The 125,850-nt window shown below is 45.2% G+C and overlaps 1 protein-coding gene across 1 annotated transcript; it reads right to left on the reverse strand.

Annotated features, from left to right (window-relative positions):
* Positions 1-50,993: 50,993 nt before the first annotated feature.
* Positions 50,994-108,523, reverse strand: HUNK (hormonally up-regulated Neu-associated kinase). Its single transcript, XM_050913227.1, has 10 exons — positions 108,257-108,523; positions 87,857-88,149; positions 78,812-78,867; positions 73,138-73,273; positions 71,158-71,285; positions 65,433-65,568; positions 60,711-60,879; positions 59,514-59,597; positions 54,005-54,185; positions 50,994-51,640 (listed from the first exon to the last, which is right to left on the reverse strand). The coding sequence occupies exons 1-10, from the start codon at positions 108,521-108,523 to the stop codon at positions 50,994-50,996; spliced, it is 2,097 nt and encodes a 698-aa protein (XP_050769184.1).
* Positions 108,524-125,850: the final 17,327 nt, after the last annotated feature.

The following is a 125,850-nucleotide window of genomic DNA, read 5'->3' on the forward strand; positions in this document are numbered from 1 at the left end:
TAATGGCCACTCTATTTACCTACAAAGTCACTGCCCTCTGCACTTCCAGTCTGCACTTTATAAAGTGCCACAGCATAGTGACTCATAAAACCCAGTTTTAGTGAAATTTGGGGTGGGAGGGGGGTAAACCTCAAGTGCCATCAAGCTATTGCACTTGGGCCATGTCCTGGGGTTCGTTGCAGGGAAGGTGCTCCCCTGCGGAGGCCAGGACACCCAACGGACCCTGGGTGCTGGGGCAGGCAGCACGCCAGGCTGCGGGGGAAGCCTGGGTGTCTGCACAGTCACTTGCCCCACCTGCTGTTTTGTGGGGGTCAGACATCATCTGTAGTCAGTGGTTTCTCCACTGGGGTGCCTTCATGGAGACGGCATCGGATTTGGTCCTTTGTGCTGCCACCTCTGCGGTGGCTGCTGCTGCAGCCCTCCCCTGTCATGGAGGCTGGGATGGCCTGAAGAGGCCTCTACTGCTGTGCTGTGGTGCCTGAGCCCAGCTCCCTTCCCACCAGCCTCCCACCACTGCTGGCTTCATCCGAGCCGAATGTGCTGCCTTGAAACCAACATGACTTGTTCAGTCCTTATCTGCAGGAAAACCCAGCTTCGCCCCTGGGGTGGGCGAGCTTCCCCAGGGGCTGTCCGCCCCATGGAGCCTGAGAGCCAAGCCAGCTTGTTGGCCCCATGTTGGGTGCCCATGGCCTCACTGCCACCCCAGCCGGCTCCGAGCCCACAGTGGGCAAGCAGTGCCCACTGCGTAGGGAGGAGCAGGGAAAATCCCCCTGGGCGCTCCCTCCCGCAGGGCAAAGGATGCGGGGCCAGCAAAGCCACCAGGCCCAGTCTGCCATTGCCTGTCACAGCGGAGGTTACCCGCCAGCTACATTCAAGGAGGGGGGACCAGCTTCATGGGCCTGCTGCTTTCTTTCCCCGTGGCCAGGCACTCAGCCCCACAGTCTTGGGGGCAGGGGCAGGGAGAGGCAGCGCAGGGGCAAGGCCATCAAAAGCTGGGGCATTGCCAGGTGGGTTGGTTGTGTGCTGCCTGCGTGCAGGTTTTCTACCTCCCTGAGCTAGAGTCAAGGTACGGCCAGGCAGAGCAGCTGGAGAGGCAGCTCCATGGCACCTGGGGCTGTGCAGCTGCCAGGCCCCCACAGAGTGGTGACGAGCTCATTTCTACCCAGACAGGGGCACACAACTCGCACAGACCCTTCAAAGGTGTGTGCCCAGTGAGCTGGAGGCATCGTTACACACTGCATCGTGTCCCTGAAAGACCTAATAACAGCAACTAGCAATTACGTAGCTTCCTTGGGGCCGTTTGAAATGAAAATGTTGGCTTATGCTAGCTGGATTCATAATAGATTTATTTTTTTGTTTAATGAAGCATTTGCGTCTCCCCTGCCAGGGCTGTGGAGCCTGGTCCAGAACAACCCCCCGTGTCGGGTTCCTGCTCCCCGTGGAAGCCCCTTCCCGGCTGCCCGCAGGGACACAGCGGCAGGCAGGCTGCCACAGCACTGTGCCATGCACGGCTGGCCTCGCTGGGCAGGCAGAAAAGGGTTGGGGGGTCAAGCAGAATGTGACAATTCTCGGAAACACCTCCGCTGAAGCTATCACTGTTTTCCAGGCACTGAACTTATGGATGAAAGGCCGGGAGCAGATCACTGCCATGCCTGTGCCACAGTCAAAGGCGGCCTGTGTCTGACCTGCTATGAAAGCGAATCCAGAGCCAATTTTACACTAACCTGCCAGTCAACTGGCCTTTCCATTTCACAGGAAACCCTGAAATTTAAAAGTGAGTTTTCATTCCAGATCAATAGTCAACTTTGAGTTTCATAACTGCCAGGGAATTTACGTTGCTTAAAGATCTTTTTCAAGATTAATTTTGAGTCCCTCTATGTAGCACAGTCAATGTGATTTCTATCTTTTATTACCAGGAGGAATCTCAGATGTATTCATTTAATGCTGGGCTGTTTGTTTAAAAAGTCACAGTTCGACTTTTTTAGACTTCTTCGATCACATTTCCTCTTCCTGCAAAATTCATGGCATAATACATTAAAACTGCGTTGTACCCGGGTCTGTGATTCTCTGCAAATGAGAGCTCATGCGTTTCAATGTATAGGTAGTATTTTTGTGTATGGAAAATCATTTGAATTCCCTACAGAAAGTTTCCAGATTGAACATATATACTTACTGTCTGTGGAGAGAATACGTCGGGAACAGAATATTCTGTAATGCAGAATAATACAGGGATGTGGTCTTAAGTCCTTACTCAGACAGAACTGCTGCTGATTGCAGAGTCTGGCTCTAGGCAAGCAAAGAGTATAACACACAGAAACCACATTCTCAAAAATGTGCAAGCAGTTCTACGGGAATTATCAGGATTTACTACATGTATTTGCTCAAGCTGATAAAGGGCTACATTTTCAAACCCGACCTTAAGTGCCAAAATCTTTTGTGTCTACTAATTCACTTTGTATGTACACACCAACATTTTATAGTGTTGTAGTTTCTCCTGTCTCCTATAAATCTCTTTAGAAGGAATCAAGTTATACACACTGAGAATACACAAAGCATATTGAATTCTTGGCCCTGCTAAAATGAGTAGGAGTCTTGCCTTTGGCTTCTGTAAGTCCAAGATTTTACCCATGAAGTTTAAAGAACAAGAGGATTTCTCTAGGCTTAAAATTGTTTTTCTTCTTACTGGCATTTAGAGTTATACTGCACTTTTTGATTTTTTTTTAAAACATGAGATCGGATTGCTTCAATAGAAAGAAAAGGCAGTGCTCTAAAGTGAAAGAGAACAGAGTGCCTAGTCTACTAATGAACTGTAATTATCCTTTTATTCAATAGAAATTGCACTTAGCCCTGAGCCTAATGGGTTGTTGATTCTGAGAAGAAGCAGGTTCTGGGCAAATTTTGTACATTAGTACACACAGAGCGATACCTATATGTACACACAGGCACACAAAAAATGGCTTTCCAGTACCTATCAACTCATTCATCTCACTTTTAGAGCAGCAGAACAAAACTAAAATAAAAGTTATGGTAATTTAGCTTTCCCACAAATTCCTTTCAGTCTGCTCATTGTGTATTTTTGTCCATTTTTCCCTGTTTTCCATGCAGATGACCAGACTTGAAAATTCTTTATGTCCGTCCTCACCTTGGGAAGACGTTGAGGTAAGTCCTCAGTCACTAGATCAGACGTCTTTGTCATCTGTGTACAGCTAAAAAACATCCAGGAAGATCACTCAACATAACTAATTTCTATGTTATGCTCATCCTGAATTCCTGTTACATGTCTAAATAATTGTATTTACTCTAGCAATACATCTTCAACAGAAATTCAATTGAATTATTACATAATTACGCTGTCTGTCTGTCTGGGTACAAAAGTCTCTGACTCGAGTTAGTCAGACTTGCAGATTGAATTAGCTGGCTTATCTCGGAGGAGAGGCTAAAACAAGGTCAGATCTAAATTCTGTCGAGCTCAGGAATCCGCTGGCTTTGCTGTGGTGGTAGAGGCAAGCTCACAAAGTGCTATTTGGTTTCCGGTTCCCTTTTATGGGCCCAGTTTCCCTGATGGGCCCGAGGGAAACACAACTTCTTCCCCAGTCACTAGAGAGCTAGCGTAGAGCCACCCAGCTCAATGTGGGACTCTTGGGGTCTGGTAAGACCCAGCCGTGACTCCTGTGCCCATATTGCGTTGGAGATACATAGCCTTACAGCAGAGGAAGGCATGGCTTCATTTTGGGGTGTACTTAAACCAAATGTAGTCTTGGCTGGCTAAGACCTATGCTGCTTACACCAGAGCTGAATCTGGCCTTTCCTGTTTCAGATGTCCACATTCCACTAAATCCCTTGTTCTGTCACTAAAAATCCCTTGCTGCCAATCCAGATAGGCGCACTGCAGTCACAGTCATGTTCATTTTGTTGCTAGTCCATCTGTACCTATTGCGCGAGACCAAAAGGAGTATTTCTAAGACCATAAGTGGCCTCAGGAGTAATTTTTCTTGGAGACAGTGGCACTATCAGCTCCTTTCAAAGAGATCTCTGTAGTCCTCATTCCTCATAAAACTGTCTGAAAACATTACCAGGCAGGGATGATCTGGACAGATTTTGGAGAAGGTTTTTATCTACTTCGGACCCTTTGTAAGAGTGTTGGCAGAAAGGCCCTGCTGTGCCAGCGAAGATCAGTCCTTTTTCCTCCCTGTAGGAGAATGTTTTCTGTAATAGGTAAGACACACATCACACATCAACAAAGTGGCGCATTTCCTATTTTATTCCCTTTGTCCTCGAATTAACTCCCACAGAGAGGCTGCAACTACTTTAAAGGCTAGCCACTGCAGGACTGTGACTTCCCAAGGCTGCGTGCTCTGAAATTGAAGGACCTATTCATTTGCTTGTGATCAGCCCAGCCTAAATGGGAACTTGATTACTTATTGAGTTCTTAAAATAACCCTCTTTATTTGCATTCCTTTTGCCTGCAGAGATCATTTGGGCCCATATGCAGCACTGATTGGTGTTAAGTTTCCATTTTGTTTTTAAGAACAAGAGGTCTCACATGCCTAAAACTACCTCTTTCCTCTCCCTTCTTTCATTAAACCAACTGACAATTGACATGTTTAACTTTGTCAATTTTTAAAAAAATATCATAAAGTTCACAGCAGGTTTATGTGTGGAAAGACTCTCCTTTCCTCAGAGAGCCAGCTGGACCAAAGCCATGTCAAAAACTTCCTGTAAGGAAGACATAACTAGAAAGGAGAGAGGAATTTTTCAATGACCCCTTCTGCATTAAAAGCAGCTTCACAGCGCTGCCAGATCTGCCAGCTTGCTGAGCTGGACTCTGCAAGGTCACAGCTGTAACCGGCTTGGAACGACTTCCACGGGGGCATTTCTATGGATGCAGCTGTTGCGTGGATGGAGAGCAGGGGGCACTCAGGAGTTACACGGCCGCTACCACATCACACAGTTGAGAGCACATGTGTCATAGCAGACGTGGCTAATGGGACGGGACAGTGGGGCCCTCCTATTCAGTGAATCTCCCCCTGCTTGACTTCATACACACCCTTTCTCTCCTGTGAGTGCGTGTAGCAACGATCCGCTGAACCGAGGATATGAGCCTGGATTTCATCCCTGCTCCAAACATTGTCTGATGTGCAGCTGCATCCTCCCATGAGGCATTTATGCTGTGTGCAGGTTTGCTCCAGAGACCATCAGAGTCAATGGGAGACTTTCCAGCAATGTCTATGAGCTTTTAATCAGCCACAGGGCGAAAAGCAGAACTTGTGACCTGAGGGGTGCTGCAGTGCCATTGTCTCCGCCGGCGATGGCTACGCCAGCACAGAAAAACATACCTCGTTGCCTTACTCCAGTGGGTAACTCACTGCAGAACAGTGAAAGAGGAGGCCACAGCTTTGTGCAGGACATCTAAACAGTGCGTTTTGTGCGTTGGCTGGGTCTTAAAGCACAGCCGTGTCCGAAGCTTAAAGCTCGTTTCCAGCCAGCTAAGCAAAGAACAAATCCTTCCTCTGAATGACCTCCTCAGACTGGTATTTGAATCACACTGGAAAAAAAATGCCAGTTAAAATTTGCAGGGGAAAATGAAAATAAAAGTGTGATGTAATGTATGTGCTGACTGGACTTATTCCTCCTTGAGTTTTCACCGCAGGAGTCAGCAGCTCAGTGCAACACACAGCCTAGCAGGGCCCGGAGAGTCCGTATGCTGCACATACTATAGGAGCTAGCTTGGCAAAGGCAGCAGCACATGGAGACTATGATTTTCTTGGCTGCCCCTCCACTGTATTCAGCTCAACACTTGATTATGGTTGTTCTACCTTTAGTGTGTTATTGTTTCACGATGCTCCCCTGTCACAGCCTATTTTGGACCTTGATGTGTAGGCTCTCTATGTAGCATCTGTGCTCCTCCAGCAGAGAGCACATGCTTAGTCTCCTCTGACTCACTTTCCAAGCCTCATTGCTTGTGAGCAGCAAACGAGGTGGAATCCCAGATTTCTTGGCCAGTTTAAATGGGCGATGTCCTGCTAGGCGGCAGAATCCTAGCAACTTTGGGCTGAAGCAACATGAAGCAGGATACACAGTGTGCTCTTAGCTGTGGCATGTGGGAACAGCTGATAGCACCTTCCCCAGGATGGGATTTAGTCACCCACACTGGGTACAAAGCACTTGCAGAAATCCACTGTAAACAACCACCGAGGCTCAAAGATTACGAGAGCATGGAGCTTCAGCATTTGAATGAGGGTATGTCCTTGTCTCTCCCATGGCAAAAAAGGGCAGGGCAGGGAGTCAGCCAGCCAGCTTGCCTCCAAGGTACAGGACTGGGGCAACTGGGGAGACTCAGAGGTGTTGAAGGCTCTGGTAGCAGCTACACAGCCCTTGTTGCCAAATGAAAAGGAGGGAGAGTCCTGTGGTGACCAGGAACAGCACGGTGCCGAAAGCTCTGATTTTAGGAAGGCCAGGGTCACCACAGGACTTCAAGGTCCTGTGACGCTTCAAATTGCGTCAGGCTGGAATTTAGCAAACAAATATGACAGAACAAAACATGCACATTTGCAAAGTATTAAGTGGTATCTTCAATGCAGGACTTGGCTTTGCTTTTACTTGCCATCACAGCTTTATTTTATAGGGCTCTGAAGCATGGGTGTGGGTTGCTTTTGAGGGTCCAGCTTCCCTGGTGTTTGAAATGTTAAAAATCTTCCAGTCTGCAAGCAGCAGTCCCGTCCCTCCAGTTCATGATGCATTCCTTTTCTCTTGTGCATTCTGTCTGAGTGGTGCATCCCCAGCAATTTCTTTTTTCCGATGGGAGAACAATTCCAATTTAGATTGAAAATTCCTTATACAAAGAGGAAAGCACTTTACAGGCTTGTTTTGAAATCCACAGCTTCTCTGTATTTCCCACTTCAGCTTGTAACCAATTTACAACTGGAAGGGCTGAGAGCTAAAACCCAGGTAATTCAACAAGCAATTAAAAACAACTCAATTCCATGTGCTAAACAACTTGCAAAAGCGGGTTACTGTAGCTCCACTGAGTAGTGCATGTAGATTTTTATGCCCAGGGGAACATCACTGAGGTAATTGCCTTTCCATTTAGAATAAATGTGTTTTATTCTTTGCTGCTTAACTTGGCGTTTTTAAAAGAACCATTTCCATTAACACCAGAAAAGAGACACTGCTCTTTAGGCAAAAAGCCTGAAAGTACTTGTTAAACAGGAATAGAGCATCTGCCACTAACATTAACTGTTTTGCAGCTGACTTTGGGGTTTTTTTCCAGTCTAAGCAGAGTTCACCTGCATAATTTCAATACTCCACGCACACTCCAGCATCTGCCAGTATTAGACTAAATATCTTATTTTTCATTCACCTAGCTCTGTTAAGCTCCTCTTCACAATTTTCCGCCTAAATCATCATTCACAATCATGACTAACACTAAGTCATTTTTGTCACCTGCACATGTTGCCATTTTACAGTTTGCGGGGAGTTTTTAGTCATTCATAATATTGGTTTGATTTGAATTAAATCTTTCTGAATGTGCATGTTTAAGTAACCTCCTTCACTTCCAATTATTGAAAGAACAGATTGAAAGAAATACCTACATGTTACCAGGCATCCCCTCCCAAAATGAAAACATATATACAAAGGGATGATGAAAAAAGAAAGGTGAAGACTTGGGTGTCTCTAAAAGGGGAATAGCAGAAAGATGGAAAGAATTCAAAGAGAAGGCAGTAAAAAAACACCAGATGCAGCTTGACTTAGCACTGGGGATACACTAGCTAGAAACTCCTCTGGGGATATATTTGATCTGAGAGTTGGCTGAAAGGAACCTGAAAACTGTAAGCAAAGAAGTTGGTTTCTGCTGTAGGATTTCTACTGGGTTCAGTACAAAGGGGGTTTGTCCATCTTTCGTAAACAAACACGTTTCTGCCACAGATCCCCAGTTCCGCCATCAGCTTCCCCTCCTAATAGAAACAGCCAAAGGGGCCTGATTGCAGCTGATGGATCCGCTCAGAAGGGCTAATGATATGCTGAGCAAATTCTTGCCTTGCTGTGGGACATTTCATGGGCTCACTGAGGACAGGGCTGGGAGGGACCTCAAGAGGTCAGTCTCACAGCTTAAATGCAAGATCAGTTGTTCATAACCCCTCCTGATAGATGTTACTTCAGCCCGTTCTCAAAAACTTTCCCTGCTGGAGCTTCCCCACTTTCCCAAGGCAAGCTGGTCCAGAGCTTTGTCCAAAGCTCATTAGAAAGCTTTCCTCACAACTAACCTAAATCTTCCCTTGAGGCCATTAATTCTTCCTCTGTGCCCTCAGCACATGAAAAAGCAGTTTATTCTTTCCTCTGTGCAGCTACCTTTTATGTATTTGAAGATTGCTGGCATCTTTCCCTTCATTTTTTATTTCTTTAGCCTAAACATTTTCATTTCCTTCAACATTTCCTCACAGGTCTTGTTTCTTAGACCTAGTTCTCATTGCTCCCCTCTGAAATATTCTCCACCTCACACTATTCTTGGAGAACTGTCCCTAAAACTAGACAGAGCAGAGCAACCAACATCCTCACAACTAGACCCAACAGAGTGAAAGGATTATTTTTGTTCGTCTTATGCATGGCATTCCTGTCCGTGTCTCTCACCATTGGGTGCTTTCTTCTCAGCAGTTTGTTATTACTGATCCAAGCTCATCCTGTAATCACTAAACCACCCAACCTTTTTCTGCAAAACCACTCCGCAGCTGGTTGTCCTGTCCTGTATTTGTGCGGATGGTCCCTATGGACACACAGAGCAGCGTGCTTGTCCCTATTGGATCGCAACTAATGTTTTTCCAGACTGGGTCCCCAGCTGGACAAGATTAATCTAAATTCTGTGCCAGTCCTTGAGATGGCTTACAGTCCTACACAGCTTCATAGTATCTGTGTAATTGTTAGGTGTCTTTTACCTATCTCATCAGCCATTAGTGAAATTAGTGAGTAGCATTGGCTCCAGGAGAGATCCCCAGGGGAACCCAGCTCAGTACAGTCTCCCAGGTTGATAGCGAATGACTGAGAAATATTATCTCACCATCTTCCCTTCCTTCCTCTTTTTTAGAGCTGCGGGCAGATGACAAGGCCACTGGCTGAGCCCTGGCCTGAAGTTAAGCTAACTGAACAGCATGTGGGAAACGGCTGGACAGGACATGAGAAATTGCTGGACCTGGGAGATAAAAATATGAGAAGCTGACAAAAGTTACAGATAGCGCCGTAAGGGGTGGCTGGATTTTGCAGGTGGTTAAGGAGGTGTTAAGTGAGCAGTGGCCAGAAGTCACAGATAACTGGAGGGAAGCACTGGGGAATCTTTCGGGGAGTACGACCTTGCAAGGCCAACAGCGCATATGTTACCATATTCAGGAACACCATATAAAGACAATGTTACCTAGGTACCAGTATCAGAAATATCAAATTTGGTACAGGAGTAGCAAAACTGGGCCAAATGAAGGAAAAGTAATTAGGGGTGGGTTGTTTATTTGGAAGAAGCCTGGGGTGAAGAAAGGGAGAAACAAAGCACAGCAAAAAGGAGGATAAATAGATGGGAAAAGGGAGAATAAGATACATGAATCATGCGATCAGGACTGCATGCCAAGCAGGCCTGAGCTTGATTACAGCTCATCCAGGGCAATGTACCAAACCTGTTGCCCTGATCATCCCATACAAGCCCAGCCTGCCTCCATGGTCAGGAGGATGGGGAGAAGGAGGGCTGCTTTCCCTGGCAAATCCAGGGAACATCCAAAGACAGATCAAGCATCCTGGTGTCACCGGGTCCATGCCTGTGCCAAGTCTGATGGCATCACCATCTTTCCAACAACTTCCTAACACTCCTGCAGAGCTTTTATTTTTAAACTTGATCAGTTACTTGAGCCTATTTACAGTATGGCTCCACAAATATTTGTGTCAATGCAGTAAGGGCATAGTGTGCTGCTGCTCAGGAGTGGAAATAAGAGGCCAGGAAAGGCACCTATTTAAGGCAGTATTGTCACTAAAGCCTCCATTCCATCAAACCTTGGCCCGAGACTAAAAGAAAATGATTTTACACTATAGCCTTCTCCTAGCCAAGATTCAGACCCTTCTGACTGAAAAGTTATGTGTTCCTGCCTCTCATTTCCTCTCTCTCCTTTTATTCAGACGTATATTTATCATCCAAAAACAGAAACCTGGGGATTAACTTATTCCTTACAGTGTGTTTTTTTCTTCCAGATCTTCCATATGACTAGGAGAGAATATTTGTCAGCTATTAATTTGTCCCCGTTCTATCTATATTTGCATTCTTTCTTTCTGTGATAGCTACTTCACTTCACCCTCTGACATTTTATTAGTCCAAAGTGGGAAACTCTGGCCCCACTGACGTCAAGAGGAATTTAGCTATTGATTTCACTGAAAATGCAATTTCAAACAGTGACCCGACAGACTGCAAAAAGCTATGCCCAGGCTCTCTGCATGCAGGGGGCTGTCACCCTCATCACACATCACTTTCATTTTCCTCTTATCCATCTCTAGATCCAGCTCAGAAATACTCATAAGAATCAGTAACAGACTGGAAAGATGTGAGCCTTGATATTAACTATCCATTTAAATAGTTTCTCTGATGTTGGCTTCAGTTACCCATAACTGGGGGTCATGCTTTGCTGCCAAGTCACTGAGCAACTTCCTCTGTTTAAATAGACTGTATAAGCCTTACTCTTTTCCAGAGTTCATGACTCTTTTGTAAAGTGTTTTATGATACAGTTGTTATAGAATCCACCATCACAGTAACAGCTACAGACAAGGCTTCACTGTGGGCCTGGCTTCAAGCCCATTTAATTGAATGGAAGTTTTTCCATTGCTATCAGTGGATACATACATCAAACTGCACCACACATCCCTCTGTAATAACAACGCCGCAGTGTTTTGAGGGACATGTCTAGTCACTGTTTTTCTAGGGAAAAATCAGAGATCATGAAACTAGCCCCATGCAGAGGATCCACAAAAGGCTTGTGCACCTCTGAGGCCCTTACGATACATTTTGAATGCATTTTCAGAGAGTCTTTGCACTGGTACTCAGCACAGGAGCCATGTTCAATCATTATGCATGAATTCACACAAAAGGCCCAAACTTCTTTTCTTTCCCTTTCATCCATCATTTTCAGAGACTCTGTTCATGTGAGATTTAATATTGACTGTTCAGTATTGAAAGGTGGAGCAACACGTGGAGTGTGATACATCCTTTTACCACGGTGTTAGGTCAGGTCAGCTCATTAAGTCATGGCCCTGCAGTAGTAAAGTAAAGCTGGGCAACGGACTCCAGAGGGCTCAGGACTGCATGCACTTCTCCACTTCAGGGTAAGCACGGGGACACGTCCCCAGCGTGTCTGTATCCTAAGTGCAACCATGCCACAGCTTTAGCAATTGCCTTTCTGCAGAGAAAACATTTCACTGTACTTCATGACAAAAGAAATACCATATTTTTGCATGGCATTGGTTTGCATATATGCACCGTTTCCTTTGAGATTATGTTGGGTGGTATTTAACTCAGCAAGTGAAGCACCTACTGTGTAAAAGAGCATTTGAGAGATGGTGCTATTGGAGGCAATTGAGGAAAAGGCTAAATCAGCACATTGTATCATATTTAATGGTGTCACATTAAAATCACAGTACCTTGTGACGGATGTTGGAATTCAGAGCACTTTTTTGATGTCATATTTTTAAGTCTCACAGAATACATTTATTATTAGAGGAAAGCATAATCTTGGTCTTAGATACTTGAGATGACCTAGCTGTTGTGTGACCGGATGAATCAAAGTACATTCATAGTGTCCTTGTCCATTCAGTTTAAGCTGAACACCTAGAGGCAATCAGACAAAACTTTTACTGCACTGTAAAGATTGCATTTTATAGAAACAATGTTAATATGTCCTCATACAAGCAGAGCTTTTTTTCCCTTTCCTTTAGGTTCAGGTTCATCCTTTGTAGCCTGACTCCAAGAAGCGACCAATGCCAGATGCTGCAGAACAAGGACTGGACAATTTTAGAGCATGCTGGACAAGATGAAAGCTTTTTCCCCCCAGTATTAGTTTGAAGCACCAGTTGGCCTAACCTCTGAAGCGTGTGGGAGAAGAAAAGGGGAGAGGCTGCACTTTCATAAATTCCCCTTAATGTAGATCTGAAATGGTGATTTTTGTTTCCCATATGAATGCAGAGTTATTTTCTCTCCTATTAAAAATGATCATGAAAAAATCATTGTGAACCGAAGGTTTTAGGTCATTAAAAAGACAGAAGAATCTCTCTGGTGACTGCTACAGGAAACTGGACTGCAGCTAATGCTGAGCGATCGGTGCCCAGTTACCGTGGTCACCTGCTTTGCTAAAGCTTCCCTGAGTGCTCCTCATATGGGAGTATCTAGTTTTTCAGTGGTAACTGTTACTGCCTGGGCCTGAGGGAGTCTAGCAAATTAATTCAATGGCTCTATTTTATTTGCTATGTTTCTGTTTTTAAAGCAAAACAGCCTGTATTTCAAAATCCCTTTGTAATGGATAAAAAAGTAAAGAGAGTCCCTCGAAGTCTATATTAACATGCCAATTCAATTACAGTGTAATTAGCCAGAACTGTTACTTGTTGAAATCCTGTCAACAAAAATAACTTGCTCTTCCCCTTCAGATTACTCCAGCAGCTCCATCTTCTTGACAAGAATTTTGAAAGAGAGACCACCTTCCCTCCGCCCCTTTCAGACTGAAGGCAGGGAATGAAACACAGATGTGTGAACCATTATAAACCAAGGAATGGTGGAAAATGGTAGGAAAAAGGAAGACAAAGCTGTCCTGACCAACCCACAGTTGCTCTTCAAGGGCAGGATGGGACCCTTGGGCAGGCTGGACCCTGCTTTCCCTGCTGTAATGCTGCAGGCTGCCACTGCCTTCCCTGATTTACGCCAGCCCGGACAGAAGGAGGCCCACTCCTGGCAAGCTTTATCTGCAATTCATTTAGAAAAGAGGCAGGTCCTCTCCTCTGACCTAATTGAAAACAGGCGGTCTCCTCCTAATTGTGCGCTCTGACCGGTTCGTGTGCATTAATGGAGGAAATTGGAGAGGAACAGGGTTCTGAGTTGTCATTAATTTCCCACACTCAAAGGTCCGTACATCGGGAATGCCGGCTGTTTATCTGTATATATTATTTGCACTGTTCTGCTCCTCTATGTAGAAACTTGACCTCAGGTGAAATACAAGCATTGGGAAATTGTTTCTGCTCTAATTCTAGGCAACTATGTAGAAGGATACTGTTTTTCCAAAAGGCACCTCATAACCTGTTTGGTTTTTTTTTAAATACAAAAAACCTCATAATGCCAAAAGATGACTGCAGGGTTAATATTACTCATAATTTTGCTCCTTTTCCTCAAAAGACCCTTTCCATGTTCAGTTCTGTCCACCTGCAAGGAACCCTGCAAGAAAGTGGTCTGTTTTGGTTAAAATATCGCAAAGCTGAAGCAGAAAGCAGCTGCTTGGGGTCATCGCTTTCCTCCGGGCAGGGTGGCCAAGGACACCTGGAGACCCAGCAGAGCGGCGTGGGAAAGCCCTGCGGGCAGGGCCGGTCTCTGCCACAGCGGGGTCTTGTGGTCTCGGGGGGAGCAGAGCGTCTCGCAGAGCCTGGAGAGCATCTGGCAAGTTATGAAAATCAGGCATTTGGAGCAGGAGAGGACCTTGTCCCACCAGCCGCCACCCCTCGTCTGGGGAAGGTGTCAGGCACCGGCGACTGCCCCCAAACCCGGGGCGAGCGGGGGGCCCTCGGCATCACGCCATGTCCCAAAAAGCAAATGTTTCAGTGGTGCTTCTGCCTTTGTATCTGTTGGCGGGACCACCCTGCTCACGTCTTCTGCCCACTGCCAAGGGCCTCCTCAGGCAAGGGCTGCGCCGGCCCCATGGCAGCCGACTCAGAGGAAAACACCCTGATGTTTCTGTTGGTGGTCCACTTGGAAACACCTTTAAGGACATGAAGGTTTTATTGTCGTTGCACTGTGAAAACACAGTCACAACCTCTTTGCTTTTTTCTTGTTCTCTTTTTTTAAAAATATTTTGCTATACTGTTACTTCTCCCCTTCTTCATCCAAACTTGGGACATTTGTACCTACTTGAATACGTATGTAAAATGCTGCTCTTCTTAATTTGTCCTATAGCTCCTTTAAAACCAACCCTCTCTCAATTTAAGCCTGCAAGGGGCCTGTCCTGGTTTTGGCTGGGACAGAGTTAACTCTCTTCTTAGTAGCTGGTACAGTGCTGGGTTTTGGATTTAGTGTGAGAATAATGTTGATAACACTCTGATGTTTTAGTTGTTGCTAAGTAGCGCTTATCTTCAGCCAAGGCTTTTCAGTTTCCCATGCTCTGCCAGCAAGCAGGTGTGCAAGAAGCTGGGAGGGAGCAGAGCCGGGGCAGCTGACCTGAACTAGCCAAAGGGGTATTCCATACCATGGAATGTCATGCCCAGTATATAAACAGGGGGGAGTTGGCCAGGAGGGGCGGATTGCAGCTCTGGCATTGGTTAGTGGGTGGTGAGTGATTGCATTGTGCAACACTGTTGTTCCCCCCCCCCCTTTTTTTGTTATATTCCTTTTCATTACTATTGTTATTATTATTATAATATTTCATTGTTATTATTGTTAGTATTATATTTTACTTTAGTTATTAAACTGTTCTTATCTCAACCCACGAGTTCTGCCTTCTTTCCCGATTCTCCTCCCCATCCCATTGGGAGCAGGGGGAGGGGGACGAGGAGTGAGGGAGCGGCTGTGTGGTGCTTGGCTGCTGACTGGGTTAAACCACGACAGGGCCTTAAACATTGCTTTGTTTGAACTTGAACTCTACAGCATTGGATAAGTGGCTCCATTCAACCCAAAGCCTTCAGAAATTTCAGGACCGAGATGGTCCTGGTACAGCCAGTCTGGATATGCTCGGGGGAGCTGAGCCCCAGCAGCTCCTGCGCACAGCCCCGCGTCACAGTGTCTGGTGTATGGGGTCCATATGGGGTCTGCATATGTCCCTTCCAGCAGCCTGCGGGCCCCCCTGCCGCATTTCCCAGTTTTCCACCGTGGAAGGCACCAGAGCTGGGTGCAGCATATGGAGCTAAGCTGTGTTTGTTTACATACCTATGCAATAAAAACCGTGATTTGGAACCCAGCTGTGTCTTTATGATTTCCTCACACTACTAATGAGAAAGGCTTCCTTAACAGTGTGCTATTAATTGTTATCAAGGCTGAATGAAAAATAAATTCACAGCTCATAGGTAGGCATTATATGAGCCTGATTTAAAGAGATGACACCGTGTCCTGTCCTTCAGACTTAAACTCACAGCTGGAAAAAGATACGTGGCTTTACCGAATTCCCCCTAGTCACTGCTAGTATGGAAAAGAAAGAAGGTTGAAGAAGGAGAGGTTGGACTGACAGGGAAAGTTTTTTGCAGTAACTCTAGCCTGAACTTGTATATGCTTATTTCTATAAGTGAACATCCAGTAGAAAAGTTGATTTTTTCCAAAGTTATTTTTAAATAACCTTGGTCCAGATCTCTTCTGCCTACAACTTAAAACCTTCAACAAATAACCAACAGGATGAGGATGAGAAATCTCCTCTTCAGTCAGCAGCTTCAGGAGGTTTACATCCTACAAAGTCATATGTGCTCTGAATACAGCGTTACATTAAAGTAATACAAAAACAGCAATAAAACTTCTAGACAGTATTTTAAGTCTGTGTTTGTATTTTCAATGTTTCTGTATCTATACAGGTCTCAGTCCTGGGAACTCTCACACAGTCAAATAACTTAGAGTTATTTGAAAGTCACCATAAGATTTGGAATCTTGATTGTATATATCTGGTCATATATTGAATATGCTTAAGCAGAAATAGAAATTACTTTTAATTGCAATCAGGCGGCTGTACATACCAAAGTCACCGCAATATGCTAAGGAGTATGCTAATGTCCCCGAGCATATGCTGATGTAGTGACACCAAGATGGAGAGAAAGACAGAGAGAGATTTTTTGAGTGGGAGGTAAAACACAAAAGATGAAATTCTGAACTTCACTGAAGGCAGCAGAAATTTGAAATCCAGAAACTCTTGCCCAGTCTCACCCTGCCCTACGATGTAGCAGCTGGGCCCTGGGAACTGTGGCCGCTCTGAAGCTTTCTCCTGGCTCTCTGCTGTAAGCGGTATGTGCAGGGGCTCCCAGCTACACGAAAGCTCTGCTACAGCGATGGAGGACATCTCACAGCTCCTCTCACAGACTTTGCTGTGGTGCCTCTCCTAGGATTTTATTCACCAAACAGAGCGGTTTTGCAACGCGCATACCAAGGTAGACTCTTTTGGAAAATTGCTGCTTATCAGGTGGCATTTCTGGAAGCCAGCGAAACTGGGGGCCTCCTTTCAAGGTTGGCACGGACCACCGAAATGGACGACACTTGAATTATTACCTGTGCTCTTTCCAGGTCCGCTAATGCATGTGAAAAAGGGAACCTGCCTTCACTGTTATGGTTAACTGCAGAGTTACTGATGGGAATTTTAAAGCTTTTTGTCAGGCGGAGGTTTGGGGAACCAAAAGGGGCAAAAGATTTAAAGCAATTCTGCTGGGTGCTGGCCAATCATGTAGACCAAGAATTGAAAGTGGGTGGTCTTGGAAAAGAGCCAGTCGAAATAGGGCCAGGAGATGGTGTCATCCTTGACTCCAACACATTCATATTTTGGCTTTCTAGCAAGGGTTATTTCTTCTCTTTATTCTGCAGTTCAGCTCAAACATCTCTCCCATTTTCTAAAATCTGTGGGATGACGTGTTCCACCTGCCAGGTGCAACACGGTTGACCAGAAAAATCACAGCAAATTACTAGAAAGAATAGACCAAGAGCAGGCCCAAGAGAAAGCATTATACCTGCTAAGTCGTCCGACTAGAAGAAAACTTGGCATTAGACTCTCAGAAAGGTGTTTAAAAGAATCTTGAAAATTACAAAATAAAGCAGCTTGATGTCAGTGGGACCTGCCCACACACTGAGCTTTGAAACCTACCTTAAAATGTTTGCGGGACTGGAGTAAGGTGGGTGTGAGGTTTTGGTATCATCCCCTTAGCTGCCACCAAAGTTTTAAGCAGAGCAGCTTCACATTTTCCTAGCAGTAGGAGGGATTTTTTTAATTCTAAATTTTTATTTATTCTTCTTGTTTTTAGCAGGGGTTGGGTAAGTGCATGTAGGTTTTGTAGCAGTTTTGAACTATTGCCAAAATCTGATTCCAGCTGAGTTGAGCTGTGTCGTGCATCACTGTGTTGGTACTGCAGGGTCCTTCCTAGGCCACGGAGTCCCAGGTGTGCCTCCCACTGCTGAATTTTGCCCTGGGTTACAAACACATTTTAAAGATTTTAAATTATGGAGCCAGGCTAGGCAACATTGTCGTCCTCATAAGCATGGTCACTTGCTCTGCCTTGCCTGACTTCACTTGCAAATCAGAGTTTCCCTCCTCTGGGACTACGATTAACTAACCAAAGGGGCAAGCATTTGGCTCTAACCTTGCATTTATTCCATAAATGGTTTCATTCTTAACATATGTCACCTTGAAAGCCTCAGTGTTTCATTTATGTTCGAACATGGTGGAAATTTTTATTTGTTCCCATAACTGATGCCACTCTGGTTTCTTGTTTACTACTGTCATGTGATAAGGATTTCAAGGTAGACACGTAGGTGAATCGTAGTGGTGATTTGGATTCCATATTATCCTTTGCAGGAAAACACTGCACAGTATGTTAAATGTTGTCTTTATGTTTTTCAGAGGGGTGCAGCTACAGCTGTACCAGCTACAAATAGGCAGAGCTGTCAAAGGCAGAGGATTTGCAATTAAAGTGTAAATACAATTGAAAGAGAAAAATGTTCTTTTTCCTTTTTAGTTCTTCAAATTCACCATTAAATGACAAGACTAGATACAGAGCATTTCAGAAAAGCTTACTGGATGCTGCTTAGGGCTAAGAAAATAAAAGTGATTTTTCAGTACCTCAGCCAAACAAAGCAAATCAGCTCAAAATCCCTCTGGAGTGAACTAAGTTACGAAAGATTTCAAATTCATTTCTTCTGGGAGGAAAAAAAAATCAAAACCAAAAGAAGGCATTCTTTTCTGCACATAATAACCCCTTCAACCTGAAAAAAATGCTGATTTCTGGACTTGGGGAAGAAAAGCAAATGAAAAGGAAAGCTAGGGCATTAAAAACTGCAAGAAGAAATGTCCCCTTTTTCTAACCGTTTCAGGACTGAAAGGACTCACTGGGATGTGGGTAAATTTAGTTCTTTTCCTTCCTCTGCTTGAGGAGAGTTGACTCCCATCTCCCAGCCTCCAGGCAGTTTTATGAATCTCTTCCCCAAATAAATGTATTTCCAGCCCAGACAGTTCTAAAGCTGCTGATGATTCCAGAAAGACCAAGGCCACATTTTTCAATGAATTTACTATTTGCCAATATATATACATGGCTCTGCCCCAGTCTAGCACAGAATCTTATAAATATCACTCATCCAATGTGTTAAATGTCTATTTTTAAGTTGCTTTCCCATGCTTTAAACAGTGAAAGCAAGTAAGTCCAACCAAACTGGTGTCTGTGAAGTTGGGTTTAAAATGTCTTTCTTTAACCACTGAAGGCTTTCAGTGGGACTGGAGCAGCCAGGTGCAGGTAGAGACCTGGCCACCTCAGGAGCTCATCTGAAAGGGACCAAAGGGGGTCAAATATCCTGAGGCCACAAAGCGTGCAGGCTTCCTCCCTGCAGTGCGCTGGGCAAGGGAAAAAGCTTTCCCATTTTCTGTTTTTTGCTTGAGGTTTTCTTTACACTTGCATAGGATGGAGAGCAAAAGGGAAGGCATTTGGTAGTCACTCTCCTTTGAACACCAAAATGTCTCCATGTGGCACTGATTTTCAGACAAAAACATCTTGAAATCACTGCTGACGGGGTGGAGCAGTTGCTGCCCAAGCCTGAGCCCAGCAAGCTGGTGCATCCAGCCACGCGGGGCTGGGGCTGGGCAACACCACGGGCACTGGGACAAAACCAAACACACCCTGCAACAACAGCAGGGGATAACCTACCCAGAAAGGATCATTCCTTTTGGCTGCGCTGGCTAGCAGTTGACCAAGGCAGAGAACCCTAAATGTTTTGCAATCTTTTAAAAAATCTTTTCCAGCATAACAGTGGCTATTTTCCATGTCTGACCATTTTTATACTCACAGTGAAACTTTCACCTCAGTCATACTTGTGGCATTGCGTATGTTAATGGGAAAGTATTTCCTTTTGCTAGCTTCAAAGCTGTGGGATCCTTGTCCAACAGTCTCTTGTTCTTCTGTGACTGAGAGCAACACTGCCAGGTAGGTGTGTCTTCCTCCGATGTGCTATGCCCTTGTTTCATGCACGGCACCGCACGTCAGATGGAAGCAATGAGGGACTGAAGCCAGGCTCTGCCCTCAGTGAGGAGAACAGAGCCAAGCACATGTGGAGGAACATAGGTTGGATGGGGGAAATTTTCAATCTCCACCTTCACCTGCCTTGGAGCACCTTTGTCTGCCACCTTGGAAGAGCAAGCCGGAGCCACGGCTACGTCTACAAAGCAAGATATTCAGCCCCTGGTGGCACCCAGCAAACGCCAGCCAAAGAAAGGACCCAACATTTATGGGCTCCTAGATGCAAAACACAGATGTAAACAGAATCTCCCTTAGCAGAAGAGAAAGCAAAGGCCAGTCTGTGTGAAAAGATAGTTTTAGCTATCGGCAGCTAAATTGGTCTTCAGATGTTGCTGAGGTATTTATAGAGCTTTTGGAAAGGGATTTGAAAATGTGCTCTAATTAAGCATTTGAACTGGAATAATGTTATGATAAATGATCATATGGAGGTCCCAAACACCTTAAATAGTCACTCTGTGCTCCTAAAGCAGAATGTTATTGGCTCTGATCTTGATTTAATGTCCTCAAAAGGGGCTTTAAAAACAAATGCGGGACAGAGAAGTCAAGCATCAAGTTTTTATTTCAGAATTCAAAAGCCTAATGAGGTAAGGAAGCTACCAAGAGAACTATAAAAAGAAAGGCAAAAGGTTGAACAGTCAACAAACTTAAATAGGAGGTGGTTGCAGATGTGCATGATATACAACACAGGGCAACTGCTAAACTTTTTATTTAAATGTTAATCAAATCCTTTCAAAATAGAAGCAAGAAAAAAGGGATAATTCCTTTTCCTGTACTTCATCAGTTTGCAGTGGGAGAGCCCATCAGCTGTAAAGAGGCTGATGGCTGCCGGGTGCTTGCCTTCTGTTCTGGTAATAAGGTTTTGATGAGGAGTGCGCTTTTTGCCAGAATAATTGTATTACTATGGTCCCTAACACAGAGGTAGCTGAACTGGCATAAAGGTATCTTTTACCACCAATACATCAGTCCTTAATGATGATTATTCAGTCGCTGTAAAATACATTTTCATCAATATAACTTCAGCCATACTAAGGAGACCATGCAAGCGTCCAGCCATCTCAGACCTTAGCTAAACTGAGAGGGCTTTACTACCACCGAGAAACCTTCCAAAAAGCAGCAAAGACCACTCTGCAAAAACACAGGATGAGAACAATTTTATGGAAGTTTCTCCCAACTGCATTTGGGTCAGGTGGCAAAATAGCAGAAATTTCTGGCATGTGTCATGCCCTCGAAAATTTCAAAATGCAGAAAGCAAAGGCAGCCACACTTTTTCATCACAGATGACACACCAGTGGTAACCTGGTGCATCTTAAAACCGCCTCAGCTTTACACAGATTCTCACGTGCATGGCAGAAGCGATTTCTGCATTACATGGCTGTACAAAATGTTAGCAATGTTAGCAAAAATAGACCAGTCAGAAGGTTGCTAAAGCTATCACTTGAGCCTTGGCCTTCTAGGAAATCCTTTCTACCACATACATGTGTTAACTTTCAGAATGTCTGGGCGAATTTTGGAAGAGCAAAGAATCCAAAATGCAACTGGCAATGGACAGTTAAATCTTTAACATTTTGGCACATCCTCACTTGGCGTGGCTGCTCATCAATGCTGAAGGAACTATAACAATTTACATCTTCTAAGAGACTTCATAGACATTCCTTCTTTACTGTACAACTATAAATAACACAACATTTTGACTTAAACTGTTTTTAGAGGTGGGATAGCTGGCAGGCCTTTTGGAGTCAAATGCAACAGTGACAATGAATGCCATGGTTGAAAATGTCAGTGAATTTTCCATGGACAGCCTTTTCTCTCATCTTGTCTGCTGCTTTTCTGACAAATTCAGGACACTATTTTTTGAAGTGTCTGTCTAGTTATGGTTTTCCTCTCTCCTTAATGAAGGCTGGAGCTCAGGCAGGTTTCCCTGTCCTCCAAAGAGCCACTTAGAGCAAACAAATTAGGGAATCCAAACAGTTCCAATAGCAAACAAATACCCTGACATCATCCTCATTCACCACACAAAATCTATAGCAAGTGCAAATACCCTTTTCCTTCCTTTCAGTTCAGCTTTAACTATGCAGAAACTAACCCTAACTCGCCATAGGAGAGATGGTCTGTGTATATTTTCCTCTTCCTGTTCTTCTATAAATTGAGTTTTGCATCATTGTCTATTAAACCAACACTGTTTTCCTTAACCTCTTTGACAGACAAACTGGATAGGATGTAGCATGTGATCATGGGATGAGTCTGTGGTACTGTTATTACAGTAAGTCCCTAACTCTACAAGCAAAGTTTTGTTGACTTCAGTGAGCTGAATCCTGGCATGAAGTCTTGGGCTCAGCAAATGAGGATATCAAAGTGTGGATCCTAAGGAGATATATACCTTAAGAATATTAACAATGCTGTAAGAGTATTAAATCTGAATTCTCCTGACTTCTGTGTATAGAGTCATTCTTTGGTTTAGCATTACATTCATGGCATTTTTATGCTGTCATTCAGATGCATAAACCAAACATGTCAACACGCACATACAAATGTTAAGAGTATTTTAAGTTCCTCTAAGATTTTGTAAGCATAGGGGATAAAGCTAAACGGAACAATTATTCTAGCATAGTATTATATACAGTAACATCCTGAATAATTCCAGATGTGTGGTGTCTCAAAGAAGTGAAATCAATCAGTCAAAAGCAATTGGTCCAGTGAAATTACGAACGTGTGTGTGGAAATAATAAGACATGAGGGCCTTTGACCACTTCTGTGATTTTTTAAGAGCTGCTAGAGGTTCTTTGTTTGGGGTAGGTTGTTCAGTTAGCATCCTGGCTTTGCTTAAACAGCCAGGAGACTTTCATATGTGAATTAATACGTCTTTTTGCAAGAAGATGACATGGCATATTTTCATTTCTCCTTAATATGTCTGTGTATATATACGTACGTGTGTGTGTGTGTGTGTGTATCTGTATCAAATAAATACATATGTCAAAATTAATTTCACTGTAAAATGCCTTCTTGTACGGAGTCATGATTAGGTTTCAGAGCCTGGCAGGGTCTTAATCCAATCTTCAGCACAGCAATGACAGGATATGCCCTGAGCTGTGGCTCGAAGCAGCTCCACAGTTCTTCCCCCGGTACAGAGGGACAAAATTAATGATCTGTGTTTCCTAATGGAATCAGTTAAAAAAGAGTTACGTCCAGCTGAGGCCCCCACCTCACCTCAGCTCTCTGATGGATGGAAAAGCTGTGAGCTCGGATACGGTTTTGAAGTAGCTGCTGCTTTGCTGTTTCTTCCCTTTTCTCTCCTCAAGGCAGAGCAGGGTCCAGGTCCATTGGAGGGCTACTCTGCCCTCCACCCCTGAAAGCTGCTGCACAAGCGGTAATTCACCCTGGCCTACCTGACTGTGTATCGTCTCTGTGCAGCACCGATCCTCAGGGCACATGAGTGCCTCGCTCCCTCCTCTGCCCTCGCATCCCTCTGCGTGGGCAGGGCCTTTATCCCACTCCTTGATCTCTGCAAGGGACACCAGCCCACTCGACGATGCAGCCAAACGCCAGTGATCGCTCAGCACTGCATCATCCCTTGCTCTTCTGCCTTGGTACTTCATCCAGCGCCTCCCCCCAGGAAGAATCTTACAGCCCCCTGACACTTGCTTTTTGGAGTTTGAAGTCTCCTTTTTGTGGAGCTGGGCTCACACCCTCAGCCTGAACAGCAGAGTGTCTGAGGAGAGCTTGAGTCCAGATTCAAAATCTATGTCTAGCTCTTGTTTATGTACAGCGAAGGCGAGAGCATGATTGCATCTATGGATACAAATGCATTCAGACTCCAGGGAAATGCAAGGTTCAGACTTGCTGCTGGCCCCTCTTTCCTACTGTGAGCTGAAGGGAAAACCACACGCCCCATGGAGCAGCTCTGGGTCTGGGTCTGGATCTCGCAGCTGGCTGTATTTATAACACGCTTAGGAGTAACCAAATCCCATTCTGCAACTAAAAGATGATCGTGACGATAACAGGAACATGCTCCACTTTTCCTAAGTAATCAAGTTCATGGCTCTGTGTGTTGTGCAGCAGTTGCATGAGAGAAAATACAATTTATGGGCTGTATGTTTGTTGTCTATGACGATAAGACTTCATAAATAATTTTAATAATTTAAATCAACAGAATCACAAGTTTTCCTTTCTAAAAGTGAGTAGCTACTTCTTCAGATGGCAATAAACACTCTCTGCACAGTAGATCTTACTAACTAGACAAAGGAGACCCTCAGAGCGTGTCACCAGTGTTGGGAAACTCCTCTCGGGTTTAACCACCAAGTTCTCAGTTTTGTGGATAACCCTAATGTCAGCCATTAAAAATTAGCTGGTGAATGAAAGCTTTAACCAAGACTGGCTATGAGCATAATAAGGAAAATAATATTAATCAGGACCATGTTCAGCTTCCTGCTGCTTTTGGTGGCTTCCCAACAGGCCTGTTTAATGTCCTTCCCTGCAGTGGGCATGGAGCAACTGGAGGGCAGTGAGCCGGCCCCTGAAGTCAGCAGGAGCTTTCTTCTGGCCTTTGGTAGAGCAAGGCACTTGGGAATTCACCTGGACTTCTCAACAAAAAATCACAGAGCTACAGACAGGACCTTGGTATAAAATGCTGAAGTGTTTATGGTAAACAAGGGAGCATAAAGCCACATAGCAAATTCACCAGGTTTGCTCTGTGTACTTCTAGGGCTCTCTGAGGACAACGCCGACATGATCTCTTTGAAGCCGTGCAATAGCCATGGGCAAATGGGAACCACCAGCTTGCTGTAGGAAAGCTGGGGGAGCGCCTCACCAGTGCTCACCCTTGTTTCCCCACTTCACATGTGAGAGCTGCCCGGACAAGCTGGCCAGCCCTGTGCAACGTGCAGTGCGGCTCCAGGGCCTTACGCTGTATCTTGGCTGTATCTTATGCTGCCAAAAGGCATTGGAAAGGGTCCAGCTGCCTCGCAAGCTCTCTTCCCTGCAAATTACCACAGCGCAAGGTTCGCGACGACGCAGCCAGGTGGACAGTATGTTGCTTCTCGTTTTTGGAAGACGAGCAAAGGACTTGACTGACTTCCAGCGAGCGCTGCAGCACATAAATTATGTTAGTGTGTGGAGTATTTGGCAGGAGGAATCCCCCATAGCAAGAGTACAAACGCACTGGCCTGAAGCCCCAGTATTTATCGGAACCAGAGGAGCTGTTCAGTGCATGCAGGAGCGCCTTGCAAAGCCATCCTCGCTGGAGGAAGCTCAACCTCCAGCCCCGGTGGAGGGGCAGCCCCGAGGGGGGCTGGGGCTGGGGGGAGGCTAATCCTGCCTGATGGTTTCTAGAAAGACTCGTGCAACTTCGGTAGCCTTTAGTCATGGGGGATTACAGTGGACGGGAACAGCACGGGAGTGCTGCTTCAGCTGTTTAATAAGGAAGGAGATTCTGCTGTGCTTATAAAACTAATCAGAGTGTGTTTGTCTCTAGTTTCTGTAACATTTGTGGGGGAGCTGGGCTCCCGGGTGAGGAAACAGGGATTTCATGGAATTGCGCTTGTATCTGCAGTGCTTGGGATGTTTTCTGAGCAAGAGTCATGTTCTGCCAGAAGGTGGTAGGACGACGGGGAAAAGGCCGGTGGCAACTTCAGCAGTTGCTGTACCATTCATCGGAGAGATAAGTGGATTTTAGATGCACTGAAAGCTTCCTCTGTATTACCCATCCTGCAACACAGTGTCCTGTGCCAGCGACAGTGAGATGATAACGAACAGCTTTGCTTATTCACTGGGTTAGATACCCTTGTCATCGAAATTGGGAATAAACCTCTTAACACCAATGTAGCATTAAGAAGCAGGCATTCTCTTATTACAGCGCTGAATGCACGGGCGATCACTCCACCTAACATGCATGCTGCATACAAAAATTACAGGGTTTATATCCAGTTATCTAATCAGCAACACTTAGTAAAAACACACCTAAATTTACACTCATTGGCTAGTGATAAACATTTCATTCATTACTGGTCAGTCATATTTAAATTAACTCCGCTTGCAATATAGATTAGCACGCATGCTCCTTATGGGTGTCGGGGGGCAAGTTTCTTTGGTCTTGAATTGAGTCAGTGGTCGAGCTTCCCCCCGCTGCTTTTACCTTTCCCCTAGTTATGAAGGACTTCTCCGGGTTTGGCTCATTTTGTAACTCGGTCAGCAGAGCCAGGGGGTACAATACCGATATTGAGGAACATCTTGCCCTTTTATCACATATCGTTACTCGCTAATCTTTGATATGTAGGCCTACTTGTCCTTGGTACACAGACTTGCTCATCTCTGGTATGCAAGCCTGCTTGCTCTATCTGTACAAAGTTTACACAAAGGGGCTCTTCATCAAATTGTCTTAAGTCTTTGGTAACACCCTCACCCGGGGGGTAACTTATCCATCCTCTTTAGTGACAAAGTTGGAAAAGTGGAAGTATGTTTGTAAGTGAATGAACAGAAGGGAAGGAAAACTGAAAAGCTGAAAGCCAGCTCTCCCAATAAGATTTTCAATATCATGCAAACCATGATAAAATGTGAAATCATTCTCTTTTTGTCCATCCAGGAAGCTCAGTGAGTGAGCCAGAACTGGGGGAGCAGGACTGGGCACAGGTGACCTGCAAGGCAGCATGAGACAGGCCTTGGGGGCTGCAATGGGGCTCCTGTGGGCAGGGGTGTGCATGGGGGTCCCAAGCAAGGCTGCTCAGGGCCATCCGGGACTGTGCACCCAGGGCCCCGATTATGACTGAGTTGGCTTTTGTAGCAAGGAGAGTCAAAGGTGAGGAGACCAGAGAAGACAGGTTGCAAACACGCATCCTGAGCCTCCAAAGGGAGGTCTACATCCCTGGCGAGGCTGAGGCACTCGGACTGGACCTGGGGATGGAGATGGACAGCACATCTTGTAGCTCAAGCACATGCTACAGGAGTCCAAAGGCAGAGATTTTTCTGTCTTGTTCTTAGTCTCTGGTGGCATTGGGCATGTCTCCACAAAGGCTTCAGCAGCTGCCTCTTTGCCAGCAGCCCAGGAAGTGGCAGGGGCAGCTCGTGGGCTTGATAAGGCAGCTGTGGTGGCCAGGGAAAGGCAGCCCACCTTTCCTTACGGCAAGGTCTGCTCCCATTGACGTGTGGGGAATGACCTCTGTGTGGGCATGCTCTGCAGCTTTTAACGTGACTGTCACCATTACCCTGTCTTCGTGACCAGATTAAGTTGGTTTTAAGGCATTTTCAAAGCAGTAACCACAAGATATTTTTAACTAACTGACTTATGCTTGCAGGAAAAATATAGTCACTTTTATTTAAATACAACCTGAAATTACTCAGCCCACATTCATAGGGCACGTCAAGTGGGATGTGTAATGCCAACATGTCCTACAATCATCATGACATAGCTATATATGGTGGAGCATCCATTTTATATAAAAATCCCTGTGCTGAGCATGAAGTGAATGGCTTTTCCACACCTGATGCTTAGAGGGGGAACACCATAAAATCAGCTGCTAAAGAGGCTTCTGTCTGTTTTGCTGCCATACCGTGCTGTCCAAAATAACACTCTCCCTCTCTGTGCAGCAGTTTAACATCTCCTTGTCATGAAGGTGATGCCTTGCACAACACAGAGGCCCTTCTGCATGGAGGCTTTGGGAAAGAAACCTTTATCAGCATTAACTATTGATAAACAGGGCTGCCTCTGGCCAGGCCTTGGTCACCTGCGCTGGGGCCATCTAAAATTTTATTGCTCTTGGTCTGGCTGTTGCTGGAAGTTGTTGCCCCCATTGCAGGGGTAACCGAGGATGTGGTGTGCTGTTGGGTCTGATGGCAACTCGCATCATTGGTGGCCGAGAGGCGGCACAGCACCCAGCCCACCACCCTTGCTCTGAGGGGTTTGGCAGACAAACAGGGCTGCGAGCTGGGGCAGTAAATTAACTCAGCCTGGCTCATGGGAGCTCAGCCAGACACGTCTCTGTGACTAGACCCCCTCACAGCAATTCATTCCTCATGCTTGTACAGGGAAACTTGCTCTTGTGGGCCAAATGGGAAGAGCAGAGCCCCCGTAGACTCAACAGGTAAGCACATTGCAGACTGAGGGTCGTCCTAGGACCACCTGGCACTTGGGCCATGCTCCTACTCAATGCCAACCATGCTGACTCTGCTGTGGTGGTTTATATCAGTCTTTACACAAGCCTCCCAGTGATTTTAACCAGATCACGGCATGTGGCACGTGGCACGTTGCAGGTCTCTCCTTCGAGATTTCGCATTATCCACTGTTGCCAAATCAGGAAGGCTTCATCCAGTTTAATCATCCCATTGGTGCTGAGCTGCTCCACAGACAAAACTGCAAATTAATAGAAACTTGGCCTCTAGAAGTAGGATGGTGCAGTATCACAACTCCCCACCTTCATTTATGATTAAAAAAAAAAAAAAAGAATTATAACAAGCCATTGGAATTGCCGTTCTTCCTCTTCCAAGGAAAAAGTTACCATCATAAATAACAAAAAAACAACCAACACAGAGCAATATTGCATGCTCCTGTCAAGTGCAGAATTAACAGAAGGTATCATTATGCCTGTATTATACCTACCAAACTCAGGAAAACATGAGGATCTGAAACAGAAATAATAAACAGATAGGAGAAATCAGCCAGAGGCACATACAGACATGATGTACCATGGAGGGATTTTTCAGGCTTTGGTGACAGAAGACATTTGGATTCAGAAACATTTGCCGGGGCCATCACTTGCTGGGAAAGCTGAGACCATAACGCCTTTCAGTTTTCTTTCAAGGCAGCCTGGTGTGCGTGTGGCCATGCAAGGCTAACACAAGTTAATGAAACAAGTGGCAGCACTTTATAATCCATGCAATCACTGAGATGATTTTTCTAGTGTATCCTTTGTTGCTGTATTATTGCTGTGGACTCTTTTATACTAGGGAGGACTGGACCTGCTGCATCATCATTTATGAAGCCAGTATGTTCATCTGATCATAGGAATTTTTAGTGTATGAATTCCGGTTTAATAAATGAACGTTCGTTGATAAAGAAAAAAACCAAGGAGGTGGGGAGGAAGAATGGCTCAGTCTTTCATCTGCTGTGAAGGTTATTGTGGGACAGTGGAGGAGCCATGGGTGCCGAGCCATGTGACGTGACAGCCTGCAGAGCCTCTGACAAATGGGCTTTGACAAGAGCAATTGACAAAAGCAAGAGCCGGTGCCTGAATTTTAAGCACTCTCTGCTTTTTTTTTCCTTGCTTTCAGGAAGGCTGCTGTCAGACAGCTGTTTGATGCAAAGCAGACTGATATATTACACAGTCCCTGTGGGGATCTGAGGGAGATGAACGTACGATCTAGCCCACCCTTTGGCCGCCGTCTTCAGCACGTCACATGCAAGGTGCCCGGCAGCCCTTACCCAGCCTCTTGCCTTGCTTCAGTGCTCGTGGGCCATCTCCCACCTCTGAGGGGCCTGTGAGGAGAGCTACATGCATTGCATTAACAAACAGGGCCTGCCTGATTTCCCCATGGTACCTGAGGGGAAATTCCCTCTAAGCATCTGTAAAACTAATTTAGACTTTTCCTCCTAACCCCCACATAAATGCTCCTATTTGCAGGGCCTGCAAAAAATAGACACAACTTCTGGATGTGGAGAAGACAGTTTATCGCACTAACGAAAATTAACTCCTTGTTACCCTGTCCTTCTCCATTTGTTTGCTGCAAGCTGCAGTATCCTTGGGAGAAGAACCATCTTCATCATGGGTATTTGCACAGCACTTAGCATAAATTCCTCGCTGGTCCTTGACGAAGTCTTCCAGGCATTCCAGCTACCCACATAATATATTAAAGCAACAAGTAGCTCTCTCACAGGGTTTTAGCTGGGACAGGCATGCATTGTTCGTTCCTCTAAAATCCTGTTCTCTTTGTTTCCTTCCAAATATTTACACAAACAGTATTTTCATTTCAGGCTGTTTAACTCTTTCCCACACCTTGTGGGATCTTCCCAAAGAAAAGTGCCAGGATTCCCAAATCTTGATGATCCTGGTTAGCAGATATGTGCGTGTGGAGGACACACATCCAGAGCTTCATCTGTGCCTCAAGAGCTTTATAAAATCCTACCTCTGCCTCTGTTTTCCCAGCAGATATTTATCCCGTCCCTGTTTTCATAGCAGATGCAAGCAACGAGCTTGGAAGGCAATCAACACTTGTGGACTATGCCAGCTTCAGGGTTGCTTTACACACATGGAGCTGCATAGAGGAAAAACTAGTCCTATCCTTTCAGTTCAGTGGTTTCACCTTAAAATAGAATTTATAGCTTTGCCTTGAAAAATTAGCAGCATAAAACTTCATAGCCAGCTGGTGAATGATACACATTTCAGTCAAAATACTGGAAATGCAGGACGGGAAGGGACGGGCTGGGCCAAGGTGCCCAGACCCTCAGTGGTATGGACAACCAAACCCTACCTGAGAGTTCAGAAAGGCAGGCAGAGAGTTCAACCTTCATGTGAGACTGTGCTCATTATCTATGAAAAAAATGAACCTCAGGAGGAAAAGTTCCCAAAGCTGTCACTGCAGTGTGACACAGGGAGAAAACAAGAGGAGTCAGGGAGAAAACCAAGCTTAGTAAAGCTGGAGAGACAAAGAAAGCCTGGAGGTGCAGTCGGTGAGAAAGGAAGGGAATTGTGGGCTGCAAAGAGAGCTTGGCTGTGCGGCATCTATGCTGTGTCTGGAGGGCCTTGAACAAAGCCTGTCCATCAATTAGCATTAGAGTTAGGGTAAGGTTTTGGGTTTAGAGAGGCTGACGGAAAAAGACTGGAGCTGCAATTAGCACATGGATGGAAAGGGAAGTGTGGGTTGGCAGGAGAGGTTGACTGTGAGATATTTTTCAACTTGGGCAAAGCCTTTGTCTAGAGTTTGATCGTCAGTTAGGACTACATTTGAGAGAGGAAGAAATCAAAGACTTGCAGTTGGAATTAGGATGGAAAGAGGCTGGCCATGTATAGTATGGGTTGCTCAGAGAGCTTGACTGTGAGATATTTTTCCTTAGGGCAATATCTAGATGACCTTGTCTGAAGGTAAATCTTCATGTTACCATTAGGTTGGCCATTAACATTGTGCTTGAAAGAGGGAGAGGGCCTGGATGTTCAGCTTTCATGTGGATGGAAAAGAGCTGTCCAAGGGAACTGATGGCTGCAAAGAGAGCTTGGCTGCAAGATTTTTTGTTTGGGCTACGTCTGGGTGACCTGTCCAAAGGTCATCCTTCATGGAGGGTTACAGTTAGGGTTAAGGTTGAGGGATGGAGGTAGCATGGAAGTACAATCATTGTGTGCAACAGGAAAGGCGTCTGCAAGAGAGCTTGGCTACGAGATACTTCTTGTATGGGATATCTGGAGGGACATATCCAAAGGCTGTCCCTAAAGTAAGGTTAGGGGTAGGGCTAGGGTTGAGGAAGGAAGGCAGCCTGGAGTTGCAGTTGACTTGGTGTCCTGAGTTCAGCTGGGATAGAGTTAATTTTCACAAGAAGCTGGGAGGGGGCACAGCCAGGACAGCTGACCGGAACTAGCCAAGGGGATATTTGATACCATATGACATCACGCTCAGTATATAACTGGGGGAGCTGGCTCGGGAATGGGCTGAGCATCGGGTTCCGAGTGGTGAGCAGTTGCATTGTGCATCACTCGCTTTATACATTCTTTTATTGGTATTAGTGTTATTATTACTTCTTCTCTCCTTGTGTTGTCCTATTAAACTGTCCTTATCTCAGCCCACGAGGTTTTACCTTTTTCTTCCGATTCTCCTCCCCATCCCACCAGGGTGGGGGAAGAGTGAGCAAGCAGCCACGTGGTGCTTAGTTGCTGGCTGGGCTTAAACCACAACACCTGGGGATGGAAAGGGACTGCCCAGAAGAAGTGTGGCACCAAGAGAACTTGTCTGTGAGTTATTTTTCAATTTGGGCAATGTCTAGGGCACCTTGTCCAAATGTTGATCATCAGTTAGTGTTAGGTTTGCGGTTTGGGTTTGGATTAAGAAAGGGAGATGGCTGGAGTTGCTATTGTCTTGGAGTGGAGAAGGCATCTGTGAAAGGGAAGTGTGGGCTGCCAAGAGAGCTTGGATGCAAGGTATTTTTTATTTGGGCAATGCCTGGGGCTCCTTGCCCATAAGTCAATCATCAGTTAGTGTTAGGGTTAGGGCTGAGAGAGGGGGAAATCACGGAGCTGCATTTGACATCAGGATGGAAAGGGAAGTGCGGGTTGCTGAGAGAGCTTGGCAGTGACATGTATTTTGTCTGGTTACCCTCTCCAAAGGTTGGCCATCCATTACTGTTTAGGTGAGGTCAGAACTAGGCTTAGGGTTTACAGTGAGCCCAGGGTTGCTGTTGGAGAGGGGCTTGAAGGGGACTGCCAAAGGGAAGGGTGGGCTGTGGAGAGAGCTTGGCTGTGAAACAGATTTATCTGGGTTATATCTGCGGGACCTTGTCTAGCAGTCTGCTTTCCACTAGGGCTGTAGCTGAGAGAGAAAGCCTAGTGCTGCTTTTGGAAAGGGGCCACCTGAGCGAAGTCTTGGCTGCAAGTCAAAGGCAAATAGTTCAGGTCCTCCCATTCAGGTGCTCCTTACTTGTCTGCAGCATAGTCCAGACCCCACATTGAGCAACTGGTGCAAACCTGGAGCAATTCTGAACCAGTTTGGGTCTACTGTTTTTTGTCCATATTGCAGAGAATAACAGAAAATGGTAGTGTAAGCTTGAGGTTATTTTTTCTGTTTAATCTCCTCCTAGTATCCCAAATATAAATTTGTTCCCGTGTGTTGCACAGAGCCCTTATCTGGATTGCAGGGCTGGTTTGAAAATAAGCATTGTTTCTCTCGGTCTTGATTTGGGAGTGAAGTTGTAGGAGTTTTATTATCACAGATTGGCCCAACTGCCAAGTTTTAAACAATTCTGTCTAAGATCAGCTCATTCTGCCTCCCTCCTGCTATGCCCCGTCCCTGCATCTAGCCCCTTTGCAGGGTTATTTGGCCCGGTCCCCTCTGACAGCTCACGGGAGAGCTCAGGGGCTGGGCCTGGCCCGTGGCACATGGTCATGGGGTCCCAGCATAGCACTGCTGCTGGGGACAAGCCTTTCTGGAGAGAGTGCTCGGGGAACCTTGCAAGAAGGTGTTTTCCCAGCTGCAGCTTGAGAGACGGCTTCTTACCCATCACACTCCCCGAGCTGTGTGGAGTGTGGGGTGCACAAAACTGGAAGCTCGAGAGTCAGGAGAGCTGCTGGGAGAAGTGACTGCTGTATCTCACCAAATTCATTGATTAACATACTACCTACTTAAGCTTTGCTGCCAGCATCCTCACCACGGGGACAAGTCCCTGAATCTTAGGGGAGAAAGAGAGGATGCAGCTCACCAAAGACACCACATTTGCTTGCAGCTGCTCTCTGCAGAACTTAGCTATCACCTGTAGAGGAGCAGCACAGGGGACGTTTCAGAGTGCTAGCTTTACCCATCCATCTGGCATCTCCACCTTTTGGAAGGAGTTAATCATGTGCAGAGCTTCCAGGCTCCCCTGCAAGCCAGGCTCAAGCACAACATGAAGGCTAAGAGCAGCACTTACACTGTAAGTGCCGTGAGGCTGCCGGTAGGGTTTTCCTTAGCTGCCTTTACTCCACTCCACTGCTCCTAATATCCCTGCTTGCCCAGGGTGTGCATTTACCTAAAAAAGTGCCAGTTCACATTTTTGGGTTTCTGTTTTTGTTTTTTTTTCCCCCATGGAAAGGGAAAACAGTCCCAATCTAGTAAAGCACATGCTAACCTTACATTCATGTCTATAACACATTTTGCTGGACTGGAGCTAACGTAGACTTTTTCTTAGCTAGTCAGTGGCAGCCTTACATCAATTAGGAGGATGTAGCAGTCCAGTAGGATCTATTTTACAGACATGCCCTGAGGTTTTAAATTGTCTTGGTCTTTTACATAATTTGAACAAAACCCACAAAGCTGGCTGTATGGCTGCTGTTATTTTGGGGCTGTGTCCTCCTGCGCTGAAATACGTGAGACTGAGGAAACTTGCCAAGACTCAGAGTTAGGAAAAACAGGAGAGTCATTAAAACGCTTAGCACCTACCGCAAATGCAATTTGCGTCTCTGTTGTATTGTAGAAAAACTAGCTAAATTTTCACAGTGACAGTCAGATATAAATGAGATGCATCCCCGTTTTACACATAAAGAAAAGGAAATAAAGATTGTAAAAGCCCGGTTTTCATGCCTACGAGGGGCCCTATACTCCTCTTAGTGATAGTGGGAGTTGCCAGGTTTGTGCCTTTGGAAGCACCATAGGAAACACCTGGTGGGATATACGTCCAGCCCAGACCCCCGAGGGAACAATGACTCAGAGTAAAACCTCTCATGCAGGCATCCCCGCTGTGTTCCCACCCTGCTGTCCTCGCTAGACTACATCAACTCATCAAGAAATTGCAGGCTGCTCCTCATCATCATGGAAACTCTGTTCTTCAAGCGGAAATCAGAAACGCTATTTTCCTACAAGCGCTAGAATTTAGGCTCGCTTGTGTTTCCCTCACGATCTCTAATGGGAAACAATGACAGAAAAAATTACGCCTGACTCATGCCTTTACTGATTCATGCCTGAGGAGCCCCAGTATTGGGAAGAGCCGTGCAGATAGTCAGGGAGAGCTGTTATTCGGTGGGTTGAGGAACATTTGCATTTCTCTTCACACAGCCTCTTGGCATTTCACGGGCTGTGGTGCAGGTAAGTGTCTAACACGAAGTCATAGGGGCAACCTGGAAGCCCTTCACCCTGAAGTCACAAAACTGCTGTCAGTGAGGAGCCCCTTGAATTTTTCCTGGTCAGAGTATCCGGGAGAAACGGGTGCTGAGCGCAATTTGTTGTCGTTAAGTCAGCAAGCAAGGGCCAGCAAGCTAGCACCATCTTACGTGAAGCTTTCAGGCCTGTCATGTTTCTGCTCCCAAGTGTAAGAGGACAGGAAAGTGCCAGGTGCATAGGACTCCCCGCCCTATGTCCCAAGCAAAAGCAACCCTGTTGTTGGGGCAGCTCAAGAGCTTGGCAGATACCAGACCTGCCACCAGCAGATACCAACTCACACGTTGCAAGGAGAGATCGTACCAGACTAGGGGCTCAGGGAGCCTGTGCCCCAGGCTGCTGCTGAAGGAGCTGCAGCCCAAGATCACAGCCCACCCAGGGCCACCGTGGGGCTCATCATGCAGTCGCATCCTATATTGCACACCTGCTATGTCCCGCTGGGCCCCGTACTTTCTTCTTGTTCACGCAGCCCCCAAAACAGCACGGCTTGGCCCATGCATTTGCTCTGCCCTTCACAATCCCTGGTAAACTACGCTCCGCGGCCAGAAGATCTTGTAATCTAAACAGGACAAGAAATACAAACAAGACAGGAACATGTCCCCTCATGAGAGAGGGACATAGGGGTGATTGATGAGGGGAGGGGGGAGGGACTGACTGCAAAGAAAGGTTTTATGGCAATCATTGGCCTAATAGAACTAAAATAGGACAATTTCTTATTCTGAAATCTGTCAGTACTGCTTTGGGTGACCTTTGGCAAATCAATTCATCTCTGTCTGTGCCTCTGGTAAATGGGAATAATACAGCCTTGCTGTCTGGAGAACCCTTGGTAATTCTCAGATGAAAGATGCTTTATTGGTACCAGTATCATCCTTCATTGTCATTAGCATGATAACAGATCTATCACCTAGCAACAGAGCAGCAACTCTCCCTGCTCTGGTTGTCCACGTATTTTTCTTGAATTTTGGCTCTCTAGCAGTCTGCTTTTCATTTGGAGAGACTTTACAGCCTGTGACTGTTCTTCTTCCCTTAACGTCGCCTGCTACAGACAAGCACAGCTGCTCTATCCCAAGTCGCCCCCGCTCCCTTTCACTCCCCTCTTTTACCTCTTCCCGGGCCCTGCCGTACATGCAAGTGGTGAGAGAGTATCACCATCAGCTGACACAACAAACAACATTTGCTTCTGCTAGCTAAGGCACCCCAGCAGAAGTCTTGAACTTTAAAATATAAGTATAAATTTTATGTAGCCTTTAAAATATAGTTATTTATCAGATTTGCACAAATTACAGGAGAAAAAATGGTAATCAGGAAACTTTCTAAAATTTTGCAGAAGCAACAATTTTCACAGACATGCCATGCATCAGTTTTAAGGACAAAGAGGCACGTACGTAAATAACACCAACCACTGAAGATCAGGAGTCCTGCCAAGTCCTGTGATGCCTTTAGACATGTGATAGGAGCAGTCCTTCTGCCCTCAGGTGGTACATAGACCAACCTAAACCACTAAAACCATTAGCATCAGCAACAAATTGGAGAGAGGATCAAAGGGGAAGACAAGGATAGAAAAAGCATTGCCCTTCCTTATCCAAGAAGAGCCATTCCTAATACTTACTATTTTTGTAAGCTATTTTTTATATCGTTACTTAAGGGAAGCAGTTAAAAAAAACACAGCCAAAATCTCCAGTGCTTGAGTCTGGGTCAGAACCGAATCCAAGAACAGATCTGTCAGTTCATTACTGTGGCGAGCCATAAGTTACCTTACCTCCACTGTTCAGTGAAGCATCACCGATTTCCTTCAACTGGGGATTTGGGCTAAAAATACTTTTAGTTATTTTGCTACTTTCTCTCTCTTTTTTTAAAGTGCCCATCTCTCTGATTTGAGGGAGGATGATCCCGTAGCCTAAAACATGAAGATGTACCAGTTCTGCTTGTACTGCAAGATATTTCAAGGACTGGTATCCCCCTGCCCTTTGGGGGTAAGAGATCTGGTAGGTTTGGCTTCTCTCCTTGGGAATGACTGCTATAAACCAGCAGTGTCCCTGGGTCATCAGTCTGACACTTCACAGAAGGATAATGTGCCAGCGGGACGTTTATTGCCCAGTAAACCCCATGCTGTTCCCTTTGGTTGTTGCTGTAAGGCAGAGTGATTGCTGGCATTCAATGCATATGCAGCTCCTTTCTAGGGGAAGGGACAGGAGGGAGTCTGGGTTTCAGATGTTTCTGGGCGCCAGTGCTGTGGGAGAAACCCACCCTTTCTGCCTCAGAAGATGCCTATCAGGAGGAGCACAGATGTTCGCTCATGGAACTAATGCATCCATCATCATTAGGTTTCCTTTTAGAGAAAACTCTGTTAGGACCGTTGCTTTTTCCATAGTGTTTGTGCTTTTGAGCAAGTTTTTGTGTGTGTGTTTCTTTCTTAAAGGTACTCTGGTCTCATGTATGAAAAGAAATGATGGTTTTGGTGTTTCAGTTGGCTGTCAGGATCCATTTCCCCAACCTCAGCTTCCCCTAGTCTCTGCAGGTTGCTGCTCATAGCAGCTCTTCCGAGTCCTGGCAACCTTCTCCCCTTTCTCCACTCCCAAAGAAGTAAGGAAAAAAAACCACTGGAAGACAAGTAAATGTGGAATAAACAACTTCCTCCCTCCGCCCCTTCCCATTGCCCTCTGTTCAAGCACGGCAGCTTTGGAAAGGCTCCTCGCTGGAAGACAGGCTATTTTTGTACTGCTTATGCAGCAGCACATTGAGGAGTAAAGGAGCAATAAAGCCGCAGGAGACCAGGCCCATTGAATGGGAGCCTGAGTGCACTTGGCTCAACATTGCTAAAGAAGCAGATTTTACTAGAAGCTGCAGCTTCTCCGAAGATATATACGGAGGTACTCAGCCACCTCCCTCAGTCAGCAGAGACAAGTCAGCTCCTTCCCAGGGCAAACGCAGATCATTCAGTCGTGCTCCTCCATCGGCTGACTCAGAGCAGGAGCCTGCCTCTCCCCATTGACTGGGAAGGAAGCTTCACTGCCTAATTTAATGAGCTCAGTGCAGTGCAGGAGTGAGTGCCTCAGTGCAGGAGTTACGAATGTCTCCTGCTGCCTGTGCTGGTCGACATCAGCACATGCATCTGAGTTACCGGCCTGATGAGCAACAGAGAAGGCATTAGTTAGATTTGATCTTATCTCCCTTTCCATGGCTGTCAGAAGCCTGGCTCTCCCTCACTGGAAAAAACACCTCCCTAGGACGCATTTTATAGCCTCACAGCTCCTTGCTCCCTGAGGAATATCTTATACAATAAACATAGACTAGGGACAAATATGGAGAAGTTGTGCACAAGGATTTTTAGAACCTGAATTTAAAAAAAAAAAAAAAGAAAAAGAAAAGCCCTTGGTGCTTGCTGGGGATTTGAGAAGGATTGAGATAACAAACATAATAGCCAGTTGGAAGTAGCTGGTTGCATTTTAAAGGTGGAGGGAGGGGGGCATCGCTGCGTGACAAAAAGAGTAGTTGCATGAGCAGAGGGAGTAATTAAGCCAAGCCTCCCACGGATCAGTCCCACGGCCAGGGCCTGTGGAGCCCGTGGAGGACACGGGCTTTGACTGAAGCTTTCCCATGGCTGTGATGGTCACAGCAACTACATCCTGAGCAGGTACTCTGGCTTTCGTGTGAGCTGAGTGCAACCTGCAGCCCATCCTCTGTGGGGAGACAAGCAATGGCTCCCTCCTCTATCTCCCTGTGTATTATTTCCATGAAGCTGCTAGGAACAATGGGATTTCTGCAACTGCTGCATCCCTGTGAACTGCAGCTGAGCTTGGCCAACAGTGCAGAAATGACCGGGGAAGACAGACATACACACTGAGGGACAGAAAACAACTAATAATGTTGCAAGCCTGCCTGCTCCCTCTTACCTTGTGTGTGAATCAGGTAACAGACACTCACCTGTGAGTTACATATTCTTGTACAATAATATTCATGTAGAGTAAAAATGCATGAATACATGACTGTAACCTTCAGTTTATATTACTAGCTATTAAAAAATATTGTATAGTCAGTAGCTCTTTAAAACTCTGAAGGTACAGCAGCCGCTCCAATGCATCAATTACTTTTTCTTTCAAAGATGAAAAAAATCGCACACAGCTGTATCATGTTTCCAGGTCAGTACCTGGGCCTAAGCAGTGCCGTCACCATGGTGCTGCCTGGGACTTGAGACCGAGGATGACAAGGGTAACTGCCAGCACTTTGCCTTTCTTGTCCCTAATCACCTGAGCACAAAATACAAACCACAATGGTTTTAAGAAACTGACTTTTAAGATTTCATTTAACATGCCTGAAAGGATTTGAGGTAAGGATGCTCAGTGTAAAATGCTCGTAAAGATTGTTTCCAAGATGTCAGCATCCCTTTAAATAGGCTGAGTCTGATCTTCTACAATTGCCATATAATCCTATCCTTCTAACATGGGATGCACAGGTAACTAATCGTTTTTCTAATCTGGCTGTGAGCTAGGGATTTGGTGTCTTCATTCAAAGAGGATTGCAGGTAACTGAATAAAGATGAGACAGGACTCCCTGAAGATGACACTGTCCATGCAAGCTGCTCTCTTGGCAACCACAATTTGAGAAGCAGAAAATATCCAGAGAAAAGGATGGGCTGGAAAGAGGAGCAGTTGCCTGAGTACACAGATGCTAGGCTCTCCCAGAATGCATCTGCAAAGACAGAAAAAGCGGAGGGTATTTGTTTTATGACATCCTTTCTTCCCCGTAATGTTTGACCATCCTTAAATCATTCTCATAAGAAGTTCACCCAAGTGTCCCACAGAACAGGTGGTGAGTGGGCTCAGGTGGATGCCACATCCCCTTTTCCTGGAAGGATCGTTCAGCACACGCATCAGCGAGCACCGCGAGGATTTTCATCCTCCGGTGCTGTCAGCCTGCGCCTCTCATCACTTATGCATTTGGATCAGGTGCGGTAGGCAGGGAAGTCTCATCTTCCACGAAATCACTCGTTTGGGTCACAGGGGGACTTCTCCATCTCCGCCTCAGCCCCGTGCTGCTGCCTGAGCACCTTCCACAGACCTGGAGAGGCTGAGGAGCAGCAGCAATAACACAGAGCAGGTCTGCTGAATCAAATGTGTCTCTCCCCAGTTTATTACAAGCAAGGAAGTCTTCTGCTTCTGCATCCGATTTCCCCTGCGAAGGCAGGATGCCCTGTCTGCAAAGGTACAATTAATCACTATGGAGACTGTTGCAAAGTCACCAGTTTGGGCTTCGTGTTTCAGCTGAGCACTAAGCAACAGGTGCTGGGTGGCTTTTCGGAAAGAGCTTTTTTTTCACGCTGGTGTGCAGTGCTTGAAGGCAAAGAGAGGTTTTTTCCTCCCAGCTAACAGTAAGTGCGCAGGCCAGGTGCTTAGGTGGGATTTCCCGAAGCGGAAGAGTCCGTATGAGATGGATCAGGCCCCTGTCACTGGTGGAGGTGGTGGGAGTTGGGGCTCGTTCATCAGAGGAACGGTCGCATTCGGATTCATTTGAAGGGTCTCCCATTCTTCATGCTAATGGAGGGTTTTAACCTCACGGAAAACTCTGCCACTGTATGTAAAGCCTTGCAACGGCTCGCTCTGGGAGTCATCTCAAAAGGCAGAGAAATCAGTGGGAGCTGCAGGTATGCAGGGTCCCAAGGTAGGGCTATGGGGGTGCGTGCAGGCAGACCTCAAGTTTCCACGTCAGGGCTCCCAGTCATGTCTGGACCAGAGGCCAGACAGCCACAATAGCCCAGGAACACAAAACCTGCTGAGTGAAACTGCGCCTTTCAGCAGCTACGGCACGTCTGGGTGTGCAGCCCCTGGGGAGCAGCATGTCCTCCCTGGTCCCGGCACACAATCTGAAATGCAAGAACACAACCCAGGAAAAACCTGGGCTGAGGGCAGGGGAGGGAGCATTTAGCTGTCACTTACAGACACGCTAAGTGTGTTACACGCTCTAATCACAGCCCCAGGCCATCTGCCAGCCCAGCTCCTCACTCAGGCTGGAGCACAAGCATCTCTCATCGCTTTACCTATCGCTGCGGGTGCGAGCAGTGCGGTGGTCAGATGCCACTCTGCCGAGCCCTGCATGAACACGTCTTGGAGCTGAAACTAGCACATACCTTAGACACGTGAGTCTTTTCCTAATGTCTCGGCACAGGCAAACTGGGGGACTGCACTCAGCTCTAGGTAGTTTAAAGCGTCCTTCTGGAGAGCAGACCTAAATATGTCATCTTTCCCATTTGGAAAAGAGAGCACAGCTCTGCGAAAGAAGAAAATTTGGAGCATCCATGGGATTTGCCAGATTAGAGATAAACTGCACTAAAGCACTGGCAGGTCCTTGCTGAATTTGCACAGACGGCTCTGCCCCATCCCTGCCCCCTCAGCAAGTCAGCATGACATCGGACCCGGAGGAGAAGGGGAACGACAACCGTGGCTAACAACTGCACGGATTTATGCATCAAATGCTCTGTGCATTTCAGCAGCCTTGGAGGAGCTGAATCTACAACCTGACAGGCACTCTGTGAAACAGCAGTGATGAATAACTGCATCCAGACGCACCCCAGGATAGCAAGGCAAGCATTTTTTAACCAGGTGCTGCTGATGCAAAGCCATCAGCACAGCTCCACACGAAACTCCCAGCATAGTTGAAGGTTCACATCCTCACCCAGTCACCGGGAAAGGACAGAGGGGTCACATCCAGATGCATCCGTGGATGAAATATTTAAATGACATGCTGTGAAAGGGGCCCTTGGGGCATGGTAATATATCGTCCTTGTAATGCACAAGACAACCTGCCCTATTCTGGGGCTTTGCTTCGCCCCAGTTCCATTACTGTAGATGTACAGTAAAGACAGCCGATGTAGACCCTGAATAATTGCCCCCCTTCCCTTTCCCAGTGGTTTCTTGATAGGACAGACACACTGAAATACCTGTCCACAGTGGAGTTTTGGCTATGAGGTGTACTGAATACCTCCTAAAGGAGTTGCTGCGGAGCCCACCCTCTCCTGCTTGCATCCAGAGGCACCTAAGGCCTTAGGGACACAGGTGTCTACATGTGATTTAAAGCAGCTCTGCAGCTGCTCTGCCTGGGCTAGGCCTGAGCCAGTCTCCAGGCAGCCCTGCCTGGTGGGGACCCCTCTGTTTCAGCTCCGTTTACCCTTCAGATGTTGCACCAGCCCCCGAAACTGCGATGGAGATGCTCCAGCTGAACTGAGCGTTGTGGAGTGAGTACTGAAACATTTGCTGGTTCAGCAGAGAAACCCAAAACACAGCTGCTGGAAAGGATAAGGCATGCTTTTAAAAGCATCAGTTCCAGCTATTTTCCAAGCTCAGGAAGGGGAAAGGTTAGAACTAGTTTCAGTTTTGGGAAAAGCACCAGATGCATTCTCATTTTATCTAAATCCGTGTTCTCAGACTTGGGCCGTATGTCACCGGTGTCGTGGTAGTCCCAGAAGACCATGGGGCTTTGCCTTGTTACATGTGCCTTGAAAATAAAGAAGTTAGGCACTCATCAAAACTGGCCTAAAACAGAGGTCTGGGACAGCAAGAGCCACTGGTGAGGCAGGAATTGTCTTTCTTTAATGCTGCAATCACCAAAACCCCTGTAGTTTCCTCTATTCCTGTGCAGTTTCTACTAATTTTAAAAATGTTTATTTTCTGAGGTTGCACTGCTTTGTTATGAAGAAAAAATAATTAAACTGTAATTATTTAGCCCTAATTCTGCACATGAAATTCTTATAGCTACAGAGCATCATCCAGGACACATCGTTTTGGCAGCTTTATATTCCTAAACACTTTCACTGCCCAAGCATCAACGTCTTTTCACCTGGGGCTTTGCACCCAGCCATCTAGCCTAGCTGCAGCGTCACCTCTGGCAGAGTCTTGAGGCTGCAGAAATTTTAATAGCAGATTAAAACCGTTCAGATTCACTTGCGAGAGATTTGGGCCAGAAGTGTTGATGACCTGTCACAGTTATCACCACACACTGATGGAGCGTGGCCCCATTCCTGGCAACTGCAATGACACCTTTGCACAAGCTTGCCATGTCCTCCTTCTCCCACACAGGAGAAACAGAGATTCTCTTGCCTCTAGGGCCGTGGACATGAAAAGTTGAGTAGGTTTTGCTATGAAGGCTGAGGCAGACCCATTGCTGAAGCCAGCACGCGCAGGTCGGTGCTCTTTCACATCTGAAACTTGCCTTCACGTTTAAACAAAGAAACAGGCCTTTGATTTCTGTTTATGAGCCGTCAGGAAAGGTCCCGCCTGGGAGCAGAGCACCTGAGGGTGCAGTTCTGCAGCACCTTGGACTGGTCACAGGGGCTGCCCTAGCCAGTTGGGTGACAGGCACCCCCATCCCACCCATGTGCTCCTGTCCCCTCTCCGATGCAAGAAAGTATGTGGGCTCAGGGGAGCTGAAAACCAGCCCAGCAAATAAGTTAATTATTTTTCAGCTGGGTCACCTCCTGAAGTCGCTCCTTGTGAAATGTCGGAAAACCAGCCCCAGGGTGAGAGAGGGCAGAAACAGGTCAGCAGAGCTGGAGGAGGGTGGTGGGCACGAGAAGAAAGGGATGGATGATCCAGCCACAGCCTTGGTTTTGCAAGGTTCCAGCTGTGGGAGAGCTGCCCCTCATCTAGTCCTTGTCTTCCCTTTGCCTGCCCTCCGGTTTCGCTTATCTGAGTTAATAATTAGTGTGTTGAGTCTAGGAGAAAGCAAAACATGTCCGTCTTTGCTGAGATGGTTTCTGCCATGCCATTGCTGCATGTAACCACGAGCAGAGGCATGGGACTTACCCATGAACACCAGTATGTAGCAGAGCACAGGCTAAAGTTAGATTTCCCCACCTAACATACAAAATAAGCCCAAATGAAGGAGCTCTACCCTGCTCTGTGCTAATAAAGCAAGCATCCAGCAGTACTTTCAGAGCCACAGATTTTATCCCGAGGTCATTTGTACTCAGCTGTAAATGAAATCTTTCCTCCTTCCCCTTCAGGACACCCATCTCTGAGGGAAGTGTCACTTATTAACTTTTCCTTTGGCATTTCCCAGGCTCCGTTTGCCTTCAGTTCCCCCGAGGCAGCACCAATCGGCTCCACATCCCAGTTGTTAAGCTCGGCTGAGCTGCTTGCACGCCCCGTGCACGCCCCAGCCGGCTGCCACACACCACCCACTGCTCTCGACATCAGCTGGCAGCAGCAGCACCTTCCCACCGAGGAGATACGCTCCTTTGCGCGTCCCAAGTCACGCCGACCTCAGTGGCCTAAGTTGCTGCTGTGTTTTATTCCCATTAAACCTGCAAATCGCACTTGTTGAAGCGTATCGCACGTGCCACCTCGCTTGTGGGCTCGGGCTGGTAATTGGGAGGCGGAAACCCTCTATGGGTAAGGCATGAGGTGCATGGAGGGAAGGGGGAGCCCCATGCAGCTCTCATTAACTGCTCCACAGGAACGATGCCGTTTTTGGTGTCCTCTCCCAAGGCTGAGCTGCAAGCCCAGGGCTGGTGGGGAAATGGTAAATACTGCCCCATGGAAGCTGCCGAAAAGCGTGCAGGAAACCTGCTTGCTCCGAGGACTATTTTAGCTGTGGCAAAGAGCAGGAGAGTCCCACCGGAGAGCTGCCCCCCTGGGCTCCTGCCATCAGCCCACTCCCCCCGGCCGGGTCTCCTCCACCTTCCACCCTTGCCCTCAGCTGGTTCCCAGAGCCGGCACCTGAAGGACCCAGCCCAAAGGCCACCTTCTCCTGCAGCAACCGCCTGCTGAGCAGCAGGACGGAGGCTTGTTCTCTTTCCCTTCTCTTCTCTTCAAAGGTGCTTGACAAAACAGCTGTGCGCATTAAAATGTTGGCTGCAACACCCACTACACCGTTGTTTTCATAAATAAAGGCTGGTTTTGTAACTTGCAATTTTGCCATGTGCTTAAGTAACTAAATAAGAAGGTTTGCATTGTGCATGGTTGTTAAGAAGGTAAGCTTTAAAACCATCAGTAAAAAGCCTGAAGTTTTTATCAATAGCCCTGGGGTTCAAAGTAAAATCTAATTAATCCATAAACCGTCACAAATTAGTGGCCTCTGCAGGGACTGGAGAGTTAAGCACTGATTTAAGACATTTTCTGTTGGGATAGCTAACTCCTCCATTCAGAAGGCATGCTGTGAAAATGGACTTTTCCACCCCTCTAAAATTGTTTTGCACTAACGTTTTACTTAATTGCTGTTCGGAAAGTGATAAATAAATGTGAGAGAGGAACTTTTGCTGTGGGAGTTACGGCCAGTGCCCCAATTAAAATGTTAGGGCAAAAGATCCTCCCAGTTTTACAGATGTTGTCTCTGGTGGGGGCTTCTGCTCCGGGTTACCGTCGAGGGCGGCTTCCCATTTTGCTGCTCCCAAACTGTGATGGTGGCCTTTTGCAGGATGAGCTCCAAGGGCGCTGTGGGCGCTGCTTACAGGACTACCCACCAATGCCGCTGGGTGCTGATCACATGCAGCAAAATCACATCAGAAACTTGTCTCATCCTTCAAAACCTTCAGCAGCTCCATATCCCACCCCCAGCTTTCACTTAGCCGTCATGGGGGGGTGGCTCTGCCACCTGCCCCCCAAACCCCTTGCTCCTGCAGTGCCAGGGTCTTCAGGGCAGGGTCTTTGGGGAACTGAGCTGCTAAAGTAACCCAGCCTCCTCTCAAAAATCTGCCCACCACCGTTTTTCAAAGACTTATGGTCTGGTCCAATGTGGGTGGCTCTCACGGGGATGGACAGACCACCTTCCAGCACAAAGGCCACCCGCAGGTGCTTTGAAGGCTTTCTGGGGAAGGGTTTGTACTCAAGAGAGCTGCTCAAAGACAGAAGCTGCAAGAACTTGTGAACCTGGCAATTGCAAATCTGTATTCCCTCCCTCCCTCCCCGACGCCCTGTCCTCAGAAGTGACAGAAACATTTTAGCTGAATTAAAACAGTGTTTTAAAAGAGGAGCCTGGCAACAGGCACCAAAACCCCCATGTAATTTCAAATGGCTAATGCGTTGGTGTGGTGGGCTGAGAGATCTCAGTGTCAGGCCTGCCTGATAGCCTGGCAAGTGGACGTGAGCTTTGCTGCATGAGCGCCCAAGTGATTTCTGCTATCAGGTAAATGCCTCACACATTGGATATCAGTACGTGTTGGTTACCCCCTGCAATCACACTCAGGTCGACGTGGGGTGGAAAAGATATTTGTCGTGGATCCCAGATCAGTCTGCCCATCCATCCGTCAGTCTCCTGAACAATGTCTGAGCCCTCCTGGCTGCTTTCAACTAAAGGAGGTCTCAGAAATCTGAAGTTTTCACAGATTTTATGAGGATCAGTGACCAGGTAGAGGAAACTCAGATCAGCTCAGTGGGGTGCACAGGAAACACGGGTCCAAGTCCACACATGGGCACGTCGGAAACAAATAGTCTGGGGGCAGGTAGAGATGGGAGGAAAAAAAACCATTTTATCAAACAGCCATCCCTATGCTATAAAGCACAGGACAATACTTTTGTTTCCTTCTGTGACACAGAAAGAGGGAAGCTATTTTGAAATAAAGCCTCTGGTGGCCTTTCTTTTCTTTGTTTTAGATTGAGTCTGTCTTTTCTGGTTGTAGGAGATACAAGGAATTGGGCAATTTTTACATTTATAGGTAGAAGAGTGCTATTCATACAAACATTAATAAATATATTTCTTTATGATCTGTATCTCAAAAATGCAGTAGTCCTGTTTTTACATATTAACCAAAATTTTAAAACAAGTTTAGCACCTCAGCCTTAATCAATAAACCTCTTCTTACTTCTTCTCTCTCGGGCTTTTCAGTGCCCTGGCATCAGCAGGCAGACAGCAGAGATGCTCAGGTGAACTCCAAATCCTACTCTAGGCTCTATCCTGACGCCCTTTGTTTCTAACAACAGCTAATTGCCCGTACCTCAATAACAGAAAGCATCATATTACAGGCTTCTTTTGATATTAAACATTGAAAAGACTAAAATGATTCACCTCTCCTCCCCCTACATACATCTGCAAGCCATCTTTGTGAAAGACAATTGCAGGCAATGCAAACATGCCCTGGGAAACACATGCCAATGTATGCGGCTTAGGAATCAGTGCTCAAGCAGCTCCCTTGATGGAAAACCTGCTGCAAATAAGACACTCGCTCACTTCTGAGGGAGCACGTTTCTCTCAATGAGAAGCGATGACATGAAGTTGAACCCTCTCCCGGTATTCCCCCACGCTATTCCTGCTTGAGACCGCCTCTGATGCAAACAAGTCGCATAACCAGGATGCAGGGAGCTTGCTGAAAGACCATAGGAGTCACACCTATTCATCAATTTGCCACATGGCTGTATTTCTGCACGTGAGTGATTTGTAGTTCTGAGTCCACAGAGCTATGATAACTTTATAATAGGAAAAACAGGCCCCAGTGCTGTACCCAGCAGTTTTGTTATGCCCCAGGGAAGCTACCGAGTAGCTCAGTGTGACCACCGAGTAATAAAAAAGCAGGGAAGAGGCAGGCAAAATCCAAACTACTGCACACAGCAATAGCGTCCCTGAAATTTCTGCTCGCTTCATGATAAGCAAGGCCCTTATGAGCCTGGGGTGCTTCAAACAGTAAAGTTTAAAGCTGAATTACAAATGAGCAAATAAAGGGCAGCTTCCTCTTGGGTTGGAGGTTTTCCTCATGCCAGCTGTGGAGAGGGTGTATCCGTGCCACGCTAAAACTCCCTTACCACAAGCAGCAGCCCTAGACCCAGCAACATGCCGAGAATTTACCTGCCAGCACGCTCTGCCATTGACACACAGTCTGGCCAGCAGAAGTACAGCAAAGCTATACTGACCATTGAGTCTTTCTTCCCCCCGCCTTTCCTTCTTCCGTACATTAACCACAGCCACACTGCTGGCCTGGGCAAATTTGTGCTGGGCTGTCTCTGGGGAGCGGCTGACAAACCATCTTACTGGTGCACTGGAGACTTGAAAGTCTCCTGCAAACCTGGTCCAACCTTTTTGCAGCTACGCACTAAGGGATTTTGTTGCAAAGATCAAGTGATGTCAAGTGCAAAAGTATGAAAGTAACTGATATTTACTTTTAGGATTTGTAAACCTGGATACTTGGGAATTTTAATATTTATCAGCCCATTTACCAGAGAAGTACAAAGATCAACACCTTTAGCAACAGATCCTGATATGCGTTGTCATGCTGAATAAATGCCTTTTCCAGGCAGAAGAGCCTGAACAAAATCACTTTTATCACTATAGATCCTGAACTGCTGTCCAGCGATCAGTTAGTTTGCAAAACCCTCTTTTAAGTGCTGCTCCATTGACTCCATTGGAGTAAACACCACCTCAGACGTAATGTAATAAGCAATGTAAACAGCAACTCAGAAAGGCCCCATAAAGCCATGGTGCTTCCATCTTGCATCCGAAGCTCAGCAGTGCTCTTTTGCCCGATGCACAACCTGAAGTGTAAGGCGTATTTTCAGATCTATCAAACAGGTCCATTACGGACTCAGTGCCAAGCCTATTGCAAACACCAGAAAAAGACCTCAGCTTATTTTGGAGGTCTTTGGATCAGTTTTTCTAGGAAACAGATTTGTACAAAGGTAGGAGGAGGAAGAAACAGTACTTACAAGAATTGTGGGATCAACAACAACAGAAATGCTCCAATTGAAGCTGCAAGGCTGATCGCCAGTTTGCATGGCTGTGCTAAGCTTAGCAAAGGTAGGACTAGTCCCTACAACTGGAAGACATTAACTCCAGAGGTGCAGAAAGCTGATCAGCAAATGCTTTTTTTTATATCGGGGCGACTTCCTATGGCTGTCTAAAAGCTGGGTTCTCATCTGAACCGGCCGACCCTATTCCCTCCCTCGTACCTGGATACAGCTACGTGTTGCTGAGGAACAATTCATTCCCATCATTTTGGACCTCTGTTTTAAGGTGGGAAGAACTGGAGATACCTATCAGCCTCCACTGGTGACAAACAGAGCTTGAATAATGACCTGAGACTAAATGCACAACTTGGCAGAAGGCTAATACTAAGCAAGGGAAATCCCACCTTGTGCTTTTTAGCTCACTCAGGGTTTATAGGCAAGTCAGCAGCCAGATTCAAAGGGATAGTCTTTGATGGGTGAAGGTAAAGGTGCTGGTAATCCTCTTGTCACCTCACCATTTTGCTGGTCGTTTTTGTACTTGGATTATCCTTGCTACTTAGTGACCTGGCAAACAAAGTCAGCAGTCCATGGCAATCTTGTTCAAAAAGTACATATATTTAATAATGATAACAAATACAATTTTTTCCCCTGGAATTTCCACTACTGTATTTCAGTAAGTCCCTTCTATGGTCACTGCAGTTTCACTGTACATAGCTGCTGTCTAAGCTGGATACATGGTTATGTTTTAGCAGTGTAGTATTCATATTCTCTATAAATATAATAAAAGATTTAACATTTCTGTTTTCATTCTGATTCTTACACATATTTACTGGGTTTTCACAAAAAATACATGTCTCTTTCCTGCCTCCCCCAACCTTTTATTGGGTTCCAAATAAACCTGAGTTTGTAATTCAAGTCAGTATCTGCCATCTGTTCAGGTACACAAGTCCGACGCACGCAAAAGATGGGATTTCAGTGGTCCCCGCTCGCTAGCTTTGCAGCGCAAACATGTTCTTAGCATGAAGAAAAAGAAAATGCTTTGATGTTTTTAAATGAAGGGAAGAGCTAAAATGGCCCCCTGCGATGCACAGGTGCTCTGTACAAACAGAAGATGACATTTTTCAGTCTGAAAATGAGTAAAATTATTTCAGGGCTGTATTTCCTATCATATTGGGATTTTTATGTATATTATTTTACAGGTAGCTTAACTACCCCAGAGGCTCGTGTCCTCACTACACTGAAGAGTACAAGACACATACGGACTCCCCCGTACCAAAGTGACGGGCGGCTTCAGTGCTGAGGTGAAGGTCCCATCTGCAGGGATAAGAAGGGCACTCTGGGCATTCACGCTCTGCTGGTTTTGCCACCAAGCATTCAAAATACTGAACAGTCCAGTTATCTGTTCTGTCAGTATTTGGATTAATGTCCAATTTTTTTCTTACAGATTTTGGTGTAAGGCCTGTGCTATGCTGAGAATCGGGAACATGCGCTCAGCTATGGGCTCTGCTGGGGACCTCCTCCCCCAGTCTCTGTGTATCTCTCTCATGAAACTGGAAGGAAAGCTGCTCAAACAGGGGTCACTCTCAGCATCTGCACAGACACCAAACCAATGGGGCCACAAAATTGTTTGCAAAAATATTGATGGAAATAGGCCTCGGATTCCTACTGATGGTCTCGAGGCAAAATCCCCATCTTCCAACAACAACTCCAAGAAGATGATGATGCCTCTGCTGCCTGGGTTTTGAAATGACATTAAGTGGGTGGGCAGCAGTGGAGCATACGCAGGCCCAGGCTGCCCGCTTGGGAACCAGACTGGAACAAGCTTTGTTGAGACGTGCCATAAACACACACACACGCAAGCGCGGTACAGACGAAAGGAGAGAGTAGTCTTTGGCTAAACCTAATTTATAGGAAATGGTTTGAAGACAAAAACAGAACCAAAAAAATGTTGCCAACCTCTCAGATGTATCATTTACTTAGAAAAACAAGACCGGTATGCAGAACACGATGCCTTTTAAGAAAGTTAATCTTCATAACAATACCGAATTTTTGGTAACCACTGCATTACCAATCTTGCAGTATAAAACGGCATTGGTACAGGTCCATGTGTCCTTTATTAGTCTTTTTAATTCACTGCAGTCTCTCAGAAAAGCCTTCAGGTGTGTCCAATGCTGTCTTGCTGTAACAGGGGCTATGGCAGTCCTGCACGTAGGCGTGCCATGGAACTAGTACGGCTGCAAAAATTGGAGGTGACTGTATTGTTTAAACACAGCATGTTGCAATCTGGATTACTGTTTGAAGCATCCGCTTGCAGACCCATCATATGAAAGGAACAGGCCTCTAGTGTGGTAAATTTCCATGTGATGAAACTTGTTTTTAAATAATCATGTTTCTTCTGAGTGACATCATTAAATCATCATTTTCTTTAGGAAAAAAATTATTCCGTTATTAGCTGCTCTATGTAATTAACAGTAAAATCTGCTTTGACTTCCAATACTCATGCTTTTTCTGAATGTTTAGATCACTCATGTCTTTATTCAAGCTTCTACCAACTTCATCTTCTTGGCAGTGCTTGTCAGCAAGTTGACTTTGGACATAGTATCTTGAGTTTTTCCACTTGTCTAGCCATGTGAACAATGCCTGTAGCAGTACCATGTACTGTGTGGCACAGGCAGATGGAGCATGGACAGTCCTACCACAGATCCTGGATGGGACCGACGTTCATGGCGCCACGTAGATTACCTTGATGATTCAAACCATTAATGCTCACTGTTCTTCCAATCAACCTTATTGCAATACTAAATGAGAGCAGTGAAAATACATATTCACGTAGCTCTTTCAAGACATGTTTTACTGTACAGTCAGATGCCAAATGCTAATAATTCTTAACAGCACAAGCAGAGCCCTTTTCTTTTAACTTTAATATGTAGGACAATGCCTTCCTTACTAGCAGACCTCTGATTTTCTACGTTGGACCACTGTGGTGTATTACGTAGTGACAGTAACATGCCTGTGGCTTTCCCTTCTTGTTAAAAGTAAAAAAGGTTAGGTCCCAGAGAACAGCAGTGCAAATCCCAGGATGTCAGACTAACACTGGCCGCTGACAGCATCTGCTGCATTGAAGGAAATCTGCGTGGGACTCATCTGCTGCAGCTGAGGCATCCTCGCTTCCAGCGGCTTGTCGCTCGCCGACTGCATCGTCTGGTTCCTCTTCCGCAGCATCTGTCCGATCCCCATCATGGGGAATCTGCCTCTGCTTTTAACACAGTTGGGGCTGCCCAAGGGGTTGTTGGAAACCAGCTGAGTAGGGGACACGGCTTCTTCCTTTGCCGGATATGCTTTTTCTTCATACGTGAAAGAGACCTGGGTGGGGTGGACGGGGGACGTACTCCCTGGCTGAAAAAGCGGGGACAGTGTCCTTTCACTTGAGCTTTTGTAAGGGAAATTCATTGGCGAGCCTAAAATCCTGTACTGATGAGAGGGGGAAACCTGGTCTATTTGGTCCTCTCTGTCAACCGACTCGAAGGAGTGCACAATATTCAGGATGAGAGGAGAGTCCTTTGCCCGGCCCCCGATCCGGGCCGGCTCCTGCTGCGGAGACTCCTGCCTCTTGAGGAGCCGAGGGGTTCTGGGGGGCGGCTGCTGGACTTCGAGGTACTCCAGGGAGCTGGAAGTGACGCAGCCCGTCTTGGTTGCCAGGGGTTCGTGGAAAGGGCTTACCCCACCGCTGGAGTCTGCAAAGCAATCAGAAAAGGAACCAGAAGAGCAGATTGTATTTAATAGCACTGCCTTCTCTGCCTTATGGCAGACAGCGTCCTACATCACCTTTAACAAATTTTAGAAGAGCGTGACAAATGCACTAGCTAAAACAAACGGTCTTAGAGATATACTCCGAACCTAATTCCCTGACTCTCATTTGATACTTACATTGTTGTTTCATGGGTAATTTATCTGCCACTTTCCTCACAGGCAGGAAGAGTGCTTAAACTGAGTAAGACAAGGACATGAAATGGAAAACCACAGATGTCTTCAGCTGTTTGTATTAATTATATCCTCTAAGGCCATGTCTGAGAAATTTCACATTTCTCCTTTCTTAGCAGAACTTTGCATGGTTTTAACTGGGTCTGCGTACTGTATTCACTGACATACCTAGAGACACAGGGGACAACAGTAAGTTAATTCCTAACGTCTCTACTTGCATTTTGGAACAAAATCTGTTCTTGGTTTCGCACATGTAAGTATGGAGTAGCTGCACCAGCCAAATTCAGGCCGTTACAGTTGGAACAGATTTGCTGCATCGACTTCAGCAAGAATCTTCCCCCAGCAAGGACTGAATATAAATGGAACAATCTTTGCAGGATTTGGCCCAGTAAAACAAAACAGCTCGTGGAGAAGATCTGCTCGGTTTCTACAGGATGCTGGCACTCGCTTATGCCAAGCTAGTCACAAGAAAACACGCTTTGCTGCCTTTATGGAAAGCTATCCAAGGAGCCTGCTTTGCTAGGTTCCCCCTAATTGAAAGAATAGCGGATCGGCAGTTAATCACTGCCCATGAGTTCCCTCAGTCTCAAACCATCTAAAAGGGATATAAAATAATTTAGGTCTGCCAGCTCTCAGGTCACAGCCACAAATATCACATGTATTTCTTTTGAAAGGGATGGTCTTGGCAGGGGTTGAGACCTGAATAGATGTACGGGATGAAATCACTCACATTGAGAGTTATTTGGGAAAAGTAGACTAGGTTTAATCTGACTAGTTTCTTTCCAAAACTGGTCAAAATTATGTGACCACTTCATTTAAGAAGTGTCAAAACATGGTTTCCGTAAGCAGAGAAATGCTTTAGCTTAGATCTGAATGATTTTCAGCTTTCAGTTCAAAAAAGCAGGGAGAAACCTAAAGAGAAAAAAAAAAAACAACTAGGTTTATTTCCTTCTGTGCCTCCCTCCCAAAAGGAATGACAAATTCTGAACAAAATGAGCATTTTTTCATGTTTTTTACATTTTTCACAAAAAGTATGTCCCATTTCTGACCAGCTCCACAGACTACTGCTACCTTGCAGCAGAGGTGCCTGTGCTGCCAGACAAACACCATTTTGACAATTTTTTTAGGTAGAAAACATCAAATGATAAATTATCAAGTCACAAGAAAGAGCATAAAACCACCATAAGCCACCACTCTAAATAACCCCCTGACACCACAGGAAACGTTCTACATCGCCATATTTCCCCCTGCTGCTCTGTAGTGACCTCCCCTCGTTTAGTTCCTTCAAGTCGGCTACATCACCTTCCGGCTCCTCAATGTCTCCTGTCCACGTCTGCACTACTGACACCCCATTTTCCCCGCTGACTCCCCTTTTCCTCCACTCCGTTCTTCTGCCTCCTTTTGCGAGCAGCTCTCACCCATCCCTCCTAGGCTGCCTCCTACTCTGCGTGATTAATGCTCTGCTCTCCTCTGGCTGTCTCGTCTTTTCCTTTCCCTGCTAATGCTTTTCCCCCTCCTTTTGCTGCCTGAAATTTGCTGGGGTTGGCAGTCCCACCTGCATTTCCTCTTGGCTGCCTGTTTCCCCTTCCTCCACCATCAGCTGCTGCCCACTGCTTCTCCCAGGGATGCCACCATCACCGGCACTCTCCTCAGGGTCAGGGATTTCTTCCCGTGCTGCCCCTTAGTCCCCTCTTAGCAAAACGCATTCACTGGTAGGAAGAAGCTTGTCTACCGGCTTTGGTTTGTCAGTGATCTGGGGTAGGTGTTGATGCTTTCAAAGCACCAGTGTGAAGTGCAGATGATTTTGTATAAGTACGTATAAATAGGGAAAGAAAGCTTTTTTTAAAACACTGTGGGAATTCTGTCAAATAAAGAGAAGTAAAAGTGAGGATTCATGACTGCTGAGTATCGTCATGGTTTCCTCAGGACGTTTGCTTCAATGTTTGACTATGTTATCCAGTCCTCTTTCACATACCACCTCCAGAGCAGACAGCGAATGCAAGCCCACAACTATTTACTAACAAACGCACAACGCACAAGATGCTCTCATTAATACCACACGTGCCCACGCATGCACATGCGCACAGGGACACACCACTGGTGTTTCTCCCACTGACCTTTCTCTGGACCTCCAGCCTTGGTGACTTTCCGGTCCTTCAGCAGAGCCTTGGTGTTCTGTATCTGTGAGATAAGACAGGAAGAAGGCTGTCTATATGAAACTGGACTTTTCTCAGTTTTCTTTGGGAGCTGACGGTGAAGAATCTCCCCTTTCTTTTCTTGTTCTTTGAGTTTTTTGTCCTTTAAGTTGTAAAACAAACAAGAACAATTTGGTTTACTTAAGGGAAGTTTAAATGACCCCCAGACTTATAAGCACACCACTTACCGACACTGAATTAAAAACTATACATTTACAAGGAACTTATCCTGGCTACTCAAAATAACTACATCTTCCATGTCTCGTTTTCCTCTCATCTGTTTGACATGATTTCAGGCTCCCATCTGCTCTGACACTCATGCAGTGTCAAAGTTGGTTTTGGAAAATTAAAGGAAAAGGAAAGCTTTCTTTTCAGAGGCCATTTGTCCTAGGAGACCTCGTTGGAGCAAGCAGATGCAGGTTCATGCTCCTTCATACCTGAAATTTGCCTCCCCATTTAAACATCGAAAAAAGGTCTTTGATTTCTCTTTATTGCACTTTCTCTGACATTTGAAAAGGTGAGCTGCAAAGCTTTAAAGAAGTTTAAACTCTTTGAGTCATTTATCTTCTGTCCAAACAAGATCCGGAGGAATACGGCCCTTGCTTTTACAGCACCTCTGCAACTGCACAAGACATGGAGGGGGAGAAAATTACCGACGCAACCTTTCACTGAACCCTAACTCCTTTTCGTGACAGGGAAGGCAGCTGAAGGTAGGATTGCAAGCGCATATATCCTAAAAGATAGGTTTGATCTCCAGTGATGACAGAGGAAAAACAGAACCTGGGAGCAGGATCTGAAGAGGAATCCAATTTTCAAAGCACTGTTTTACAGTGAAAATTCATTGTATCTTTTTTCAACATGAATCACTAGATTCTGCAAGCTGTGTAACTCTTTACCTACCACTGATTGCAGGGGAAGCCAAAAATCTTATTTCACTTCTAAAAATCAGGCATCAGATTTGTGGCCCATATTTTGCTATCCCTCAAAGACTTGAAGAATCTCTCAACTTTCTGGAACAAATCTGTGTGGTCTGGTTTTAGGTGTCAATCTCAAAGAAGTGGGGCTTTTGTTTTGGTTGCTTTGGGGTTGTTTCTTTAGAGGGGCATCTATGTGACATTCTTTTTCTGGTTGTAATTCTCATTTAAGTAACATGTTTCGCTGTGTCTTATTGAAAAGTCACTGTAACAAGTCTTTTTTTAAAAATGCAGAAAAGTTCCTTCACCCAATTATGTGCTGAGGCCTGTATTTTGTCTGATAATTATGCACTGCCAAAGGGCTGGCTCTCTTGATGATTTTCTATTGAAAGTTCATTGACATGAAGTCTATCATCAAAACCCTCAAATGCAAAGTAATGTGCATACATGTGAGAAAGGGAAAGAAAGATGCAGAAGACAACTTGGGTTCTCTTGGGCCACTATACAGCGCTGGAAACATACTAAGACATCTAAGAGGAAAATAACTGGACTGCGCTTGTTATGATCATTCCCAGCTCAGACAGAGTCTGAGCCCGTCACATAGAGGGTATCTGGGCACCGCTGGGCTCATTAACCTTTGAATTTTCAGAAGTTACGGAGTCGGAAGGAAGAGCCTCAGTGAATCATGAACTAGGGTTTTTAGTTGTATTACAGAAGTGCTTAGGTGACTTGGGAGAGTGACAACCAGAGACCCTCTCTGAGCTCCTCACCATCTTCACCTCAGTCTCCCTTCGGGCATGCATTTTTTGTCCCCAGCTTTCTCTCCATCCATCTCTTCTCTCCTCCAATTTCTTTCCCTTTAGCTAGCTAAAGCTGGCTAACCCTTCCACAGAAACACACCAATGTATTATGGAGCTGTCATCACTTCGCTTGCGTGATACCTCTTCGTCCACCTGATGTCTTTCCCCTTGCGTATAGAGGCTGTAAACACCTCCATCACCGAGCATTTATTCCTCCCTGCCTGTGCTGCGCTTGGAACAATGCAATGTCTGATCAGTCCCAGGCACTATCTTGGCGAGCAGTCACTACTGACGATGATGAAGTAATAACAACAGTAATAACAACAATAGCAATAATAACAACGCTGTGTGAATAACACCCTGCGACAATAGAGTCAATGGGAGCTGTACAGTTAATTTTGAGCCCACCACACTATTTTTCCTCTCAAGGCTCTGAAACTCTGCTGCCAAGTTCAGCAGAGACTGGGCTCTACTGAGTATCTTTTTTTAAAGGTACTTGTGAGGATGAGACCAAGTGGTGACTATATTAAGCCTAAAGGAGCCAATCAAGATTGTTAGCGGCTTTCTGCTATTTTGGATAGGTGAGGAAAGAACTTGCATGTCGGTTGCTGCAGCATCTGTCAGAATGCAGGATGTTTCAACGCTGCAATATTTTTAGCCTAATGGTGCAAGAGCCAAGCCACAGCTCCTCACCTGCCGAGTGCCCCTGACTTTGCCTTCACAGTGCTGTTATGTTTTCTAAGCAGCAGTAATACAGTCATGCCATACAATTAAAAGCACCCACGAAAAAAGAAAATTCACCTATCCAGTGTTAGCAATCAATTAGTTTGCCCTGGATGAACATTGCAAATAGTCTTATAAGTATTTTTAAAACTTACTAACATTGTTTCTCCTAGACGATGGTTGTGAGAGGGGAAACAACCAAATCCTAAACTCCCAAGGTGCCACATACCATTATATTTTAAAAGGAAAGGAAGATTTCCTTCAGGGGAGTTATAAAAGTTCACTCTTCACTGTACTGTGCACAGCCACGTAATGGCATGCTGTCACACAATGCAGGACTTGTACCGGTATGTTATACTTGAATAGGTTTGGCATTACATCATCCTCTGCTATTTCCTGTCCTGACCTCGACCCGAAAACCTACTCTTAGTCCCAGCAACGGATTTGAAAGGAAGATAAAGGGTATTTGCCTTGGCCATGTCTGAAGCGGTGATAGCACAATGACACAAGTTCTTAAAAATGGCAAATTCCCCGAGTCTGAGCCCATTAGCTACCCTGCGGGAGGCAGGTATTCCCAGCACTGGTCCCCTGGATTCGCTGGAGGGACAGCCGCTCATCACCTGAGGCCTCTCCAACAAAAAGAGAGAGATGGAGAGAGACAGACTGCTGCCTCCCTCCTCCCTGTGCTGCCCATCTGCCCTGAGCATTGCAATGAAATCAGCCTGCAAAACAGCCTGGTTCCTTAGCACTGACAGCAGCTCCCAGCACCCTCAGCCTTGGCACACTGATCCCACCACCCCAGGTTAGGAAACTTAATGGAGAAGAGGGGCTGGGCATGACCATTGCCCGTGCGCCCTGCTGCCTGCCCCAGCGGCAGGCGGTGCCGCTGGCAGGCAGCGCCCTGCCCGAGGCAAAGTCCTTATTTCCCATCGCTGGAGTGAGGCGGAAGAAATTCAGTCGGCTGCTGAAGCTGAAGCTGACCAGCTCTCCCCTCCCTGCTATTCCCATGGCAACGCACAGCTACGCTCTCTGCGCAGTGTCTGCCTAGGGACCAGTGCCTCCCAGTTCCTCTCTGGAAATGGGGGGTGATAAGGGACTCTATCTGCAGCTCATGAACCTGCCTAAGATTATGAAATCTGTATCCCTGAGTCCCGGTGGTACCCAATGATCCCAGTGGCACAAGCTAGACACTGCCAGGGCTGCGTTCCCATCCACATGAAGGCATTTTAGGAGAGATGTCTGCCATAGCTACAAATGGCAGTAGCATCCCAGGGTCTGTATTCATCCACGTGTGCTGCTGTAACTGTCCTGGCACAGTAAGGGTAACACAATCCCCTTGTGTAAGTACAGCTAAAGCGATATAAAACATGCTTTATACTCAGCTATGCCCGTGCAGAAAGAGAATATACTGTATTATTACCACGGTGTCTGCACTGTGATTGCATCAAGGTAACTATGTCAAGAAAGACATGACACCCCCTCATCCTCTAAATAGCTCCACGGGGACTCTGAGTGCAGGAGAGGCTTTGGAGGGAGCCTTTATCCCTAAGCAAGCTTACAAACCGAACTGGGGTCATACAGTGGCGCTAGCGTTAGTTTTCAATTATCCTTATGGAAGTCAAACACCAGTTCCCCTCTAGGGGCGCGGGGATTTCAGGACCACCACTGAACCAGACCACGCGTTCTCTCTCAGCTACACACAGGTGCACGGGCAGGCCTTGCCGCAGACTCCCCTGCACAGGGTAGGTACACAGAGGCCGTAAGCTAATGCCTGGATGGCAGGCAGAGCATGCCCGTGGCTCTCCGTCACTGCACAGAGAAGTGACCCCGGCAGCTGGAAGAAGCTGGCCCAGAGAGCGTCAGGACGCTCCACGTGACATCTGCAGCGTTCACCTCCAGGTACCTGCCTGTGTTTCCAGGGGAAGGTTGCCCTGCAACAGCTTGAAGTAAGCTGTCAAAGAGCGTTTTGAAATATTATATTCATTGAGTCTGCCCACCGCTGATACATTTTAAGTAAGGTGGGTTTCGATTTATGTAAGAAAAGAATGATAAGTACTTTGCCCTGATATTTCTACCTGGCTTGCAGTTCAGCTTGTCTTGCAAGCAGTCTTTAAAATAAACAAAACCAGCCATGATACAAATCTGCCCCTGCAATTAGATCATCAATCCGGCGCTGAAGAGTAGCTTTTGAAATAGGTAGACTCTTCAAGAATACTGCTCTTTGTGTTGGTAGGTAAGACTTGCACAGCTCATATTACTCTTGTAATTTTAGTGCTTGGCAAAGAATCAGCCAGGGAAGAAAAATCCAGCCATGAGAAGACTCCTTTTATCTCATATGTATTCTTTTAATACAAACTACCTTCTCTATTTGCAGGCAAAAAGACTGGAGACCGACAGAACAAAAGGTAACCTGGTTAAATCTTTTCTCTGGCCAAGGGAAGTCCCTCACAATGCAGTAGGCTAGTTCTGCATCACTTCTGCTAAGAAGCAAATAATACTAACCTGAGCAGAGTTTTGTGCTAATACAGTTTCATTGTTTCTGGTAGTCAAGCCAGGGTTGGCCCAGGACACCAGGAACGCCAGGTGACCAGGGAGCGTCACCCTGGCTGTCACTCAGCTCTCTCTGCCCTACACCACCAAGGTCTTGAGACTCAAGACAACACAGTTATGGTCTTCTTACAACACCAGCAACTTGCACCTCAGAATGAAACTACAGAGCCCCCTGAAGAAGTTTGTGTTATTTTGCTAAACAGAGCATTTAAAACTTTTATTTTCTTCATAAAAGCTGAAAGTCACCTTTACACTTCCACCCTAGGGGGCTGCTATTTGTTCCTTCGAAAAGAAATTGAGGGAATTATTTGTCCTGCACAGGCAAGACCACAGGTGTTTTTTTTTCTCCACAGGTCCAGAAACCCATCGCCTTAACCCATTTGCCAGGGATCCTCAAATTCAGTCTGCTTTCAAAGTACCTTAATGAGCTTTAATGAGCTTTACCTCATAGGAGTCTTTATTTGCCTTGTATTTTTCTACCTGGTATAGTTGGTTCTTGTGGCAAATATTGTCCTGGCCTTCAGACTTCTGTGGAGAGAGAGGCACAGAAAAGTAAAGTATTTAAGATAACTAGAGAAAACTAACATTCAATTACTGCTTAATGGACCGTATCCACTCTTGGCATTCAGGGGAGTCCATCAACTTCTAGACACGGTGAATTTGGTCCATTACATTTTAAATATCATTGATGGCATCATCATTAAAACAAGGTTGCAAAAGAACTGAGAAGAGAAAAAACTAAGAAGCTGTTGTCAGATCAGAAGGCCATTGGGGATAATTTCTCTAAGAAGCAAACACATTAAGAAGAAAACCCCATACAACCCACCCTCCTGCCCATGCAGTCACGTAGGAGCCTACAGACCCTCAAATAGTTAAGGCTCCTTGCTAGACCACAGGCAGCTGTGTGGAGAGGCCAAGGGAAGAGAGCGTGCAGCTTGTCTTTGTGCGCTGTGCCCATCCTAGCACTCCAGCAAGCACTACGCAAAACGTGGCCTGAAAGCTCAGCTCCCCAGGAGGTACAAGGAAGGATGACATGTGGCAGCAGACTCCTGCCCTAGAGAAAGCTGCTGTGCAAACCCATCAGCAGTGTTTCTGACCCCCAAGCCATACTCAGGGGCCACGAAGGTTGGCAGGACATTAGGAGACTTTATATTCATGTTATTTCTCATGTAAAACTCTCAGCTAAGTTTTCACTTAAAAACGAAATAAAACCCTAATAGCTCTTAAGCTTCCTCTTCATTTCCTGAATCAAATTACATTGTGTTATTGATATTTCAAGCAGCAGAATTATCTCAACATATGGACACAGTATGCCACAAGTCACAAGTAAGGGTCTGCATGGCAACAGTTTGCTTTCTATAGGGTAACTGCCTAGCTGGAGGGGATCTCCTATGGAAACAGGGACTTGTGAGACATAAAGCCTATCAGCAATTATCTCTGCAACCTGGGGGATTCTTATCTGAAATAATGTTATTAGTTTGCAATGAATACTTCCCCTTCATGGTTACCGCTACAAAATTAGAAAAAAAACCCCCTCAGGTAAAGCCCTGAGGTCAAATGCCAGCAAGCAGGGAAACTTTTAGCACTTTTTTTACCCTCCTCACCCACTCGTCCAAAGAATCGGCATCAAGCAGTACTTACCCTAAGGCTTGCCAAGTAGCGCTCCAGCTTCTTATTAAGTAGAAAGTAGATGGCAAGCGTGTGACTTGCCCTGTTTGAGAGCACAGTGTTGATGACATCGCTGTTCTTGTAGCCGAGCTTCTCAGTCATATGGAGCAGCACGCTTTGGCTGAGGTCCTCAAGGTGAATCCTGCAGAGAGAGAGAGGCAGAGCATGCCGTTTGTACCGTCCTTCCAGCGACAGAGCCTTGCCAGCCACGAGGGATGTGGCAGAGCGTAAAGAGGCCTGAAAGGCTCAGTAACATGGGAGTGATTAGCTCTCCTCCCATGAGCAGGCACGAAAAGGGCAGACTATTCAGGAACCACGGGCACTGCGGGAAGCCGCGATAGCTGAACGAACAGCACTCTCCCTACCATGTCCTATGCTGATGCGAAATGGCACCGTGATGCTCAGGACACTGCCATTTGTTACCCTACATGTGACCAGTGAAGACTGTCAAGATCATCTGGCTGGTTTTGAAGGAAAAGAGGTAAAATCCAACTCAGGTAGATCATCTGGCTTTGTGAAATGACCCTTTTCTTGTAATCAAACACCACTGCATTCTACTTCACCCCTTACCTGTTGCACAATATTCATGCACTACGTAGCTAGGGAATTTCATGCCGGAGAAAGGGGACGTACAGGGAGGGTTATTACAGCAGCCCTCAAAACAGTGAAACTGCTGCTACACTCATGTCAGTTAAAAGCACAAGTACAAGACATGTTTATGTATGTGCTCTTCTATGAAGTCTATAACAGACTCAGCCAAGGCGAGAAATGGAGTACAGCAGCCTTGTGGAAATGGCAAAGCATCTTCTCAGTCTAAGTTAAAACCAGATTTTCCAAAGAACTCTGCTCCTATTTAGACCTCTAAATGCGCTGGCCAGCTTCCCAGATGTACCCGTCAACTCCCATCCATCTCCAAAGAAATGCTGGGTTTCATTTGGTTTCTAAAAGATATTCCTTGCTCCTATTATCAAGCCTAATACCTGGCTAAGGCAACTTAGGGGAGCTTAGGTTGTGGGCTTTTTTACAGCCTGCCTTCCCCCTTCAAAAGGACCATTCTCCACCTTTCCCACTCCTGCCCTGCTGTCCCCCTGTCCTGTGCACCTGTGATGGGAGGAATGCCCGGACAGCAGTCTGGGTCTGACGTAGAGGACTTAGACAAGATGTAAAACACAGTCTGGAAAATCTCAAATAACTCTTTTCCTTTATTCGGCGTGCTTATTAACATTCGTTCTGCAGCTAAGGAATGCTTGGGGTTGGTTTTTTTTTTAAGTTCAAAAGCAAAACTTATCTTAGCCATTGCATGTTAAAGCATCTGGACAGCAAAAGAAGTTCAAGCAATTTCTACTTGAAGTGCTCAGCAAAATGGAAAATTTTTGCTTGCCTTTGGGGAATTTATTTAATAAAAGCAAGCTTACAAAAAGCCTGGGAGAATATTCTCCTGAGAATGCAGTTTCTGCCGTTCTTCCACCTTATCTCCATGCTCTCCCCTTTCCTACCACATTCCTGTCTTGGGAACAATGGGTGTTACCCCCAAAATGGTGGAAGAGCACTGCAAAAACATAACACAGCTTCTTGTTTGTGTTGATTACGAGAGGAAGTGATTCTTTGCAAATTCAGTAATGGATTTTTCAGAACTATTTTGACACATCTTATCCACATCTGCATACTAACAAAAACTTGGGAGAAACTCTGTCGAAGCTGACTCTAGTGGTACTTTCTGAGGCAAGCTCAAAAGGAGTCAGGCCATGTCTTTAAATATTTTAAACTTCATAGAGTATTTTCCCTATAAGGCTCCAGTATGACAAAGTCTAGGTAGGTCAAGCTTGGAGCATCAACTAATTAAACTAAAGAAATATTATCCAAAAAATGAAGTGAAAGAAAGAACCTGTATGGCTTTTATCCTTTACAGCTTCACATAAAATCTGCGTTCAAATAGAAGGAGTATCTACTTCTCTTTTGTTTTCAGACCAAATGATGAGAAAAGCAGTGCAATGAGAAAGAAAAAAAGAAAGAAACTGGGTTTTTTCAATAGCAAAGCGTAGCATTCCACATTGATGTTCCCTTTAAAAGTGCTCATAATAGGAAAGGATTATTATCATCACCATATACACATACACGCATGAGCAAACATATGCCCTCTCTATAGTTCGGCACTGCATTTTCCTCTGTTCTTCCATTTGATTTGCTTGCCTTTAGAAGGGAATGATTAATGGGCACTCCATAAATAAAGAGCATTGCACAGCTCTTCTATCTAATAGAGGCCAGCCTCTCCTGTAAGTCACCTACCTAACTGCACCAATGACCAAACTCTAGAAGGGACGCTTCCACCACAACCTGACTAAAGCCTGACAACTGCAAGCTAGGAATTAAAAAACAGAGGCATGAAAATGTACCTACAAATGCAGAAGAATTGTGAAAGCACATTCAAACCCTATTTCTGTCTTTTTTCCTCTGTTCTGCAGATAAGACACACACAGCAATAGAATTAAATTACCCATACAGCTCTCAGTTACACTTACATTCACTTAACAGATGCCACATTTAGTAGATTGATTAGACTCATTATGACAATGATTTCATTAGCTTAACGACTCACTCGGTTCACACTTGTTTTCCCTTTCTTTACCATACAATGTTCATACGTACCATACTTCAGTACAGTCCAATGCACCATAGAAACTCCTTTTGTTGGACAGCATACCATGCAAGTTAACCCAACTGCCCTTAAATTTGGGGCCGTAATGTTGAGATAATGGGTCTGCCTGTTCTCATTCTTATTCCTTGTGAAACAATTGTTCGTAGGGGCCATCTTTATATTCTGTCCACGTAGGTCTGGGGATTGCAGGCAGCTGGCCTCACATTTGCCCTCCCTGTTTCAGTGGACGGCTCTAGTGATGCCTCCAGGCATCCAAGCTGCTCAACATCTATCCAACTATATTTTGAGAGCGGGAGACCTGTTATTCTCCTCAGGTCAAAGAATGGCATAGTCACAGTGATTCTCCACGATGCAGTACTTAAAAGTTAAGACACGACCTCTGGAAGGGAAATGCTTGCTGCTAAATTAGGGCACCTCCGTTCCCTGTCAATGCAGAGGGAAAAGGGAGGTGACTCAGGCAGGAGCCCAGACCGTGCGGGCTGTGACCAGCCAACAGCAACATGAAAGGGAAAGGTCTCCAAAAATTCCTAAAGGCTGTCCTGAGATTCAGGGCTCAAAATGATTGCCTGGGCCCAGGTCTCAGCATGATCAAGCAGTGGCAGCACTCACCACCTGCTTCAGCAGTAAGAGAGGGATGATGCAGGTGCCTCTCAGCCCCACAGGGGTTGGACCCACAGCTCTGAAACATACCCTGTTCATCTGGCTAACGGTGGAGCAGAGGGGAAAACAGGTGGGAGGCACTCTTACCAGCAAAGCTGTGACCTGGGCTGAATGCTGAAGGCTGGCTGTATGCATGGCTTGAGCATGCCTATGGGACCAAGTCCTTCAGGGCACCGACACAAAGAGATGGCCTGGCTGGTGAACACCAAATCATTTTTGGGTGGAGGGCAGTGGTTCAGATGTTCAGACAAAAGTAAGTCGTCACGCCCCTAGGCGTGATACCTCTGGTATCTGGCAACCGAGTAAACTGTAGGGGGAAAGTTAGGATCTTCACTTAAGAGACTCTCCTTAGCAAGTTAGGACAGAAACTTTGGGGCACTCTCAAATTTTAAGCACCAAAATTAGGCTTTAAGTTGCTGCCTCTGCCTCACTGTTAGTTAGGATCTTGGCTTGCAAGCTAGTAACTCCTACAGTGAATCCTCTGCAGGTACTAGATTGTGTATGAGACACAGCTGGAGGGCTTTGATACAGGAAGGAGGTTTTATCTGATCAAATATAGACATGTATTTCTAAGTGAGTTGCCTGAGGCTCCATTTACAGTCACTGGAGAGGAACGTGGATCTCCTGGGCACAAAGTCATCCTATTGCAGAATCAAAAAGAAGTCAGACGACTCATTCTGTAAAAAGTGCCCTTATTTCTCTCCATTGACTGTAACGAGAGTCCAGGCTGGCTGGCTCATGTGTCAACTCTACACTGCAGATGTCTGAAGTCAAGCAAGATTATTTCTAACCAAGGTGGACCACAAGTATCTTTCTTACTTTTTCTTTTTCCCTAGATGGATGTTTGACTGGCCATGAGATTTGTTCTCCGTTTGCATTTAGTCATGCATTCAGCACTGCACTGGTATTCAAGATCAACATCCAACAAAGCAAGATCATTTAACTCTGACCTTTCTCACCACAGTTTGCATATTTACTTAATTCATAGAACCTCACGTATGTATCACAAATAGGCATAGCCTCTACTGGAAAAGTAGCTTGGCTTTTACTGACAAACACGGAGAAGATCAGAACTACCTGTCACACATACCCATTCCAAGGTCTGGAGCCAATTAATCATACGATCTGCATCCCAGACCACCTTGCAAATAATGCATCGTATGCCAGCTTCTAATTTAAGGTATTGTTTTTGACCATTTCAAGCAACACATATTCAATGGCCAATCCTAACAACTTTTAGGATGGAGTCACAAAAGCTATCCCAGAAAATGCACTGGGATGCTGTCACGAGTGGAACTGAAACACCAGAGTTGTTCACTTTTTAACATATATAATGTATATACACCTTGGCAGGCTTTCTCCACTCTTTCACACAGTACCTGTTTGGATATGTGACATTAGGTGGTGCTCTTCCAGGGTAATTCTCATTAAGCCATCGATTTGCAAGTGCCTGCTGGATGTTTGGTCTCTTTGCAGGATCTGGCTCTAGTAGAGATCGTAGAAAGTTTATGGCCGCTGTGAAGAAATCAAGAAAAAAAAACAATAGCTATGTCATCTGCTTTATGACTTAACACAGTAGTTGAGTTACTACAGGTGTGTAGCCTGACCAAGAGTATACTAAAAAGGAACATTTTCCTTACGGTATGCTCTAATGCCCTTGAGAAAAAGGAAAAACTGATAAGGGATTAGTAACTAAAATAAACAATGATTTATAGTCACAATGATTTATAGAGTCATAAAGGAGAGGAGAAAAAGTGCCTTTTGTTTCAGAGCTTGTTTGAAGTTTCCAAGCAGGTTAGTCAAAACTTAGTTTTTGTGTGAGGACAAGAGGCTGGAGTCAGATCAGAGGCAAATCACTCAATCTGTGTTTAAAGTAGAAGATGGACTGGGGGTGAGTGGAGCGGAGGGGAGGGATGCAGAGCTGGGAGGGAAGACATGGAGAATTGGGCTCCCTTTGACATTATAAGGACAAATTCTCTCCTGGCTTCCATCCAACCCACAATCAGTTGCAGGAGGTTTTAGCAAAATTAAAAGAGTACAGTAAAATTAATGGGCTTCGTTCTGTTTTCAGATACTGAACCTTCAGCTTTCAGTGACATTCAACCATCCCTCGGGAGTTTCTTGCAAAAACCCTCAAAAGTACTTTTCTGATATTTGTAAGTCATGTGCTTCTTATATGGTTAGGAGCAATGAAATCAAGTGGCATGCTTAAAGACTCACAAGAAGTGCCTATCTGAGCTGAAAATAAACTCTGTTTTAACTAGGTCTGGTCTTTATTCCTCAAATTATCAAGGCTAGATTCAGTTTATCAGCTACAAGATAGTGAAGAGTTAACTATGTCCTCTACAATTCCCTGCACGAAAGATAAAGAAACCTAATTCTGGGAAAACCAAGATCGGAATGATTTTGTAGAGGAGATACACGGATACAGAGGAGATACAGGAGACGATGCCAAATGAGTCCTGAATGAAGTCAACGGCAAGCAAGAGGCAGAAGTGATGGCTGTGGCACAGTTTTCTCCAGGTCAGATGGGCAGGACCTTGGGGGCTTTTTCCACTTTCTTCCACAGCAGAGCTGCAGTTCCCCTCCTACGGTCTCCTGAGTGTGTCATGTCTACTCATCTCCTTACTAGCGAAGGCGCCCTGGGCAGTGGCAGCACAGGACCACTGTGGCACGGGATGGTGTCCTCTGAGATGTGTCTTCTGGGTAAGCTGCAGTACAGCCTTGCCAACACAGCTACTTCAGCTCTGCACAGGCAAACCAAACCCCTTACAGCCTTGTGTTACAAAGCAGATCAAATGGGATGTGCTAATGCCTCAATGCTACAAAACTGCAAAATTATGACCCAGTCTTCCCATTCGGCTTTACAGACATTTGCTCTCACCACCACAGCATGCTCACTTGGCACCACGCCATCCCCTACTCTGAAGCAGAGCAGCCGTGACATGTCTTCTCCACCAGCAATACAGTGAAACCCTTGTGAATCCCTGTTCCCACACGCAATTTAAGGAGAATAATACGCCTGCTGGTGAGGCCATGATGTCCTCATCTGAAAAGGGCATAAACGTTAACCTAGGCACGGCGCCACTGCCCTTCACAGTTTCTCCACTATGAGACTGCTGCCCTCCTCCGTGTTTGCCTGGCTCTCCTCCCGAGCATTTTTATCTCCCCACGCCTACCCACATCACACCCTACGCACAGTACAGGACAGGACGGCTGGGCTGACGCGCCAGGGCAGGGCAACGGACGAGGAATGGAGGGTTTCTCCTCAAATAAATCAGGGTTAGACCCGATAGGTGCTAACTCCTAATGGCTTGGGTAACCTCAGCGTTCAACATCCTGCAAAAATCACATATCAGCTGGAGAGGGCCCTGAGAGGCTATCCATTTTAATGCAGGCCTACCGTCAAGAAGCTTATATGTGGAAGAGAGATAGTTACAATTATGTATTTACCGGTTCAGCTAGGCATTGGCTGGGGTTTTTCTAAGCTCTCTCTTCACAAATCGCTGATTTATGTGAGATACTTTACTTAAATCTTTCCCAACATTTTTGTTATTTTCCTACAACAGCAATATTGCGGAAGCAGCAGGAAAAGCCTACGTCCAAGTTCATAAACCTGCTGGAAGCTGATGCTACAGCTGCTCTCCGTGTGCCCTGAGTACCCCCCCATCACGCCTCTCGGGCGCGGAGCCCCCCATTATGGCAAACAACAAAACCCCTTGTTCTTCCATTTCATCTCCTCTCTCTTCAGTACTTCCACCATCTCTGTTAGAAACTGCATGCATCCCACGGGTTCAGAGCAAAATAAATAACCCTCCCCAAACCAACACCCTCCCTCTCCATCACCACCACCCTCAGTCCCCAAATCAGCTAATGTCTCCTTAAAAATCTTAATTTTTTTTTCCCCCTTGGCAAAAGGCAGACTAATTAAATGAAGCTTGTGAAGCACCACAGAGATTAACAGATCCAGACCACGAGAAACTAATTCTGGAGAGAAGAGCCCCCCCAGGAGGCTCCCTGGCCAGCTGGACCCGGGTGACATGGAGGAGATGAGTAACAGCACATTGGCTGACTTGAGCTGTCAGATGGTACGAGGAGAGGAGAAGCCTTTTCCAGTTAGCAGCGCGGCTGTGGGACAGCAAAATTAGTCCCCTAGGGAACAAACATGAAGCTGCCCAATCGATTTTTGGACCCACTGCGTCTGAAGCCATTTTTCCTGCTGCACCAAGCAGGCTGGCGAACAAAGGGTGCTGTGAACCACCCCGCCAGGGCCTCATTACGTGAGGCCTCATTTATGACGAGCTCGAGGACAGCACTAATCTGATTAGCCGGTGACCTGCACTTGGTGGAATTTTGTTCCCATGGTGTAATTTTGGGGCAAACTTTGCTCATTTGACAAATGAGAGACCAGCATCATGAGAAACTACATGTCTCTCAACTTCCTTGAGCATACCGAGCTCAGTGATGACCAGAAATAGAGCGCATTTCAGGTGGGAATTACAAGACCTCTGCTGTCTTCATGTTCCTTATCGTGAATGAAACCAACTTAGTGTCTTGTTCACACTGTGAGGGTGTGCCTGGTTATAATTAGGTATACAGGTATTGCTTACAAAACCGGCCGGAGAGAACGCAATGAGGTCATTTCACAAGCCATGAGCGAGCTCCACCTAATAAAATCCTTCCTCCAAACTACAGGCATGGCTAGATGATGGCCTTTCTTCTTGTCTCCACTTCATTCCTCTGTCCCAGAAGGAAGATCATGAGCATAGAGAAGCAGTAAATTGAGGGGAAAAAAGGAATATGTGCAAGGTGAATACCAACTTCCTGAGCAACTGCACTCTGCTCACCTAAAATCAATAATCAGATAGCTGTGTTGTTTAAGAAGCTTAATGAAAAACGGTTTCCTAAATGGGAAAATCAAACACTAACTCCAAATTTTCCCTGTTGCTACACAGTTGCTTTGGGTGCTCATGGTCACCCAACACTTTAACTAACACAAATAAAATACACTCTTGCTTAGTGATAAGACTGGCTACTTTTACGATGGGACTGTGTGTTGAGTAACTGTGAAATTAAATATTGAAAGACAATGTACTGAACAAGCAAAACAGACTCCTGCAAAAAATCTCTACTCTATATATGAACTTACAGAAAAAGAAAACCCGAATAAAGAAAAAGATCCATAAACCCAAGAAGTTAACAAACACAACAACTTGCAGAGCAGAGGAACAGAGTTTCTACCCACTGACCCACAGCCTAACCGTGGCGAGAACAAATGTCATCTTAAATCACAGTTTCCCATGCCAATGAACACATAAGGCCGCTGACTTAGATCAAGAACCGATGCGTACCTTTGTGCACAGTGAGTAAAGGTTAACACGTTTAAGTCTATTCCATTAATTTGCCATCATCTCTGAAAGTTCAAGCTGCTATATTTCTCACAGGATAAACAAAATACCATTTTCACTGGAGACCATAGTGTCGGTGAGCTACAAATGCTACAGAGAAGCATTTGTGAGAAAATTTGATCTCCATTATAAAATGGTAGAATGAACCAAACAGTAAAATGAAACCTGTGAAAGTAATGTTATCTTTTTTGCTACCTAAGGTCTGGTCTTCTACAGGCCTTTCGTGGGTGATTCAGTGTTTAACACAGGAGTCGTCCCTGTGAAGTCAGTGAAATCTCCCACTTAAAGACAACTGAAAGAAAACAATGATTGGGGAAACAGTCCATTGGTTCAAAGACACTACACAGCCATCGTATAACTGCTCTTTATTGGTAAAAGCCTCTGGGACGTAAGTTTGGTAAATTTTTTGCCAAACTTGGAAAATGTTTACTATGACATGCAAGTCCCTGAATTCAAGAGTAACTTTGCAATTGATGCAGGATTTGGCATCTAGATCAGTACAGCACAAAGCAGTCAGTATAATCTTTCTTTTAATTTACTCAGTGGGGCTTTAGAGCGTGTGCTAGAACATTAAAATAGCCATTTTGTGCAACTGAATCCTAACAGGAAGTCTCCAGAATGGAAATACCAAACACTCTAATTGCGTCAAATAGACGGCAAGACTTGCAGCATCCCAGCTCACTTGTAAACCTACCACTTTACAACATGCCAGCAATATGAACTGCTGGCAGGAAAAGTGTGCTTCATACAGATGTTGAATGAACAAGGAACAACATACTCCGCTTGATCCATGGATAACCTGTGTGAGAAAACCCTTAACTATCTACTTCTTCTGTATGCAGGTAAATCTGTACTTGGAGAATTCATCTTGTGACACAGCTTCCAAGGGTTTTTTCTTATACCCCATAACAATGGTTGCCATCCTTAGTGTACTGAGTGAAAATGTATGCTCTGTTACCCTTTTTCTATTTGCAATCTTTTTATTTTATTGAATGTCCCTTGTAAACAGGCTGCCAGATAAGGAGAACAGAAGCTCTCCATGAACAACAAATCTAGCATACAAAAATAAAATCCAACTACAAAACAGAGTTTGTTCCAAATGCTGACAACGGTCTTGCTATAAGCTGAAAAATGATTCTGTTGCCTAGTGACACGGCTTTGAAGCAGGAATTAATATTTCTAATACTAATACATCAACAATTTTGCATTTTGCGAACACACAAAGGTTATCACAGGTCACTGCCCCAAAATAACCTTCTGTGTGCATGTCATTATTCCATAATAAATGTGAGGAGGTCATTCGAGGTAGCTTATCACTCAACTCTAGTCATGATAATGCCCAGGAATCTGTTATTGCAAAATAATGTGTTCATGCATCCATACCCTACGCTAAAATCATCTGAACGTGCAAAACTGACCAACTACTCTACAAAAGCAATTTCACAGAATTTCACAGGTTTGTTCTTCTCTCATATTCAGCACAACTTGGCACTTCTCCAGCTTACATACAGAAGTCAAAGCAAAAGGAGTTATACTACAGGAACTCCCGCAGATCTTTTGGAGGCTAAAATGAAAAAAAAAGAGTATTTTTCACAATTAGCATGCCATGTTGGTAGCATGACTCACAGTCCAGAATTCAATGCAATGGTTCTGACTGACTGGATCTGAACAGGTCCCAGCACATCCCCTTGATTACCTGTAGAAAGCTGGGTGGGAAAAGGGTTCATTTCTTTGTCCACCATTTTCTGGTATAAAGCTCTCAAGCTGAATGGCTCCACAGTAAAAGGTAATGTTCCTGTCAACATTGCGTACATGTTCACCCCACTAAAAGAAAACATAGAGAAAAAGAAACCAAAATGATCAGGAACAAGCCAAAACTTAGGCTTAGGTTTTAGTGACTGTACTTCATCTTTAATGTCTGATAGCTATTAAAAAAGACCAAAAAAAAGCTCTCTCTTCTGTTGCACACAATGATTTGGGCAAGAATTCCCAGAGGTTTGCTCATGGAGGGTCACACAATGTGTAGGACATACGCTGGGAGCCACAGAACTGAGCCCAGCTCTTAGGCAACTCCTCGGCTAAATGCCATGCCACAATTAAGTCTCTCCTCAGGCTGCATAAACATGCTGCTTTTGGAGGCCTTGTCCTCCTGCTGCCCTGGGTGTGGAATGATGGCCTGCACCAACGGGGACACCGCAGGTCCTGGTTCAGGGCCCAAAGGTGACCTCCACGGCCTCTGGTGCAGCCCAAAGATTACATTTACAACAATTACACTTTTCAGAGCAGAAAACTTACTGCTTGTTTATGCCCAGCAAAGTCAGCAATGAAAAGTGGGTTGGGTAGTCCTGGTTTTTTTCCTCTTAAAAGGGCTTTAAATTCAATTTGAGTGGAATTCCTCTCTTTGGGGAATTTGTTTCCCCAGTCTGCTGAATACATGCATGTGAACAGAATGAAACTAAACCAGTGTGCTATCATCACAAACTGTGATCACAGATACCATTTGTTCAGCTATGAAGAAGGGTAGGAGTTGACCATATTTTTTTATTAAAAAAAAGAGCAGGACATTATTACTGGAGAAGTTTACATGGTTTACAAGAATGACTGTGCTCTGTTTGCCTGTGTTCCTCAGGGCTGGTACTCTCAACCTTGATGTGGACAGATGGCCCACTGCTGGAGTGAGAAATTCAGTAGCCATACAATGATTTAACTATGGGTCTCCTCGGAGGTCAGACTGCAAATTAGGCTTCAGCAGGGGAAGTTCTAAAGAGCCTTGAGGAGCAACAGGCTACCCACCAGATCAAACTGAGAGATGAATTTGACTCAGGTCCTAGTCTCACATATAAACCATGGCCAATCTTTCTTAGCACTAGTAGTACTTATACTGTACTTTACATTTTCCAAGCATTCCAAATACTTCAACTTGGGAATTGTCATAATTCTGTTATTTCAATGAAATTTATTCAAAGGTTATTATCCCCACTTGGTGAGGGAAAATCTACTGATACTAAAGCAAAAGCTAAAACTCAACTGACTTCAGCTAATTCCTCTCCAGGATTGACAAGGATAACCGACACCATGTCCATGGCCAACAGGAGGGTAGTGGGAGCTGCACAGTCTAAAACAGTACTGCAGACAAATTCATTGACTCCAAAACATCTTTCTGGCTTCCTCTACCTCTGGCACCAGGGACTTCTGTCTCTTCTTTTGCCTGAACACTAGTAAGCTCACAAAGGCTCACAAGTTTTCTGGCCATTTTTATTTCCCCTTTAACAACCGTGCTTTCAAAGTGATGACCTGACTCAATTTCACATTTCTTGTCGGACTGAACTGTAGACAGTGCATGGAGTCCATGTGAATGCTTGAGGATCCTTTGGGGAAAACTAAAAAAGCTATTGGTCCTCTTGTGCCAGAGCCATGTCTTCTACTATGTCTGAACATCACTGATCAACAGTTGTGCTTTACTGCAATCTCTCCATGCTGTATGTTCTAGCGATCTACGTACAGGTACGTAAAGATCTATTTCAAAAGAAGATATCTGCGCAATTTAATTCACAGAGTCACACTAATTAAACAGATTTTCTTGCTCAGAGTAGCCAAATACATGAATAACATTTCTCATTTGAGCAATGGGTAACGATGACAGTAATAACAATTATAAACTGGAGAAGTAACTCACATGGACCAAACGTCTATTTTGGGCCCGTATTTTTTCCTTGCCAGAAGTTCAGGGGCTGCATATGCTGGGCTCCCACACTGGGTGCTGAATGGATCAGAATAACCCAAGATGCCTGCACAGTTGCTCAATCCAAAGTCTGTGAAAGGCACAGAGACAGAGTTATGAAAGAGACAGATACAGTAAAACCACGCTAGAACACAAGAAAAAAAAAGCACATTTTTTTCCAAAAGCCAAGCAATGAACTGCCTAAGAAAAAAAATCATCCACATGCAAAAATTTTATATAATTTGTTTCTCTGAGGTGCTAAATAACCAGTGATTTCCACAAGCAATAAAAAAGTCTTAGAACATGCACAATTATCAATTTCATACACAAAGCAACTACATTTCACTGGGAACCGGATGGCAACAACCGGAGTTGAGCTTGTCCGAGGCACTATGTGATGTGCATGGGGCAGAAAGCCACCTCGGGCTGCCATGGATTCCATACTGCTGCAGTATGTTACGTAGAGGCCAAGTTTAAGTGGGACTTCTTCAACATTTTCCTCTAAATCGTGTAAATGAGCCATTAGATGTAAGGGGGAGTGTGTGTTTTCTGGGACTACTGTGGCGATCCATAAACGCACAGGGTTGCAGAGTCAGCATTTCAGCTCTGAAATAACCCAGGGAGATCTTGGAGCAAGAAGGGGAATGTGTTGATTTGGCTCCCCCCTCCCCAACTTCTGCATTGAATTATTGTATTTCTGGCCCCTGGGTGTATCTGACGCTCTTTTGCTGGAAATAATAACAAGGGACTGGCAAAGGCTGGCACCATGAGCTGATCGGAGATAAGAGGCAGCCTCTCCACACCGAAGGAGGCTGCAGTTTCCCAAGTACTCTCAGCCAACCCAAGCCCAGGCTGGTGCTGAGAAGGGTGTTGCTGCAATCTCCCTCATCTGCTCCAGTGCTGGTATGGCTGCAGGCTGAGCTGGGTTTAAGAAAGGGTCTTAAAAATTAAACCACTAAGCAAGGAAAGAAAGGCAGACAGAGTTGCACCAGCAGCAGAAGCGGCTGGGGGCAATGTGCAAGCCCACCCTGTCTAGTGGTAGCCCATGCTTGGCTTGGGAGAAAGCAATTATGAAACCACAGCCTGAGAGACAACATGGGAAGATGAGGAGAGGTTGCAGAGGGTCTTGAAAGCAAAGTCAAACAACTTGATGTGATAAGGGGAAGAAGCAAGACAAGCTTGCGAGGAAGATGACATGGGCAAAGCTGACAGGCTGGGAGAACAGCCTTTGCTGCAGGGCAACATATCCAGGAGTAGCGGATCTAGGGAGGTCACAATCAAAGATGTTCGCATCTATTAATAACTTTTTATTGATGACAGCTGCAACAACAAAAATACTGCTATTAAGAACACTGACATCTGTTTTGTTCCTTGCTTTTTTTTTTTTATCTAGTCTTCTTAAAAATTCCCAGAATGCATTCCTGTTTAAAATGAAAACTGTCTTACACATAAATGAGGCAGTCAGGAGAAGCAGATCGCTGAATCTCCTTCCTATAGACTTGTGTCTTGCATCCATGTGTCTCATAAACCAGCGTATTTCTGAGTGTGCTAACCACCTGCCTGGATGGGCTAAAAGCATCACGTCTTGCAGGCCAAATACAGCAGGCAACTGTTGAGCCCATGCAACACTCTCTCTCCACAGAGTCATTAATTTGGGTCTCTCTCCCTTATCTGCCCACTTATTTGCATAAAACTTGAAGTAATGGCCTGTCCTTTAGCTTTTACCCCATGTCAAATTTGGCTGAAATCAGGAGTTCCTCAAGGTATTACAAGCGCCCTGACAGGGCAGTCATATAAGCCTTGTTCCCTTACAAAACCACATGAAAAAATAATAATGCTTACAAAAAAATGCAATTATAAAGATGACTATGATGTGAGCTGGAGTGCCCAAATGACTGCACAGGGCTTTCCACTCAACTGGTGGCATCTCTGAGAGCGAGACAAGCACAAGAGAGACAAGAATCACCACACTTAACATCCAAAGAGGCTCAAAGGGGTTTTGCTGGAGAACATTGTCAAAACTGAAGGGAGGATCAAGACAATTTCCTTGCCTCTGATGGAAAACAATTGTCTCTGGACACTGCTTAATCATCTCTGCTAGATATGTATTATCCCTGGGGCTTATACAAATACTTCCGAGGATCCATTTTCTTAATTAACCTATTTATTAGCTATGGTCCCAGATGAGTTATGTCAACTGTAAAATACTTTTTAAAACTCCTAAAAATAATATCTCCACACAGTATTATTCATGGTCTTTACCCTACTGTGTCATACCACCTCAAAATTACTTGACTGTAATATAATGCTTTACAATCAAAGCATATAAGGGCTATATTCTGCGATGGTATAAATCAGCATCCTTTTATCATTATCAATGGAGATATACTGTAGTGCAGGTTTTAATTATCTTACTTGCTTAAACTATAAACATCTTATTCACTTTTTTCAGCTCATTCATTTAATCTAGGCTGGTATACTCTGTTTTTCTAGTGCCTGTTGGAATGCAGCATGCGCGCAAACACATGCATATTGGGGACAGGGATGTTATCGCAAAAGAAATGGGAATATTGTTATTAACACTGTGGCAGCACATCGTGATCGCAGTGTGATTTTTATTAAGGATGCACTGCTGATCTTGATAAGAACAGTATTACCACCAGCACTGATAATTTCACTGCCATTCCTGCCTCTGTCTTGGGCTTCCTTTCAATGAGCTGAGCTAATTACAGAATTCAGATCAAAGGCCACACTTGGTTTTCCAAAGTAAATATTATGACATGGAAACTCCACCACCCCCACTGTTCGTACTATCGAAGTATCGCATTACACTACTACTCTTTAACGCCTACAGGAAATCAACATTAAGCTATGGATATATGGCTATCTCTCAAGCTGTGACAGTCGGAAATAACAGAAGCCTTAGCACCAAGCTCGTGGACAAGTTTGACCAGCAGAGCTCCACAGAGCTCAGCAGAACTACGTATTGGCAGCGTCCTTTTGGTGCCATAGGTCCTCGAGCAGGACGCCAAGGACTTCGCATGGCCTGCGAGTGGCTTTTCAAAGCATCTTTATCAGACACCTACCACCATGGGCCGGTAGATGAAGAGAAGTGAATTATTTCCAGCGTTTCCAATCCTGATGTTCTTAGATTTGAGACTTGACAGACAGCTAAGAGTAAGTCCACTTAACACAGCAAAGGGAATTTTTCTAATAATACTATCTAAGAACATGCTATAAACCGCCTTAGCACGTACCTAAAAAGAGTAACAAAAGCAAGGTGTCATTAAGCAGCTGGGTGAAGAAAGGGCCTCAACGGATCCAGTTCTTGCTGAAATGCATGAACAAGCAGGGACTTTCAAAGTCACTTCCTGGTACATTTTTAATCTTCATGTCACCTTTTCTTTTTCCTTTATGGTGGGTTTTCTTCATTTCACATTTATTACAAGAGCAACATTTTTTATTAGGTACTAGTGTGTTTGCTGCTGCACAAGACACGGAGACCAAGCTCCCACCCCAAAGCAGTTAACGTGAGCTGGTTTTGTAGCTTAAAGTCTCTTCTCCTAAACATGAAAAGCAGCACATAATTCCTCAAAACATGCTCTTTGCTATTGAATAGCCTTCCTGGGCATGACTATGTGATGATGCAACTGATCCATCACATTTCTAGAAAGACAGACTACATAAAATATTGTACTAAGCGCTGAATGAGCTGAGTGAGGGAACAGACAGGGAGGAGGAAGAGGAGTAAATTATCTGGTCTATAAATTATCTGGTCTATTCCACCCGCCACAGACAGGTGCTGGAAAATTTTCCTTGTCCTGGGAAACCCTGGTGGCAATGGAAAGCTGCGCAGCAGCCTGAGCACTACGTGTGCTACCACGTGGAAAAGAGGTGTTGGTGAGGAGAAGTTGCCCAGGGACCTGAGGCCAGTTTCTGCAGCCCCCGCTCCAGCTTTCCCTGCAAGCGCAGCAGACAGAGCATGAAGAACGGAGGCACTGCTTCTTCAGGGTGAACAACCAGACATCACCAGCGCTGCTAGCGAGATATGGCATAAGCTGACTGTGACATTACATTTGTTTTTACTTACAGCAAAATTATTACTAATAAAGCAACCTTTATTTTTCTATAACATACCCAATTGGATGGTGGGATTTAATTGCTTTGTTTTAAAATACATACTGCGTACAATCTACTTTGCTTAAAACATCAGGCTGCAGACCTGAGGGCAATTTATTTCAACGCTACTGAGGCTATGGAAGATCGAACTGTCTCTTCTCTCTGTTCTTCCCACACCACCCACTGCGAGGAGACCTTTCTATGCAACCAAAGCAAATGAAACTGCAGGAACAGTTCTGAAGTCATTTTTTGGCATGTGAGTTTTAATTGTACACATATCATCTGATTAGGTCTGGGTTTGGATGTCAAGTTCACATACTGTTGTGTAATCACACACCCAATAACGGGAAAGTTATAGAAATTCTTTAAATCTATCAGATGTTCATATAGCACTGTTGCAAACCATCTGGTCTCACTTATCTGCTAAATCAAGATAATGGGTGGTATCCATCATTACTGATGAATGATTCATGGTAACATATCAGTATCCTCTTGACCCGTAGCTGAGGTAATGCAGAGTTCTCTTTTGCTATTATTTTCCCAGAGTCGGTTGATATGCTACAGAGTAATGACTAAAAGTCGGGGTAATATTTCCAAAGACTGAATTCCCTAAGTAAATTTGGAATATTTCAGATTTCATTAACCATCCTCCTCTTGTTTGTTTGGAGAGGCATGTGCTTTATACGTTACAGTGAGTGTCCATTTGACCTGAATGTTAAGTGTTTTTCATCACTTTTCAGATCATGAAACCTTTTGAAGAAAGTTGAGTTTTTAAGTCTGCAACCACAGACACTGCTGTTGGCAAAAGTGCAGGCATGGAGATAAATATAAACAGATGTTTGGGGTTTATTTTATCAAGGGAGTATTTTCTTTTCAATGCCCACATTAACATTAATGGCAGTTACGCAAAGGCAGTGAGAGACTATACCCACCAATGATTAATCTAAAATGTCTGCACGACTTGAATGAATCGAGCGCCGTGTACAGCTGATACCCGAATACAATCAAGACTCTATCGTTGATCTTTTTTATTTTTTAACAGCCCTCTAAACCAATTTCGTATTGGGTGCTGGAAGCAAATTTAACGAATACAAATATAGGACCAAATTTTGCCAGCTGCTAAAAATGTGTGCAACTCCCACTGACTTCAGCAGAAGCATATGCATATGGGGGCAGAATCCAACCCTTAGTAAATATGAAATTATCAAGATAATAAAATAAATTACTTCTGTGGTATCAATTCTTTGATTCTTTATGAAGTTCCCTATTTGAATATGAAAGCTATTGGTTAAAAGATGTAGGATTATTCCCATACCCAGTTAAAGCTGAATTATTTGGAACATTTTTTTCACAAGATGCTGTCAGGAACAGCTTGATTGCTATCTATACTCTCTCAGCTCCTCTCTGCAGCAACATTAGCAGTTGTCACATGGAGGATTATGAAGTCTCAAAAACTCTCTTTATAAAACTACCAATTTTAATTACTGGAATTGCCAAACTGGTTTCATACCAATAAGCTTGATATTGTTGTCTTCATCTAGCAACAGATTTTCTATCTTCAAGTCTCTGAAAGAAATAAAATATTTTGAGTGAGCCTCCAAAATAATGAAGCAGCTTCCCATCACTCTCATCAGTGTATTTACAAGATTGATATATAATAACGCATATAATGAAAGAAGCGCACACAGTTCCACATTCAAAGCATTGTCTCCTCTCCAAAATTACCAGTGCTTTCACACACAGTTTCACACCAATTCTTCAGGCACAGAATGACTTTATAAACATTTGTCAGTACATCCTGTAATTAATCAGGTTCTTCAAATTTCTCACGTACTTAAAAGTTTGCAGAAATCTTATACACTGGAAACATTTCAAATAAATGTTTTTGGAATTGGAGGTCACTTTCTCATTACTCTTCACAACCAAAGGCTCTTCACTGGCCACAGCTGAAGAATAAACCTTCTTCTGCAGAGATCTGAGGAGTCAAACGTCTGTCCTCTGCTATTGTCCACAAGGGAGACCAGAATCAACCTTCCCTGGGGATGAAGCATCCAAACTCCTTATAGAGGTGGTCTGCATTGGTACTCCCATATGCTAGAGGTGAAAACTGAGGCTGAGGGATTGAAATGACTTGCCCAATGCCATCCAGAAGGCAAGTAACAAAGCTGAGAGAAGAAGCCACACAGGTTTTCTGAGTGCCACGTTAGTGCTTTCTCCACCATGCCGCCCTGCCCGACCCCACAGAGCCACTGCACAGATCAGGGCCTGGAACAGTTTCGGGAGAGAGAGGATAAAATGGAAGCAGTCTCCTTCTACAAGACGACCGACCCTTCTTCTGATATTTACGTTAGCACATTGTTCACTTTACATGTGCCCTTTCATCACTTAAGAACGTGGTTGCACTTTCCTAAGCCATGTTCTTCTACCTAAGAAAAATATCCCAGAGATCACCCCCCCCACACACAAAAACAACCCATAACCCCAAACTGTACAGACTAAGCATTAAATATAATATGAAAAAATCATTTAGGTTGCTACACAATTTGTCCATGACTTCTAGCAGTTGGCTGTGTCTTTATCACAAGAATTTTTCCCCATCCAGACATAAAATATTTCTAACAATCAGCATGCCGGCATATCAATAGCTCAGACAGGCAGTGATGCTTCTCCCAGCACGCTTCGGAAAAATCTGGATAATAAAGCCATCAGCTATAATTATGGGAAGTCAGTGACATCCATGGTATTTTGCCTTTGTAAGGCAAAGGGAGTAATGAAGGATGCCTCTATTACAGATGAAGATATAAGGCTTAATAAAATAAGACAAGTAAACCAACCAAACCAAAAAAAGTACTTCCACAAGAAAGGATCTCAGAAAGAAAGAAAAATAGCTGTGACCAACTCCAAGCCTTTTTTAAAACGTTCCTCTCCATTTCATTTTATGCCCATGCTGTGTTTCAAATAAACCTGAGGCAGAATAGTACTTGCAGGTAGGATGCCACTTGCTTCATCAATACAACCCCAAGGACCTTCTCCAAACAGATGTTTCTACACCCCAGTGAGCATTTCTTACAGATTTTCCTTGCTTCACACGTGAAAAGAAATAGAGGAAATACTATATAAATCTACCAAAGTAAAGTATTTTGCAAGTTTCAGGTATTCAGGGGCAATATCCAGGCTTTCCTAGAGCGTCCAGCTGAACACTTCCTGAGGAAAGGATTGCCTTCTGCACCAGTCCTCTTCTCGGAGAAGCAACGTAACTCAGTCAATAAAGCACCAGCCTGAGAAACAGGAGGAGGGGATTATGTTCCCTCCTCTGGCAATAACCCAGTGTGTCAACTTGAGGAAACCAGCCACGTTAAAAGCGACAGCTCATTTCAAATACCACGGCAGAGATGTAACCACATTTGGCCGCGTTTTGACCAAGACACAGCCTACAAAGAGTCCACTCTCCAGCCCTGCTCCCACTCCAAGGGCGACGCTGGCTCCGGGCCATGCACCCCGTGAGCCCGGCTGCCATCCACAGCATCCCTCTCCTCATCTGCGGGAGACTCCATGTGCCGCGACGGCGCCGCAGACCCACCGCCCTGCGTCCTCCGAAAGGAGCTTCCCTCGTAGGGCAGCTGCTGCCGCCGAGAAATGGCTTGATACAAGGAGGACGTGCCCTGCCAGATGGATCCGGATCAACCCAACTTTCCTCCGCTGCCAAAAAAGGGCTTATTTCTTCACGTCTCGTGTCTTTATTGCTTGCAGGTGGAGGTTTTCACAGACAGGGCGATTAGCCTTTAGAAAGATATCAGGGCCAGGAATTTAGCGGGAGAGACTGCCAAAAAAACAGTATGGGAAAGAGGAAAAAAACAAAAAAAAACCCCAAAACCAAAACTAAACTGAAATCAATAGAAGCACATGGAGCTTCGGGTCATACACTGCAATGCTCAGTACAATGTCTCAAAGCACGGAGAAATACCATTTGGAAGCTCTGAGTATATTAAACATTAGCTAAGAAGAGGTAAGACTTTAAAAACAAAGGCAAGGGAACGGAAAGATGAAAGCTGTAAGTTTAGGAGAAAAGACATGCAGGCAATTAGCATAATAAATGAGTGACAGGAGGGCTAAACAAACACAGGAAAAGATACTTAAAAGGACTCAAGGTTAAAAAAATAAAACTAAAGGTAAATATTACAGGGCATTTTAAAGCCATCAGAGGAAAAAAATAAAAATTTAAATATAGCCTCAGTACAGAGTGCAATCAGACCTGGTTAATTAAAGATGTTTACCCATATGTCTATTCTCAGCAGATTTGCCGGTAAGTGGTAACTGATCTAATAGTCCATATGCCCCACATTTTTGTCAACCCATGTCAATACGAAAGCAAGGTTTTTTGGTGTGACACCGGGAGCTAGGACAACAGGTTTTTACTCCTTGATACAGCCTAATGAGAAGATTCCACATGAACCAGCCTTAGAGCTGCGAGGCAAAAGCTGTACGAAACCAAACCAAAAATCCCCAAACTAAGCCGTAATTGGAGAACCGCTGCTACGCAGATGTGGACCTGTGGGTGGGCATCGGGCAGGAGCCCCGGGCAGCCCGATCCCCTGCAGCAGCCTGGCAGCAGGGCATAGAGACGGCAGGTACCTGCAGCCAGGACAGCAGAAGTGCAAACAGAGCCTGCGTGTCTGGACAAGATCTGTGGCCGTCAGGACAGAAGGGTTATTTAGTGAATACTTTAGGTGACTTTAACAATGCACCAGATTACCCACCATTTCTTTTTGACAAAAAGTGCAGTGGTACAGTCCAATTACATATCTGCCTTAGGCTCATCCTGCAGACAGGACCAATTTCTCCAAACTTGCTAAATGCTTTATTATGTCAGTTCTGTCCGATTCAAACTTTAATGATTTTTTACAAAGAGAGGCTTATCCGAGTTGCTGCTTTGTTTGAATGTTTACATTAATTCACTGCGATGGAAAAAGTAGCACCATTGCACCCAAAAGTGTTAGGGAACCCTGAATTTCATGCACTCTATTATAAATGGTTTAACAAGTAAAAGCAAACATACCATCTTATTTATTTTAGTCAGTGGAGTTTTTTGCATGTTTTTAATAGCTGCATACTGCAAGGGAGAACGCGAGTTACCAGCTACGACACACACAGCAATTTAAGTCCTTGCCGAAGTCAGTGGGAAGACCCAGAGCACTGAACATCAAGTACACATGCTGGTCCCTGCAGACTCAAAGGTCCTCATAGTTTCGCATGTGGCTTGCACTTCTTGGTGGGTTCCTAGAGCTGGACACAGCTGCTTTGCGACCAGAAGGGCTGGGCAAGCACTCCCTTATGCCAGCAGCACGTGCCACGCTGTGTAGGGTCCAGGCAGGGAGAAGAAACGCAGTTGCTGGGGACCTTCAGTTTCCCTCCTCGAAATAAATCTGATCTTGTTCCTTGCTGTCGCAGCTCCTCAAAAAATAGGACTAAAGGCTTCCCCCCCCCAAACAAATTTTCGGCATTCAAACTTCAAAAATACCCTCAGTGATTAAATACTAAAGGAACAAAAAAATTTTACCTTTTCCTGAGAGGTTAGTTCCATGATGCTGAGAGTGTCTAACTATGGTACAAGTTAGTCAAATCTATGAATAATGAAGACACTCAAGAAACACCAAGCTGCATTACCACAATGCAGAGAATCAGCATATATTTATGCCTTGTCAGCTTGTGAAGCTAGCGGCATACAGTCAGCATTCCCCGTATTTGAAAATACGCCTTCTTCATGGGATGGTTGGTTTGGGAGTTTGTTCCGCTGTTGATGGGGCTGATTTTTCTCTGGCTTTGCTCAGAGCTTCAGAGATCACTTTGGAAACCCCAACTCCAGCCAGTGACTCCACTGAGCAACACACGAACCTGCTTCACTGAGCGAGCTACCCCAGGCTTCAGCTGTCAGCTCAGCATGCTTTTGAAAGAAGCTTATTCAGTGCCATTGCAAGCATCAGACAGCAAAACTGAAGTTTTTGCATTTCACACTTTATTTCTTGTCTGGGGGAGGAGGGATGAGAAGGAAGGTTTTACCAGCAAGCAGCTGCAAAGCAGCAGTGGTTGGCTGCTGTCTCCTGCATCTTATTTTTAATCAGAACAGCACCACGAAAAATCCCTCCTTAACTACCACCTCACAAGCCCACTTTCTAGCCCCATGCAAGAGCCAGAGGTGAGCCGGAAAGGTTGCAGAGATTTGGGTCCACCACCACGTCAATATACATTTCAAAGGCTTTGTTATCAAAATATTATTTATTGAGCCTGATTCTTCTATCAGTCACAACATCACTGAATTCAATGTGGTTGCCTATGTAAAAGAGGAATTCAGTCTATTGTCTTCACTAAAACAATGTTTAGTTTGTTTACAGCAGAGTACTCTAAGAGAGAATGCCCAAAGGTAATTTAGAAATCTGACATAAAATAGAAAGACAAACCAGCTTTGCACTTCAAAAGGAGACTTTGTTCTGTAATGCAGGATCTGTCATAAATATTGCATCAGCAGCCAGACTACTGGCACTTAAAATTAATAGGATGGAAGTTACCAAAGCCAACACGTCAAAATAGCGGGTACCAAAGCAGGAATCCTGTAGCACCCTGAGCAACTGGATCGTATGGCACCACCTTACTCTGCTAGGGAAGGAGATCATGGAAAAATATATAAACTCCGTTCAAAACCTCAGGTTTTTTGTGTGTCTTTCAAACTCCTGATCTGCTTTTAATTACAAAATGGCAGTGGAAGGTACGAATATGCTGCCATGAAGACAGAAAAAGGGGGAATACAGAAAGCTATCTTTGCTACCAATACATTATTAAATTCTTTTCTTTGACATCCTGACAGTAATTGCACTGAATGGGATTGAATTTTGTTAAAATTACTTTAAAAGGGTTGTTGAGAATTTCCTGTGGGATGCAGTGGCAAGCACCAAGGCTTTCACTTCATTTTCTCTGTTGTCCTTACACTCCCAAGGGACTTACTGTTCATCCTGCTTTTTGACAGCATGAAGGCCTATGTAAACACCCTCTGAAAAGAGAAAGCTTCACCAGGTACTGCCATTTGGGTTTGTTTTCCTCTGTCAGAGGGAAAGATAAATATTCCTACCTGATTCACAACTGAGCTTATTGCAAGTATATTTTTAGCAACCAACCAGCTCTTCTGATAGAAGGAATGAAACACAAATGATTACATGAAATTATATATAGAATAGTGGCATTTTTTTTTCAGCGAGCAGCCAAGGAGTTCTGAACCCTGGACACCCCTCACAGAAGATGTAGCTCCTGCATTCAGGAACTTGCAGTCTTCATCCATCATAGTAGATGAAATATTTATCATTTACAATACATCTATACAGTCAAACATGAGTTTTGGGTTTTTATAACCTCTCTAAATAAAATGAGGTTTCTTGAAGTATTTTAATTTTAGGCTGTTCACACATCAGTGCCTCTTAACAGAAGCATTTCCATTGAGTTCTGGGTCCCAGCTCTTGTCCAAAGATCAGAGTGCTTTTCTGCCATGCCAAGTCTTGATTGTAAGTCATGAAGCTTGCCAAGTAATATTCATCAAATAATGTAAGCAAATTTCATGCAACTTATTTCATCTGGCTTTTTTTCATCCTGAGTTATAGAACAGGGTAAGTCATCTATATTATTCCCTGAATAATGCAGACAAAACCAATGATTTTTTGCAATAAAATAGTCAGTGAACACTTTTCAATGTCCTGCCCCATTCAACGTGAATGATGAAAGCACTTGGAGAGAGACAAACAGTAGACCGCTTTCTGGCCTAGGATGCCGTGTTTTGTTTCACACACAGTGAATGCAAACACCCACAGATCACCACATAGATGAAAGTGCTGTTATTTTTACCTGCTTTAAAAATAACAACAATAACAACAACAGAACATTGCCATTTCATCCAGGGTGAGAATGAATCAGACTTCTGCGCTATTTTTTCCCCCTCTTCAGTTGCCGATTGAGTACTCTGTTTTTAGAGTTGCCACAGTCAAAAGCCCGAGATGATGAAGGACAACTCCTGGGGTAACTATTCTTTCTCCCTCTCCTGCTCGCAGAGAGACAGGAGAATAAAACTGGATCATGCCACCAGTGTTTTTCCTGCACTTCTCCACTGCTCTACATACTTTGTTTGCAGAATAAGTCAAGCCATTGAATGGTTAAGCTAGAGAAAATACTTGCAGATATACTGCCTGTGATTCTGTCAAATTTTATCAGTCTAAGCAGAATTGGACCTGCTAATTACCCGGACAGAAGACTCCCATGAACAAGCTCTGTGCCACGCTGTGGTGATTTGAGAAATAGAGTGGATGGAGCACGCTGCCTTTGGGGTAAGGATTAATCCAATGCCACGGGGCTGGACGGACAGAGCTTAGCTGCCAGATGCAGCAGAGCATGTCAGTATTTCCAGGGCTGCTTCCTCCCTCCGCTCACGAAGGTCCCTCACACTTCAGTCTCTGTGAGCTGCGCTTATGTTCACAGAGACAGCAGAGAGAAAGAAGGGGTGAGGGCCAAAACTGTTGCAAGCGTGCAGCATCTGTATGGGAACTCAGGCTCCTCGGGCTCCCATTCTCTCTGGACCCCAAAGCCTTGCCTTCTTCCAACCACAGTAGCCTGTTGATTCTAGCTTGTACCTAGTGAACAAGCTATTTTTGTACAAAATGTGGGTTTGGATCCTCTCTGAAAAATAAGGGAATCAAAGCCAAGCCTACCAACCCCCCATAAGCGCTTCAGCCACTATGCAGAGGGTAAATTTTTCAGGGGGAGGAACTGCTGCTGCTGAACTCAATACTGCTGTTAAAAGCTAAACATGTTCATCTGTTCCTGCTGGGTTTTCCTCTGCCCATCTCAGAAACTTTGACCTTTTTCCTTCCTCTCTCTCTGTATATACTGGATATCAATTGATCTCTTAAAGCAATAAGTAGACTTCTTCCTTTTCCATGCCCCAAACTGTGGGGTTAATAATTTAAAGAGGTCAGCAGTTTAGCTGTTGATAGAGAACCTGCAGAATAGACCCGGTGGCTGCTCAAATATTTATATTACCGTGGTACCAGAAATTTAGCTCGTGATAAGACCTCAGTACACCCGAGGCTGTATGTGCACGTAGCACCTATCCCTAATGGATCACAGGGAACACGCAGAGAGATTCAAGACAAAAACCAGCAGTTTTCAGAGCGCATGGAGTTCCACCAAACCATATGCACCCAACAGTGTTGCACAGTGGTAGGCAGCTCAGCGCACAGCTGGGCACAGCTGGAGAAGCTGGCTGTAGGCTGCCTTCAGGCAGTTTGCCAGCTGCCTGCACAGCAGCCCTGTGGATGGGCGTATACAACAGCTCTCCATCTTCTACAGAGTCAGTGCAGCCAAGGAAATTAAGACCCAGATCCTCAAAAGTATTCAGGTGTCTAGCTCCTACGATGTGCCTAGGTAACCTGAGGATGGGGCCTACACAACTTGCTTAGCACCACATGGGAAGTATGTGGGAGTGCAGACTTAACACCAGTTGGCCCAAATTTAGAAAGTGGAGCCTCCTTAGACAATATCCTATAAATACACCTAAGAACAGAAGAGGAGACATACTGGCTCAGACCAAAGGTCCACCCAGCCCACCTTCCTCCTGTCTCCATAGCAGCCAAGAGCACATAAGCGGAGAAAGGTACAGGGACAGGTAATCCTGTGTGATACCTCCACCTGCACTCTCCCAGCCTCTATCACTTGCTGCTCAGGGACTTCAGGCAGAGATAGCTACTCCTTATTCAGCAACCCTCCGCAGACTTCTCTCTGATGAACTTGTCCTGTTTCCCCTGGAGCCCAGGTAAACTTTTAACTCCATAGCATACTCCTGCAAGGAGATCCACATCCTGCTTATACACTGAACGAAGGTCCTAAATAAAGCGACATATTGCAACAGCTCTGGATCTCTCCTGAGAAGACACTGAGATGAACTGAACAGTTGCATAGTCTGCACTGTACTTCACAGTCTTCAAACTTGTGAGGTCCTGTTGAGGCAATATAACAAATGGAAAGAGCAGAGAAGCAGAAGCAAGGGACTTCCGTGGTCCCATTCAGGCTTCGTCCCCGCTGTGTCATTGTGAGGCTTTGGGCAAGTCAGTTCATCTCCCTATACCGCTGTATTTCCACCAGTAAAACAACAGACACAACCACCTCCCCAAAGAAACAGTGAAATGATTCATTAGTTAATGATGGTACAGAGCTTTGAAGAGGCAAAATAGTGCTACTTGCAAGGCAAGAGCCCTACTTTTGCAAAGCACAGGCTTATCTTTAAGGACATGGAGTCAGCATGGCTCCTGTGTGCTCACCCGAAGCTACACACTTACTTAAGTGCTTTCTGCAGATACTTTCTGATGTCTGAAATATGACCATCCAAACAATATCATGAAGATTAGCCAAAAAAGCTGTCAGGAATACGTTTTTATAAGGAAGTCTCCTTACTATACAAATAAATGCCAAAATACCACTTAGAAGCTCTGAGATAAATTTTACCAGAGAGGGTTTTTAAGATTACCTGTGAACTACTCCTGCCCGGTGAAGATGTTCAACTGCCAGGATAAGCTGCCGGATATATTTGCGCGCTTCATGCTCCTCAAGTCTTTTTTTCTCATAGATCTTGTGCATCAAGTTGCCACCAGGGCACAGCTCCATGACAAGGTAGTAGCTGTTTTCAGTTTCCAGTATATCCAGCAGCTGAGCAATATTCGGGTGGCGGATCATTTGCTGGATCTGCCCTTCCCGTCGCAGATTCTTCGTGACATAGGTGTCCTTTTTGGCTCTTTTCTTGTCAATTACTTTCACTGCCACCTAATGAAAAAACAGAGGAGAGGGGGTTGTTAGCAGTCACACCAATGATTTAATGCTTTAACCTTGTGTAAACAACCTCAAAAAAAAAAAAAAAATCAAAAGGATGTCAGTCTCAACTGATACACCATGGTTTCAGGCACAACTGCCCAGGTCAGAGAAATAGCTTTTTTTCCAACCCCACAGACAATTTCTTTATCGCCTTGTACGATGACAGACAAAAGTTATTGCAAGGAAATAGGTAACAAAGGAGAGGAGACAATCTCATTAACCATACGCAAACACTTAGCACACTTAATGCTCAGCACTTATCTATTACTTATCTATTTTCCCAGAAAGTCTTCAGGCTGGTGTTTACAAGTTTTAAGTGTCATTTTTGGCCTTTCCTGGCTTTGGATATACAACTTGAGATGATATGCTTCCATGACAAGTTTCTTAAACTATAGCCAAGTGTTAGTTTTGCATGATTAAACAGAATAAAAACATACTATGAAAAACAAAATTATTTTGGTACCAGTCTCTTGGCACATTTCTTTTTCCTCTTTTAAAATGTACATGAAAGATGATCCCCTTGTGACTTCTAGAACCGAGCAACTCTGCAAAATCCAAGAAGGCAAAACTTTTTTTTTTAATGCAAGTTCTCAGTGGCACACCTGCTCACAGCTGTCCAAGTCAACTGAAGCCCATCATGAAAGCACATAACAAAACTAAGGAGACTCTGTACCACAATCTATGACACAGCACATGCTAGCGCCTATCCAAGTGCTTTCCTTCGCATTGCTGGTGCAGAACGCCACACGAGAACAAAAGGATGGGAACGGCTAGGATATCACTCTGTTCTACGCCTAAAGAATCTGGTTCCTTTTATTGTTTTAATGGATTCAGTAAATAGCTGCAATAAAAGTATCTGCCTTTTTCCGCCTGAAAGTTATAGACACTTATTTATTTATTGAGATTTCTTATTTAGATTGGGTGCTGCAGACTTCCAGGTCATCTGCACCAGACAAAGATTTAACAGCTTGTGCCAGGCTGAGTGTTGTGGTTTAACCCCAGCCAGCAGCTAAGCATCATGCAGCCGCTCGCTCACTCCCCATCCTCAGTGGGATGGGGGAGAGAATCGAAAAAAAGTAAAACTCGTGGGTTGAGATAAAGGCAGTTTAATAGGACAGAAAGGAAGAAAATAATAATAATGATAATAATAATAAAATGACAATAGTAATACTAAAAGAATTAGAATATACAAAACAAGTGATGCACAATGCAATTGCTCACCACCTGCCGACCGATGCCCAGTTAGTTCCCAAGCAGTGATCCGCCCCTCCCAGCCAACTCGCCCCAGTTTATATATTGGGCATGACGTCATGCAGTATGGAATATTCCTTTGGCCAGTCTGGGTCAGCTGTCCCGGCTGTGTCCCCTCCCAACTCCTTGTGCCCCTCCAGCCTTCTTGCTGGCTGGGCATGAGAAGCTGAAAAGTCCTTGACTTAGTATAAACACTACTTAGCAACAGCTAAAAACATCAGTGTGTTATCAACATTATTCTCATACTAAATCCAAAACGTAACACTATACCAGCTACTAGGAAGAAAAATAACTCTATCACAGCCAAAACCAGGACACTGAGCAACAGAAGGCACCATGAAATCTTCCTCCTGGGCTCCTCATTTCCTCAGAGCTCTGCAACTTAGGAAGTCCTTCACTGCACACACCTGGACCCCGCAGCTCGCCCATCATTACCCAAGTGACAGCTGCTTGTTTGTCAGGATGAGAGGGGTGCAAACACAGCGCTTGGTATTGCTGCGTGACACTGAATTTTACACGATGCAAAAGTGTCTTGTTTGCATGGGTACAGGTCCAACAAAATGCACAGAAAATTCCACATCTGCCCCCCCAGACAGAGGCACAAAGATGCTGCGCCCGCACCTTTGCGGTCTGCCTTGATTTGGCCTTGGAGGATCTCCCGCATTACCTTACTCCTACAATGAGAAGGAATAACAGATGTTGGGAAAACCTCAGAGTTTTATTTACCCTAGCCTTAACACGCAGACAACAGCACAAGCCCAAGAGGCTTCCTTCCGTCTCCAGCTCATACAACATCCCTCCTCACGGCTGATGAACTAGCTGCTCACAGCAAACTCACTTTCAACTATGGCCAGCTACATCGCGACAATCCACAGCACTGCAGGCTGGTGGGCTTTGGCAACAGGGAGACAAACTTATTCAAAACATATCTGGCCACCTTCCTAGCTTGAGAAAGTGCCAAGCACACATCAAGCACATGACAGCTCCCAGTCTGACTAGCCATACCTTTATTTTTTCTGCAAGCAAAGGAAAGGTTAAATTAGCGAACATTTCAGTTTTCCTTTAGAGAACAAAAGCCACAAAAAATATGGTCTGGAAATATGACAACAAAAATAGATCCATACCCTTTGACATGAATGCCTTGAATCAAGGTCAAGTTTTCTCAGCAGAGGAATTGAAGAATAAAACTACAGGAGCTGGGGCTTCATTAGTCTGTCCGAAAAGCCAGAAGTCAATATTGCTGAGCACCTTATTAGTTGGATACATTTCTGCTGCTAAAAGATAGTTCTGATGAAATACCCTTGATAAAGAGATAAGGCTGATCACCACACACGAGACAGCTGCCTGGGTGAAGCCCAGAGCAGCATCAGGACCATAAACACCTGGAAGCTACGTTCCTGACTAGTCACATTAAAGAAAGATCATTTAGTCATAAGATAAAACAATAGGTAAATCAGAGCTTAACTTCACCGTTTTTGAAAGCCTCAGGTGATTCACCAAAGAAACAGTCTTAAATTAGTATGTTCTTCCATCTAATGAGATAGAACTGAGAACACAGAGGCTTGCATAGATTATGTAGACAGCAAAGCACAGAAGTTATTCTGGTGAGGACAAACAAATTCATGGGTTACAGAAACATGAGATGCCAGATTGTTTGCTGGCAGCACAATATAATTTGCAAGAATAAAAAAAAAAAAAAAAAAAGGCAAGCTGATATTTTCCACAGCTGCAGGATACAAAACATGGAGTATTAACACTATGGAGCAGTAATCTGTTATCCATATTGGTAAGTCATCCCCAATTCATTGACCAAAAAAGTGCACTTTACTACACGTGTGCACATCTGCTGCCCAGGCTGAGCATGGCTGTGGAGACAGGGGCAACCACCTGAACCCAGGAGACAGACCCAGCTATGTGACTACTTGATGACTTTTTCACTATCACAAAGAATTAGCTTTCTGTGCCTTAAGGACAAACTTTCTCCTTGATTTTGACAGATACTTGGTCAGGCACCCTATCTATCCCAGTAGACAAGCAAAGCTGCTTTCAGACCCAGCCTTGACTCTGAGCTCCCTTTCCCCCTTGAAGGCCCCTTGCATCGGGTCCAAGAGATCCACCAGCACGGCTGACAGAGCTGACAAAGGTGGAAACAACAATTGTTTCAGCAACAGCTTTGCACAGGGGAAAGAGATGAGTAAAACACCAGGTAAGGCTATGGCAGACTTGCATCTCCCACACCAGGCAGGAAACTAGCTTCAGGGCAATACTGCTTGCTCCTGGGACAGACGCGCGTGGGACCTTGCATGCTCTCCTAGGTCTGTGCTGCAGCACAGGGCACCCCGGAAATATCTCAGACAGATGCCCCCCGTCTCCGTCTCAGGGACTATTCAAAAGCCAGGGCCTTTAAAGAAACCTCTATATATCTAAAGAAAAAAAAAATGTAGTTGACCAAAACACACAAGCAGCCTATCAACTTTCATATGGATGTTCTCCATAATAGCTTCTAGCTCTTGTTCCTCTCCGTTCCTCCTGGGTCTTCCTTTCTTACTACTCCTTTCACTTATTCTCCTGTCTACCTCGTCAATGCCCTTTCCCTTGCACTGCAGTTCTTTTTGCTTTTGCTTTCTTGTAGGATCACTTTGCTTTCCTAAATGAAATGCATTCCATGGTACAAGGTTTGTGCAAAGGGGTCAGCACTCTCAGGCAGAGCTCCTGTGGGGTTTTTTTTGCTTGTTTGGGTTTCTTGGATTTTCCTCTGATTTACAATTTACTCTGAAGCATAGAGAGGAAATCTAGGGATCACTCTGCACTCAGTTACTCCAGGGTTGACTTAGCTAAATATCCCTGATTTTGAGTTCATCCAGAGTTAGACCAAGGTAAGTGAAGAACGAATGTGCCCCGACGCATTTAATATACCCAGCCTTCTGTACGGTGTAGATGTGTGTGCATACACCTGAAAATTTCATTCATGCAGAAGGAAAAAGCATTCAGTAGAGAAAATACTGTGGATGTTAGATAACCATAAAATAAACACATTTGAGCTTTCATAGCCTGCTCAAGACATCCCAATTATTCAGTTTTGCTCTCCCAAGTTTCAAGTAGGGGCTCTTTGTCTCTGCATCATGCCTATCTATCTCCTGACTTGAATTCTTGGCCGATATTGGCACAGAAATAAAAAAATAAATTATAAAGCAAGTGTACTTTACTCTGAATATGTAGCAACAGTGGCTCTTGACATTCAACATTTTGCTTTTGGCTAAACCTTTGCTGTGTAAATAAATAAATGGTTTAGGTTATTCTGTGTTATGAGATACAAAGATGAGTAATAGGCCATATTTTTGGTTCCCGAGTCCTAGAATTACACTGTTGGAATGAATTACTTTCCTGAAGTTTATGGTGTGACACATCATATGAGCAATTGCTGCTTCTCTCCATCGTCGCACTAAAATAGTTCAGGTTGGGCTAAAGCCTACTGAAGTGGAGGTGAGGGGGAAGTGCAAGCACCACTCTTCTCCACAGATCCTTGGAGGAGATGGTGACATCGCTTACAGCACCAAGCAGCTAAAACACCATCAGCAAATACAGGCACGTGTCACCACCCAAACAAAGGCATGCGTTTGACACACACGGGCGGAGGATTTTTGCCAGCTAGTGTTTTAGGAGGGTTTGTGAATCTGCAAGAGAGAGGCGGAGGGGTGGAGCTGACTGGCACCAAACTGCACAAAAACAGTCACAGCAAGGCCCTGAGAAAAAGCAAGAAGAGACAGTTTAAAGGACCAAACGTTGCCTGGAGAAATCTGGGAGCCAGGGCTTCGGTTGCTAGATCACTGCTGCATGCAGAGAAAACACATTTTGCATCCTCTTTGTGAACAGTCATGCCTCGACACATGAAACTGCAACAAAGCATGCAAGGTGGCTCACACACATCCTAAGCATGCTCCAGCGTAGCGTCCGTATGTCCATGCAAGAGGCACATTTTGCGTCAGGCAGCTCCCCAGATCTGCGCCCTGACAGCATGCCGAGCTCATGGAGCTGGTGACGGGTCTGCTGCGCCAGGCAGGAGGAACCTCCAGGTGCTCACTGGGAAGAAGTCAAAGTCATCTTCTCCCCCTCCTCTTCTGCCGGCTATTTATAACCCCACCAATGACACTTGGAAAAATCACGGGTCAAGAAGTAGTGCTTTTGTTAGTGAGGGAAAGATGTTTGCTTACCCAGTGGACATGCAAAGGTCTATTTAGATCGTTGCCTGACTGCTCTGCAGCAGCGTCGTTTCGTCAGACTGCGGCTCAGTCTGAGAGACTTTTTTTTTTTTTTTTTTTCCTTCGGACCAGCCCTCCATAAATACTCCTTGGTGCTGGAAGTCTGCTTTGAAAACTCGTATTTTTCAACTTCTGTTGTGCTTCAACAAGAAATTCAAGGCATGGTATGCCTGCAGTGTACTGCTGATGAGAAACCAAATGTTGGATACCAGTATGAAGCTGAACACAAAACCATAATAATATTGGGGGGGAGGGGGAATCCAAGCCTGCTGTAGAACCTGTTTTCAACTACATACAAAATTGATGGAAGGCAATCAGGTTTCTGTTGGTTGGTTGGTTGTTCCCCCCTCCCCAAGCTGCAAAGAGCTTTATTCAAGCCATGGTTTTACAGTAAAGCCATCTATCCCTCTACTAGCTTTCCCTGGTGAATTTCAAGCTTCGATCAGTTAAGAGACATCATGATTCCACCTGAATAAAAACCAAGTAACAACCATATGACCAGCAGTGACTTCAGTCACACGATACGTTAGCACTCGGGGAACCCAGGTCTGAGTTCAGCCTAGGGTTTCTTGCTAGCCAGATCAGATGTCTTTGCACAGGCTCTCTCTTGGCAGAAGGATGCACCTCAATGGCAGCAAGCCTTCCTGTTTGCCATAAAACGGGTTTTCTCAATGGCCTGTTTGCAGAGTCAAAGTCAAGAGGTCTTGAACAATACTCACGTCAGACGCTTGCAATAACATCTAGAACAGTTTCATAGTAATGGCCCCAGCCTGGCAAATAATGTTATAACATGTTTAACTTTACAGAGAACAGAAGATTGCATGTGACCTTGCAAAATCAGGGTATGACATTTTGAGGACTTTTAAAGAGTTTTCCCCACTTACCCAACCACTTGAATTGTTTCCTTCTGCAAATTCTCTCCTAACTTTAAATAAGAGGAAGGCAGTTCCTGCAGACCTCTGCCAAAGGGAGCTCCAGCTGAATTGAGAGGAAACTGGTTTGAATAAGAATCCAGCAAGCACTGTGGGATTTGGCCAGGAGACCAACATAGCACAAGAGAAGCAACTTCAACTATTGGAGGGACTATTCAACTACTGGAGGGACAACCCTCCTGCCTTTTTTATTTTTTTTCCTTACCTCCCCCTCCCTCCCCCCGCCGTCTTTTTTTGCCAGAGTCTACTTCTGGCAGACCTGCTGGAGATGATGCCAAGCCAGGCAGCAGTGCTGACTCTCAGCACCGTCCTGGGCCATGAGAGGCATGGTGCACCCTGACCATTCAGATGAAGTTCAGAGCCGCGAGCTACAGGGTGCAGCTGGAGGGACAGTCAATGGGAAGGCCCGAGACTTGGACTTCCGCACCTAAACCCACAAACCTTTACTGTCTGGTTTAAGCTTGGCCAGGAGAATGAGACAAAGAGCCAGATCATATAGGTATTTTACAGCCATCATTAGTGCAAGCCCATCTCCAGCTCTTTTTTTGAAGTGCTCAAGAAGGCTCACACAATGAATTCAATTTCTTTTCTTCCTTCCTTTCAGCGATAGCTGTCTGGCATCACTTGTAGCTTGCTTTGTATTTACCACTGTTCTCACCACAATATCTGAGCTTAGTTTTCAAAACCGGCTGGTGGTTTTGGGTGGCCAATTCAAATCATATTAAACAGACCTAACTTTGAAGCCTGCACAGTTGTCAGCACAGTCCTCAAAGCAATCCCTCCAAGGGTATCTCAGTTTGGGCAACGAACCAGCTTTTCACAACTGAATCCAAAGATTGGAAAATGCCAACTTCATTCATTGGGTAGCATTTATTCTTTCTTTTAGCTGTTACAGCTTAGCAAATTTTACAGTACAGCAAAGGAACATTTTTTTTATATAGCAAGTTCCAATATCTTAAGAAATAAAGCATTAAAGAAAAGGATCATCCAAGCAAATGCATACCAGAAATCAATAAACTGTACACCTTCATAAAGGACCACACATGTCCCACTCAGGACAGAGAGAAATCACAGCTCTTCCGTTAGGACTGTCAGACACAGATGAGTCTAGACACCATCACAGAAACACAAATGTAACTTTCACCATGGGACTAAACACAACGAAACTGTAAGAAAGGTAACATGCTTAACGTTAGGCATTTGCCAAATCACCTTGCAGCCCATACCACCCAATTCAACCTGTCTGAAGAGGCTCCCAGGGTGACATTTTTGGTGGGACTCCCTTCAGCTATCCTGCTTGGCTTCCCAGTTCCCTAACAAATGTTAGCATCCTATTCACCTTTCAAGAACTGCTTTCAAAGAAAACCGCAGAGCATTTCTGGAAGTATCACAAGAAGGTACGCACTTGCTAACTATTCTGCTTACAGCTTAGCCATTCACTCCAAGGAAGCCAGCAATCATCCAAACACACAGCACTGTCTAAAGGCAGACTCTTCCACAATAGGCCTGTCCTATTTATCAAGGATAGAAAAGGACAACCATTCAGTGATGGCCATCTGATACCTTTTATATTTGCCCTGTATGCTTGCTACGAATGCAATAGGGGGTACAGAGGTTGAGTTAAACGTGTGCATGCATGTGCACATATATGCACTGTGAAAAGGCTGCTCAGTAGCTATACAATTAGAGATGCATTGAGGTTTTACGTTAAACAAGATCATCTCTTTGCTTCACACTTGAGCGGCTATGTTTGGTCTTTGATAGCTTTTGCATCTGCTCTTTGTGGGACAGCTGAATATATAGTTTTTCTTTTGTATTTGCTCTGACATTAGTAAAATCAGCAATCAAAAAAGGTAGAGAGGCGTCACTTCTGTTAAAGTATTCTCCTTTCTTCTGAGACTCTGACAGCGTAAGCCAAGAGTTTTGAGCTAAGCAATATGTAAAACCAGCTGCTGTAGAGACGAGTACAGGATAAATGTCTCAGTAGGCAGGAGGCCACTCACTCTGTTGGCAGACTAGACACAGTCAGGAAAGCTTGAAATCAGCCCCCAAAGAAATATAAACTCTTCTAAATAAGAAAGTAGTTCTGAGTATGCTCACTCATATACTTCAGATTCAAGGTAGCTTGAACGGAAAGAATCAAATCGCCAGGGGATAAAAAGAAAATCTTACCATTACCTACAACCCAAAGACGACAGTATCCAGCAATGCAGAAAAGGATTCAGGAGTACTTTAGATAAGCAAATGAACATAAGCCCTCTTGATGCCACAACCAACTTAAACATAATCCCTAAAAGCATAAGCAGGATGTATTTGTTAAAGTAAGAAAAGGTATTAATTACACCTGTCCAAGGCACTACTGGGGACTATTATTAGATTACTGTATCCAGTTCTGGTGCCAGTAATTAAAAAACAATGTTAAAAATTTGGAAAGAGTTCTGAAAAGAGCTTCAGGAACAGTCTGAGGTCCAAGAACTGTTTGTCATAGTAACTGACTGAAGCTCAAAATATTTAATTAGGAGAATGTTAAGCACTGACTTGATGATTTTCTGCAAGTACCTACACGAGAAAATGATTTCTGATTACAGAAAGCTCTTTAATCTAATAAAAATTAACTTCCCAAAAGGTAAATTGGGCAAACTCAGGCTATAAACATGATCCATGTTTTTTTAGGTGCAGTGAGGTACTGATAGAAACATCTTATCTTACAGAGATGAATGTAGATCTTGAATTTCCCCCCCCCCCTTAAAAGTATGCAATAGCTGAACAAAACATTGATACAGATACTCCTGAAGAGAATACCGGGGCTCATCTTCTATAGGAAGTCAGGCCGTATGATTGCTGTGATCCCTTTGGGCTTTGGTGCCTGTACATATGCGAAGAGTCTCCTGTCCCTGCAGAGAGCAGCGGGGGACAAGGCACGACACAGAAGGACGGGGGTTGATCTAGGCATGATGCTCTGGGAGCCGTCAGCAGTCACATCAAGGGATGTAAATTTTACAAGCTCTCTCTGACATCCTTGCTGGAGCTCCCCAGCGCAGAAGACATGAAGTGTCACGAGGAGTCATGCAAATATTGATGCTGCTGCAGACAGCCCAACTCACCCACGGCTCTCCTGCTGATTGTATCGGCACAGTCAAATTAGTGTTTCCATGGGGAGACAGAGTTTTGATGTGTCGAGGCACTGGTGTTTGTAAGGACATACTATGGGGTTGCTCCTGCTATGCTAAGAGCGCGGGCAGACCTCATGAAGGTTTTAAGACTGTCAGTATTGCAAGGCTGCGTGCACGGACTCCTCAGGGCTTCCTCATGCTCTACCTTAGTGCCCTTCCACGCAGTACGGCATCCCCCATGTTTCTGCAGCTCTTCCTCCCTTTTCCTCTTAATTCCGTCAGGAAGGAAGGAAACAGAGCGGAGGCAATTGCTGATTTAACACACGACTAATGCCTTGTCTGATGTAGTCCGTTCCCACAGAGCAGCTCAGCTTCACTGGAGGAGAACCGTCCTCAGCCATATTTCTCTTCAATGTGCTTTTTACTTCATGTCATATTTATGGGTAACTTCATGCCATACTTCACGGGCAACTATTGTTATCACCTCCTGGACATGCTTCTGCACCGCTGTTTCCATAAAGCCAGCTTCCCTGTTTCCCTCTCATCTTCTGCTTCACTCCCTTTTCAAACAAGTGAAAGACATGTTCTTATCTGTTAGCGTCTCTACCACCTGAAATGGCCAGACCTTCAGAGCACAGGGACCAGCAGGAGATGGTTTTGAGCCAAGGAGGATGCCATAATTTTGCCCCTACCCGGCCACTCTGACCAGAAACCTCCACGAATTACATTCTTCCTTGGTGCTATATGTCCAAAGCAGCAGAATTTGTACAATGCACGGATGCCCCAGAGTCAGAGCACCGCCTGGGAAGCAGGAACCTGCGTGGCTACAGCACAGCCCCACCCACGGGAAGGAACACATGGCTTGTCTTGAGTGGGTCACGGAGGGGATCTATCTTGCCTCTGGCAGAAAAAAAACAACTCCAGTGACCTTTCACCGCTCTCCTGGTCAACTAATTAATGGGGTAGCCATAACTGCATCCCCCGAGGGAGAGGAGCACATTTTTACCTCCCTGGCCTCTAAAGATATCTACACAAGTCAAGAGAGATTATGCAGAGACTGATGGAAGTAGTGGCGGCAGAAAGCCAGAGGCAGAGATACATGAGGATGCACTAACGAGGTTCCAAAAGAAATCCCTACAAGCTTGTGAAAACCAGCCTGCGGGCCGAAGACATCCCCTGCAAGCAGAAAGCATGTCTCTGAATGCCTGGGACAGCTGGGTTTGCCTTGCCATTGACATGTAAAATATTCATCAAGCATCACTTTCCAAATATTAGCTGTTTTTCAGAAAAGGGCTTTTTGACCCCTGCTCATAAGGTAAGACTGATGTGCTGAAACACCACCCAGCACTTAATGTGAAAACTCTTTGAGCTCAAGGTATGACCAGCTAACGGGAAAGACATTTTTCAGGGCCTGTCACACAAGCACACAGGAAGCCTGATGTGCAGTCACTGCGGCAGATGGAAAACCCGTTCAGACCAGCAAGGTCCTTATTTGACATCGACGGAAGTTGGTGGCTACTCACAACCCCTCACGGAGGCGGCCAGCGTGACAACTGCTGGAAAACAGAGGTCCTCTCCACCCAGACATGGCCCTAATAGGCTGTCAGGACAAGAAGCAGCCACCGGAGCTGAGGCATGGCAAGGCACAGTTGATGCCTCAGTCACAAGCGAACTGTATCCCATCCAGCTGTTTCTGATAAACCATAACTTGCCTTCCTAATGCTGAAAACTTCTGTCACAGTGAGATGGATGAAGATCTCAGGTTACGTGTGGGGAAGCAAAAGCAGAGGAGCAATACCAAATGACGTTCCTCCAACACCGATCCCTACAGGAGAAACCTGGTGGCTCATGCCGCTTCCCATTTTCCTCATCACGGACTTGTAATGTGTTTCCCATTAAATAATCCCTGTTTCACATTTTAGTGATCAAACGCATAACTGGACTTAGGGAAGACTATGTGTCCCTGATTTAAAGCACTTTAATACCAACATAGCCTTCTGGCTTTAAGGAAGAAAAAAAAAAACCCAAACAAAAACCCAAGAGCCACTGCTTTTGAGGTCCAGGTAATACCCTCCTTTGTAGTGATTTAAAACACAGCAGACAGAACATTTACAACTGTTGGGAGCCAAGAAAAAGGTGTCTCCAATAAAGTTTTTATATATAAATAATATGTTCTCTCCCTTAGGTCTGCGGACATCATTCACAGAAAATAAATTTATTCTCTGAAAAAAATGTTTCCATGACAATCTTCCACAACAGGCAGAGAGCAAAGGATTTTTATTATATATAACTTATCTTTTTTTAGTTCTCTTTGTTGCAGTGATTTTTCTCATAGCACTAGTAGCACTGATCTTGCACTGCAAATGAGAAGAGCCCTGTTGGGCCTAGCGTTAAAGGTGTTGGACCTAGAGCTCAGCAGTGCAACAGCGGAGCAAAGCATTGACAGAAAAGGAAACTTCGAGGGCAGCACCAGCTTTCTGTTCATTTTTTGCAGGTGGCCTCCCTCGGGGACCACAGTAACTCCTCCCATACTCTCTCCATGAGGATGAGGTTTGATCCTGCTCCCTGCAAGCACCAATCCTAAACGCAGATCAACACACAGGTTTTGCAGGGATTCACCTTATCAGCTTGAGAAACAGGTACCTCCGCCCTAGCGTGGGCCCCAGAGCCGTGCTTGTAATGGTGGCTTCTCTCTTACTCCAGTAAAGCTTACTGGAAAAATCTACCTGGTTCTCTTCATCAGCACGACCTCCATCAGCCCCACTGAAGACACTGGCAGCACTAGATTTGTACCCTCCTGGAGATCAGCCACCAGACAACCCATCGGGGAAGCACAGCAGAAGAAGTTTCACATAGCCACAGAATCGAGAGGTTTGGGTTTTTGGCTCTTTAGCTTACCTGAAAATAATAGCTAACCTGAAGTAATGCAAAGTGTGGCTACATGGCAAGCAGAAGAGTACTCGAGATGGTCTGAATCTAGCCAGTACTGGTTTGCTTTGGTTCGGTTGTATCCTATGCTGCTAGGTGAGGACCAACACATCAATCCACGTAATTCTTCTTCTGGCTGGTAGCTACCCAATCATTGGCTTTGAACAGTTTTAGATGCTTCTCCATAACCTTGAAGAGTAGTGTAGTCAGCACATAAACTCTCAGCTCATTTTGTATTATTGTTCAGCCCATTTTACATTATTGTTCATACAACACAACAGCTTGGGTTTTGGACAGACTATTACAATTCAGTTGCCAGAAGATTTGTCGCACCATCTCATGACTGCTTTCCTTCTGGGGTTATATCCTTGTGAAGAGTAAGTGCTGCTCATTAATAATCTCCATTTTCCCGACTGCAGGCAAACAAATAACTCATGGGGGCAGAGGGGCAAAGACGCCTAATGTGTTACATCCGCCGAAATGCATGAAGCTACGGTAGCATTCTCCAGCTCATTGGTATAAAAGGAGATATTGCAAACTGCAAGATGTAGAAAGCAAGACATGTTTTAATTACCAATACACTTGTAAGTAACACATACCTACAAAACCAGGCACACAGCTTTACGCAACATTAAGTATGTTAAAAATACAAAACTTGCAAGAACAAATACAAGGATCCAGATGTGAGCGTCGGATAAGAACTACACCTGGTGTCAATTCAACCTAAACACTCGGCTTCCCTGAATCCCGCAGATGCCACTAAAATTGTAACAGTCTATACGAAAAGCAGCACATTGCTGACATGCACTGTTAGTGACGTCCTTAAAACTGCTGAATGTAAACTTGAAAGCAGATTATCTCAAGAGGATAAGCAACTGCCACATGTGCATGAATTCAGCTCATTGCAGAACAAGTTGCAAGCTACAGCTGAAAATATTAAAGCAATCTTCCCGGAAGACAGACGGCATTAATGAACAGGCTCTCTTGCCTATTAAAGCCTATTCGCACTTACGCCAAGTGTGCAACATAGAAAAGGGTTAGAGGGAAGAGCGTGGCTTTATAACAAGTGCCTGATGCAACTGGTTATTCTCCAGATGAACAAACTGTTAGCAGGTGATCATATAGCAAACTGAGCAGGTAGGTGCACATCAGCAGTTTGGCATTTATTCTGCCTTATGCTCACATTCTTGCATGCTCCATAACACGTAGCAGGGAACGCCATGCTGACACAGCAACCTATCTTCTGGTCCTGCTTCTAGCCAAGTCCTCACTGATGCCATTGCAACCACGACACTGTCCTTCAAATAATTTTCTGAAGTATCGTATGTTAACAAAACCGTATGTTTAGTAGCTTCAATACAAATTATGCATCTGCACACACACACACACACACACAAACCTCTGTGAAAAGAATAGTGTCAAAGCTGTGAAAGCAAACACTTAGAAGCAAGGAAATGTCAAAATTCAGGCTGCAGAAACACCCTCATTTCATTCCCTTAGTGCATATAATTAAGAGCGGCATATCATCCAGGCGCAACAGTTGGCAGCTGTTAGTAAAAGTGAACAGCATCCTGGGAGAAAGCCACCATGCAGATTTGCAGTAAGCACTTTTCAAAACAAGCTTTTTTTTTTGGATAGAGATAAAATTTAAAAATATGTAGAGAAATAGGTAAGAAGAGAACTACTAATTAAATACTTAGAGTGAGAGAACAAACGCACCTAGGAAACGGATATACAAGTATCACTGGAGGAAGAACATAAAATAACAGATCAAATTTCAAATTAAAATCCTGTGGCTTTACCCTCTGAGCCCCTGAAAGCAATGAAGGCATTCCGAGTTTCACAGTTTTACCTGCAACCTCGCAATATTTGGGGGAGAAAAAAGGAAAGGGTTGAACTGAAAGACCAGCACCCACCTTAGAAACTCAACTTTTGCTTGCAATGAAGTTAACTTCCTGGCCTGTTTGGTTGGCAAGACAGTTTGAAAGTGGAAGTGATCCCACACACACACTCATGGCCCCCAAAACTCAGAAATCAGACAAAGGTAAAGATCCTAGAACTATATATGTGTATATACCAAATTTCCCAGGTTTTAAGCCAGCACTACTACTTGGGCAACCCTGCTTCTTGAGATACGGACAAGGTTGACAATGACAAGGCCTGGTGCGGGAGCCCTCAATGGGAAGCCCCCACCAGTGTTGGTTTCCCAGATGAAGAGCAGCAATATTGCCGGGGAAGGCATGGTCGGGCATTAACAGGGCAAGATCTCACCTGCCAACACACCCAAAGGCCTTTGGCCACAAAGTCTCCATTCCCTGAAGTCTATGGTGGAAGATACAGGAAAACAGTGAATTTACTCAAGGCAAAATTAACACTGTGACATGTGAAAGTGTATATGGCACCGTAACATCTGCTGTTGTCTACTGGCACCACTTTTGTCTGTATTTCTCTGTGTCCACTTGCCTATATTCTCTTAAACGGTTGCTAGAAGATAGAAATTGTGCAAAACGAGTTGCTCCAGCCTTTGCTTCGGGTAACAGGTCCTGACAGGCTGAGATGAGAGCTGCCTCCTCCATCCTACCCGAGAAGAAGATGGAGGGGTCTGCAGTGGGAGGGGGCTTGCAATGGGAAAGGTGAGGTGCAAGGCCAGGGACCAATACCACTGCATACGGACCTCTCTATACTCTCACTTACATAAACGCTGCTTAAACTGACAGCCTGTGCCTAGTCACGGGAAGCATTTTAGGAGTCGGCTGCCTTGGCTGATGTAAAGCAGACATGTAACCTGTACGACCTGCATCTCACATGGACTCCCCAGCAGGCAGCCCCAGCCCCAAGTCACCCCACACCTACCGAAAAGGCTGGGAGCTGCACTGCTCCCCCCGTGCTCATCGAAAAGCGCTTCAGAAGGCAAAGGCAGGGCACAAAGTTTGCACAGAAACGCACCTGCTACGCCGGTGTATAATTTTGCATAATGCACGCAGCGCAATGTGCCGCTAGCAGGCGAGAGCCGTGCAGATGCCCTTTGGAAACAAACACCTCCCTCCTTCGAGGGGGACCTACCGGGGCAAAAGAGGCATTTCCAGCTCTCTGCAGGGAGGCTGCTCTGCCCACCTACCCACCCCAGCACCTCCAGGGTGCCCAAATACACCTCTTCTTTTTATTTTTTTTACCTCTAATACAGAAATGCATTCTGAATATGAACTCTTCTGTGAAAAGGCCACTTTTAATATTAATTGCTTTGCCTTCATAGGAGAAACTGGTAAATTGTATTTTTAGCTGCTGCTTCCCACTGTTGCAGAAAGCCACTTGACTAACTGTAACTAAAAATGTACCTTTTTCAAGCTTAACAATAGCGCTAAAGAAAACGATAAACAAATTTTTTGGTGGATGAGAAATCAAATGTTTCAATTTGCCTCAATGACTCTTTTTCGTAGTGCTAAAGATTTACACCTAAAAGTAGTTATATGTAATCTCAGTTCAAGTTTGTTTATAAGAACTTTGGGTCAATATATCGTCAATACATTGTCACTCCGCAACACTGTATGGAGTTATTCGGACATTTCATCGGGGTCCACAGCAGATAACACAATCTGTTCAGTCTACTAACAGAGCCTCATACCACCCCCACCACAGTGATGGCAACGTAAGCTCAGCTGCCTAAAAATGCAAAAAATCCTTATCTTGCAATATCTGCCTTTGCCCGACTCCCATCGCCCAGCGATTGACCCTTCTGAGCCCCAAGCAGAAGGCTTGAAACAATCCGAGAGCGTATAGTGCACAGCCTCCCAAAGTCAGCTGAATACAGCTAACTCAGCGGGGTTTCAGAGCCACAATTTAAAGCTAAATTGGCTTGCTCTTCATAGAGGAACTATGTTTCCTTAGGATTAGCAATAAAGACTGCCTGAGCTGATCTGACAAATCAGCCTTTTACCCAAAAATGTCAGATTATAGGCTGCGATATTTTTATTCAAAAGCAATGGAAAGAATAATCTGTTCAACATTCTCCTGCACTCAGCTAAAATACACTTAATTGCATCAGGCACTACCAAACATTTTTCAAGCCCAGAAAATAATAACATGCCTGACATTATGGCAACATAAACCGCAAGAAGTACCGTAAAAGATCTGATTTAAAGTCCAATGCCAAAGACGTTCACAGGGAAGGTTTAAAAATCTCACCTTAGCTCACCCTCTCGTGCTTAGGTGCTTGTAGGAGCTGCTGATTCCCGTCCCACACAGGTCACTCAAACTGCCCTCAAAGCAGCTGGTAAAGTAACTAGCGTTTGGCCCACAGTATATAACATCTCATGCTCTCTTGAAGACCTCTTTAGCTTCTAGCAATTTCAGGGTGAGGTAATGGCAGATTTTTGGCATCTGGTCCGCATTGCCTCGATTCTGTACAATGCATTGTGTCAGTGCGATGGATCTGAGCCTAGCTGGGGACTCATTAATCCACAGATTTCATTTCTAAACACACAATTTTCTGAAACAATAATGCGCATTAACTCCTCCAGAGTTGCTAGTCTGCTGCAAATCAAAACCTGTGTGGGCCCCCCTTACTAAAGTTAGATATTTCAGTGACCATAAGGGCCCAGGCTCTGCCAAAACAGCTACCAGACATTAGTAGTAAGACCCCTACTTTACACTATTATGGCAATTTTATTGAAATTTAGGCAATGCCCTTGCTCAACAACGGCTTTAAAAGACAAAAATCAGATGTCAAATATATTTTTTTTTTTGCTTTCAAAATACATGCAGGCACTAATCCTGGAATAATAGGCTCGTAAAACATCAGCTTAGAAAAATGCAGCAATTACACTGATCCAGCGAGCTGTCCACGGGAGACGGCTTTGTTTCCACATTTTGCTTTGCTGAACTCCACTTGCGAGCTTATTAAGTATACACTCCTGCAGACTAACTTTTCCTCTGCAAGTGAATGGACTGGAAGACTATACATGGCCAATTTCTGGCTGACCCCACAGAAGGAGGGCCAGCATCAGGCCCTTACGGCGCAATCTTCTCTTCCAGCCTCTGGAGGAGCATGGTGTCGCTCTTGGGGGATTGCCCCCCGAGACAAGACAAGTTTAGGGATGGAGGTGGGTAGGGAGAGATGACAGAAGGTAACTGTCACATGCAGCTACTGATGCCATGTCTCTCAGAGCTCCGTTAACTCCAGCCTGACTTTGGCCACCTGATGTCGGAGGAGATCTATGCTGAGCGTCGGTGTCACCTGGGCTCAGATGCTGCCACTGTTGTACCTAACTCTCCAGCGCCTGGTCCGCTGTTCACTGAGATTTCTCGGAAGGCACAAGTATAGCTTAATCAACGGATCTGGCCCTTCATGTATCAGGATGCTCCTGTGGAAGTACTTTGCCACGGAGATAAACCATGTCTTATGTAAAATGTCCTCTTCCCTCAGAACCTCCTTCCATGACCTGCTGCCGCCGGTCCCCACTCTCACGCTGCCTCACGCTTTCGCTCCCGATCCCATTCCCACCCTTGCCAGCCTCAGCCTCCTCTCCGCCACAGCCTTGCACTCCGAAAGAAAGGAGTCCGGGTAAGCAGATGTTTTTCTTCTCTTGCTCATATCACAGGCAGAGCTCAGTCGCCCATGGTGGGCTCCCTGTAGGCAGAGCTGCCGGCAGCTGTGAGGCAGAGCCAGTTTGGGCACGTTTCAGCTGCCTTTGGCTGGAGGCCACGCGAAAACTCGGCAGAGGAATATGCCCAGAAGAGCTGAGTGTCCATCAGCTCTCTACTCGGGGTGAAATTCTCACGTGGGGTCACGCGTGGGACGGAAAGCATTCACCCCTCCGGTTAGAGGGAGGAACCTTGCTGAGATAGGACCTCACCTGAAGCAAATCATTAGTTACTCTTATCTCCTATCCATTAACTCAAATTGCTTATCCATAAATACCTGGAATTAAATAGGTGGATTTTCTGGGAAGATGGACCTTTGATTAGTCAATTTGAAACTATGCAACTGATCTTTCATCCACTGAAGTCGACAGCAATAGCTTCCTTTGATCCCATGGTACAAGATCAGGTCAGACGGAGCTCAGAGATCATCATGCCTGTCCACAAAGACGGACACAGCAGCTCAGCAGGAAGGAAGTGTGATTCTCCTAGAGTTTCTGCTTGTCACTTTGTCACAGCGTGTGTTATTCAAAACATTGACAGGGGAAAAAAAAAAAAAGCAGCAGGCCTGGGAGCTGAGACAGAGGGGTGTGTGGTGGGTCTTTTTATTTTTTCCCCTCTTAACAGACTGAGATAAATGTAGCAATCCAAAAATGTGGAGGTGGGAAGGACGTGTGTGTGCATGTGCCTTTTATCAACTGGAGGATCATTGGATGTATCTGTTACCAAGGAGAAGCACATGCTTGGTAACAGAAGAGAGCAAAATTACTTTTTTTTTTTTTTTGCATTCCTATATGATAATAATCACTAACCTTATCATTTTTCTTGTGATGAAATTCAGAGCCCTATATTAAATTTCACTCCGTGACAAATTTACTGGAATGAAAAAAGAAAAAAAAAAAAACCGTCCAAGAGTGCAGGAATGCAAGCTACCAAGATGCAATCTTAACAGCAGCACACTTAAGTGCTGCTGGAGCTGGAGGAAATTACACTGTACTTAGTCCCACTGGTCCAAGGAGCTTTCCGTAACAATAAGGCGTCCCGCTTTGGGCAGCCCTCTGTTAAGGATCTGATAAAACAGAGGCAGAAGTCAGATAGCTCCAACAACTCTTCATCGGGGGTCCCTAGCGGGCTTGTCCTTGCTCTGTTTACAATCCAGCCAAGCCCCTACTACTCTTTCTAACGTTGTGACATATCCTGATTGATATGTAAAAGCCTCCACCGAAGGGTCCTGGATAACAAACAAAAAGCAGAGACCCTCTGTGGACTTTTCTTACCAGCACCCTGGGAAAAAAAAAAACATCCAGGGTGCATCTCGCATCTTTTGCCGTGCAGTGATATCAACAACTTCTAACGGCCGAACTGTACCCCCTCCTGCAGACACACGCAGCATCTCCCATCGCTTTGATGAGGAAGAAGTACCTGTATGTACCTACACGCGAAACATCGCGACTAGGCTGCACGCAGGGACTGGTCCTCAGCAATACAAGTCTGACCATTAAAAACACATTTCTGACCAAACAAATAAGCAAACAAACGGGGGGGGGGGGGGGGGGGGGGGGGGGGGAGGGGAGGGAACAAAAAAACCCCATCAGGTCAAGGGGATGCAAAGGGGAAGTATTTCAAGGGGAAAGCAAAATTACAGCCACGGAAATCTCAGTACGCGAAGGGGCAGCGCCGTTTTCACGCCCGCGGCGTGCGGCAGCGCTGCGGGGAAGTTGGGAGACGGGGGCCGAGGGGAGCCCCGCGCCACCCCCGGCTCGGCGCCCCCCGGGGGGGGACGGTCTCCTCCGGGGGGGGGGGGGGGGGGGGGCTCATCCTCCCGGCCGGCAGAGACCCAGCACACCCATCTCACACCGCCAGCACCCCCCCCCCGCCGCCTCCGGGGTGCCGGCAGCCACCCGAGGGGTGCCTGGCGCCCCCGGTCCGGGCGCGGTACCTTCTCTCCGGTGAGCACATGCAGCCCCTCCCGGACCTTGGCGAAGGACCCCTCTCCCAGCTTCCTGCCGATCAGGTAGTTGCCGACCCGCTTGGTGTGCTGGAAGTCGCGGAGCCGCTCCCGCGGCGCCGCCGCCGCCGCGCTCAGCCAGGCGGCCAGGAAACTGCCCTCCGCGCCCGCCGCCGCTTTCCGCGCCTCCCCGCCGCCGCCGCCGCCCGCCACCGCCGGCGGCTCGCTCAGGAGCCCGTCGCCCGCCGCCGCCGGCATGCCCGGCGCTGCCCTGCCGCTGCCGCTGCCCCTGCCGCGCCGCCTGCCCCCGGCCCGCGGGGCGGTCACCGGGCGGCCAGGAAAGTTGCTCGGGGGAGAGCGCCGCCGGCCAGGCTGGGGCGGAGGGGCCGGGGGGCGGAGCGGGGCTGGCGGGGGGCCGGGGCTGGGGCTGGGGCTGGGGCGAGCCGGCGGCGCGGTGCCCCGGGCTGCCGCCCCTCATTGGATCCGGCGCCTCCCCTCCTCCCGCCCGCCGCCGCCGCCGCGCTGCTGCTGCTGCTGCTCCTCTGCCCCGCGCCGGCAGCGGCTGCAGGCGTGAGGCTGCCGCGCCGAGCGGGGAGGAGGGGACCGGGGGAGGGAGGGACCGGCGGAGGGAGGGGGAAAGGGCTCATTCAGTTTGAATTTGCGGTAATTTAATCCGCTCGCACGCGGCGGGAGCAGATGCGATCCAAACCCGGCAGCCTGGGTGTTTTCAAATCCCGCTGGCCCCTCCCTCCCCCCTCCCTCCGAGCACCCCAAACCGGGGGTGGCAGCGCATCCCTCTCTGGAATTCAACCAAGGGTCCCGGCTCCCGGGCAGCGCCGTGGCTTCTGTCTGCGTGTGGCTCTGTTTTATTGCTGGCCGAGAATATCTTTTGTGCTGCTTTTCCCCACCTTCCTTCCCGAGCACGCCTGAGCCTTCCTCACCCCCGTGTCGGGGAAACGTGCTACCGCGACGCGATCGTGACCGCCCCGCCCGCCCGCTCGCTCGCTGCTCCGGCGGCGCCGGCGGGCTCCGGCCCCGCTCCCCGCCTCGTTCACCACCCGCTTCTCCGTCTTATGCCTCCCGGCCCTCTGCTCTCCTCTGCCGGCGTCCTTGTCCTCCCCCTCCTCCTCCTGTTTTGCAGCGCAGGGTTCCTGGCCGAGCACACCCCCCCGCAGCCTGCATCCCCCAAATGCTCTCCGGGGCTTGGTGGACCGGGAGAAAGGAGGCGACCTGGGCACCCATCCGCCGCAGGCTGCGTCCAGGGGAACTGTCGTTTCCCTGCCCATCTTCCCCACCTCGTGGAGGGGGAGAAGAAACGGGTTTATTGCCATTTTCACTGCCCAGCCCCCTTCCACCTAGCTGGAGGCTGCACTGGCAAACAGGAGGCGCACGGAGAGGGAGAGCAGGGATGGGAGATGAGAAGGAGCTGGCAGAGCTACCCTGCTTTGAGTTTCCAACGGTCAGTGATGCTAGCAACCTTCAGCTCATGCTGTGGACGATCTAATAAAACAGTTAATTCATTGAAATGCCTCACGGCATGGAGCATTTTTAGCTTAAAACCTATCTTTAGCATGGTATCAGCAAGAAAGTAATCAAGGACCCCTACTTATCTTTAAGCTTAATCTACGTTTTCAAGTTTTGCCCGCGTAGTTGCGTTAGTTAATACTTCGAAAAAAGAAATCGCGCGCACCCTAACAGATGCGAGCTATGTCAGCAAAACCTCCCGTAAAGATGGGGTTGCACCTGACAAAAACCGGCTTAGAGCTTTGCTGCAATCACACTCCCGCCCCATGTGAAGCTGTGTTTCCCACTAGAGGGCTGGCTAGCACAACACTCCCCGCGCACACGCTGCCACCTCTTTTGAAGCTCTTCTTTTACTCCTTAAAAATGTCAAGCCAATTTTACACCACGCAGCTGTCCATTAGCCTTTGCTTCTGCCTCGACTCCACTTCTATCACTTCGCTGGGAGAACTATACCCCTCTGGTCCCTTCAGCTGGAGTAGTCTAGCTGCATCACTAATCGGATTTTGGCTGGCACGGGTGTTGATTAGTCATGTGCTCCTTCCACACCACCTTTCCTTGACATCGCTGCTTTGGTAAAACTTCCTAATTTAAGTCAGAGCTGAGCAACGTCATGATTTTACCACGCCGATTGTAATGGATAACAATGCGCAGTCTCCCCCGTGTCAGTCCAGGCTTCCCAAGCCATAGTTAATCAGATTAAAACATACCCAAGTCTGGCTTTAGGCAAAAGGTGGGCAGCTGCCCAGGGAGGCTGGAGGCGAGGAGCTCTGGGCTGGCTGTGCGGGACGAGGCATTGCTGCCAGAGGCGCTGAGCCCTGCCACCTCCTGATGACCCCACGGCTGGGGCTGGTCGGGGTGCAGCTGGGGTACGAGCCCTCTCCACCCACCATGCAGCAGCAAGCCAAACACTCTTTGTCAGCCCTCTTGGCCCAGTCATGTCAGGAGTCATGCCGGTCTCCTCCCACACTTAGGAGCAGTCCTTATCCAGACCCCTTCTCTTTCCTTGCAGGGATAAGAAAGCGTCCAGTTTGCTGGGAAGAGAAGAAGAGGAGATGGAGGGAGCGGGTGCCCATGCTGTGTGGAGGTGGTGGCTGATAGCTGTGTGGGATGAAGGCCCTTACTGCAAGGCAAGATACAAGGAAGGAGAACTGGGGAAGCAGACTCGCACTACAGATTTCTGGAGCTCAGCTGGCCACCTTCCACGATCTGACTTTGGGTTCCCTGAAACTTTTACTGACCCCTCCAAAACATATTTCCACTGGCTAAATACAGCGCGGTTCCATCGCAGTTCCATTCCCTGGAACTGGCTCCACACCACCACACTCAATGAAATATATGTTTTCAGATTAAATTTCAAACAAAACAGAAATCCAGCACTGTCCCAGTAGGCAGAAACTGGAGAAGGGAAAGCTCCAAAGCCAATAAATAATACTTTGGTTTTAAAATATACACTCATCCCATGCTCTGGATACATTTACAAATATTACAGTACACAGCCACCTAAAACAAAAGTTTGCACGTTCTCTGACCTACCACTGTCCTGGGAGCAGTTCAGTCCACTGTGGGAAGGTGTAGGGACACAGGACCATGACACGCTGCCTGAACTGACGGCTGCTGTGCTGAAGTTGTGCTCCGCATAGCTGGGGTGCGCTGTGACATGACACGTCCCTAACAGCAAAATTGTTCCTGCCCCCGCTGTCCCCCACGGTGCAATGCTGTGGCAGCGTGTTTGGGCTGCTGGGCTATAAACACGGGTGGTGAGGCGATCCAGGCTTTTTAAGTGTGCCAGGAAGACAACTCCTCTACTGACCTGGCCACGAGAGAAATGTAAGTGGAAGTGCACAGTGAAGCAGTGCAGGTGATCTTGTACCACACTGTGCCATGCCGATGTCATCCTCAGACAAATTACCCCTGTTATCAGACCTTCCTCACCCTCCTGAATCAACTGGGATTGATAAATCTGGCTCCCAACAAAGCTGAATGGTCCTGGAGAGAACTTTATTGATGTTTCCTAAATCGAAGCTGAAAGTGGGAAGGTGCCAGGAGCATCCCTGTGTTTGCAGGGAAGGTGACCCAATCCTTGCACAGGTCAGGACAGCGGCAAGGCGAAATCGTTTAGTGGTAAGCCTGGGTCTACGTCACAAACTTCTCCAGTCAGCATGATATATGTGAGGTTTTTAACAATATTGTTGTATGGGAAAAAAAGAAACAGAAAAAGCTGTACTGCAGACAGTTACATTGGAAGATGTATTGGGTTTGTGTGGCAAGGTTTTGCTGGCAGGGGGGCTACAGGGGTTGCTTCTGTGAGAAGATGCCAGAAGCTTCCCCTATGTCCATAGAGCCAATGCCAGACGGCTCGAAGACGGACCCACTGCTGGCCAAGGCCAAGCTCATCAGCAACAGTGGTAGCGACTCTGGGATAACATATTTAAGAAGGGGGTAAAAAACTGCGGAACAGCAGCAGCAGAGAGAGGAGTGAGAATATGCGAGAGAAACAACTCTGCAGGCACCAAGGTCAGTGAAGAAGGAGGGGGAGGAGGTGCTCCAGGCGCCGGAGCAGAGATTCCCTGCAGCCCGTGGTGAAGACCACGGTGAGGCAGGCTGTTCCCCTGCAGCCCATGGAGGTCCACGGTGGAGCAGATATCCACCTGCAGCCCGTGGAGGACCCCACGCTGGAGCAGGTGGATGCCCAAAGGAGCTGTGACCCCATGGGAAGCCCACGCTGGAGCAGGCTCCTGGCAGGACCTGTGGACCCGTGGAGAGAGGAGCCCACGCTGGCGCAGGTTTGCTGGCAGGACTTGTGACCCCGTGGGGGACCCACGCTGGAGCAGTCTGTTCCTGAAGGACTGCACCCCATGGAAGGGACCCACGCTGGAGCAGTTCGTGAAGAACTGTAGCTGTGGGAAGGACTCACATTGGAGAAGATTGTGGAGGACTGTCTCCCGTGGGAGGGACCTCATGCTGGAGCAGAGGAAGAGTGTGAGGAGTCCTCCCCCGGAGGAGGAAGGAGCAGCAGAAACAACATGTGATGAACTGACTGCAACCCCCATTCCCCGTCCCCCTGTGCTGCTCAGGGGGAGGAGGTAGAGCAAATCGGGAGTAAAATTAAGCCCAGAAAGAAGCAGGGGGAAAGGTGTTTTTAAGATTTGTTTTTTGTTTTATTTCTCATTATCCTACTCTGATTTGACTGGTAATAAATTAAATTAATTTTTTTCCCAAGTTGAGTCTGTTTTGCCCATGACGGTAATTGCTGAGCGATCTCCCTGTCCTTATCTCGACCTATGAGCCTTTCGTTATATTTCCTCTCCCCTGTCCAGTTGAGGAGGGGAGTGATAGAGTGGCTTTGGTGGGCACCTGGCATCCAGCCAGGATCAACCCACCACGGAAGAATAAAAGGTACATATTGCTTTCCAGTTGTGGAGAGGCTATATTCTATATTATTTAAAGATATGACTATGTTAAGAGGGTTTGCAACTATATTTGCTATATAGCTGTTCTTGTAACGGACCAAATATACGTTTCAGACAGACAGTGCAAGAATTCCCAAGTGTCTCCTACGCAGGGAACTGGAACAAGGAAATAGGAAACATGGCTGCCCAAGAAAATGCTGGAAGACACGCCTGGATGCAACTTCTGGCTAATCCTTATACGCAGCGATGGAGCGCAGAGGAAAGGCGTAGCCCTGTTTCAACAGCGACAGCGTGCCCTTGGGCAGGAAGAGCTGTAAGGTAAAGAACACGTTAGTTAGCAGCAGGAGACCAGCTCATAGTTTCAATGGCAATATGTGCTACGCAGCAAGAGATGCTTAGCATGCACGGGCCTGCACCCTCCGCTCCCTGGCTATAGAGCTCGTCTCAGCCACCCCACGCCGGCCTCAGCGTCTGTAAGTATGGATGCCCAAAAAGGGATGCACATCAGCATCAGTAAATCCTTACTGGCATCAGAGGGGTGAGTTGAGGCCATGTGCCTTCATCGTCCGCTTCCCTGCTGGTGCCACCTGGGGAAGGGGGGGACCTTACCCACTGCAAAACAAACTGGACCCTTCCCTTGCCCAAAGGAATACGCTTTCAGAGAGACAGACAGACAGACAGACAGAGGTATGTGCCTTTGTTTAGGCTCATGGCTCCCACTCAGCTAACAGAAACATGGTTTTGGCTACTGTGATGATTAAACAGATGTTAATGGTATGTTTTTCAGTCAAACACCTGAAAATCAACCTCTTTTAAAAATAAAACTGGCAAGAAATGGCCATTGCAGCAAACATTAGGAGAACTCTGAAAGAACCCAGTGAATATTTTTTTTAATTGACTGAAGTTGAGGACTTAATGAGTTGACAGTATCCTTTTAAACAGGCAAGACTGCTGCCTTCTCACGATTTCTATCCTGTCCAGCTGTGCCCATCAGGGTGCAGTCTGGGTGGAAGGGGGATCAAAGGCTGCATTCATTTCTGTCCATGCTTTAATTTAAATTTAACTCCAGTGTGCTTTATTTTGAGCTGCAGTCTTTGTAGGTAATGACATTTTCTGATTAACTGCTGAAATTACTAATGAATTAAAGGCAGTAGTCTGTCTTCAGGTTGCAAAAGCTGTAATAATAAACTACTAAAAATAATTTAGAGCTGGATTTAAACCCATGAAAGCAAAGAAATTCAGAGTTACCCTGACAGTATTGTCCATTGCCGTCTTCAGCATTTTAAAATATTGGAGTAATACATATTATCGGCTTGTAGACTGGGAGTTTTGCAGCCACAAGGAAGACTGAGGCCCCTGGGCCCAATCCCCAATGTCAAGGTCTACCTGGGCTGAATCCTTCAAGGGGTCAAACGCTACAGCCGAGTTCCCAGGCTACAGTACCACGTCCAAGGAGGATGTGGCTGGGGACAGAACTGGAAAACGCTGGTCCGGCAGCACAACATGGCACAGCAAAGGAAATGTTTGTGAGCCTGAGAGCCTGTCAGCAGAATGTTTTGCCTTACCGTGCTGTTGCCTCTTCTGGTGCAGCTGGTGGTGGCAGCTTTCCAAGCACTTCTCGCGGAAGCACGGGGCTGTCGCCTGGGATGCTCGAATTCTCCTTACGCCTCACCTGTGTATGTGATTCACATTAATTGCTCTCACTCGTCCTTCTGAAGAGATCTGAGGTCCTTGAGTGAAGGAACGATGAAATCTCGGGTCTTTTCAACGATATGATGGTAAATGAAGAAGCAGGTAAACTCGTAGTTATGCTGCATGAGAGCAACGAGTAAATTCTGTTCTGTCAAATTAAAAGTAGGTAATTTACCGTTTACCTGCCCCATCACCAGGCCTTTTGAAGTCAATGGTTAACTGCTGACTTCAGTCAGGTTGTAGGAGAAACCCTGACTTAGTACTGATATCTTAGGTTAAAAAAAGAAAAGTCAACCTGTTATTGCTTACACTCTCTTTGGTATTTCGTTCTGCTTTAAAATAACTGGGCTTTTTGCGGTTTGGTTTTTTTTGACAGCTGTCTAGTTCTGTAATATTTGGGTTTCAGATATTACAGGGATATTAATTTAAACCAGTTGGCTTTATTATATTTTTTGAAGTGAGAATGTATTTGTATTTGTTCTTAAAGCATTTGTAAGAAAGACATGTTTTTTTACAGTGTTTAAATCCCTGTCTGAGTTCAGACTGACAAGAACCTAAGTTTACTGGCATTTCCACAGTAACAGATGATGTACCCTGTACAGCAAGGGTGCCCTTTCTCCCCTATACTGCAACATGGATAGCAATGAAGAAGACAACCCTTTCAGTATGACAGTCATGTCCAGTATCAACTGATAATGTTATGACTTACCTGCCTACATATGGGTACTGCAGATACCATTCAGCTAACAGTGACAGTGGTATTTCTAAGTCCGTGTAGTCTTGTGATCATAAGGAATGAATGTACTTCACCTTTCAATGGTTGCAGGAAGAGGACTTCTACAGTTAAGCTTTCATAAGCTTAAAACTTGTATTTGAAAAATACTGAACAAATTTTGTTCCTCAAAAATATTCAGAATATATATATGCAGAAGTACCTAAGTAAGCATTGAAACTATATTTGATGACTTTTAGAGAAATATGTTGGCAATGGGGTTATCTGTCACTGTCTCTTCAAGCACCAAAAGCTCTACTTTTCCTGTGCTCGCACCAAAATCTCCAGTGTGCTCTCCGCCCTGCAGCTTCTGTAATATAGTTCTCTGCAGCCAATATAAAAATCGAAAGCATGCAATGACTTGGAGGTATCATAAACCAAATTGAATTTAATATCAAAGTAAACAGCAGGGGGTTGCCATATTGATGTTGTTATTCTTTTTCACATTTCATTAATTAAGAAGTTCAATTTCTGAATTTAAATTAAACTGCTGCGAAACCCTCCTTGTAGTGCATGGTGTCATAAAATTTAGGACCTTGACTTTAAGTTTCATTTTCCTATGATAGAACACAAGAGTATTGTATAATTATGCCTATGTGAAATACTTTGTATTTTCAAAAGCCTTTAGATATCAGTGATGGATGACATACAGAAAAAGGAAATCAGACTTTTCTGAATCTCTGGAATTAGCGTATCGTGCAGAAAAAGGTGTGAGGTATTACGAATGCTGACAAAGCCCCTTCAGTGGACTTCTTGGGTCACTCCATGGTGTCAAGCTGGCACACGGTTATTGTGCTGTAAGAGCGATTTAAATGCATAATGAGAATGAAGATAAGCGTGTATTTAAAATAAAGCTTTACATTTGAGTAGGGACTGATGCTAGTCCAAACAATCCTGCCAATGTCATGCCAGACAACATTCAAGCAAGTAACCTGCCACAATGGAAATTCAGAATCAAGATGCCCTCAAGCTGTAAGATTGTACCTCCTTACTCTTCTCCTTTTTCTTGGCAATAAGTCAGAAAATATCCCAGTACCACAGAGTATAATATGGGACTGGTGGTGTTCCCATTGTTGCTGCAGGTTGAGCACCATCAGCCCATGTCTGCAGTGTGCTTGCACCTGCAGTAATCGCTGCTTTTTCAGTCAAAGAAAGTCAGCTATTTAAATGCTTTCTTGCAAGAAATGTTCCAAACACCTTGTTTACATCCATCCTAAAATGTGAACAAACCAGTGATTCACTCCTGACCTAAGATTTCTATGTTTTGCTTAAGCCTGAAATAATTTTCTATTACTGAATGAATTGTTGGAAAGCAGAGTTTTACAGCGGTAAAAGTACACATTACACTATCACAAAATTGTCGCAGATACGTACTCTACATATATGGGCTATGGGAGGGCAACTACTTAGGGACAGGATCTGAAGTGCTCAGGTCAAACTGCTCACTGTCTTTGCTGTCTCTGCTTTAGCCCTGCTGCAGGCTTTTCCTCCACGGATGAGAGCAGCAAGGCGTCTATCCTCATCAGCCAGATGCGCGCGGGGACGAAGTCAGTCGTGTTCCTTCCAGCTCCTACCCAACAACCTGAGCTCCTTCCTTTAAGGTATGTAAAGACTGCTGCACAGAGGTGTACAGCAGGAGCGGACACGCAGGGCGCAGTTGGAGGCACTGTGTCGAACACCCGCTTACGGTTCAGCTCAGGCTGGCTTTAGCTTAAGTTACCTGGATGTGACGTAGAGCAGCTCTGCACATCTCAGCTCTGGCCTGGGCTTCCTCGGTGCTTAATAGATGCAGAGTACCAACTGCTCTCCATACTATCAATAAATAGGTCCCCATAGGCTCATAATATACTAGACATGTAGCCTGTTAACTTGGGGAACACTTCACCTATGAAAAATATAAAAGGAGTGATACATCTTCCTGGTTGCATACTGTGGCAAGGAAAAACAATTAAAAAGTTCAGCCAGCCGTCATTCTGACTGTTGCACACAAATCCCATCATAAAACTGCTACAAATACAAATCTTGTTAGTATATTTAGGGTTAATTAGAATTTTATACATTTAATCAGATTAAAAATCTTGACATGAATGCAGTCTTGTACTAAGCTATGAAAATTCATCTTGGTGTTTTGCCACTGAAAACATTAATTTTCCAAGTGTCTTCCTTTGTATACGGATAGACTTGCTGCATGATTATTGCAAATCTCATTTGCAAATCATGGTTAACTTGCTGCAGTCATGTCTCTGTATGCAACTTCCCTAACTATGGAAACCACATCCAAAATTCAGAGCTCGGAAACCCAATTATGAAGTGCACAATTTTTTACAGGAGGATACTTTGGCATACGTTCAGGACCTGGCATAGCCCTGGAACGTTTCCAAAGTGATATTAGCTTAATGATAAATGAATTAAATTTTAAATTATGAATCCTGTTTGTGTGATTTTACCTAAATGGGACTTGTTATCTGAAATCTCTAACAATTCACAAGTAGCATAAAAATCTATATGGGACTATTCTTAACTCGCAAAAAGAAAGGGGTGCACAGCATTCTGCAAACATGAAAATAAGTATGGGACCAATTCCCAGTTTCTTTATTTATGAGATTCATGTTTTAATAGGACAGCTCATCCAAGTAAAAAGGCAAAGATCTGGCTTTTGATCCTTGCTTCTAGAGCTTTGCAAACACTGAAAGGCTGAAGCAGGTGTAGAGGATGAGCGGCAGAAGCAGAAACAACGTAAGGAAGGATGTGATGCTGCTGCACAGGAAGCAGGCGCCCATGCTGAGCATAGGTGAACGGAGGGACGACTTGGAGGAACGCATCCGATTTCAAGTGGAAACAGATGATTATGCAGAGTCAGAGCTTTTTGGTTGGAACATAGTATGATCCCTTTGTGATCTAGGGTACTTTCTAACACGTTTTTGACATCCTCTGATTCCCACCAGGCTTTATATCTATGGCAAAAGCCTCCATGAGTTAATTAGTACCTGTTGACCACCCTCCATTTAGTCCATAGATATTTCAGTCAACTGGTATCTCAGCTTGATGCCAGGCTTGCAGTTTTTTCCTTTGCATGCTTAAAAGAAGGACTAACTGGACTGAACTAAAAAAAAAAAAAAGAGAGAAGAAATGTGTGTGTTTGTTACCTTGAAATTGTTTTAGGGCTTTCTGTCACATGGGCTTCTTCCATTTAATGATTCAGTGTTGGTTTAATCCTGAGCATATAATATGTGCCAGTCTGTTGTCATGGAGGTAGTTGTGATACGCTTTCTTTGCAGGATCAAGAACGGACAGCCTGGGAGAGATCACCTTCTCGCTCAAGCATGAAGAACCCTCATAGCACAATTACCAAAATCTGAGGTGTTTATTTTTTCCAACAAATTTATTTATTGTAAAATGCCTGTAAGGTAAAATGATTTTGTTTAATTTCCCTGTAAAAGTCTGGATACATATATACTGTTTAAAAAACCAGATACATACCAGGCTGGCCACTGTTCATCCCGCACACACTCCCACAGGACAAGTTAACCGTAAGCCTCCCTGCCAGACCCTCAGGCAAAAATTTGAGAAAACAGATGGGCCTTACATTGTGCCCTGAAGGTCAATGGACGTCGGCTCTGCTAGGCCACTGGGAGAAGTAAATTCCTGAGCTGAGGATGTTTCACAAAGAAAGCAGAGCTTACACTCTCCAGATGTTCAAATTCAGGGTGTGTCAGCAAAAGCTCTCTGGCTGGTCTCAGCTGTCAAGATAGCACTTAAAGGAGGAGAAGAGGAAATTCCTCGGGCAGCCTCAGTCCAAGCTACGCTGTTTCGCTGGTCCAAACTGGTGGTCTTGGATTTGCAGCATCGGAATCAACGCAGGAACCGATGCCTGGAAACAAACATGGTATGCAGGGACTGGGTATTTCATAAGAAACCTCTCTCTTGATAGTGTAGCTCATACATGATATTCTTGTGTAATTACTTTATAAATTACCTGAAAGTTTCCTGCAGTATGAATTTCTTTTTTTTTTGGTGAACCATATTGTTTCGGTTTTCCTTCCAAAAGCTTGGGGACGCGCTGTGCAACGCCTTCCTTCCAAAGCTCAGCTGCATCCCACCTGTGTTTTAGTCCACAGCTGAATCTCTCAACGTTGCACGGTTCCCTTTCTGCACAGCTACACATCGCCCTCAAATCCTGGTTTCTGGTTTGGGCGCCTGAGACTGCCATGCCGTGGCAGCAAGCAGCAGCTCCTCCAGAAGCCGCCCCCAACTCCCTTACAGGGAACTTGGCCAAAACCAGCCTGTCTGAATGATGCTTGCTGGATACTCAAAGGGATGTTTGCTCCCATTTATTTTCTGGTTCTCCCCAGGTTATTTTTTCTTTCTCGCTTATTTTTCAGTCTCAGAAGTATTAGCAACAAGCCCCAGTCTGCTATCACGGTGGTTCAAAGAACACAAACCAGTAGGAGCTCTGGGACAACTGAATGGTTTAGACCATTTGCCCACGTCTCTAATTTCCCCCTCAACAGAAAAAAAAAAGAGATGTTGTTGAATTAATCCTTTCCATGAGATTTTCTTGCCCTTTCTCTCACTGGTGTCCTCAGTACAGAGACAGGTTTCTTGCCCCAGCTCCCAATTTGGCTGCTGCTGCGGCCACTCAGGCTCCGGTCCCGCTGATGCCAGGGGAGGATTTGCTTCGAACACTTAGGGAGAGAGAGGATCGGAGTTGGCCAGCGTTAGCAGAAGGAAAGTTGCACAGACTGTTAAAGTGGCTGGCAAAATACCAAGCTGGGCAGAAAACAGACGTTTCTTCAACAGTGGCCTGCCTGGCAGCCGTAACCGCAGCCGGTTCAGCCGACATGGTGCTCAGCAGTTGGCACTGCACAATGCTCCCCTGCTGCAACTACGGGGTCTGGATAAAGCGTCCGAAATGCCCTAGATCTGGCACCACCACCAGATACGTCTGTTCAAACCCCTCAACGACGGGCAGCTGGCTCCACCACCAGACAGGGGGTGCCCAAAACATCTTCATAGTCCTGGGCACCCCTGCTGCAATCCTGAACTCCTGAACTTCAAGTGTACTGAGATAAAACTCCCGAACCTCAAGTGTACTGAGATAACAGTTTTGGAGAGGGTTTTGTTTGGCTCCAGCCTTGTCTCCACATGAAGATCCTGAAGCTGCAGACTAAAACCAGCCTCCCAGCACCGCCGGGAGGGCTGGCTTTTGCACTCCCATCCGATTCCTCCGCCAGCTCACCTGCAGAGCCGGCGCTAAGAAGGCCCTCAGTCAGTAATGCTAATCCAAGCATCTAAAAATCATTACTCATGCCTCCAAAAATCATGAAGCTGGCTTGAAAATAAGTTTTAGCTCTTTTTGGCTTTCCCTTCTGGTTTGTTTTTTTTAGGTTAGTGTTGTACAGGTCATTTAGTCTAGCTCTGAGCATATGTGATCTCTCAAACATTTCTTTTCATAGGTAATCCATGCCCAAATGAACACTCCTGTTTAATAAAATCAGACTGGTCCTAGTGAGGAAGTTTTACAAATTAAGCCCTAAATGTGTATGGAATGACCAAATCCATTTTGGGTGTAGAAAGTGCTACTTAAAAATTTTCTACAGAGAGGTTCCAGTCAACACATCCTTGTAAATCCTTCAATGGAAAACTGGAAGCCAGTTCCTGGTGGGTCCAAATAAAGCTTTTACATTTTGTACTGGTAGACTTTCTAGAGAAATGGAGGGAAAAAAACACAGAGAAAAAAATAGTTCTGGGTTTGTATATTTACATGATTACGGAATCACTCAAAGATGTGTTTGAATATGTCAGGATATCAGGTTGATATTACAAAACCCAGTAGGTTATTCATTTCTGCACCTGTTTCTATAGCAAACACATACTTTCTCCCTTGAATCAGCACTGATTTATCCACCTGGCTGACGAACGCTAAGTATCGTGAAATATTTGGCAGAGAAGAGGAGTTACTCATGAAAACTCTGGCTTTGATATCACTTTCAGACCCTGCTACTCCCTGTCCTTTACTTAAATGGCCAAAAGAGATAATGTGACTCAGGCATTGGGTGGGTATTTCTGCCTGTCAAAAATAACATCTTAGTCCATTTAAAACATGGCCCATAAATGCATACACAAAGGCAAAACAAGAAGGAGTAAAGAAAAAAGCTGCTAAATGATCAGAGTATTCTGCACTCCTGTAACCCCATCTGGAAAACTGCATCTGGTTCTGCTCTCCACAATTCAAGGAGTAAGTTGGTAAACTGAAGAAAATTCAGAAAAGAGCTATGAGAGCGAAGACAGACCTAAATAATACACTTCGCAGTGGAAGAACTTGGTCCTTTTAAGCCTAGCAAAGGGAGAGGGTGATTGCTCATAGCCTGTTCGTCTAAGTATGAACACAGGCTCACAGACAGAGCTATAATGAGATCCAGTGGCTGGGAGCTGAATCTAGACAGATTCAAGCTATAAAATAAGACACATATTTTTAACAGTGAGGGTAATTAACCACCACAGCAACCCAGCGAGGCATTATGGCAAAGTCTCCTTCTTTGGAATTCTTTAAATCAAAATCAGACGTTTTTCTAAAAGACATTGTCTTTCAAACAGGAAGAAGCCTGATGCTGTGTGTCAAACAGGAAGGCAGGCTAGAGCATCGCAGTAGCCCATCTGGCATTACGAACCATAAACTAGAATTATTCTTCTGTAATGAAGCAGATTCTCCGGGGATAACCGACAGAAAGTTTTGCCATCGGAACTGGAAGTTACGTTGTTGGAACAGGGAGAGTGGAAAGGTGAAGCAAAGCATCATTTACAGGGAGAGACGCTATCTTTTATTCCATCAACTAATACAGTTTGATCAGCTTTCACTAGCTTGTCTGGAGTTTTTTCCAGCTATATCCATTCATCTAATAAAATATTTTATCTCCTGACAAACCCAGCTTCACTTATCGTGGAAGATGATTGAAGGACTACTGACAAGCTTGTCATTAGGAAATGCAAAGGGAGAGAGAAGCAGACTTAAAATGAAGATGAGAAGCTGCAAAACATGGAAGGGTGGAGGACACATGGGACAAAGTTGTGTTTATGTGATGAATCCAAGGATATATTTAAATACCTAGTGATTAGGTATACAGTCAAAATGCAGAAATTCTTGGTTTACTTATTACAAAGGTGCTGAGCTCCTGAATGTGTGTGGAATTTGGCACAAAATATTAGAAAAGTGACAACGGCTCAATTGCTTCATATACCTTTCAATTAGGGATATCTGTCTCATGTATGGAAAATAAAAGATCTAACCTCTGATGACCTTGTGCCCTTCTTCTCTTTACTTACATATATAATGTATGGCATCGGGAGCGGCCTGGCAAATCAGCTGCTCACCCTCTTGGTCAAGTAATTGAAATTTCACAAATCCTTAGATGCAGTGACTTCTGTAAAACAAACCATCAGAGCATGGAAAAGTGTTAGCTGAGTGGGCAGCAAAGAGATAAATGATTTATAAAGACGAAATTACAGATGGCTCCATACAACATAAGGCACATCCTATTTTTCCGAGGCAGACCTTTCCTGTACCCACATTATATTGAGTGAATTCCTAACCCTTCAGAACGGAGACTATCATGGCTTAAAATTGCTGCTCTGGTACGAGCCATCAGTAACAAGCTTGATTTTGCAGGAATGTTCAATTGCAGGACCCAGGGCACTTCCAGCTGCTTGCTGGCCCCTGAAGGACCAGAGGTGGAGCAGGGGAAGCGAGTGTGATGAGTGTCCAGTCGTACTTCTCATCATCAGCTTGCTTCTGATGCCAATAATCCTGCAAGCCCCTCACTTAAATAGCAAAGTGCTTTACTGTGCCAGACAGTCAAAATGGGTATGAAAAAACAATCAACTGACTGACAGACAGTGAAGATTATGTAGCGTGAAGATTATGTAGCAAGAAGATTATAATGAAATACCTAGTTATTAAGTGCACTGCGGCATTCTGAATCACTTACAGTTATGATATAAGTACTCCTTTAGTCTGTCCCCTAAAGTACAATAATATAGGATAAGAAATAAGACAGATGAAAAAAATAGATCTTTATCTTGAAACAAATAGAATAAGTAGTTTTAAGTGGATCAAAGCCACACATAAATATTTTTAAAGCATAATATTAAAAATGAGTCCATTCTTACAAAAGTTTATTTTTAGAAGTAACCCTATTGATATAACAGGATGATTTTTATATATAAGGATTACTACTTGAGGGGGTTAAAGGTTTTAACTCTCAATAGCCAAGGTTTTACCCAATCAGTTAAGCAATAACAACAAATATAAATATGTCATCCTGTGACAGATTAAAGCCAGGTTTCTCAAAACCCCAAAAATGTGTACAAAAAGCGTAATTACATGAGCTTCATTTTCTTAGTATTCCAAATAAAATGCTAACAAACTTCATGGTCATTCAAAGCATAATGCACACATCTTCGCCGTACATGCCAAACGTATCTTATTTCCAGTTGGTTGATTTCCAAATAGTGTAATATAAAAAATACAGAACAGTTCTAAGAATCTTTCCAAAATGTCAGAAATAATTAATTCTGAACTATGTCTCAATCACTACATTTGAGTAAAACATCTAAATAAAAATCTTATTTAGAACTACATGTATTTAACATTAATATATTTTTCCAACTATACCTGTATGCTTATGACAAGATATTTTTCCTAGAATCCAGTATAAACTTACTTATATGTTTGCAATATATCTCATATTTGTGGATATAGATTAATTACAGGAAAACAGAATGAAGTAATGAGTATGTTGGAAAACATCTTCGCAATGTATGTTTCTCATCACACATAAATCCCCAGGCATGTAAACATTAGTAAAATTAAACACATGCATACACGTGTGCAAGACAAGGATCACGCTAATGAAGGCACTGTGGCTGCAGTTAACTTATCAGTAAAGACCTTGCAAATATATTAAAATTAAAAGACAGAGTTATCTGTTTATTCTGGTTTAACTTTAGGGTAACACGTTTTACATATTATGCTTCTATTTCTATACTCACTTACATGGTACGTCAACAGAAAACAATGCACTGATCTCAAATAAATAATTCACTTCAGCTAATACATTAAGAATGTTCCTTACAGAAACCCCTTAGTGGTACTCTAGAGTACAAATGGCACCTCTAGATGTACAACGGACATTGAGAATGGCCTGAAAAAAGATGCCACAAGCCAGAGCCCTGGAAATGCCAGCCAAAACGCTTTGCTCAAGGAGATGTGTGGCAGTGCTGGGGAGGGAAGGTAGCTGGCCCATGGGGCACTCAGCAGTACCTGTCACTACAATGCCAACCAGTGTTTTCCAACAACACAGCTCTGGTTTGGGAAAAAAACCAACAGAAAAACAAACAAAAAATCCCTCTGCTATGAAAGAGACTTTTCAAAGGCAGGTACAGCCATCAGGTACTAAATTGCCATTTACAGTCAATAGGAATCAACTGCCTAAGTGCTACTTCTGCCTCTGAAAATCCACCCTGAGGATTGTGCTACCACCAAAAGGATGGCCAGAGAGTTTAACCTTTCCCTGGAAAGGTTTCCTTACATGCCACAAAAACACACTTAGATTTCACAAGTGTTTGATTTGCCGACCTAGTATCCCAAAGATTTTTTTTTTTAATGTGGCCTTCTAACTTTCAGTTGTGTATAAGGGCTCATCACACAAACCTTTGGCCACACTCTTACTTTCTGTCCTTGAGTGTTTTCATGTTTTCAGTAAGTGAGGATGACCTCATGGCATTTATGTCCCGTATCTGTCAATTTTCAATCCTTACATGCTACCCAATGCCAAACAACATACAGTAACTCACTTCAAGCAATACCAGAGGCAAGAGGTAGGCAAGGAGGAGAAGGTTGGTTGCCAATGGTCACATCACCAACTACAGCTGGCACTAATTCCTGCATATTAATATCATCCGAAGAAAGGGTCATGCAAATTGCTGTTGGTGGTTGGTCGCATAGCAACAGCAGAGCGAGTGCAGAAACCCAAATATTGTCAGACTGTAGAGCCATGGCAAGCTCTCAGAAGGCAAGATAGTACAAACATATAATGAGTCTGCAGAGGAACAGGACAAAATAGAGGAACACTGCTCTTTTTAACAGGAAATTAAAAATTAAAATACTGAAAAACCCAAATGACTTCTCT

Source organism: Gymnogyps californianus, chromosome 1, assembly GCF_018139145.2.
Source record: "Gymnogyps californianus isolate 813 chromosome 1, ASM1813914v2, whole genome shotgun sequence".
Classification (NCBI taxonomy): domain Eukaryota; kingdom Metazoa; phylum Chordata; class Aves; order Accipitriformes; family Cathartidae; genus Gymnogyps; species Gymnogyps californianus.

What these genes read in the sequence shown, in the direction of transcription:
- HUNK (XM_050913227.1), bottom strand. Translation starts at nt 108,523, where the DNA reads ATGCCGGCGGCGGCGGGCGACGGGCTCCTGAGCGAGCCGCCGGCGGTG. An exon ending in AAAATAGACGTTTGGTCCAT is followed by an intron (nt 71,286 to 73,137) that starts GTGAGTTACTTC and finishes GTTTTCTTTTAG; the next exon opens with TGGGGTGAACATGTACGCAA. An exon ending in CAAATAAAGACTCCTATGAG is followed by an intron (nt 54,186 to 59,513) that starts GTAAAGCTCATT and finishes TACAACTTAAAG; the next exon opens with GACAAAAAACTCAAAGAACA.